Below are 121,896 nucleotides of genomic sequence, written 5' to 3'. Positions count from 1 at the left end.
TAAGTACATTTCCCTATGGTGGCCCACTCTTTCAAAAATAAAAATGTCTGAAAAACTTCACCTTTTGTTTTTATAAACTACAGTAGAGCCTGGTTGATAAGTTTTCCCGGCTGTTACGTTCAAAAATGCCAGTCCCGTTTTACTTCCATAGAGATGCATGTATTAGTTTCCTGCTTGTTACGTAAGCGCCGTTCACATATGTGCAGCCGAGTAAGACCGAGAGTCTTGCGATGGCTCGTTCACACTTGTGACCGAGTACGACCGAGAGACCTCTTGCGACGTCTTAGAACCGGATGCGCTGCAGCGGAGCTGGTCCTAAGACGTCGCAAGAGGCTTAAAAAACAGTCTGGTCTCTCTCGGTCTTACTCGGTTGCATATGTGTGAACGGCGCTTAAATTCCCGGTTTCTAGGTCCAAAACTGTCGCCATCGCGGCGCCAGGCTGCCACGCTGGCTTCGAAGCGACGCAAAGCCGAACCATGCAATGCGGGTCGCACGGCACGCACGCAGATGGCCGTCCTTTCCCTCTCTTTTCTGTCCCTCTGTCTCCTTGCTGGGCTTTGCCGAGCTCTGCCACAGCTTCCCATCTTGCCCGGGTATGACCTTGGAGCATTGCTCGGACGGGGAGCAAGGCTGCAAACGCTCGTTCTCTCTTTTATCTGTCCCTCTCTTTCTCTCGCACAAGGTGCACCCGCATGCACGCTGCGCTCCTAGTTTGTTCCGTTCGATTGCGTGAACCATGGTGTTTCGGTGTACGTGCGTATTTTTTGCTCATTGACGGCGGTCATGGCATCGCGAAAAAGGAAGGCACTCTCTATTAAAAAGAAGTGATATACTTTAGACGGTGGATCGCAATCCCAACCGGAAAAGATCTGACATCGCAAGATACCTCGGACTTGCGCCGTCAACTTTGAACAGCATCATTGCCAAACGAAAGGAGATCGAGGCGAAAGCTCTGAACCGCTGAGCATAGCGGACACCGTGGCCGACCTCACTGCTGCCGACAACGAAGAAAGTGATGAAGATGGCGAGCAAGAAACGGACGATTACGCTGCGCCCATGTTTGCGGGCACGATCGTTGCGTTGGACACCTTGCGCCGCTACGTAAATGTTCACGAATGCGCGGAGAGAGAGTGAGATGACTGCGGCCCCTGGAGAAACGGCTTTTACTGCTTAGAGGCCGAGGACCAGACTTGAGTTTCTGTAAGGCAGAATATCTACCTCACCATGGGGGAGAAGGAAACAGGCAACTGTGGCAACACCTCGACTGTGGACAGGGTAGAAAGGGGGAGGAGGAAGTTAGGGAAAAGTGGAAAGAACGATCTGGTCGTCGGGGGACTTGGCCTGAGGGTCAACTTTTGAGCCATTCCCTCAAACTGATTCAAACTTTCAGGGTGAATTGAACCCCATTAGGATTAATGACATCTAAAGTTTTAGTCTTGTAGGCCAATTCTACAACATACTATGATGCTTAACAAGCTCCAGAAAAAAGTTACTTTATTAGGAAATGTATTTAAAATAATTATAATTGAAATCCAAAAAAATGTTTGGTTTAATGTGAAGTAGAATAGCCATAGTGCAAGTTAAGGTAAAAATTAATTATAGAAAATGCGATTCTAGAAAAAAAAAACATCCAAAAAGAGCAAAAGATTTTAACAAATTTCTGTGTTCTAAAATATTCAGTTTTTGCCATGAAGAATTTAGCCTTCTCAGGTTATAAGTACCTTAATCTGTTCCTCAGGAAATTTCAGTCCAGGACACCACTGAATGAAATCTTTACACTTTCAAAATGTCCAATGATACATTTCCTCATACTAAATTTTCTGCCAAAAAGTGAAACTGAGAAAAATGCATTTGAAGTTTCAACTTTAGGTTTCTTTCTATGAGTCCAAGGTAGGCAAAATTCACCTGGGGCACTGTTAGCACCTTCCTCTTCAAGACTTCTTTGTTCCACTGGCAACAGATACCAGTTTGTGTCGTTTGTAGGCAAGCTACCTTTTGTAGCAGGCATTCCTTGACAGATAAACTGGCAAGAACTAAGAGGCAAATCATGCTAAGGAAGAGCAGCAAAGCAGAAATATGATCTGAAGTGGAAGATACTGTGAAAGGGTGTTACTGAAGATGGCACAATATCACGTCACCAGGCAGGATCAATCGTAAACCCCGTTTCGGGTCTCAACCATTAAAATTGCTCAGACCAAATTTTCAGGATTTTTTTCTGTTTGGATGTGCAGAGTTTTCCTGGCCATTGATACGCAGAGTTTTCCTGGCCATTGATACTTCTAAACTTGGAAAGCTTCTACAGGCTAAATCTAGAGTAAATGATGCTTCCAATGAGGGTGAGATGTTCCGGCTTAGTTAAACGAGTATGAAGCAGTGCTAAATAAAAATGCAAAAAACTTGCTCCCTGCTGACTTAGAGGGCTGCCGACATGAAGAAAATAATTTATTGTGAGATAAATCTTGCACGTTTATAAATGTAAAGTTCTGAAACCATTCCTTGGAAGTTAATAAACATAAGCATATCATTTTTGAGAAAAACGTTTTTTCTGAAGAATTTGGATTCTGAGCCCATATCCCCCCTTAACGTTAATTTGAAGCGGCAGGCGGATATTACGCGCTTTTGCGAACATGTCTGAGTCCTCAACAGTTCTGCAAGTACACATAAAATAAACCATAGTATAAAAGCTGCTTTCTATCTCATGTAGAGCCCCCCAAGTGCGTTATCGGTTATGTTTTCCCAGATGATGTTTTTTTTTTCGCAGCCCCCTGAAAAACATATTAACAAGGTTCTGCTGTAGATTAGAATGAGCAAACACCAGCAAATCTGGCTCCTAGTTATGAGAAATAAAAGCTTTTATTATCAGGTGGAGATCTTTGCATAGCCCCTACACAAGGCAAATCTGCGTCCAAAAGCTGCATAATGAAAGACAGAAGTGCAAGCATTCCACCGCGCCAAACAATAAAAAACTTTAAGTCGGGATCCGCTTTTGGTTGCTGAACTGCTTGCCCTTGAATGGCCTGTCTTCCTTCCTGCGGAAAAAAACAAGGACAACAAAGAAACATGATTGCATGAATTTCGACGCATGTGTGAACAGTGCAGCACACAGCAAGGCACGTGGCCCACAACTGTTATGTTTGGACGCAGTTGTGCCATGTTGTGCAAAACACACATAAGGCCACATCCCAGGATTATTTCATGGTCCCTTCGACTAACCAGCAAAAATAAAAGCAAACTCACTTGGGGGGAACGGGCACTGTGTTGACAGGAGGCTTGAGAACAACCTGCAAAGCAAAAACGAATGCCAGCCATTCAGGCAACCACACAGAGATACTAGATATATAGCTTGCCTAAAACTGAATTGTGCCACTTTCACCTAGATTCCTCAGCCCACGCATGGAAAAGTCTGGTTACAGTCACTAGAAAGTCGAAAACAACAGGACCTTGGCACAGCCAAGCTGTTGTCCTTACTCATATCAGTATTCCATAGTACAGCATCTATACTTGGAAATAGCACACTTCTACATTGACGCAGAGCCTGCGGGGACTAATCATTGGGACATATGGAAGCAATCTAAGGAATGACGAGACAAAGAAAATGTTTGAATCCAAGAATGCGACCTGCGTTAGGACGCCGAGACGTTCATACGCTCAGAATCTTAGTGCAGACCTCATTTCCCTAATCATTTGCTGGGCACCTTCAGTAAATCGCAATAATGACTGGGTTTTCATGTGTATATCAAAAAGTTATGCGAGCAGGCCTTCTTTTTAAAAAGGTCGACCTACATCTATGCAAATATGATGCACTTGCTTGAGAGTGCAATGAAACACAGACACAATTACAATTACAAGCAGATTGCTCTCAGAAGATACCCAACCAACCAGCAGATTTCAAGATAATGTGCATGCATTATCTTGGAAGTTTATGTGTGGGCTGAGGAATGCTACGGCAGAACGTCTCCATGGTAAAATCTTTTTTTTCAGGAAACGATCAACCATACATCATCGGTGGATGAGAGCCTCAAATGCCCGCACAAGTATTGCAAGCTGACTCAAGCTTTGTTAACATTCAGAAGGGTTGACACCATTCAATACATTCTTTCATAAATACCGCAGCCTCATTCGAGGTAATGGCAAAAGTTGAAATACGACAATGATACATAAAGAAAACAATAAAGAGGAGCAAACAAGTACCATAGAGAAAAGGAAATCACCTTAATAACAATGCATTGAATATAACTTTTGCGGTCGTACACCAAACTAGGGCAAGTACAACAATTTCTGAAATCAAAGCATGACACATACATTGAGGCACGTTGACATTATTCGTTATGCACAAAAAAAAAAATTGTTTCGAAACAAGTAATGTGGGAACCGAAATGGAATGTCGTTCAAAAGGTAAAAGCATCCGATGCACGACGTGTCAGAGAAAGGGGTACATTTGGCACGCTCAGGGCCACTACCCTCGTTCACAACTCCACGCAAGAATTCTAGCTGCTCAAAAGTGACCCCGAAAGACGGCATCTCAAGCTCTAAAGCCGGGGTCATGCTGCTAATACGTCGTACAAAAGACAGTCTGCGGACACGTTCAAAGCATACAAAAGTATGAAGCAAGCTTGCTTCGAACATGCCAAGTCGTGTCCGCTGATAATTCTGCCATCACGTCTGCGGAGAACACCTTGTCCTTTGGATGACGAACAACCCGTCTGACCGCAGCTTCAAGTTGTCACAGAGGTTGAAGAAACAAAATTTCAGCCTCTCCACTGGTGAAGAAGGAAGACCAGCGAAGCTGTTATCTTTACGACGTCTAAAATAATGCCTAGAGGACGACGTCTAGGATGACTTCTTGGACGACCTCAATACGACCACAAGGACGACTTCTAGGACGACCTCGAGGATGACGCCTCGGACGATGCCTAATACGACCTCAAAAACGACTTCTAAGATTTCCTTGAGGACAACATTTAGGACGACTAGGACAACCTCCAAGATGACGTTTAGGACTACCTCAAAAATGACTTTTAGGACGACCTCGAGGACAACCTTTCTGACGACCTCAAGGATGATGTCTAGAACAACCTCAAGGACGACTTCTAGGATGACCACAAGGATGACCTTGAGGACGACTTCTAGAATGACGCCTAGAGAAATTCAGCCTTTCCACTCTGGTGTAAACCAGAGTGGAAAGGCTGAAAATGTTGCCGCCATTTATGAGTGACGGCAGCAACCAGACAACTGGCGAGCCGGTTGACAATCATACCCGTTAAAGAGTAAATCGGATAGCTTCAGCCTGTTTCGAATTGAGCTGGCCGAGGAGTCCCCAAAAGGGTAGTCCGCAGCAGGTTCAACGAGTTTGTCAACCACACGTGCCCGCGGCAGGGCATGAGCTCTACCAGTGGCATCACCTGGTACTTGAGGGGCTCCCTGGGCATGGCGACGATGACGATGTCCACCAGCTTGAAGACCCCAATTGTATCGGTGACCTCCGACACGCCGTCTGCGGACTGGTAGCGCAGTTCGATGCAGTTTCTGCCGCCTTCCGTCGAGTGGGAGAAGCTCTTCACACCCAGTTTCTGGGGGGAGGGGGGGGGGAGCCGTGCGGTACTCCTTAGGCTTTACTTCCGTCGTTGTAGTGAAGGCACAAGGCAAGGCCCACAGGTAGACCCCAAATGCTCCAAAAGAACTCTGCAGTGGCAGTTTTTAGTGCAGTATGTGCTAGTCTAAGCGTGCAAATGCAGCAGAACAGCTCTGTTTGTGCCAACGGAATATCCCGATAGGCAGTGGCCACTGGTTCCGTAGCAATGATGGAAAAAAAGGCCCGATTAGTTTGTATCCCACTGAAGTACCCCTCCCACTAGTACAGACGAGTTAGCAAAAAAGAGTAGTTAGTTTGGCTTCTCAACGAGAGTATACATAGGTTTAATATATTCAACATCACTTTTATCAATGTGCAACTGCAATGGAACCTCTGAAACAAAGACTCGGCTACTTGGGGACAATCGTCTGAAGTTGATAGGTTTGCTAAACACCAGTGTAGTGCAATAAACTGTACTTATTTAAGAATAATGAAACCTTTTCATGGACAAAGCCCCGTCACCTTTGTGTAAGGGATGTGAAGAGGAAATCATTGCAATTAGCAAATGGTGAAGCAGTGATCACACTTGGACCCTAAAAAAGGTAATCTGCACTGGGTAACCAAGTATGACATTTGCATGTTCAAAATTCAAGCGCAGGTCACATTCTTGGGTCCAAATGTGATCCTTGCCTTATCATTCTCTTGTCTCCTGTTGTAAAAAGTGCAATATTTGGCTCTCCACATGTTGTGCAGAAAAGAAAACATTCTAAGTCTGTTCATACGCACATGCACATAAACATTTATTTCAGACAAAAGTTTTGTGATATGGCCACAATATTTAATTCTGATGTAGCCAGGTTCAGAGAAAGAGTATCAAATTACTTTATTTGATAACTGAAAGGTGATGGAATTGAAAAAATTCCTATCACTAGTAGTTCTATTTTACATCCAGACATGTTTTTACTGTCGTTTTGCAGAAACTCCCCTTTATTTGTAGTTTCCCAATCAACTACATCACAATATAACAAGAAGACTGCCATGAGAAAACGGTCTACAAAAGTGAATACGGCATGCCACAGAATGAATACATCCCACAATTTCCATTTTCCCTTTGCCGCATACATGTGCCACAGGTGTCACTTTGCTGCAGTGCTCCCGTGCCGTGAGAGGAACCGCACTCAGAGCCGCTTCCCCGCAGTGCTCCCGTGTCACGTGGCAAAGTCCACTTGAGCGATCTCGACCCCCACAAGCACAGATACAGTGCAGCGCTGACCTGGAGCTATACACAGCACTGACTTTCCGCAATATCAGCACTGAATCAGCAGAATGTGACCTCGCCTCTTCCTGCTTATACATGCAATGCAGCACTAACTCAGTGCTAAGTTAGCACTGACAGTAGTCCTAGTGCAGTGCTGACTTTGCACTACTACAGCACTGTGCTGCATGTGTGAACCAGACTACAGTGCAGCCAATACTCAGCAATGAACCGAAGGAGGGTGACTCACATCACAGTAGACTCTCTTGACCATGCCCACGCTGAGGGACAGCACGTCAAAGGCGTGCTCCTGGACGGAGGTCACCATGGCACGGTCCTCAAACTTGCCACATTGCTGGTCGGGAAAGAAAGCATACATGACCGACTTGATGCACACGCACAATGTGGACGTATCATTGGATGCGGCCATGTCTAGGCACATCAAGCACTCGTTCAAACAAGAGACACAATGGTGCTTCAGACGAAATTGTGAGCTAACTTGGCAAGGCACTCGATATGAAGTGGATGAAAAAAAAAAAAAAGCTCCCTGCATAACCAACTGAATGTGAGATTAGTTAGTGGCCATTCCAAAGCAAATTTCTTGGCAAAAGTCACAAAACATAAAGTTTCATTTCTTTTGGTAAGAAAACATCTTTGGCTGTGACATGGGAGCAGATCCATGAAACTGACAGGACGAAAATGTGAAATGGAACTGCCATGTCATCTACAAACGTCGTCTACAAAGATCTAGCGGTACCACGGCATATGCGAATCGGTGCGTGCCTACTTGTCGCTGGTAGAGCAAGTACAAGGTTTCGTAATTTGCCCGCACGCTAACATCTTCACAGTTTGTAGAACGATTTCAAAAATTTGAGCTCCAGTCGATTCATCGTGTCGAACACCACAAGGTTCTGAGACATGCCAAAGACTCCCAGGAATGTTGGGCTATGCTTAGAAGAAATGTTTGAGACCTTTCAAGGCTCTAACGTCCAAAATAGAGTCAAAACTCTATCTAACGAAGTCGAAGGGAACCGCAAATTACTTCGTTAAATTGGAAACTTCGTAATATTGAGAAATAAATTTTTGGACATTTCGCTAAGTAAATTCGAAGTCTTAACGCAGCAGCATCATAAAAACTACCATGATATCGATTTTTTTTGTGTCCACGCACTGAAATTTTTAACAATGCACGAAAAAGTCCGCGAAGGGGTCACACTGCTTGTGCATGTTAAAGGGAAAACAAGAAAACCTCAAAACTCAGGGGAGATTTATTTTTTAGCGAAGAAGCTCATTAGCTTTGCCTGCATGCGCTTTGTCAGGAGTGGACGTATGGACTTCTCGTAGCTCGCAAGCGACTCATCCAAGCTTTAGTGTTAAACACATACTGTGCGGAAAGTTTCCTGGCCCCTTTAAAGTACCATGGCTTCTCGGTTTTTCCAATGACAAGCGGGACACACTTGTCGCTCCCATCCATGTTAACACAGAGCAAGATGCTAAGCATTTGCTTGCGCTGTTTTTCTCCGTGGAAAGGTTCCCCTTTTTGCACATCTTGCTTGGTAGCATCTGGTAGAACAGCCCACTTTCGTCCGCATTGGACACATCCTCAAGGGTGTAACTTCCAAGAATGTCAAGAATATTTTGTGCAGGGTGGTCTACAGGTTTTTCTTCCTGGACGGATGCCCAGACGAAGTGGCACTCAACGTTGTGGCGCTTGTGGCACTAATGATGGCGTCCTTCGATTTCAAGATTGACGCAAGCGTGCTGGCTGGTATGCCATGCTCTACTGCGACTTCACATTTCTTCCATCCGCTCGTGACAGCATGAATGATATCCGCTTTCTTTTCAAGGGTCAGCACTTTTCTTTTCTTCTTGGGGGCTCCATTTCTCAGCAATACAGAACGTAGCGGGACAGATGTTGTACGCAAAAAGAACCAGTGACAAGCAATGAAAGAAAACAACAGTCCTAACAAAGAGCGGAGAGACTGAGACTATTAGTGCCATCTGTAGCATGTGACACGAAGCAACTGCCGCTGCTACCGTTATCTAGTCGATTCAAAGCCATGCGGAGAATCCGTGTTCCGTGCAGTTGCGTTTTGTAGGGTACCTCTGGTGGGTACCTGGATTCTACCGCTGGCACGCGAAAGGCAAGCTTCAATCCATTTTGGGCGAAATAAATGAAGAATAACTTCTTTTTGCATATATTTTTTCGGAAATACTTCGTTAAATCGGGTCTGAGGGGCAATTTACTTTGTTATTTCGAGTTCATATAAGCATCAAGCCCTATGAGAAACTGGGAGAAACACGATTTGTTTGTTAGATCGGGAAATTCGTAAGATTGGGGTTCCTTAAACCGAGTTTTGACTGTAGTAAACCTTTTATTTTGAATCAGATAAACATACCAAACAGCTATGATGTTTTCATGCAACGTCTGTCAGGAGTTCATAAGTACTTGTGTGTTGTTCCTTTTTTTGACATAAAATGGCTAAGATAGGGAGTCACACTCGCTGCAGCAACTCTTACGTCGGGAAGTGCAGCAAAGAGACGATCACACGCTTTTAATTACCGTATTTGCACGAATATAACGCGACCACGAATATAACGCGAGGGCAGGTTTTGATGCCCTCAAAAAGAAAAAAAAATATTATTACTATTATAACGCGAACCGAGGCCGCGTCAATTTCTTGCACTCGGGGGCATGGCAGATGTGAAAAGTCAATGGAAATAGAAGAAATATCAGTTTATGTTTTGACTGCACTGATCCTCACAGCTCAGGTCCTTCCGTTTACAGTCCACTTGGCGACTACGCAGGTAAGCAGCAGCACGGCACCTGCTTGTCTGGTAGTTCCTTTTTCTTCTGTGCGAGCTCCTCGGCAGCCCACAATCCAAACAAGGCAGAAGCAGAAGCACAAACACACAAACACCGGATCACTCTGGAGCAGAAACTAAACAATGCGCAGCAGAAAAAAAGACTGCTGAATCCTATACACGGTCATACTTCTTGTTATGGTCCCTCTGCATAAACAAATGCCTCGTGTTGCACGACTGCGTAAACCTTGACGTAAACGCGGTTAGTGGTCTTGGCTTGGCTTGTGTTGACTTGACTTGGCCCGGCTGGGCTTGGCTCAAATTGGCCGGTGCCCGCATTCCCGCATGGTGTGTGCGCGCGCGCGCGTGCTGAGTTTCTGCGGCGTGCGCGCGTTGTACAAACACAAAAATGATAAAAATGCTTTTTTTTTGTTTTCTATTCGTCCCTTCACGTGGCCCAATAGCTAATAAATTCCCTTCCACACCCCCACTTCTTTTCCCACCGGATATTTTGCATTGAGCCGAAGGGATGGCTTTCTCCTCTGGCTTTCTCCAGACTCGCGCGCCTCGTGGCTGAACTCGATTCCGAATATAACGCGAGGTGCGTTTTGGAGCACGTAATTTCGGAAAAAAACTCGCGTTATATTCGTGCAAATACGGTATGCAGTATTTGAAGTTGATGTTTGCTCATCGCAGGGCACTTGGAACATGACTGGGAAGAGTTTCTAGGGTTGTGCACAAACCTGTATGAACACATAGAGGAAGAGCTCAATGCTGAGATCCTGGACGTTGCGCGCCTTGAACTTCTTGTCGTTGCAGTGCTCCGCGATTCCCTGCAGCTCTTTGGGACTTTGACGCAGGGGCTCGCTGTAACCTGCAAACAGGGTGACAACAGAGCCGTGAACCGAGAGAAAAATAAAATTTGCCTTTTTCTAGCACTATTGTGGCCAAGGCAGTGGTAACACAGAATATATTGTGTGTTGCTTTGCGATGATCATGCACAGATGAACTTGGTACACATTTTCTGCTTTTTCGGCTCAAACGTCGTCGTGCACGGCGTCTCTGAAAGAAAGCCCTACCAAAGCCAGCGTTTGAGTAACACAATATCTGAAGTTCTCGCTTCTTGACATCCCCCACCCCAGCTTTGACCCCTCCCCCCCTTCCCCAAAGCCGGCATTCCAGTGGCACGGAATTCAAAGTCTACTTATTCTCGCGGAAGCGCGCCTTAGCTTCGACCCTGTTACTCCGCATCTCCCAGTTTCCTTCGACGCACACGCTCCTCTTCTTCCCTCTCGTCTCCTGCACACTCTCCCACCGTATGTGCGAATGCACTCACTCAATGCCTCCTATGTGACGAGGCTGCACTGCTGAATGTTCTGTGTCACCTACCAAAGGCCGGCAACAGTGGACGCGACTGCTATGTCAGCATTTGGCTGGGACTCCAAGCAGTGATGAGATGAGTTCCAGCTGAACGCTAACGCGGCACTCCTGTCCAACTTGTCCGACACACTCGAAAGTGCATTAGAGCGAGGGTCCTCGAACTTTGCTATCTCAAGAAACGGCAGTCTTTTTTAAATGGCAGCAGAGGAACTCCCCCTGGTCTTGGCATTGCAGCAATAACACGCAGCAGAAACCCACAGACCATGTAAAGATGCGTGCACATACTAAGGAATGTTTGCCACATAGCTATGTGTCAAGGAATGGCTCAGGGTTTCTAAAATAGTGCTTGAACTGCGTGAACACTCTATTTAGGGGCAGAGATGGTCAAGGAAATTTGAGAGCTCGAGGAACCCCCGGGGTTCTCGGGGAACCCAGTTCGAGAGCCCGTGCGTTAGAGGGAGCTGCCAGGAGCTGGCCACATAAGAGATTCTGAGCTAAAAGACAAACGAGCGAGTCACTCACCCAAGGCGGCACCCAGCAGTCGGTGGACCATGATGTCCGCGTAACGTCGAATAGGGGATGTAAAGTGTGTGTAGAGAGGCACGTTGAGGGCGTAGTGCCAAAACGTGTCCGGGTCATCCCGCCTTCCTGCGCAGAAGTAGGTGGCCATCTGCAATGCCAGACGTTGCGAGTGAGAACAAGACGGCCAGAAAAAGAAGGGGAACAAAGAACCAACGTGAGCGGAGGGTTCGAGAAAAAAGAAAAAGAGCAAGAGAAGTGAAGATTGGTCAAAATGACACCGTCAACTGAGCTAGGTTTGAGCTGGGCAAAATCTAAACTGTCAACAGTCGCTCGAGTATGATGACAAATAAGACTTTGGGTCACCGACAAAAAATGGTAAGAGAAACATAGAGCCTAGGAAAAGATGTTGAATGTTGACAACATGAAAAGACATTGATCAAAATACAGCGAGAGTGTGGGCTAGCTGGTGACGTTCCTTTTCCTGTGTCCTTCTTCTACCAAGTTTTCTATCTTTTACCGCAGTCTTAGGTAATTTTCAACACGATCAAAAGACATTGCTCAAGATCGCTTACTCTACATTTTTCAGCCTACGGCCAAGGCTAAACATGCGGACTAAAATATGTCCTACCGTAAAATACCGGGCAAGCGCCCGCTCAAAATTAAGAGATAATCGCGAAAAAATGGGGGATGGGCGCTTTTCCGGTCATCAATTTTGCATATAAATGTACTGTGCATATTTTTTCATATCTTAGAAATCTGGATATGGGTACTTAATGTGGAATGGGCGGATGCGCGGTATTCTATGGTATATCATTACATTGCCTTCATCGATTCGAAGAATGGGTGACCATCCTGCGTTTTACTGGCCAAGCACAAAACACACTCTTTCAAAGACTGATGCTTTTCATGCCTGTATGCTCCCACTGTCACTAAATTGTCGCATTTAAAAACAGCATCAATACCCTGCTAGAAAAATACACAGAAGAGTGACATGCTTCTTTTGAGCACATTGTCACTATTTGGAAAGCGTGCCTTTGGCGTATGCGCCACAGGCGCACTATTACCGCGATATTAAAGAGAGATCTGAAATGAGTATGTCATCCTTCTATGCATCACTTTGGGCAGGACTTGCTCTGCTTCTTGTGCATCCGGTTTCAAAATTAAGCGATAAAAATGCAAAAATTTAATACTGAATACTCAAAGCCAGTGGCCTCTTTGCAAATGGCATCAATTGATATAGCCTCAAAAAAAAAAAACTTCAAATGCAACATGACCATAAAACCAATATTAAAAAGTTGATAAAAAAACCTTACTTAATTAGCCTGCGATTGTGACAGTAATTTTCCCATATAATGTCTGCCGAACTGATAAAACACAGTGAATAAAGAGAGCGTCTGCAATTTTACATATTGGTCACTCCCCTTTGTTTAATGTTCAGTTTACATTAAAAACAAACACCATGTACAATCATAGCAATAAAATTTTTGACAATGCAACACATCTTACCCAACTTTTCATGGCATAAATTATCCTGTTTGTCGAAGCAAAAACGAATAAAAGAAGGGGAATCCCAGGCACATCAAAATCTGGGCAAGTTTAGGTTATGTATAAGTGCCCAATATAACCAAAATCACTATAAGAGAAGACAGAGTCTAGGAAATGCATAGCATGAAAGGGACCACGGAACTTACTTTCATTGGTCTGGAGAGCAAGTTGGTAAGTACATTGAGCCTGGCATGAGAAGCTTCGTCCGAGCCCAAAAGCTGGTTCAGCGACCTCTGTAAAAAGGCGGTTCATCTCGGACACTGCTTTGCGCCGGCACTCTTGCATCAAGTTTCACTACTTTGCACCAATGCACGCAGGGAAAGATGCACCGTTTTGTACGGTAGGACTACGATAATTTAAGGGGGGACACTACCCAAAAAAGTAAATTTTTGAACCACTCGTCTGATTTAAATTATATTTACAGGGCTTGTTTCTGTTGATGTTGATAACATTTCTGCCAATTTTTGTTAACCTGGGAGAAGTACAAAAAAAAATTGCAAACGTTCAAAGACGAAAGTGGGCGTGTCTGCTTAGGAAAACTATCGCTTTGAAATTACTTATAAATTTGGTGTTTTCATGTGTTACATTGCATTAGGACAGTTCAGAGATAACTATGGAGCTATATTTCTATGTTATACCATCTTTCATGACAAAAAAGCCACATAAACACAAATACAGTTTTTTAGATTTCCATCCTTTGTCCAAACTTTTAGTTCTTGAGCATGAAAAATGACAAAAATAAAAAATACAAGCTCATAGTTATCTTCCCCTTAAAATTTCACCCCAGAAACACTCAGTTTTCCTAAAGTGAAACTTATGCCAAAAAGTGGAATGGAGAAAAATGCGTTCAAAATGCTCCAACCTCTACCTTTTCTTTAGCATCAGTGGACCGAAAATAATTTATAAAAAATTAACTATGCAGTGTAAACTAATGAAACTTTCTGGCAATACTCTCTAGATGTTGGTGGATGTAAATATGACATTTTTCAAAATCAACTTTTTTTTGCAGAAATTGTTTTTTCTGGGTAGTGTCCCCCCTTAAACCCTGATACTTCATACTTCTAAATAATTCAAACAAATTTAAAAATTTTGGTTGTCCCACTATGTTTTTAATGTATTCATAAGCCACTTGGTTCGAACGTCATTTTCGTGTAATTCATACACGTTGTTCTCACGGCCCCGTTGAGTGCGCTTCTTTTCGAGCACCAGTGCACTGCAGCGAGGCAACACCTGCAGAGCTTGCTTTCGCGGGTGTTGCTTCTCTGCAGTGCAACGGTGCTCGGTGAGAAGCACACTCAACGGGGTTCAAGCAGGGCGCACATTAGCTATAAAAATGGGTACCACGCGGAAATTTCCATAGCAACTTGTACGGAAGCACTGACGAGATGGCAAGGCATAGGTCCACGTCACAACGTCTGCGCAAGCTGCTATGAAAACTGCCGCGCGATGCCCATTTTCATTGCTCGTGAGTTCCCTGCTTAATAGTCCACATTAGACAACTTCTTGGCCTGATAAACAAACTTAATTTTGTTTTAAGTTGTCATGTGCTGTCTAAACAGTCCATGATATAAACAACATTTTTGAGAGAAAATAAACTTGTCATACATTTCACACATGTTTCTTGTGTGGCATACCTGCTATGATCAGCAGGCCCATGTAGAGGAAATCATCAAATATCTGCTTTGTATGTGTAGCCATTCATACGGCAAATTATAATTTTATTACGCATCATATTTAGATGAATTTCTGATAATTCAAACTTCATTTTATTCTAACAAAATTTGTGGCTTCCTGGAGTTTGAATTAGTGAGTCGACTGTACCAGCTCCTCGGAGAAGCAGCTGATGCAAAGGAGGATCTATGTTAGATTGGAGAGCTCAGAAGTTTGATGGGGTAGATGCTTGATACTGTATACAACTAAATTTTGCAAGGACTCAATTTTTGCAAACAGTGAGACTTAAAAAAAATAGCGAAAAATTGGTCTCACAATATGCTATACCACGGTAGCAAAGGCATAACATATCACTCCAAATCACGCAATTTCGAACCTGCTGAAATAAAGTCGTTAACAGTTTGTACTTTGCATATGTTTTATATGTTTCAAAAGTAGGTGGTGGGCACATATTGCAACACGGGCGCATGCTCAAAATTTAACTAAATATTTCGCCCCTCCTCTACCATGTAGCATTGGCATTTTTTCAGGTGTTGTGCACGTGCATACTACCGTAAAATACCACGGGAATGCCCACTTCGTTCAAGCACCCGCTATTAACATTTCCCAAATTTGAGAATCCTGAAAATTTTACGTTAAGAGTGTCATTTGACTGTACAAGTGCCCATGTCTAGATTAACCCAGCTTTCATGAAAGTTGGGTGGGCGTCCCCTGGCACATTATGGTAGTCGAACTTCAGTCAAACTTTGTCAAACATCCCGATGAAAGTTGAAAAAAGTTGAATTGGGTTAAACTCAAACCTTCTGAGGTTCGCAACGTCCTCGGTCCCAACTATGGTGCCCAGAACGTGTACCCGACTGGTGCATTTGGCACGTCCCAAAAAGCGGCCCCTAGATTTCCACCCGACGACGTCGTACGAGCGTTGTGTCATCGTCGGCAGCGATCTCGATCGCATCGTAGCTGCGGTGGTGAACGAGGTATGTGCCCGTTCTGCTCCCGATCGCTCTACAGCTTAGCAGTTAGCGGAAGCTTCGGCGTCCGGGAGTTGGGATGTCGTGAAGATGGCAACGCTCGCATTGTCTCCTGCTTCCTCCCAGAACTTCTTCACCTGACATAGCGGGAACTCCGGCTTCCGTGACATTGTTCGTTGCCACTTGGCACGGAGGTAGGAAGCTTCTGGAGATGACATGATGCCACCAGAGGTGAAGCCAGAAGTGTGGAGGGACACAACCCCAACGACAGCCAAAACCAAGAGACACTATTAAACGAAAAGGAGAGCCGACTCAACAGGACCAAAACAGCTCGAGTCGGCTCTTGTTTTCGTCCAATGGAGTCTCCTGGTTCTGATCGTCGTTGGGGAGTGTGTCCCTCCGCACTTCCAGCTTCACCTCTGGTGGCCTCTAGAAGCTTCTCACCTCCGTCGCGGGAGAGGATACTAGACACGCCGGTCGAAGACACGTTTCGGGCACTGCAGTCCAGCCACTGACCTGGAGGGCGCCGGCCGAGCTGGTGTCCAGGGAGATGCCGTGGGCGGTGCACAAGGCCGTCACCTCGGTGAGCTGGGCTTCGTCTGGGGGAGGGTGGGAGCGCAGAAAGGCCTGCTCGGGGAAGGCCTTGTACAGCCGGTGTGCCACCGCCATGTTGGCCAGCAGCATCAGCTCCTCTATCAATCTGCACACGCGCACAAAAAAACGATGATTGGCTGCGTTGCTTCCAGCTAGGCACGTGCAAATAGTAGACTTTGAGTTCGAAGCGAATGACGATTTTGGCCGAATATTTTCGATTTGAATGTCGAATAGTTTCTCTAGGCTTTTCACTACAGTGCACCATGCCAAAACTAAAACTCGGCTGAGCTTGTGAAGCCAAGAAGAATTGCTGTTTGGGCAAGCTGGTCTGACATCTTATGCCATCTTGTCCTTGCGCCTTGCTGTGTCCCGTTCTCCCTTTTGTCCTCGTCCTTGCTGCGCACAAGATTGCATAAGTTGTGAAGGCGGTTCTGAACCTTCCACTTTTCCACTTCTAAGCTCATTTAATTTCAATATAACTACCATGAAATACGGGGGAAGTGTCCATCCCACTTCCACTGAAAAGTGGGTCAATCTAGACATGAGTGTTTGCCGAGTCAAATCGATGAAAACCAAGATGACGGCCAATAGAGAGCTTTGAAGGCAGGGTGAACGGAATCGAAGAAAGCACATTTATTTTCATCTGATATCCCAGTCATCTCCATTGGCGTTCTCATGGCAGCTGCAACGGGCTAAATATTTTCGGCTGATGCTGGCACTTTGGACGGGGTGGGCATTTAACATATAATTTGCAGAATTCTCAAGTTTGAGGAATGGTAATAGTGGGTGCTTTTGCGATATTTTACGATATACGAACTGAAGTTCGTAAAAGACAGATTTGTTGCAGCTATCCTAATCGAGGGGACTTTTAAATTGGCTTGTTATTTGCATATATTCTTTCTTCTATTTTTAATTTTACAAAAAGAAAAAAGGCAGTTTTGTGCTAATCTACAGTACAGTCACAGCGATAGCTGCAACACGTCACGGCGAAGTCGTTGGGCATCGGTGTCGCGTTCATGCATCGTGGGGAAACATTGCTAGATGAAAGTCAGTTGACAAGCCTCCTAGAACGCCTGGCACCTTCTTGAGGCACATGCGCTCAGTGGCGCTTGCTACACTATCAGCCCGCCCAATGGACAGAAGCTGCGGAATTGGTGAGACGTTAAATGCAGATTATCTGCGATGAATAGGAATTTTTTGGGGTGTTTTATGGTAAACATAAAGTTTCCGCAAAAGTCAGCGCAAAAAGAGCGTTGTTCGAAAATGGTTCTTCTTCGTTGTCCATGGTTGACACCAGGGGCGCTATGAACACTATCCGCCCGCACCTGCTTGTGTGCAGGCAACAAAGAAGAACCGATTTCGAACGCCACACTTTCGCGGAGTTTGTCAACTGATAGATCTAAGAATGTTGTCACGGGGTGCGTGAACAGAAGCGTTTGGAACAAAATGAACATTTGATGATTTTGTTGCAAAGGGGGATCGGTGGCCGAGTGGGCTAACGCATCTCAGCATGGAGCGAGCGAAAAGCTTGTGCTCCAGAATTTCCTGGGTTTGATCCCTACCCCCTGCCCGTTTCAATCTGGACGAGTTTTGTACCGGCACGCATTCATGTAATCACTAGTGCGTGGTACACGTTAAAGACCCCAGGTTAGCGGTTGTGCTGCACTGTCCAAATTTCACATCTACAGATAAGAGAAAAGTCACCTGTTGAGGTGTACTGGCATCAAGGCTGTCTAAACATACAAGCAACACAATTCTTTTTTTTTTTTGAACGCTCTTGTTTCTTTTTTGTTCCGGAGCACGTGAAAGTGTGTCTCTTGGCACGAGCTCTAAATGTTGACAGTGCTAAGGTGACATTTTGTTATCGGCTATTTCTTTGCATTTTTCCAGAGAGCGCATGCAGTGGGCACTGCATACTACAAAAGTAGGTTGTTAATGCTGTGGCGCAGCTCAGTGGTAAAACCTTCGCTTTGCACGCAACAGACCCAGGTTCGACTCCCGTGGGTGGTGGGAAATCTGTTTTAAGGATTTGGCAACACTGACGACAGATAGCCTACGCCCTACTACGCCAACTACACCATAAACAAAATAAAAAAAACTACATCATAAACAACTACAGCGCCAACAACAGACGCCATTTCCAGTGGTGGGAAGAACTCACAACACCTGTAAAAAGCATGAATGATGAACGTTGGCTGTCGAGAATTGCAGCAGGTTCGCCCCGTTGCTCACCTGCGGAGCCTGTGAGCTCGGTGGGTATTGCTTTTCCGCAGTGCACGGGTGCCTGGTGAAAAGCGCACCCAACGGGCCTAACCTGCTGCGATCAGCACTTTGACAACAACGAATATCGCAGTTCACCTCGAAGTGAATGTCAAATAGCCTATTATTCAAAACCACTAGTATTATAAAATTTGAATATTCACACAACGCTACTTCCAACACGAAAATCAGTGAGAAGACAAGAAAAAGGACTTCTGTCTATCCAGACCTTTACGCAATGCACCACTACTATGGTTGCTGACGGGATTAATGACAGAAAGTCGTCCTGCCGCCAGCGCAAGTTTCATACCCTCGATAACGTCTCGGCGTCTCACAAGCCTCAAGCGTGCATGGACAGCCAAGTCACGATGAAAGGAAATGAGTGCAAGCTAAAGGGCTAAAGGAAACATCCCAGTGTCAGTGCTCTGGTCAAACATTACAGTAAAGTAAGCAGAAATCTTCACTTATCTCTATATATTTTCTATTACTAGCAGCTAGATATTTTGGTGGCAACCTCGTGTGGTTTTTACTGGTGACATAGTGGCTAGCAATTGCCTCAAGGGGCATGATCCTGGCTACTCGTCACCAATTGCGAACAACGAGTTTGATGATACGTGTAAATGGTGGAAGCTTGTAACCACGGCTCTACTCCAACGTCGCACGCATTTCCGTCAACAAACGCAAAATAAATCCCACTGAAGGAATCAATCGAGCTCTTGGCTAATTATGCAAGGCCGGTCAAAGCGATGCTTTTGGCCATTCAAATTGCCAATATTATCGGTACCTAAATGACTACACCAGTAAGACGAGCATACTTTAAAGATGCTTTAATACATCTATACCTTTGCTCTACCAGCCTTTACTATTTAAAGATTCTACCGTAGAAGTTATTACCTTTTTTATTATTCGAACATGACTAAAGGCATTGTTCCTTTTTTGTGAACAGGAACTTGCAAACACGTTTCAGTCACATCTTCACTGAATAGTGAGTGACGTACAGTTTTGGGTTATGTCTTTCGAGGAGCATTTACAAAGTCAACCTTGTCCGAACTCCTCCCTTACTTGTGCCACAGCAAAAAAGTGCCAAAAGCAGAAACAGGGACGGGTGCTGACAAGGCTGGATGGTATGCCGCTGCACTTATTGCAGAATGCACCAATTCTGTCCTAATGCTAATCACCTCTGTCAAGCCTCCGAGAAAGCAAAATGTTTGTTTGGTTGACCTTTCAGTAATTTGTTTTACTTTTCAAGGAGTGCCTGTGTCAACATCGGTTGCTGGTTACCATAGCTTGAAAGTCTAGAAAAAAAACATTCCTTTTAAAGGCCCGTTCACACTCTTACAACCGAGTACGACCGAGAAAGACGAGACCTGTTGAAACCTCTTAAATTTCTTAGGACGAGAGGACGCACTGGCACTCTGGCGCTATCTATGCGGTAACCGTGGAACTGCATTGCACAAGAACGAAGGTTTTGCAGGATTTTCGAGGTCAAATATACGTAATAGCTATAAGAAAGGCTTGTTTATAATATTGACAAAAGTTTTTCGAGCCAAGAAAGAAAGGATGATGCGTGAGAGAAATAGAAATTATGCCGGACCGCCAAGTTTATACTGCTACCCAATAGATGGCGCCAGTGTGTCCTCTCGTTGTAAGAGATACTAAGAGGTTCCAAGGCACTTGGTTCTAAGAGGTCGCAAGTGTGTGAACTGGCCTCAAGACACAGTAACAGCCAACAGATTTATGGACAAATGCCACCAGTTGTTGAGGTGCATAGGCCCAAATCTTAGACTGAGCATGTCGTTCGTGCTAAGCCACTGCTCCATCTCCTTTGAGAGCGGCCTCTGAGCAACAAAACAACCAACATGGCCGCCTGTAGCGGGACAGCCACTTTTCCATCGCCATTAACTACTTCTGACAGATCGAAAATGTTCCAGGGCTACACATGATTCCAGTGTGTTCGCTCATTGCAAGTGCTCACAATGCACTCAGTCACACTCAAATGCAAAAGTGTGAATAGCTTTTTAAGTCGTGTTGCGTGGCATACACGGCCACGTCTGTCCCTCCACCCAGTCTTTCCGACACCCCCGTCTTCCCTCCTCCCACCTGTGGCTCTCGGTGTGCTCGTAGACGGAGAACCCGACGGGCTGGAAGTCCTGGTTGAGGGAGAAGGCTACCCGCACCTGGTCCAGACGCAGGGCGCCCCCATCGAAGCGACGGGACCGCATGGCCCTTGTCATGTCCCTGAGCACGGCCAGGGCCTGTGCCACTTGCGCCCACGTGTGGGCCCCGTGCAGCTCCGGCAACTCCCCCTCGGGATGCTCCCGGTCCGGGTCGTCCATCAGGTCCTTGGATGCACAGCGGCAAACGGGGTGCGTCACACACGAAGTGCATCACGCACAAAAACAAATCCCGGTGAGGAGAGACGGATCAAAGCATTGCCTTGTTTTGTCTTTTTTTTTTTTTTAGGCTTGTTTTGTCGCTCGTTTTGTGCTACGAGGCCGCTCCATGTTTACATGAAAACAATTTTTACTAATAAAGTCACCGACAAGGTGAGAACTTCCAAGAGAAGCTCCAGTCGTTTCGCCCCAAACGCAGGCTTCCTATCTCCGACAACGTTTCGACATCCCGTGCACCGCGAGCGCACATGCGCAGCCAAAGCACTGCTAAAGGCAACGAGCGCATGCTAGAAGGTCAGGCTTTCGGAAGGCCTTTCTCATTCTGTCAGTGACTAAACAAACTATAATCATCAGAAACAGGTGGTCTGCTTCCAGCACGAGCTTTCTGCCATCGATAGTGCTTTAGCACATGCACAATTAAAGCCTCAAAGGCTTTTGGAAAGCAACGAGCGCATGCTGGGGATCTACTGGGTTTATAACCTGATACCGACTATAAGGCCACTAAATACTTATACGCTTAACATTATCGACACTCTATTCCCCAACTGGTGCCGCCACTTTGTTGCCTAGTGCAGAGCAAGTGCAATAGGCAATAGTTACGATCAGAAAGTGCTACTTCCTGGGCTTTGGATAGAGTGACAGGAAGCTAGGGTGATAGAGTTTTGCTCTGTCGCAGACTCTTTAAACATTTCTGGAAGACGGAAAAGTGTCTCCTGCAGCTCCACATAAAGCTTCAGATAACTGGCAGCAGTGACTTTAAGCAACAAGGGCATAAAGTGTTGTTACTCCAAAGCGTACCTTATTCATCAGCTCTACTACAAACCATTGAGCAGAATGTCAACACCAAGAGGTGGGGACTGTGCACGGCATCATTACAGTGGACTCCTCTTAAACGGAACTCGAAGGGACAGAAAAATTTGTTCCGTTTATCAGAAGTTTCATTAAAGCAAAGCACATAAAATGAGTGAAATATGACTTTATTTCACAAGCATGATGTCCAGCTAATGTAGCTGACTAGAAAAAAGAGGTAATGGTAGTTTGTTTTGCATTTTGTAATCGCTTTTTGACGAAGTAGGTGTGCATGCCTTGGAGGTACAAAGGTTTCTGTTGACTGCTGCACCTTCCCCAGAAATAGTCTTAAAGACTAGGCCGTGGCGCTTTTTAAAACGGCTGAGCCAACCGTCGCTCATTTTGAAGTTATCTATTCCCAACTGAGACGCAATCTCTCCAGCCTTTTCTTCGAGGATGGGGCCGCTGATCGGGAAATTAGCACTTCGCGCGCGCTTAAACCAGAGAAAAAGGACGTTCTCTATTTCCTCAAAAGGCGTCTTTCGCATCCTCCTTCGGTCGGTGGCAAAGCTTCCGCGCTTTACAGCGTCTTGAATCTTTTCTTTGTCCTTTGATATCCTTGAGAGTGTAGACTTCGGGATATCGAACTTCCTTGCGATCTCCGTCTTCGAGAGGTCACCACGATCCAGCTCTTGAAGGATCTTCATTTTCGTAACAAGCGAGATCGCTTGGTGCGGCCGCTTTTTTACCGCTTCCATCACAACACGGCAAGCGGACGCTGGTTTGTGTACTCGATGGTAAACGTGACGCGCAACAGACGAGGCGCTAACCCTAATGGCGGTAGAAAGACTGGATTGGATTGCCTTAATATAATGGCTTGGATGGATGGATGAATGGCTGTACCGTACCCTTTGTAACGAGCGGCACCTCGCGTCACCTAGCCTAACAACTTTTTTTTTTTTTTATAATAATATTTGTATAAATTTTGTTCTAACACAACCCCTTTTCCTTTAAAGTGTCCTCAGTCTTGGCTATTGCGTACTCCATGGTTGTGAGACTGCTGTAGCTATTTCCGATGTCCGCGGTCGCCATAGGTAGTTTCGGTTTCGGTCCCGTTTAACCGAAGTAAGCAAAAAGGGGGGTTCCGATTACCCAAAGAATTTATCATTAAATACATAGGAAACCAACCGAAACAACCTTTAGAGTTCCGTTTATCCGAATTTTCCGTTTAAGCGAGTTTCGTTTAATGGGAGTCCACTGTATGTTGTTTGATGTCAGTGCAATGAAACTTAAAGGGAAGCTATGGAGCTTCTTGGAGAAAATGAGTTAGAAGTGAATTCTAGTGTATTTTTACCCCGTGAACCCGAATGCCCAAACCATTTGCTGCGTAAGTATTTTTAAACGCGAGAAAAACGCGAAAGACAGTTGCTGTCCGTGACGTCATTGACGGCTCTTTTGGCTGCCCAAGGCTAGGGGGGCGGGGCTTCAGCCCTATTTTGAAATTGCTCTTGTGGCTCTCTGGCGCGTCGCATTGAAATATAATTTTGATATCTGTTATTCTAAAGGCCAAATGAACGCAATTCATGCGTTTTTTCTCAAATGTAGAAGTGCCCCATCTTCCCTTTAAGAAGTTGTGCATACCATGTGTCTAATGGTGCCTAATGAATCCTCATACCCAGTACCAACTCCCCGCCCCCCCCTTCGGATGTCATTGAGGATGGCGTACCTGGGCGTGCTCGTAGCTGAGCTTGGCGCAGGAGCGGATGACGGAGCGGCCGAACCACTCGTCGAGCACCCGCCCGTCCCGGGTCATGGTCCAGACCACCGAGAAGGTCAGCTTGTCCTCCCCGGGATGTAGGCTGCACAGCTGATCGCACAGCAGCCGGGGAAGCATCGGGACCACCTGGGAGGGTCACCCCAACTCAACACACGTGCGGGAGGCAATGCCCAAACGCCCATCATGACAACCTGTTTTTGCATGGCGGAGTATAGCCGAGCAGCGATGAAACAAATTGAGGAACTCCAAGAATGCCTGGTGCACCGCACGTGCAAAAGTATTGTCGTCCCTGGCACGTGACTGAAATGAATGTTAAACGCACAAACCGGACAAAGAATGCCCAAAACCTTTTTTTTTGCCACGAGCAAGAACAGCAGGCCCTAAAGCGCTTCTCAAGCAGGTTCCTGTCACACCACCTGCTACCAATAATTTCACCGTCGAGCTATAAAAAAAAAAAAAAAGTGTCGGATTTTCATTATTGTTGTTGTTAAAGCAAGTGCAAAGAAACTGAAACAGCTATTTGCACCGAGTTCTGCGAGTGCTCCCAACGTACCGCGTGCCCCATTAGTCAAAGTTGAAAAACCGTTTGAGGGCCCCTTCGGGTGGGATAAAAGCCCGCACCTGTTGCACAAGGTAGACGCTGGTGGCCCGGCGCAACGCCACCTGGTCGAGCTTGGTGCCCGGGAGCACAAAGTTGGACACGTCGGCAATGTGCACCCCGACCTCCCAGAGGGTGCCGTCGTCCAGTGGCCGGCAGGACAGTGCGTCGTCCAGGTCCCTGGCTGTCTTGGGGTCCACCGTAAAAACCAGCTCGCTGCGGAAGTCCCGTCGCCGGGAAAGCTCCTCCTGGAACGCAGGGAAGCCCCAAAGTGAAGACACGCTCAATAATCGGCATCGAGACATCCAATGTCCGCAGAGATAAAAGTGTAGTGACCAGTCTATAGCCAGTGACAGAACCCAGTAATGCTCTGCCTACAGCGTAAGCTTTCTGACTTTGATAGCACTTCGTCACAGCACAGCGGAAGGCGAGGATTGCATGCAGGACTATAGCCTCTACAGGATCAATGCAGCATTGAACACGAAAAATTTTAATTTGCAGTAAAAACTTTAATTACATTTGCACACCTCTAGAAATTAGTTACACTTACACTCTCGCTAGGAATACATGCCACAGAAAGCAGAATCCAGTTATCTATCGCACATTTCATCGAGCTGTGTTTCTGCAGTATAAATCCTACTCTGCTCAAGGAGCAGACCCTTGAGATTTTGCGGTGGTGTAGCAGTACCTCTGGCACCTTCCAGCTCTGATCCAGGTGTGCCAGAATGTCTGGAGGGAACTCCCCATGATCCACCTCGTAGGACTCCAGGATGGCCTCAGTCTCCACCTCCAGGTCTCCGGCCTGTCCAAGCAGACGCCTGAGCTGCCTGCAGCGACGAGAGCGGCCATCTTAGTGCACCCGCTCGAGATAATACACCTGGGATGGTGAAAGTAAGCTTCCCGCATCATTTCTGGGTTACCTGAGGACAGTGTACACTACGCGACACTGTTAGCGCAAACATGACATTGGTACTTTTCTGCATTTTACTTCAATGGGTGTTGGTGGGCAACAAATTTCACCACTTAGAGTAGTGCTTAGTGATGCAAAACTATTGATAAATTGACTATCAATAGTGTTGCAGAACTATAGATAGTCGACTATCGATAGTACTAACGATAGTTTTTTTTTACTATCTATAGTCTAATTTCTGGTGACTATCGATAGTTTTGCACCACTAGTTTGTAGTTGTGTTCGCGTGAGCAGCGAACACAGTTGCCGCACCACCACTCGCCTCCCTTTCTTCTCTTTTCGGCCAAACTCCCGCCTTTGTCATCACTGAAAGCTTAACCAAAGTTGGCATGGTAAGTGCTTGGGCTAGTTGGTGTTCCATTTGAAAAAATTAATCGAAAAAAAGAGAAGAGGGAGCGACGCAAACTACCAGTGTCGCAAAACTAGTAAACCGTCGACAGTACTACCGACAGGTTTAGGATAGTCGACTATCAATGGTACTATCGGTAGTTTTTCTATGGTACTAGTATCGATAGTTGTTTGATAGTCGCCTATCGATAGTGCTATTGATAGTTTCTCGATAGTACTATTGATAGTTTTTCAATAGTACTATCGATAGTTTTTCGATAGTCGACTATTGATAGTACTATCGATAGTTTTTTTTACTATTGATAGTCAGATTTCTGGCGACTATTGACACTATCGATAGTTTTGAATTTTTTGTAGAGATTTAAATGAGCACTTTCTACAAAACTTGTAGAGTTTGTCACAGCCCTTCGATTCTAAGGGACAGACAACAAAAACTGGCGATGACTTGTTCATGCTTACAGTGCCACACCGAGCACATTTGCACACACCTACCATATTAATCTGGCAGTATCTCAGGGCCTGAGCTATTCATTTCAGTGTTGAGTAAACTATAACTTTTGGCAGAGTTTGGTGTAAATGGCAAAGTAATCCCATACATTATTTATATGCCAGCGCTTTTTTTTTTTTTATACATTGATATCAGTGCTTTTGCTGTATTATGCTTATTTCTCTTTTATACCAGTTTTATTTGACGACTGTGATTAAGTATAACTTTTCAATTGCACACATATATTCACTCACAATTTTCGCTGGCTACTCGTTGACTTTAAATTTATTTCATGTGCTTTTCACTGTTGTTGCACTTTGGGAGCTTGGGGCCAGTCAAGCTGTTTCTTACAGGTTTTAATCCTGGTTCTTCACCAACATTGTATTTTTGGTGAGAAATAAAGAATTCTATTATTATTATTGTTAATACCACTGTGACTCTACAGCATTCACATACCCCTGGGCAAAGGTGGAGTCAGGAAGCCACTTGGTCATCTCAGCCAGGAACAAAGTCTGGCTGAAGTCGGCTGGCCTCTCGAAGAATCCTATGTGAACAGGCGGCACTCAGAATTGCGCTAGCCCCAAGATAGATACTCACATTCACGTACGGGTGCTATGGTGGTTCGGGAGCTTCCTTATTTTTAACATTATCATATTTTTTGGACTGTAGTCCATGGGCTCTACATGTGTAGAAGTTTAAATTGCTTGCGGTGGAAACCATCGACAGGTGAAGACTATACAAAAATTTGTCCTCTCTAAATCATTCATTATGATGAGCCATCACTGATTTTGCGAAAGGCAGAGTATGGGGAAGCCACGGAGCTACTAGAAAAAAATGAGTTAGAAGTGAATTCTAGGGGATTTTTACCTTATGAACCCGAATACCCAAACCATTTGCTGCGCAAGAATTGTTAAACGTGAGAAAACGCGAAAGGCAGTCGCTGTCCGTGACGTCATCGACGGATCTTTAGGCTGCCCAAGGCTAGGGAGGCGGGGCTTCAGCCCTATTTTGAAATTGCTCTTATGGCTCTCCGGCACGTCACATTGAAATATAATTGTGATAACTGTTATTCTGACAGCCAAATGAACATAATTAAAGTGTTTTTCTCAAATGCAGAAGCACCCCATCTTCCCTTTAATGATAATTTATGTATGATACAAGTTTTGTTGTGAGATAATAAAACGGACATTTGTCAAGATGTGCTTCGTATGAACATTTTTTTTAGGAGCAGACTATAGGTACTGGGTGCACCCCGTGCCTATAGTCTAAGAAAGATTGAAGAAAAAAAGGTTTCTTTTTAACCAAATTTTTTTCATGCAGACTATACACCACGTGCCGAGTACAATCCAGAAAATACGGTAATTCTACAGCGTCGCACCTAGAAAGGTGCAAACCTAGATTTTTTCAGGAACATAACCGCCGTGGTCCCAAGTGTCAAAATATATACCTGCACCTCAAAAAAGATTTTTCTTTTCTGCCAAGCCCAGTTCTTTTTTAGCTTGGAAGCATTTGAAGAGCTTTTGAGCGCTGATTTGAACTAAACAATTGAAATGTTCTTATCACTAGCATCTGCATGATTGTACACTAAAGCAGCGCACTTGCTCGCACACATCTACTGTTTCAAGGACACCGTTTGGGGGACGTAAAAATTTTGGGCTTCCCTCCCAAAGTGTTTAAACAGTCAGCAACAGAGCAAAATGATATTGCCAGAGTCTACTGACACTGCACCTAAAGATGACGAAGCTGCATTTTTCAAGTGCAACTATCGCCAACTTCGCCCACTCTGCACTAGACAACAAAACGGGGGTGCCCATAAGACAGTTAGGGAAAGTCGCAATATACTCTAGGCCATGATTAACTTTTCTATCTCTAGGAGTGCCTAACTCTCTTGAATGGGAACGAAGAATCCATCCTGGTCTTGGCATTGATGCAATAAAACACTACATAAGTATACAGACCTTGTAAAGAAGAATGCACATACAGTATTTATCTAAGTAATAGACACACCGTTTGTGAACAAAGCCAGAGGGTCCGCTTTCCCACATAGGACACAAATAGCCAATCACCACGATCGACAGAGTGGTGCCGGCGATTTATGGGATAGAGCCAACATTACCGCGCGAAAATGCTATCTGCGCAGTTTGTGCTTTTGTGAAGAATCGTGTCGACAACCTCTTTACTCGCTATGCTTTTTTATGCAGAACGCGGTTCTGCAAGAAAGTAGATGCAAGGGCCTTGTTCGTAAATAGCACATCCATTATGCCAATAAATAAGGTATGGTGTCTGGCACGCAACTTTGCATCAATGGATGACTCAAACCTTCCAAAATGATGCTTAAACTGGGAGAATGCCCTACTTTGGGGGCCAGGACCACCAAGAAAGTTTGGAAGCTTGCGAAACCCCCAAAAATTCTTGGGAGAACTCCCGCGCTTCCAGAGATACTGGGCGTTCCCCAATCTTGCAAATATGTTTGGTCATCCCTGCAGCAAAGTAAACTGTCCTCCCAATTTAATAGGATGGATGCTCGGGCGAGTTGGTGAACCGTATCCTACAGTGAAAGCGCAGAGAAACAATCATACACCAGATAATCAGAAAGACAAGCAAGTTCAGCGCGTGTGCTTGTCGTTCTGAGTATCTGGTGTGCGACTGTTTCTCTGCGCTCCCAATTTAAGCGCTGTTTTAGAAGAACTGAGTTGTCCATTGAAGCATAGCTGCGTGCCAGACATTTCCATGTACGTGCGTTATCTTTTTCAAGGTCTCGAGACTTCTGCAGTGCTTTATTGCATTGACGCCGGGTACCCAAGAGATTCCTCGGATGTCGTTCGAAAGATACGAGTGTCCTTAGTTCTAGGCGTAGATTATTTGGTGGCTCCAGCCACGTCACATCTCAGGACCGCGACGAGGGGTTCGTGCGCTGGCGTGCCCACCTGGGGGCGCCTGGGCCGAGGGTATGAGCATCCTGGGGAAGCGCGAGTCCTTTGGGGAGAAGAGCAGCCAGGCCGGGTTCCGGTCCTGGAGAAGACGCAGCGTGCCCGCCGCCACCCGGGAGTTCTTGGCTTCCAGGATGTGCACCACCTGCACACACCCGTCCCGGAAAGGGGGGCAGCACATGGTTTGCATACGGTTACAGGTCCCGCGTGCATCCTTGCTCGATGTGACGGCAGCGGTTTTATTTCTTACGTCTTACAGCGAGGCAAAGTTCTCACGTCAGTAGTCACCGAGTTGCTTTTTCTTTTTTATGGCGATAGCTGTTATGGGTTCTTCCAACCACTGGAAATGACGTCCGTTGTCATTGTAGTATTTGTTAAAGTTGTTGATGTTGTAGTTGGCGTAATAGGGCGTAGGACGTCTGTCGCAATATTGCCAACAGCTCGAAAAAAGATTGCCTGCCGCTCTCAGGAATCGAGCCAGGTGTGCTGAGTCCGAAGCAGGAGTGTTGCCACGGAGCTACGCCACAGCATTGGCAATCCACTTTATTATACGGTTTTTGTGGAGCAAACAAGAATACGTGCCTCGAGTAGTGCCTGTGAGATGACCGCAGTTGCCGTGACGGCACGACAGAAAATTTTATGATATTCTTAATACTAAATTTAATAGAAGTTAATTGTTGAAATTAAAAGCTTTGGCTAGGCGACGCAAGCTGCTGACCGATTAAAAGGGTTCAGCTGTATTCATCCGTCCGATACCACCTAGAACAAAAGCCCAAGCATTGCGTCGTCTTCATTGGATTCCAGACCAGCCCCAAGCAGCAAACGCGCTAAATCGCGATGAAAGTACAGCACAAGGCAACAGACGCGGGTGTCTCAACGTCTTCGACGCGTCTCGCCATTTGTAGTGGGGAGAACTGGGGGGCTATGCTAGACGGTGGAACAAAGGAACCGGGGCATCGCCGCCTGCTGTGATTGGTCAGCGCACGTGCTGACCAATCGCAGTAGGAGGTGATGTCCCGGTTCCTTTCGTTCCGCCGTCTTGCATAGCCTCCCTGTAAGGTGCATGCTCGTAAGAACGAAGTCAATTGGGCCAATGACTTCACTGTGATGTGTCGCAGCTTTCGCTGCAACTGTACGGTAGATTACTGCAGCTCGTGTTTTTCATTCTCCAAATCCGACTCCGAAGAAGCATTTTCTCCCTTACGTAATTCTGCATATGTTGACCTACAGTGAAACGAGATACGCACAATTGGCACATCTATTCTAAGGGTGTTGCTTCTCTGCAGTGCACTCGTGCACAGTGAGAAGCACACTTAACCAGGCTAACTAACCCGCTTGAACAGTAAACAAACATTAAGAAAAATGGCGCAACTCCCGAGCGCTGTTGGCATTGGACGCGAGAATGAAGTCAAACAATTGATTAGCCGAAGCGGTAACTGAAAGCTTTAAAAATTTGCACCAGTCTACTGGATCAATCTGACAGTATTAATACAGTAAACCCTTTCAAAAAACATTAATGCAAATTTCTCACATTTTCATAAAACATAGAAGTGTGTGGCAGGATAAGCGCTTTGGCACAGTTTGGTGCAGCAGCCACATCACTTACCCCACTAAACTTCCAAGTGTTCTTTCCACATCTTTGTACTCAAGCTTCGTAACATCATCTTCTCTAAACACTGACCTATTTTCCGAGTTACAAAATCTTCTGCAGAAAGTTTATGCTGCAATATACGCAGCTATAGTCTAGCTCCATATAGTATTGGCCTTTTTACAAAATTAGTGGAAAAAAAGAAGTGCATGTCTTTGGTATATTTTAAGGGCACCCAAATGTAGAGCACTTATAGGTCCTGTGAGGTCATGAGATGTTACGTAACGTGACCATGTGACATCAGGCCACGTCACGTGACACCATGACATTGCATCGATGTCGCGCGATTTTGCGGTGTCATACAACGTCACCAGCGTGGAAGTTGCCCTGCAAAATTTAGCCAGAAAAGGAGATGTGAGCTCTTACCAAGACTCACCTCTCCTTTTCTCCATCGAGACTACATCCCAAGAAAATGAAAACGCCAAGAGCTGACCTCACGAACGGTACGCATTTCGAAACACAAAGAAATCCGATTTAGGCAGCAGAAGACGGGGCAAGGAGGTTTCCCACGTGAGGATAGGCAGGCTCACCCTTCCCGTGCACTGGACGAAGCGCTTCCACTGTGGGTGTCGCAACATGTCCGCTACGGTGACATGCTCGTACTGGCTCTCCTTGCGTAGGCTGGCGGTGCCTCCGGAAGAGATTGGTGAGCCCTGCTTATTTTTCTTCTTTTTCTTGTTGCTACGCTTCCTGGGGGTCCTACTGGTTGGCACTGTTGTGTCGGGGACAGACGAGGCCAGGGGCACGGGCAAAGCTGTGGGCACGGACGAGGCAGGAGGCACGGGCAAGGTTGGAGGCACGGGCAAGGTGGGAGGCAAAGGCTCCTCCTCCAGCTGCAAAGAGAGTACAAAAATAGCCTCGGATACAGAAAATGGTTGCCTTTTTTAATCAAAAACATTCTTAAACACAAGGGGACTTGTCGTTACTTTGAGACACCACTCAGGGATTTTGTGGTGACTTCCACAATGTTGTCAGCTAAAATAAAAACAATACTGGCAGATAGTTGATCAATCTGCTTGCACTGGTGTCATTTCCTCCCTTGTCACTCTCGCTTATCTTAAATTTGGACTATTTTCAAGAGCTGGGGTTCAGAAAGAAATGTGCGAGAGGAAACAATGATGACTACTCTCACATACATTTTCTTCCTTCCCTATACTCTGTTTCACGATAACTTGGCGAACTGTGGAGGTTAGGTCCCCGCGACCCAATAAGAGCGTGGGAGCGAGGCACGTGACCCAATGTCATGGAAGCGTTTGTGTCACCACACCAGATGCGAGGCGCGAGGCCCCGAGAAATCGGCTGTCGTCTGCTAGCCAAGAGTCGTCTGCTCTGAAACCAACCAACTTTGAATGAATGTCCACCGCAGCAACGTTTTCATCCACAAGAATAGCGAGTATTTCGGGAACAGTTCATGAGACAACCATATGATCAATTTAGCTGTGAATTTGTGACGGGTGCTAATGCCAGGGAACAGTACAATGTTTTGAGTGGAAACGGCCGATTACAGGGCTGCGATCGTCGGCGAACGCCAATGGCCACGGCGCTACAAGGAGAAAAAAAAATTATGAGCGGATACGGATGTGACATCACATTTTTGGTTTAAATATAATTGGAACTAATAAATGTGCGATTATTTGTTCTTTATACCTTCTCAATGGAGATGGAAGTACACGAGTTTGATTGTCGTTGAAAGAAAAAGAAGCTTAGAACTAGCTTTTGTCGCGGAAGGAGCTGTTGCTGTGGCAGTAATGAGGCCCCCCGTGACCTCGACCATGGAGTGTTATCACATGCCTTGCTCCGGCGCTCTTATTGGGTTGCAGGGGCCGCAGCCTCCACAGTTCGCCAAGTTATCGTGAAACAGAGTATAGCACTCTAATTGCGTTGTCCGACATTGTGACACACCGGCTTCAGCGACACATTTTGTTGCCAGTTTGGTACCGTTTCCGACGTGCAAGTGGCACAGGATCAGGGTGTAAGATGGACGGCTAGAGAAACGGCCACTGAAAACTGCCGCAGCGGTGCGACCGGATTGTGTCCTTCTGGCGGCTTCTGCTTGGCAGGTACCCCCGCCTTACGACAGATGGCGCGGCGGCACACGAAAGGCGAGGGACTCGGATTTGTATGGAACCCTGCGAGGGAACACACCGTGTCAGCGATACTTTAACTTAAAGCACCTCGCATTTACTAAATCTTGGCAAATTTCTTAAAAGGAAACTCCGGTCAATTTTTTTAAAATTTGGGATTACCTAAGACTGTTTTCAGCTAAGGCAGTGTTCCTAAATTACAAGGTGTAATTTATTATTATTTTTTTTTCTCGATATTGTGCATAGTTTTATAAATATCATGGCTCAAAGTTTAGTTTCAGGCGTCTACGGCTACACCTAAATTATCTGCTAGGGGGATGGCAACACTGATCATCAGCCATATGGCCGTGATGCAACATCATCATGGTGCTACAGTACGCGATACAACCAATCAACCGCAGCTCCACTGCGTCGTGATGTCATGAGGGTGCTGTGGCAGTGTTTTTTATTATAAGCTAATCTGCTTTCCGCCCGCTAGAGAGCAGCTGGTCGCATCTTTAAAATCGGTCTTAGTGGAGTACGCAACTACACTTTGATGTATATTTCGGCTGTGAACATATTTCGTGCTACTAAAGCAATACCAGTTGTTTATTTTGGTTTTGCTTGCGACCAGAGTTGCCCTTTAATCTTTAATGCACTTTCCAGGTCGCGTTGGCGGCTGGCAATGTGAAGTACAGGTTTTCCCGCTCATAATAATCCAAGTGCCAGCTTTCTTAATCCGAATGTGAACTAACCATGTCAGAACTGTTTTAGAGGTCTGTGGTGCTTGCAAGTCATGAATGAACTTTTAAGTAATACAGTTGAACCTCAATTTAACGAAACCCGATTTTACGAGTTTCCCGTTTTAACGAACAAATTCGGATTCCCCGCACAGCCTATCCTGAAGAATGTCTTTCTCGACTTTACGAAGTTCCCGATTTAGCGAAATAATTAGGGGGTCCCGGTGACTTTGCTAATTCGAGGTTCAACTGTATGCTCGTTTATCGGCTGCTTTCTTATATTCTGAATCCATGCACTTAGCGGTACGCTTGGCCATGTTGCCGTCTAAATGTTGGACGTCGTCTGCTTCTTTAAATTGTCTGCAGAAACCTGGTGGTATGCCTGGGCCATACCGCGGTTGCAGTTGTTAACACGGCAGTCTCCGTTTGGTTGAGCAGTTGAGTTACGGTGACTCTGTCGTGTTGGGAACAGTGTGACCGCAGTGTGGTGCGACGGCTCACCGCTGGCTTCAAATCATGTTGAACTAAAACTTACCTTGCTTGAACATAAACAGCGGAAACTTATAAGCTGGATCACCGAACACATCCGCAGGCGGAGTGGAATCAAAGTCGTCTACGCATTCCCGACACACCTCATCTAACTTCTTAGCTCGCCTTAATTTTTTCACGCTGCATGCCTTCTTGATTATTTTAGCTTGCAATGTAAAAGTATGGGCAAAGAATAACCTATATATTATATATATTATTGTACTTGTACTTGTTTAATTGTATGTGCGTGGCTTGTGCAAAGTTTACGAAATAAATTGCCAGTGGGTCGCATTGTCTGCAAAATTAATGAGGATATTTTAGTTTTTTTCTTCTTCTCTACGCGGCGCCACCTATGTGGAGTACTACGAGCTTTCTCGTTTTCCTACCCATCTATCTTACACAGGGTGCCATATGCAACAGTCAGAAATGAGCACCGGTCACCTTTCCAACAGGGAAGCGAGCGAGGGTGAGTTGCCGCACCTGCGCGTCTCCGTCGTTGTTGTTCCGGGCGTCCTGGGAGGCCCTGAGGAAGGCCATGTCCTCCAGGTGCTGGTCGAGCGTGCAGCTGCCCGTGCTGCCGGCCTCGCTGCCGTCCGAGAACCAGTCTTCGCCGCTCAGCTCGTCCGGGGCCACCACGCGCGCCGCCGTCTTCTTCCTGCTGCCTCGATTCCGGCAGCTTGCTGCCACCTCCTCCTCGGGCACCTGAAAAAAAGTGGGTAGTCTGCGTCACGCACGCAGCTAACATGGAAAGCATTGGTTCGCTCGTGCCATTTGTGTGGCGCGAGCAACCAATACCGCCCAGGCTGTGTTCCGAATCTTACTCGAGAAGAATGTGCTACAAGTTTTATACCTTCGGTAAATACCGCTTAGACTTATTCCTCGACATTCATGACTCATGAAACATGGGTTAGTGTTTTCTTAACGCAATAACAGTCGCAAAAAAATTATTTTGAAAAAAAAAAAAAAAAAAATGAGCTGCATTTCTCTTTTCAACTTGCAGCCAGAACAAGCGGCCACGTGATCTGAAGCTGATGAAATGCCACCAGTGTTTATCATAAACATGTGCTGGGTTTGGCAAAGCACAGGGCACGCACCAAGTTCCAGACATTGTTAAGGTTTGGCCATTCCCATCATTGCAGCGGTTGGGCCTGGGGCACTACCCGAACGCACGTCGAGGCATCGATTGTCACGAGCTCCAGTCGAATGCTCACGCAGTTTTGTGTCCACCGTAGGAGCTGCGTTTAAATAGCGTTATTGCAGGGATTGTGAAGCTTGATGACGAAATCCTGGGGATCGCTTTGTTGACAACGACAGCATTGTGATCCCCACAACTTTGCCGTTACGAGAAGGAACCCAAAAGAAGCCAGAGTTCATTTTTCTGAAATGGTGTACAGTATAGACCACTTACAACGTAACCGCTTATAGTGCAGGACCGGGTATAACGCGGTTTTTTTAAACCACCGGTTCGCCTCCCATAGAACTCCATGTATTTACATACCGCTTAAAATGCAGGCGCGCGAAGGGAAATACCGGCTATGGTGCGGTTTTCGGCACAGCCCGCCGACCGCGCCGACGACCGGAGCAGCGGGCACGCTTCCCTGTGCGACACTAGATAACGGCGCTGACGGCGCGGGGCGAGGACGTTGCTCGAAGAAGTGGGGAGAAGCGAAGAGAGAGGCTTCAGTCGCCGTAGCAACAGAGGGACGCACGCACGTGTCGTTCACGTGCGTGCGTCCCTCCGCTGCGTTGGAAACAAAGAAACAAACAACCGCACCGACAGACCAATCGCAGATCGAGGAGAAGTGTTCGCGCGCGTTGCGTACCAGTCGCGGGCCGGCTGCTTCTCCGCAAACATGGTGTCGGTTGTGATCGTCGTCGTAGACGGAGTTCATCTCATCGTTCTGCGTAAAAGCGCTATCCTTGACTGTGAATTTTCGTTGTGTGTCGCTATGATAACCCAGCACGTACTAGAAGGGAAGATCCACCTACTCGTGCGGCGATGCCGTGGCGGCGCTCTCAAGACGGCAGAAACGCCCGTGTCGTCGTGTTTGTTTACTTCGACTACAGTGGTGATTTCTAAGCATTTGTGACCTCAAACATCGCCCGGATTTCTTATTTGGCGCATTTCATGCGTGTGCTAAAGTTCAAGGTATTACTGGCGCGTACCATATGAAGGATGCGAATTTTCACGCGTTTTCATCTCCGGAGAAAAGTGATTAGGGTTAGCAATCCTGAACGCTCGCAACGTCCGTCCGCAACGCCGCTAATTTCTTTCAAAATGTGTGACACACTTGAGACATAACTGTACTAGTCTGGTGAAATAAAGACTTTCCTCAAACTAAGCTTTATTTTTCATCTAACATAAAATAAATTCTTTTACAAAGGTAAGTTGTCTCATGGCATGTATTTTGGCCTGAAAAATTGATGTTTTGGTTATAACGCGGTACCGCTTATAGTGCGGATTTTCGCGACTCCCGCGACATACGTTATATGCGGTTATTTATTTTTAGATGCTCGATGTTCGCCCGCCTTCAAAGTACTCTCCACCTAATGCAATGCACTTGTCAAGGCGTCTCTTCCAATGCCCAAAATAGCCTTTAAATTCATAGATTTTGATGCCTTTCAGTGTTTCAGCCGCTTTTTGTTTCAGCTCTTCCACATGAGCAAACTGTTTCATTTTGAAAACTTTTCTCATCCGAGGAAACAAAGAAGTCACGTGGCGTGAGGCAGGGTGAATAGGTAGGGCCGGGCCATTTTTGGTCAAAAACTGCCAAACACTCAGCACGGTGTGCACAGAAGAACGGCCCGAGTTGCGGCAAGACTTGTTTGTTCACCATGACAAGACGCCTGCCGCACCTCGCTGAGCATTGAGCAGTTTTTGACCAAGAATGGCACGATTCCTATGCCCCATTTTCTTTTACACCCGACCTTGCCACTTAGGACTTTTTTTTTTTCTTTCCCTGGATGAAAAATTTTTTTAAAGGGAAACGGTTTGCCGATGTGGAAGAAGTGAAACAAGAGGTGACAGAAGCACCAAAAGGCATCAAAATCAACGGGTTTACAGGCTATTATGAGCACTAAAAGAAACGTCTCGACAAGTGCAGTGCATTAGGCGAAGAGTACTTTGAAGGGAACTGAAATTTTAGCCTGTAAAAATAAATACACAATCTCGTAAAAATAAATTCCGGTTTTTTTTTGGTCCCCCCTTGTATGTATTGCGAAGGAGAGACTGAAAAACAATGCTCACTCTTATCGTTGAAGTTACGCGGCGACAAAGAAGCTTTTCGGTCAGTGGCGTTGTGTGCAAGTATAGTTCGGTCCCACTAGCACCGGTAAGCTTGTGTAAAGTGAGAAACATTTCTACCCAATATCGTAGCACAGCCCCTTTAAAGGGCCCCTGAAAGGAAATAAATGTGTTTTTTTTTTTTTAAACCGCCTGATTGGGACGCGCGTGTCAAAAAATTAATTTTACGCGGAAAAAATTTTTTTTAAGGCAATATTGACGGCGCGAGACGCGATTTAGTTGGTAATCACCTCGTTTCCACTTGTTTTCTCACTCGGCATTTCGGGCGCTTGGAGAAGAGGTGAATCGGCTTCGCCTTCACGTTGGGGTAGAAAGAGCGAATGACCATACCGTGCCGTCATGGACTTTGCACGCAGAATTTCAAATAAATCTCTCGCCGTCAATATTGCTCTGAAAATTTTTTTCCCGTGTAAAATTTCTTTTTTTAACATGCGTGTCCCAAACAGGCTGTTTTAAAAAAATGTTTTTTTTCTTTTCAGGGGCTCTTTAGCACTAGTTCATGCACTTGCAACCACTTACAACAAAGTGCCTTAGAACCTATTGCTATCTCTCATGACGAGAGAACAGACTTGCACTCTCTATTGAGTAGCCTATTACCTATTACCTCTGTATAAGTAGTTTTTTGTTTGCAAATTATTCTTTTTTCTTTGCTTCAAAATTTTTTTGATTATGGTATAAACGACCATTTCTCAGAGAAAGTATGTACATTTGATCTCGTAAAATGAGCATGGGTGTCCAGAGGGAGGCAGCACCATTCGATCTACTGGCCTCGAGCTTAGTTCGGTATCGCTCCGTCGTATAAGGCGACACCAGCGCTGCCGCGGCAAACGAACGAACGAAACAAAGAACGGCGTGCGGCCCACCTCGAGCAGTTCCTCTGGAGAGAAGACGACGGTGGATCCCCCGTCGTCCCCGATGGCCCAGGGGTCCCCCGCCGCTTCGGGGGCCGGGGGTGCCTCCTCGTCCCGCTCCACCAGGGCGTGGGGGGCCAGGGACGCCTCCAGGGAGCAGGGCATCGACACCCGGCCTGCCCCGCGACGACGGTCCACGTATTCTTGCACCTGGGCGCCCAGGGGCAAAAGTGACTTTGGCGCACGGGGACTACGCTCCCGTAAGTGCAGTGTCACATATTGACAGACCGTTCCAGTGATCGGGACTGTCTCGGTTATGGTGCACGGAACGCACCTCCAACTGGTGTTCAACGTGCCACTAATTTGTACCCCGTACTGTCGGCCGGTAGCGCAGCAATGCCAATAAATGCGACCTTCGGATTCGTCATCCGGCGAGATTGGCCGACTTCCGAGACCTTGCACCTCGACATTAACTCTCAGCAATTCTCGCTTCGTTGAGCTGCACCAAAACAATTTTTACCCGCCAGGTCGCTACCCTTAATCCTCAATTGCAAATCATTTATGCACAGACGTTCGGTGCCTGACCAGTTTCAATATGGTGCGAATCATTCAGTCATTCCCCAAAAATACAGTAAAATTTTCATTGTCAAGAACAACTTACCAATCTAGAAAACTGTGGTTTTCTCCCGTTTCTCCCACAAACTTTCACGCATTTGCCGGCATTGAGCAACAGCTGCTGGCAGTGACACAACCCCAGCAAGATGAGCTTCTACCCACGATGTGGCCCACTACTACAGACGTCGGCGGAGCGTGTGCCGCGATAGTGCATGGAGTGCGTCTCCAACGGGTATGTTTACCACAACCCTAAATGTGGCCCTTCGATTCCCGCCCAACGACGTCATGAAAGTGCCACACCGTCGTCGACCGCGAGCCTGGCGGTGGCACGTCGGCGGAGGTGAACAAGGCAGACATCAGTTCCACAGTAGCTTGCTCTCGGCACGATGGTCCACCAAAGCTTCTGCAGCAACAAACTGGGACGCTGTGACGACGGCAACGCTCGAGTTCGCTCGCGCTTTTTTTTCCGGAACTTCTACCACCGACCATTGGGATCGTGACATCCGATTGCACGACGCGCCGGTTGTTGCGACGTAAGTTGTTGCCACTTTGGGACCACTCTCTATGCATGGGTAGAGCGGGGCATTGAACAGACCCGTCAAAGACAGGTACCGGGCGGCGTAATGCAACTTCCCGTGGCTCACCTGCCCCAGCAGCCTCTCAATGCCGAGCACCTCGATGGTGTCCGAGGGCCTGGCCAGCCCGGCCCGGGCACCGTCCCAGCTGGGGGCTTCCACCGAGGCGAGGGCTGGCTCCTCCGCAGGCTCCTCCACAGGCTCCTCCGCAGGTTCCTCCCCTCCGTCCCCCTCTTCCCCGTCTTCCTCCAGCAGCAGCGTGTCCAGCAGGCTTCGGCCGGACTGCTGCTCCCATAGGTGCACCCGGTCCCAGTGAATCTGGACACGACCGGCCAATCGAGTCACGCCTCTGCGTCACGCGACAGTCACCCGACTGCGCGGGTGTCGACATTGCGGAGCAGTCTCCCTGTCTGCGCGACTGATCGAGCTTCGCCGCAATAAGGTCGTCGACGCACCCGAGCATCCGATTGCGGTGCCCGAACCCGGTGTCAAAGTGCAGATTTGCACCTTGCAACGACTGGGGGGGGTTGCAACGCGGCATCTCGCGGATTTCTACACAATCGTGGTATCTCTCTTTGCCCCGCATAACTGTCATTTTGTCTTCGACGTGTCAACGATGCCTCGGTTAGAACTTCTATAAGCGGCGACAGAAAAAGAGTAAAAGTACAGTAAGGTCTCCACCTCCAGCGCAAACTTTCTACCTTCAACAGCACGTTGGGCATCCGCAGCCAAACTGTTACGCGAGGCAATGAGCAAGTGTGGGAGGCGGAACTTCTACCGGATTTTTTGTACGTCACCTAAAATGGGCATGCACAGCCTTCAGGCATGCATAGTCTTCCACTATATTCATTCTTTTCGCTGCAGTCGACGAGCGTCGAAGGCGAGCGTCGCGCAACAGTGTGGCAAGTGCACCCACCTTCCACTGGTGCTGGGGCTTGAGCTCGACAGCCACCAGGTCCCCGTTCAGGGCCCGGTTGCGGTCATGTAGTCCCCCAATGTAGATGTCCATCTGACTGTCCTGCAACCGCACGCACGCACCGGCGACCCGTTCATGAGCTCTGCCCCGCTCCCACACGTGTCCGTAACCACCCGAGCGAGCCTCGTTTGTACGTTCCACAATGCTACCGCACACCGCAAGTCGTACGACGCACGAGGCATTGCCCAACGGCAATTCCCGAGTCGGAGAAATTTTTCCATTGGTACAGCAATGTCTCGTTAATATGGATACCTCCGTTCCACCGAAATTGTCCGTTATGACTAAACAAATATATTAAGGCTTGTTCTCACATATAGCACGGTGCCACCCCGGCGCTATTAGTTTGCACTAAGAAATAGTGCCGACTTTGCCATATATTAGTGATACAGCACCAATATACTGCGCAGCATCAGTACCAAGTTTCTTTCGAGTCAGCGCTGCATCAGTGCTGTTCTTATGTAGACTTGGTGCTGTGCTCGTCGTTATAATTCAGCGTTAATAAGAAAACACATAAATAGGCCTCAAACAAATCGAGCAGTCTTCTTATAAACCTCCAGCCTAACGGCGAGACTGACGTGCCAGTTGGACTGCACCATGATTTAACAGCAGGACTTGGTTCAAGCATGAGACTGCTACCAAGACAGAAACTTAAGGTGAGTATGCAAGTAAAATTGAACTTACTGGCTGAACTAAGAACCTGCTGAATTTCCATCGTTACTTTCGGAATATAGAGATTCAAGGACACAAGGACAGACAAGGAAAGGACACCGCAAAGATATCGCAAAGAACATAAGGCCACGTATCTGTCCTCATGTCCTTGGTGCTGAATGTCTCAAGGTTATGAACCAACTAACCCAATGAACTGCTTTATGTAAATCGCTACCCGATAAATGGTGTGGTGTAACCTAATAAGCTATCGAACAATCTGCACCGGGGTCGAGAAGACCTACTAGGCTCCAAGTTCTTAGACACCAAAATACAGCAAAAGAGTTCCAATTTGTACACCCCGAATGCACCAGGTGGAGACTAGACGCCGGATCCAAAATGCAGTAGGACCTCATTGACATGTTTTCGTTGAAATGTATTCCCGACTCTTAAAAGGGAAATCAGTCTTAAAAAAAACGAGCCTGGCTGTTGGATTCGTCTTTACGGTTCTTATGTCCAAAACCTGCCACCCGACGGGACGTACTGGGATGGTCAGCTACGGCTGCCCCCCCTCCCCTCTCTTTCTCTCCCTCTCTTTGCCTCTGCTGTGCATTTTGCCCAGGCGAGCATGACCCTGGAGCGGGTTCGAAAGGGACTTGGGCTTTCACAACTGTCCCTTCATCTTTCAATTTTTGTTCTCTGACACACATTTCTGTTGTGGCTCAGTTGCCTTGGTCTTGAAAGTTTCATTTCGCATAAAGTTGAGTTAGCGATCAGGAACTGCACGCAGCCCGCTCACTGTGCAGAGCTTCACTCCAGCGCACTAAGAGCAGCGGCTGATGCGGATGAGCACCTGGGTTAGCTCAATGGGTTTGGAAAGGTTGCTCACCCTTATTGACATCCTTTGGTTACCTCCAATCACAGATAGACCCCTAACTCTAAGAAACAGGACAAAAAAACATGCCTATCTATATATGAATAAATATAGTACTCTTCCACAGCCACGAGAGTCCCTATAAAATAAATTACTGCCTGAGAGTTGCTCCCTGCCCCATCTATGGCCCCCAAAAGCATTATAGGTTATTATGTTTTCCTGGATCATATTTTTTTTACCGCATTTCTTTGAAAAACATATCAACAGGGTTTTACTGTATTTCCATATGTCAACTTATCTCGACCCCGCAAAAGTAATGCGCAATGAAGCAGTAACCAAAATCGAAAGGTGTGCTAAATTTATCGTACAACTTCCTTTTTTTAGACGTGGCTTACAAATGGTACTCTTTTTTCCTAGGGCTGATGGTAGCCAATGCCTTGGGGGATGCTTATGCCCTCTTTCCACAGAATCAGTTTCAACCACCTGCCTACTGCAAATGCTATAATCTTTTGCAACACAAAATATACAAGAGAAGTTTCGTGTCTGGAACGCAGATGTTGCTTTGCGTCGTGTGTAGCTGCGCATGCGTCGACGTGTCATAGAAGACGCAAAGCTTGCAATAAAGACAGAGCTTCTACTGCAGATCTTATGTTGCAACAGACTACAGACCCTAAAGTTATTCTTAGGCAGACGTGGACAATTACTACCATACCCAGTTCCCCAAAGTCCATGCCCCATGAATTGCTTGAAACATATCACGCGCCTGCTAAACTGTTACCACTACCTAAAAGCTAGGCCTTGTCCAACCCGCATGCAAAACACTAATAAATAACTAGCTCCACTTCTATGCAATCCTGAAACTTCCTGCTCAGAAAGTTGAACACAAAACACAACAAAAACTACTTCAACGAAAATACAACTTTTACGACTTCGGTTGAAAAACACCTCATCTGCCAAATGTGGTTGCAGTACGTGTAACCTTAATATACCCAGCCATGCTGTTAATACCACTATGCACGGCCAAGGCAGGCACATATTTCCGTTGGTCAGTACAAGATGTGATTTGGCAAGTACATTCAAGTCTAACCTAACTGGGTACCGCTACACTCTTGTGCCGTTCCAATGCACCAGCAAGCTACCACAAACAAGCACACACAGGAACGTAGCTCCCTTTTTACTGGTCAACTTATTGAACAGGGAGATCAAGACTAGTGCAGTCACTAAGAGACGCACCGCCCTGTTGCCAGCAAGGCCCATGTTGGTAGATTCTCTCTGCCTAAACTCACCTAAATTTGCTAATCCAGGCACCTCACCTTGTGCAGTACACATGTCTGCTGTCACCTCGAAATAATGTAGCATCCATTCTAAGGTTACCTCAGTAGACTGAAAGTTAAGCAAGCGTGCTATACACGCACGACAAAACATAGTTGCTGAGAGGACAAAAGGTGCAGGGCATCTCTTTCGTATGTCCAACCTGCAGCATGTGTGCCTTCCACGGCACTTCGGCTGCACAGGCACACTCGAAGCACTTGTGCTGGAGGTGGGACAAGTGAAAAGCCTCCCGCTTATCCTGTCAGTGACCATAGTTTCTTGTCCATGGTATGAATAATTTGACTCTGATTTGCTAGCAAGATGAGAGTAGAAAAAAACTACCATCAAAACTGCCCCGTGTCACGGAAGGAAAGATATCTAATATTGGTTCATCCTACTACAACCAAAGCCTATTTCAAACATGCAAAACATAGCAATGCATGCTTTCAACCAAACAAACCAAAGATGACATGCAAGACCAAAGGGCCAACATGGGGTCTACCTCGCGCATGCATAGCCCAGTGATGTGCTGCCAAAAAGTCATAGCTCCAGGGCTTTTGGGCCTCAAGTTAGAAATGGTTGAACATTGGTACAGTGGTGCACAGATAAGATCCAGTGGGAACAAATCAAACAAAAAAGAGCATAGAAAGGCCAATGCCAGAGAGCCAAGGAAACAGGAAAAGAAAATTTTCTCAAACTGGCAACATTCCTTCCTCCTCTCTCCACCCCAAAGCAGAAATAAAAAAACAAAATTAAAAAAAATGCAACCGAGCTTCCCCCTTACACTACGGGTTTTGTTAGGACTCGAGCGTCTTGACCTCTCTTCTTCAGCATCACTAACTGTGTGCAGAGGCAACTAATTGCAGCGGCAAATCGGAGCCATGGCCGCCTTCGTGCCATTGGTCGTGGTGTTTTCTGAGTGATGTGGTCGTGGTGCTTTCTGAAGAAAGGCTTTGAAAGTTGAATGTGATGAAGTGTGGGCACGCTGCGATAGCATGTGCTAGAGGTGTAATATCGCTCTAAGCTTTGTGTTGTAAATGCGTGCCATGTGGCAGCTGTGCTTCGTGCTGTATAAACATTTAGCTGATCGAAAAGAGAAAATGCCACACATTATGAAAGGAGAAAAGGCAACTGACCGTAAAAATATCATATTTGAAATCAGTCGTACAAAAATGCTTTAATCAGGCACTGAGAAAAATAATTCTGTGCAAGCATTTCCCACGAGGAATTAGACCACAGAGGGGAAAAGATTCAGTTATATTTTATTTAAACCTGCATTGTCAGAACCGCACAGCAGTAAGTAGTAATGACGAGGTCTAAACAATTCCCTGGTCTTTTGCCAGGACGGGAGTCAACGCTTGGCTGCTTTACACAAGTTAATTCCAACTTTTGACTTTATATTCACGCATACAAAAGTGCAGCATATATTACGCTAGAACCTCGATGGTACGTTGTTTGAAGGAGTCTCCCAGCAGCTACGCTCACAAAGGCAGGTCCCGCTGAACTCCCGTAGGGTGCGTGTGTAATAATTTCCTGTTTGTTGCGTTCGTTTTCCCTTCTGTCAAGTCCCAAAAATGCATGGAGGTAGGAAGCTTCTGGAGGCAACATGAAGCAACCAGGGGTGAAGCTGGTCAAGACTTGAGGATTCAGGCTTTTGGAATGGTCAGTTTTACTTTTTACCTTTTAGTCCAGTACAAGCGTAAACACTTTGTTCCTGACATTTAGAGTGGAGTTTGCAATTGTGCGTCGTGTGTGTCATGCTTCGCTGTTTTGCACTGGTACGTTTATCAAGCTTCACCGCCTCCCCGGCGTGCCAGGAACAACGGCTAATGTGGGTGAACATCTTGGTTAGTTTGATGGGCTCAGAAATTTCACTCTTTCTTATAGGTCGGCATTCTTTCATTTTGATTACAGATTGACCCTTAGTTAAAATGAACAGTTAAGAGAAAAAGAAGTTGACCTATATCTGAATATATATGGTAGTTCTCCCATAGCTCTTAAGAATAAATTGCTGCACGAGAGTTACTTCTAAGAATAAATTGCTGCACGAGAGTTACTTCCCGTCTCATTTATAAGCCTCAAAAAATGTCATTGGTTTGTCTGCGGCCCTCTCAAAAATGTATCAATGCAGTTCTACTGTACCTCCATGCATCCCATGCAAAAGGAATGCAATAGTTCCACCGATAGTGACTGACTTAAAGAAATAGTTTTGCATTTGGCTACTCTTCCTCCAGCATGACCTCCCTACCTTCAATAGTACCTCGTAGGTGCATGTACAACTGAAACTTGCACAATACTAATGCACCACCAAAGGTAACGGACTTGCAGCTGAAGAAACACAAATGAAGGGCTCTTCCTAGCATTTCTGAAATGCCCGAGATTCTTGCGCAGCAACTGATTTCAACTCGATTTTACAGAGCTCACTACCATTATTTTTCTTTTCATTCTTGCCTACGAACGACTGCTTTCTATTATGCACAAGCAAATTGCAGAAATCGAAGCCGGTGGGAACAGCTTAAGAAAGACCTTTCTAGACGTCCCAGATCCCACAGTGCCCGAAGACTTTAACCAAAACACTGGCTGGCGCTCCCCAAAGAAACAAGGTCCCTCGATGAAACTTCTCGAAGCTTCCTTTTCACGTTCATCAGGCACAGTTATCTCCTTTGCTGCTGCATGACTGAAATCTTTTTACTCCTGCTTGGTCCAATGCTATAAAAAATGCCACGCTACGGCTCGCATGTGTCTGTACAGTGTAACCACGGTGGTGTATGACTAGACCCCAGCATGCCCTCTCTCGAAACATGCGTGCTATGGCCCTCATGCAAATTGTGACTCGTTACAACTGCTCCTCCATACGATGGCCTAACCGATCACATGGCGATTGCCGTTTTTGGCGCTGAAGGTGGCGCTGCCACGCCCTCTCTGACAGGGACAGGCCCTGCTGGCAACAGGGGGTGGAGGAGGAGGGAGAGGGGAAGGAGCCAGCAAGACAGGACTACCGAGGATTACCGGCGCACTGATAAACGAGTCCTCGTAGTTGCGGGGGTTGATGCGCAGCACGCCCTGCAGAGAGACGGAGAAGGGACACGGTCACTGCCCGTTGTCGGCGCTTCGCACGTTTCGGGGAAAACGAGAGCCCCGATTGTCAAAAGGCTGAGGCCTCATCGGTGAGGCGTCTTTACCAGAGTCGAAAAGTAACCCGGTATAAGTAATTTAAGTTACTGCAACTAGTCACGATTACTTCCCGAGTTAGATTTGGAATTTCGGTAACTCTAAAGGCTGGTTCATGCACTTGCGACTGCTTGCTGGGGACCTAAAAGATTTGAAAACTGGTTTTAAACTCCTCGCGAGTGCTTACGACTGGCTACAGTGTTGCGCGGCTGGTCGCAAGAGGCTTAAAGAGCGATCGTGTTGCAGTCGGTTGTAGTTCAACGCAAGTGTGCAAACCAGCCCTAATTGTAACCTTGTTACAACTTGTAATCTGGTTCAGTTACAATTACTTGTCAGGATTATAATGATAACAAATACATATCAGCACTACTTGTAGCAAATGCTTCAAACTTTGTCGTGAGCAGAATGCCGAATCAAAATGGTCGCTACAGTGGCTTAAAGGGGGTAGTGTAACGGACGAAACCGGAGAAGCGGCACCGCGTTGGAAGACGGACGCGGGTGGCGCTGGCGCTTGCAGCACCGTCGTTCCGGCTATGGCTCTGGCTTGGCCGCTTGGTCAGCTTGGCTCCAGCCAGCTCCGGCCGATTCGCGCAGCTGTCCACTACACTGTCGTCTGCAAGTTTCACATTTTTTATTCATCTTCAAACACAAATCATGTCGTTGGAAGTTCACTGGAAACAAATAATTGTTTTTGATGTATTTATATTAGTTGTGTAGCGTGTTAGGGTGCCTCTATCTTCCGGCCGTTTGAGGCACCCAACGGAGCTGCGGATCGAAGCGCCACCTACATCGTCTTCCAAGGAGCGGCCGTTCCCGATGCATGGTGGAGGCTACGCGATAACCACACTACCCCCTCTGTAGCGTCACAATATCTTTCAAGATCGAACATTGACTTCTACTTTCTGTGAGTAACCATAGCTGCACATAAATATATTTCTAAAGTAACTTAACTACCTTAAAATCATGAGATGCCCCACCCCCAAGATATAGCCCACCCCTATTTTAGAGCACAGCTCTTAGGCACCCGTTTCCGGCTTGAGCGACGCCGCCGTTGGCGTTGCCGTCACCATCGGTGTAATTGCGCGGTGCATTATGGGACGCTTCCCGTGATGACGTCACGAGGGTCACCGCGTGTTGCATTATGGGTAAATTTCCCCGCTAAATTTAGCGGAAAAATTTCCCTGCTAAATTTAGCGGGAAAATTTCCCCGCTAAAGTTAGCGAAAAAAATTCCCCGCTAAATTTAGAGAAAAAAAATCCCGCTAAATTTAGCGGGAAAATTTCCCCACTAAATTTAGCAGGGAATTTTTTCCGCTAAATTTAGCTGAAAAAATTTTCCGCTAAATTTAGAAAGAAATTTAGCCAAAAATTTCTCACTAAATGGGAGGCAAGCAGGAGAGGAAGAGGGGAGGGTACGAATGAGGAGGAGGGGTATACCCTCCTCTCCGTATTTTCCCATTCTCCTCCTCAAGAACTGCGCTCTAATTCAGCGTTACAGGGATTGTAAACGTCTTTCATTTTATGGCTTGATTTGCTACATCTATTTTAAGCACCGAAAGATAGACCACTCCTAGAAACAGTAGCGTGGGGATCAATGATGGCCTCGGCATAAATGAGGCTAGTCAGCTATGGCGGGATATAAGCGAACATTGCTGACTGGGAAATACAATCATCTTTGCTTCGTTGTCCCTCGCCACCATAACAAGCTTGGGAGGGACACAACCTAAAAATAGCAATTTTTTTAACTTTTCTTGATTGTACACCGAAAGTTAGCCCACTTCCTACTTTCAGGCGATTTTCTCTCAATGTTAAGTGGACTATCTCTCGGGATTTTACGGTATGCTTCAGCTGAAGTCACCATCAGCGTCTTTTATTTTTCCTCGGGAGGCCCGTACTGGCATTGCAGTAGAGTCTTTTCAATATGGACACCTTTGTTTTCCCTAACAGTGATTTTCAAAAGTAGCTAGACTTGGAGCTAAAATTCCCAAAGTGGGTGAGTAACTAAATTCGGAGCTAAAGAAAAATAACAACAAAGAGCCAATTAATTTAGGGGCAGCTACAAATTGGCCGCCCAAGAATTCTGCCGCCCTACGCAGCTGTCTACTCTGCCTCTTGGTAAGTCCGCCCCTGGGCTCAAATATATATCTTCAAAATAAGAAAACTTGGCAGATAAAGAAAAAAGAAATAGCTGCAAATTTAAAAAGTAACAATTTCCAAAACACAGTTTTTAAGAGATTTTTCAGCTCGAAAAACCCATGTCTCCCCTTAAAATAATAATGAGACAAAAATGCACATACTGTATTAACGCGGTTTGCCCCCGAAAATTCTCTATATAGTGGGGCATGATTGAACACAAGTCGAACATGTCAGTCTTGAACGCACAGCCCCCAAAGCAAGTTTCCGAAATGTCCCCGGCACTCACCTCAACCACCTGGCCCTTCTTCAATGCCTGCTGCACCTCACACAGAGGCATGTAGGCCTCATACTGAAACAAGAAAAAGAATGAAAAAGTCACTTCCTATTAGGCGTCACAGACAGTATAGAAATCAAAGCCCGCTCCAGAGAACAAAGACTACGCCACAAAGCCAACTTGGCGAAAACAAGGCGGAGCTCACCTTGGGACGCTCCTTGTTCTTCTGCCTCGGGGTCAACGAGGGGGAAGTCAGGTGGGTCTCTGGAAAGACAATGTTGCCGTTCACCTCAAAGGCAAGCACTGTCAACTCTCGAGATTCAAAAGACTGGGAATAAAACACCACACAGGCCCAATGGAGTGTTGAGTCTTTGACAGGACTGCATAAATCAAACTTTTGAAGTATTGCACTACAGTTTTCTACAGAGGTGCCTCTAAGTGGTGCATATATTAGGTATTAAGTATGAAAATATGAGCTTGCTTAAAGGGGTGCTAAAGAGGCTTGCTTCTGAGATTTTCTATTTATGGTTATAACTCAACCTACAGGCTCTAAGCTTTTTATAAAACTCGAGATTAGAGTGGTACATGTCAGATTTCGCTATAAAAAATTGGATCCAAGATCAAGACATGTCCGTATTTCTGTGATTAGGCACAGAAACTAGAGGGTGCCGCCACACGTGCAACAGTCAATCGCAGGCGATCACTTCCTGAGCAGTAAGGGGGCCGACCAATGGCGAACTGATTTCCAAATGTGTGCAACTTGTGTGCGAGAAGAGATTGCTCACAATTAGCCATCTCATGCCTGATGGCACCCTCTGGTTTCCGTGCAGAATCGCAGAAAAACTGGCGTGTCACGATCCTTGATTTAGTTTTTATAAGGAAAATCAAATGCATATCAATCTAATCTTTTTTTTTTTTTTAGAATGCTTAGAGTTCATAGACTGAGTTATGACAATAAATAGACAATTTTAGAAGCTACTCTAATAGCTCTTTAAGTAAAAAAAAAAAGAGGAAAGAGAAGTTTTTTTTTTAATTGAATGATTAGCCAAATTTTTATTTTGGGAAATTATCAGGTAACGTTGTAGGTCATTGTGGCATTTAATATGACAGAAAAACAAGTGGAAGAAAAAGGAAACAGATCAGGCAAACATTTTAATCCCCTTCCGTTCACCGAAATAAATGCATTAGGAGCCTGCACACCAGACTTAGCCCACGGGAAACAGATGATTCTTCTTTTGATTATAATGAAATTAAAGGCAAGGGTGCAAGTGAGCTGGACAAGAATGACGAAAAGAATCCCAGGCGGATGTTTTCGGTCACGCACCAGTCACTTAGCTGTGTCTGGAGATTTGTGCTTGTCCTTTGTTTCTCTTGTTCCCCTCACTTAGGGGTTATATTCGTCATTCTTCTTTGTCATTTTTTTCATTCGAAAGAACTCATTCCTCCAAAGTTTTACTGAAAACATGCACCCTTTACTTATACCTCTGCGCTAAATTACACCGCAATATGTTGAAAAGAAGTGATTTATGCAGCCCCTTCAAAGGGCCAATGCATCAAAGGGTCCACCTTGATTTCATAAAAGTATTAGTATGCCGAACCGGCTTCGAGAGTCTTGCTCGTCTCTGGAGGATATTGAAGGTAGCTCCAGAAATGGTGCTCTTGTTACATGGGGCCCAGTGTGCACATCGAATGTGTGTTCAAGGTTCACAACTACTAGACGGTGCACGCGTTTGCATGGCATCTACTTCTGCTCAAAATTGTTGAATAAGCATTTTTTACCGTAAAACAGAGCGTGCGAAAACTGGTGGCAAGCATAGAAACAAAAGCTATCCCTTCATAATCTGTGCATGTTTGTATGTGCACGTGAAAGAGGAAAAAGCAGAGAGACAAAGTGACATTTTGATCAACGTCCCCAGATGACTATGGAGGACGGAAATGCCACATGTATGTTTACATTTTTCGCAGCGACATGCGTTGCGCCACTGCTAATAGGCTAACATTTGGTTTTCATTAGCACGTGGGGCGTCGTCTGTCTAGAATTAGACCTCCGTCGGGATTCACATTATACCGTATTGTCGGTCGTCGCTCGCAGCACGCACTCATAGCTTCAAATTATAGCTTACAAAGAACAAGGATGCCAACGGGGAGATATGCATGTCGAAAGTGCTGCATTACTCCGTGTTGAGATATTTGTTCTGGAAAGATGAGCTAGCAGTGAGCATGTGCAATGAACAATGACCAACTATATGGTGTCCCACGAACACCCTAACAGTGCTGGACATCTCACGGCACCACAATTTAACGATAAATGCCATTTGCTCGAGCGATTTCAGGCTGTAGGTTCGCACATTTGCGTTAAAGTGTGATCGACCGCGTTGCACTCATTCACATGGATCGACCTACAATCCATGTGTCCCAGGGCTACCCGACAGACGGCGCCGGGCTCTTCTCACCTTGTAAGCAGACAGAAACGGTTGCAATGTGGTTGACCACACTCAAATAGAAATGTGCGAACTGGCCCTCGTTCGGCGACGCCTTTATGACTGCGGAGTATTAAAACCGGGGCACCGGGGTCTCACCGGAGCTGCGCCTGCTGGAAGGGAAGGAGCCCTCAGAGAGGGTGCTGGAAGGACTGCAGGGGCTGCGCCGCACGCCGGACGCGGACGGACTCGAGCCGCTCTCCGAGCCCCCCCTGTAACCGGGCGAGAGACGGACACTCCCCATCAGGGCCCACTTCCGAGCGGAAGAAAACCCGTGGACCTCTCGCGAAATCTAAGCAGTCCTGGCGGCGGCGTGGTGCCGTGCAAAGCATCTCGGAAACTCCTTGGCCACTGTTTCGGCTTCGATGTGCCAACCTCTTTCCAGCATCCCGTTACGATCAAACACGGTGCTTGCATTTTGGAATGTGTGACTTTTTCTTTAATTTTATAATACTGTAGGTGTTGCCTACCAACAGAGATAAAATGCTGGACCACATTTTTCTTTTGGAGGGTTCACGTACCAAAGTTTGTGCACATGAAAACAGGAATACAAAGACACATATGGAAGAAGAAGTATAGTGGTCTGTAGAGCCCTGCACGGATAACAGTTTGAGTATCCGCATCCGATCTGCATCCGCAGGCTTTGTATCCGCATCCCAACCGCATCCGCAAACTATTTACATTATTGTATCCATATTCAATCTGCAGCCGCATACTTTGTATCCGTATCCGAACCGCATCCGCAAAATGTGGAACCACGTCGAAGTTCTTGCTAACCACCAGAGGTTACGATTGCATTTAGACTAGCAAAATCAGCGGAAATCACGCCGACCGCGTTCTTCCCCGCCGCACGCAGAATCGGAAGCTTTCAACTGTGACCCCTTAACTCTCTTCTGAAGTCTGAACGCCTAAAAAGAATCAGAAAAAAAAAAAAGTTCTGAAAGAGAGGCGGAGAAGCAGTGGTAGAAAGACAAAATCCTTGCTGTGATGTTACCGAGCGTATGCGGCCGCCTCGAGTCTCACGGTGTTTCGTGTCAGCCAGCGGGCAGATGCGCTGGCTGACATCCACATCCCATCCGCAATCCGCCAAAATCCGTCTAATTTTTATCCGCATCCGCCAGTTTACTGCGGATATCTGCGGATATCCACGGATAATCCGCGGATATGCAGGGCTCTACTGGTCTGGTAATCCTGTCCCTTCTCCTCAACAGGCTTTTTAAATTATTCATTTACTGGGAGGGTCATGCTTCATTCCGGACTGGTAGCCAGGCTGCCAGAAAAATATGGAATGCGGCCGGCCGTACCCCTACCCTCATTTAGCCTAGGCAGGTCCTTATGGCCACTGGAGGTTTGCATTTCAACAGTGGCTCTTACGAAGATGAATGGTTGGAATATAAGCGAGCACCGACTTTATTTTCGCGCGGCGCTGAAATGCATTACTTCGTAAACAGAGCAATTAAAACCCAAACCATACCACTCTTCTCTACAACCAAAGAGGTACCATAGATAGATAGATAGATAGTTATTTTATTGATAATGCAACACCCGCCAGTGTTGCAAGCGGGCATTTTTAGAAGTGTTCTATTCCCTGCTGTGGGTCTCGGGAGCCCATATGGCTCCATTTAATTGCAATCGTTTTTTGGGGGTTCTATTTCAATAACATTGTTGGTTACAAGTGCAATTCTTTAAGTCCTTAGCTTTTGCTCTGAGAAGTTGTTCGAGTTTTCCGCCTGACCCACAAGTGTTCCGTGCACATCGTTAAGGTTGGTTCGCGCACTTGCGACTGCTTACGACCGAGTTCTCTTCATCTCTTACGACAAGAGTCTGGACGAGAAGACATGCCGGTGCAATCTATCGAGTGTGAGGCTCAAAATTCCTGTATATCTCCTTTTTTTTTTTTTCGCGCGTCGCTCTTTCTTTGTTGGCTCGAAAATCTTTTGACAAGGTTATAAATGACCATTTCTCATAGGTAGTACATATGTTTGATCTCGCCAATACCTCAAAATTTCAGCTATAGCGAAATGCAGTTCGTGGGTCACTTCATAGACGGCATCAAAGGGCCAGTCTGTTTTCTCATCGTAAGAGATGGCACAAACTAGGTCATAAGCAAACGTGAGCGCGTGAACCGGCCTATACCCTTGAAAGAGACGAAAAGATGCGCTCGCTCGGTACGTTACGGTAACGAACGAAGAGAAAGAGATAATGCTGCCCCACCTGGCGCCAAGACGCCGACACCTGTGCGAGGCGTGCTGTGCCCTGAGGCCCTCGGGCAGCAGGGGCTCCCGGCGGGGGTCTGAGCCGGCCCGGTCACGGGGCACCCACACGCTCGAGGACGGGGAGCTCGGGCCGGAGGCCACGGGGATGCGCGACGACCCGGCCGCCGCGGGGGATCGGCTTGACAGTGCGGGGCACTGGGTGAGGGGTGGGGCACAACGCAGGTTGCCCGGGTCACTCAGCGACAGCCGGCCGCGCTCCTCGGGCTGCTGCTGCTGGCGCTTCCCCTGGGATGGCACAAAGAGCGGCTGAAGAATGCACCCGCGGCAGAAAAGTCGTGCACTGATAAAAGAACTCGGTCGAACACGTTCAATGCGACGCACACACCCTTTTTTCCCAGCGTTCAACGCAGGTTGATTGGATCACCACCTCTCTCGCTCGCTGCGGCGCACTTCTCCACAACAGAATTTCGGAGAGCAGCCACTGCGCACGAGGGAGGTGGAGCTTCGATTGACTGACGACAAACGGTAGTGAGAGGGCGAGAGCTCGACTACCGCGAGCAGACGTCCACGGACGTCTTCCATTTGACGGCACCTAGTGACACCGAATTTTGGACGGACGGTAACGGTTGTGTTCTTTGTACCCACGAGAATGGCAATTCGTGCGGCCAGAACGAATAAAGGGCCGACGGGAGTCGGCAGCTTCCGGCCAGTTATGTGTGCAAGGCTGGTTGTTGCTACTACGGTGCCTGGAATGTGTCTATCATGGTGCATTCAAAAGTCCCACCCTCCAAGATAAGGCCTCGATAGTTTATTTTTTTACATCACCTATCGGAGGCATGGTGGGGCACAGATCGAACATGAGCGCTGCATGAGAATGGCTAGAACGCATGTCATCGCCGATCGAACAAGAGTCCCAGCCGAACGACGGCGCGACACTCCTCTCCAATCTGTACCCCGCAGTGGCCTCCGCTAGGTGACGGCAACAATCCAGCTCTCCGACCGTGTAGTCTAGGAGGTGTTGCATGCAGGCACAGAGTGGAAGAGAGGGTGTTGCGAGGGGGCTCACCTTGTTCTTTGCCCGAGGGTTCTTGGCGTCCCTCCGGGCTCCCTTGGCCCCGGGTGTCTCGAGGGTAAGCTGCCCGAGCCCCTGCTTCACCTGCGCCGCCCCTGGGCTCTCCTGCTCCGCGGCCCCGTCGACTGCTGGCTCACGCTCCATGCAACACTCATGGGCCCTGGGTAGTCCCAACACAGGAGCGCTCACGAGCCGAGGCCTCAAAGAGGGCCTTGCTAATACCAGTGGTACTCCGTTCGTCTCTATACATCTCCTGCGACCGCCGAGTAACTCGGAGAGGGACCGAAAGTTAGATGAAACCACCAATGATCGTTCTCTCTAACGAGTAGAATAGCGCACGCAAAAGATGACCGCGAAAGAAGGGAACACACGTGCAGCACTGACCAGCAACTGCTGCAAGTCAGCGATGTGTGTGCTCTCTTCATTCATGGTCATCTCTCGTGCGTGCACTTCTCATCGTTTGAAATATGTTCCACCAACTAGCCAAAGCTTCAGTCCTAAAGACCGACCTACAGGGTCATCGTCTGCCAGGAAATAAACCGGTTTCCATTTTCCTTCTCTCCATTCCGGGTTGCACTCTCAAATGAAAAGGAGAAATTGAGAGAGTTTTCTCCTTTCTGGCTGCTCTTTGGCCTTTAAGGAGACTTTTTTAATGCGAAAGCATTAACTGTCTCATGGAGCAAGCCGACGTCATCAGCTTTGAAACCACGCCAAACGGCTCTTAAATCCTTCTCCCAAGTCAAGCCAGCTCCCATTCGCCGGTTAGCCACGGCACCTTTTATACCGCTTCGATCTCATTGGCTAGCGTGCACCAACCAGGCTCCTATTCACTGGACATGCAGAACCCTGGGGGTGGCTGGTCGTTGAAACTGATGCTGCACATCAGTTTCAACGACCGGCCACCTCATGGCGCTGCGTGTCCGTCAGCGCCAGGTCAACCGCCAGTCAGTGCGCCAACACGCGTAGAGCAAGTATGATGTACATGCTTTCGCATTCACAACTCATAAGAAATGTTTAGGTGTACCTCGACCTTTTTCCTGTGTTATGACAAGAGCAAGTCCCCCATGCCATTCGACGTCTCAGGGCTGCAGCGGTTTTTCTATAGATCTGTACCTCGTTTGCAAATGTCATCTCAGGAGAATTTAGGAAGACTCCAAACAGCCTTCACTGGCTGATGACCACTAGGAATACCAGTAAAGTGCCAGAGCCCCACAGACGCTGTTAGCTAGCTGCGAACAAACACAAACTGATGCCTCGCTCCCGGGGTTTGCGAGGCATTCTGCTGCGAGTAAACACAGGCACGGGATGTTTCACGGTTGTTGTTGCTTTGTTGGAATGTTTCACAGACTTCCAGTGGCGGCAAACTCTATTTGACGAGTCACGCCTCTCGAGATGGTGCACAATTGGATGGCCATCATCCAATGAGAGGCATCAATAGCACGGTGACAGTCATCGTCGCCCAAGACTTGCCTTTCGGTTTCTTGGGAGAAAGAACCGCAGCTAGCAGAAACGTTGACCTCTGTTCGAATGCCACGTGTTTATCTTCACTACTTACACAAACGCTAAAAATAAATCGTAGGGCATAAATCCATTGTTTGGACAGAACAAGGTCTGAGAACCGAACAATACAATACTATTTTGATCATCGGTCATGATTTCATTTCTTTTTTTTTTTTGTTTGTGTGTGTGTGTGTAAGCAAACAATGCACAACAAGGAGAGAAAGAAAGAAAAAAAAAAGTGCAAACGGGGCTTGCGTTGCGCTGGCCACATTTCTGTCGGCGTCAGCGCCGAAAGCAAAAACGCACCCCCTTGCCCCCTTTTCCACATCATCTAGAGTGCACCGTACCAAGTGGCACCATTGTAGTGCATACATACAGCTGAGCATTGCTTCATCCCACATCACCGGCCGCCGCGATAAGGCTGTTCCCTTCAAACACAATCGCAACCACTGATCCAAGAATCAACGCGCCGTTTATAGAGAGAGAGATACGCTTCCTCCGTCAATCTGCTGTATCCGATATTAATTATATATATATACATATATAAAAAGGAAAGCCCGAGATCAGTCATCAACAAAGCCAAGTCAACAGCCGGTGATATAATGAAGCAGCGGTCAGCAGTTAGCCAGCGCAAGAAACGCCATATCAGCGAGATTTCTTGCCCTGTGCAATTTAGACGAGGCCGCGGTTAGCCTTTGTCGCCGAAATGCTACCGATTGAGCCTCTAGGCTTCCCCAGTGCACCGGCGAGCAGCGATTGATGCAACTCGCTGTGGAACCGGCGCATACGTGATGGTCGACCGCTAGCAGACACAGTGCTGTTCGAAATTCGAATGGGCGATGTCGCTTACCTCGTTCACTACGTCTAAGTTAAGGAAATGATTGCGGGTCCAGTTCCGAAGGAATAAAAACGAGTGCTTTTTAAAGACCAACAATTAAATGGCCGACAGCCAAGCTGACATTCACGCTGTTCTGTCCGTTCGCGTTCCTGTGCACGGATAGACGGGTAAACAACCAGAGCGGCCAGAGCCGTAAACGACAAAGAAAGTGGCATCTTTTTCGTAATGGGCGGTATGTAGCGTTACCTAGCCCACACTATTAATTTTTTTTTTTTGTGGTTGCGTTTTACGCTAAAAAATATATAATTAATGTTTTCAATGGTACATGTAAAATGCTGCATGCTCCGATTCCCAAGGCCGTGTTTCAAAGCGAACACGCGTAACTTTGTGCCTGCTGCTTTTACCGTCTTTTTTTTTTTGTGTGTGTGTGTGTGTGTGTGTGTGTGGTTTTTTTGACATGTTTTATCCTCTTCCGATCTCAGCTGTTTAGCGATTTGCCGTTCATCCCAGTCTCTGCTCAAAGTAGGTCGTTGACATCAGCCATTCGGCCTGGCGACGTTGGTGACAGTAACAGCTGTTTTACCCTTCCTCTGTTGTTTCTGTTTTCTTTCCCAACCTCGTTCTTACCAACGTTGGTTCTCCCGCTACCCGTGCAGAATGTCCGTAGATCGCTGTTTGAGCGCGAACTTGGAAAACAGCCTTTGGCTACACTGTAAAGCAAGTAAATTTTCGGCTTTTTTGTTTTGATTTTTTCGTGTTTATTGGGTCCTTGTCTCCTCAGGCTTAGGGCGCTCTTTGTACTTTTCCTTTTGTTCAAAGTTCGGCTTGTCTTTTCATTGCTGAAAAAAATTGTGCTAACTGTGCAACTTTAACCGCGAAGCCGCCAGTTCCGACGATTTTTATTGCAACTAAAAAAAAAAAAAAAAAAAAAAACGGTTATTTTACAATTTTTTTTTTTTTTTTTTTTTTTTGCAGATGATTTTAACCACAATCTAGACACTTTTATCAATTCTGCAGAGCGATGCATTACAGAAGGCTTTGTAGTTGTAGTTTAGAAGCCTGTGAACGAAGCACATCTTGGCAGTGTTGTGTTCGCATTGCTGGTTCCACTTCGTCATATACTTCTATAGCTAGCACAACTTGGGCACATACAATTCAGGCCGTGCATCCGGCATCTCTTGGACTATACGGGTCACGCCTTGTGTCTGGCAAGAAAAATATCCCCCCACTCTTTGGGACTGCCTCTTCATCTTAGTGCTTATAGGCCACCCTCTACCTGGCCACCCTCTACCTTTGAAATTTTCTTCGAGTCCTGACTCAAGCCTGACCTAGGCTCCTCCTTCAAGTCCCGAGACTCCTAACCTGCAGGCTCCTTTTTCAAGTTCCAACCTACCGACTCGTTTCTCAAGTATCGACCCCTGACTTGCACTTTCCTCGCAGGATGCTACGAGGGACATGGCACTCTGCTGGCATTGCTGCCAGTGTTGTGCGTCGCTTGGTTCGCTCGCTGTCTTCTGCACACACTCCCCGGGTGTCGGAGAAGCGGGGTCCCTACGCCCAGCTCGAGGACTTTGACCTGTCCATGTTCGAGCGGCTGCTGGGCACTTCGGCCGTGCTGACGGACCCCAGCGATGTGGAACCCTACAATGAAGATTGGCTGCGCACGTGCAAGGGTTCGTTGCCTCCTTCATTTGCTCGCTCTTGCTTAGTATGCTGCCGCCTGCTTTCCCCATCTAATCTTCCGAGGAAACTTTCTGAGCTCGCCGTGTCCACAAACCTAGCTCTAGCTGCGCTTAAAATATTTTGGTACGTGCGACAGCGGACGAAGTATTTAGAAATTATTCGTCGATGTGCACTCCACATTTATATAAATTTGCAGGCTCTGTAGCTAACAACGATAACTTAAGGTGGAACCTTTTTATAACTTCTGTTCTACTCTAGGAACTACTCATTGCACCTATATACCTTATTAGATATTCCAAGTGCAGTGCCATGTGGTATCAGCCTGTAAAAAAGAGTGAAGTAACAAAAACCGAGGGCTCGTTAAATCCCCTTGCTAGGTGGGCTGGCTGCGTACACAAGCTTCACACATAATTCGGGCCGAGTTACTCTGAGGCTTGCAACATCTTCCAATTGCAGTCACCTTTTTTTCACTGTCAGCGCCGCCGACTTTATTGGTGTAGGCCGAGCACTCATGACGGACGCTTGCAGACACCCAGAACCTCGTATGACGAAGCTTCAAACAACAGGTTCCTTTTAGTTACTACCCTATGCACGATCCCCTCGAATGATGGCAAGCAAAAGCTCTGTGGTGCTGGTACGATGCCTGGAGCGCGTCTTCGACCGACGTGTTCACCATCCAATCTCGCCCATATGCATCGAAAGTGGTCCCAAAGTAGCAGCAATTTACGTCGCAGAAGCCGGCTTGTCACGCTGTCGGACGTCGCGATCTCGGTATCGTAGAAATGCTGGCAAAAAAGAAGAGTGAATGCAAAGGTCGCCGTCGTCGCGGCTTTCCAACTCGCGTCTGCTTTAGTTTCCACCGATTGCCTGGCTGCAGAGCGACCTGCAGCTGAACCGGCTTGTGCCGCATTTGCCTCCGCCGCTGTGTCGCCACCAGGATCACTGTAGAATAGCGTGACACTTCTACGATGTCGTTAGGCAGAAACCGAGGGACCGCTTTTAACGATGCGGTAAACACACCAGTCGAAGACATGCTCCTGGCATTGTGGCGTTGGTGTTTAACGTCCATCGTGGTGCCTTGCAGGCTCCAGCCAGCTAGTGCTCCTGCCACGCAGCACGGAAGAGGTGTCGGCGGTACTGTCCCACTGTCACGCCCGGCGCCTGGCGGTCTGCCCGCAAGGTGGCAACACCGGGCTGGTCGGTGGCAGCGTCCCGGTGTTCGACGAAATCGTGCTCTCGACTACCCGCATGAGGGAGCTCTCTGCCCTCGACTCTTTGTCAGGTGCGGGCTCTCCCGAGACTCGGTACCGCGACGCTGCCGGACGCGATAGTTTCGTAGCGGCAGAGGGCACGAGTTGCTGGATGAAGGCAGTAACGCCGACGGTCAAGGCCCGAAACTGGGCTGGAGCGGAGACGTTTATATCGAAAGGGTTTGGCAGTCTTTTGAAGATGCCGACAGGGCTAGCATCCGTTGCAGGATGTCTGGCAACTGGCAATGGGTGTGTTCACTCTGCTATTTCATGTTTTTTGATGCGTAAGAAACTGCCCGTCCCCCAATAAGATGGTAAGCCATTTTATGTTTTCACGAAGTCGGCTGGTTGTAGTTGACCGCAAGCCCCACCTATTGGCCATTAAATAAGAGAAGACTGAATGTCCCGAAAAATGGCCCACCGTCATGGACTTTGTTTAGTTGCCGGAAATAGAGCCGAAGATTGGCCTCCCTAGAAATCGTTACCTGGGTTTGGATGATTGGCACAATGGCATTGACAGGCCAAGTTTGTGCAGCGATACTGATCACAGTGATGGAAGTGCTGCGCCATTTGCGCCAAATTGCACCATGAACGAAGGTCTGCTACATCTTCCGCAAAAATGCCATTTTTGCTAAGAGTTGTGCCACACCTGCGCCGAGATGGGCTTAAAGCAAAAGAATTAATATTTTATTATTGGTCGACAAATATAAATTTCACAGCGTCTCTACTCACCGTATAGTTCGTTTCGTCTTACATCAGAGGACAGTTGAAGGCTTGAACACATAAAACCACAAACACACATACCAGAAGCGCAAGTCACGGAACATTCCCTGCACTTGATTGGTTTAGCCGATGAAAGAACACGTGCAAGGAGATGACAAATGCCATGATGTTGCGCTCTGATGCTGCGAATCAACCAGTGAGAGCTGTTTATGCTGGACTTCAATCGCTCTGGGTGGTTGATGTGCCAGCTGGTTGATCATCAGCTAAATTTCCTGACGATGTCGTCAATGTCAGGAACTAAAAGTCCCAAGAAAACTTTGCCAATAGTATTGCCGATTGAGACTAGTGTGATAAAACAGAACTAGGGTCTTGTACTCCTGATAAGATCACTCGATTACCATGTCTGCCATATGCCTTCGTTCCATGGCTGCTGAATACCGTGGCACTTGTGCCACTTGCGTCAACCTTTACCGCCTCTCACCAGCATGCGCGCGTCAAGCTTCACCGCTTTGCACCAGAGTACTAGGAGAAGCGGCTGACCTGGGGGAGTGTCTGGCTTGCCAAGCACCGGCGCACTGCGGAGAAGCAACACCTACGGAGCTTGCTTCCGCGAGTATTGCTTCTCCGCAGTGCATTGGTGCTCGGTAAGAAGCACACTCAACGGGGCTAACAGCCCACTAGGATCATCACTTTAAAATACAAATATTGCAGCTTCATACTCAGGAGGACGCACACTTTCAAAACGGGATAATGCACACACGCACTTAGTGTATTTATAAAGAAACGAAAAAAAAAAAGTGAAAGCCACTTACAACTCCCTGTAACATTGAATTAGAGCGCAGCTCTTGAGGAGGAGGAGGGAAGGGTACTGAGGGGAGCGTATTCGCGACTCCAGCGAACTATAGAGGGCGCGCTGCTCAGGCGAAATGGCGGACGAAAGGAGGTTGTTTTCGCCGTTCAGTACGCGGACCACCACAAATTCCTGCGTTGCAGCATAAAATCAGTGTTACATTTGAAAGCAAAGCGATTTTTTGATGGTAGAAACCTTCTAGTCAGTGCATAGGAATGACACGGCAAAATCATAAAAATAATTACTGGAAACTATGTTTGTTTCTATGCTACCTACGAGAACCAAGCAGCGATAGCAGACGACAGAGTCGAAACAACCTGTTTTCCTGAGCTTCTTGGCGCTGCCGCTACGCAGCGTCATTTCGCTGGGGTCGCGAATACCCCTCCTCCCTTCTCCTCACCTCCTCATCCTGCCTGCTACTCCTCCCTCTGAGCGGCGTCACCGTCGGTGTAACCGTGAGGTCACGTGACCCTCGTGACGTCACCTGACCCTTGTGACCTCACGGGGGTCACATGACATCAGCGGGGTTATGTGACCTCACGGTTACGCCAACGGTGACGCCGCTCAAGCCGGAAACAGGCGCCTAAGAGCTGCGCTCTAAAACTTTGTGTATCTACACTACAGTAAAATTTTCAAAAGTGCACTGGCTAATATGCAAGAATATATATATATATCTGTGTTAGGCAGAGCTGTCCTTACAACCCCTGTTCATTATTCATGATTGCCTTTTTTTCTTTTCTTAAATTTGAGATTTAAGAAATATTTTCTTGTAGCAGGAGTGTATAAATTTACTAAAGTGGCGAAGCGTGCGAGTTGGTTCATGATATAAAATTTAAAAGTGCTAACAAAGACGAGGACAAAACGGAAGGCGAACAGGACGAGCACTTACTCTCAACTGAACATTTATTTAAAAACGGCTAAAGCAAACAACCTCCGACAAAATTACACTGAATCACTCAGTGGCATCAGTCATCACCACGTGTCGATAAAATCACTCTCTTTTTGGTGCAGAAAAGTTTGGTGTACAGAATACCGCTGTGATATTTCGTACACCATATTCTGTAGTGTACAGAATACCGCTGACACGCGGTAGGGTGTATATCGGCCAAACAGGACGGTGTGTAAATGAGAGGATGCGCGAGCATGACCTGGCTTTGCGCTCAACACCTGGAGGACACTTGCCTCTTCAGCGCAGAGACTGTCTGTGCCAGCCCAACTTTCAAAATACCACGATCGTGGGGAGGGCTCGTGAAAAAGCTGCGAGGGAAGTGCTTGAAGCGCATGCTATAAAGAAGGAGGGCACTGAAGGCTGCGTCAGCCAGCCGTCAATTTTTCTGCACCAAAAAGAGAGTGATTTTATCGACACGTGGTGATGACTGACGCCACTGAGTGATTCAGTGTATTTTTGTCGGGGGTTGTTTGCTTTAGCTGTTTTAAATAAATGTTCAGTTGAGAGTAAGCGCTTGTCCTGTTCGCCTTCCTTTTTGTCCTCGTCTTTGTTAGCGCTTTTAAATTTTGTATATAAATTTCCTCAATTAAACAAAATAGTATAGCTTCAAATTGGACAAGTGGAAGCTTGAGAATAACGTTTGTGAGTTCAGCTGGCTTTTCATTATGGTGCTGTAGTTAAAAGCTTCGAGAAACTATGCAATATTCAATTAAAAATATTTAGCGAAAATGACTAGCGTAAAATCCCGAGATACCCCACTTAACATCTAGAGCAAATTGGGTGAAAATATGGAGTGGGCTGACTTTCAATGTACAATCAAGAAAAGTTTAAAAAATTCTTACAAGCTTGTTACGGTGGCGAGGGGCAACGAAGCAAAGATGACTGTACTTCCCAGTCAGCAGCGTTCGTTTATATCCTGCCATAGCTATAACTAGCCGCATTTACGCCGAGGCCATCATTGATCCCAACATTACTATTACTAGGAGTGTTCTCTAGCCACATTTACACCGAGACCATCATTGATCCCAACACTACTATTGCTTGGAGTGGGCTCGAGCCGTATTTTTGCCAAGGTCATCATTGATCCCAACACTACTATTACTTGGAGTGGGCTATCTTTCGGTGTTTACAAAATATAGCCAGTCAAGCCAAAAATAGAGGTGGGCTATCTTTCGGGGGTGGGGCATCTCTCAGGATTTTACGGTATATGCTTTGAATTAACTTCAAACTCAAAATCTACTATTCGCACATTCCTCCGGACAAGCCATCTATGCATGCCCAGATTTGTATGGGAACACAGCCTGTAAGGGGTCAGCAATTTCGAAAAAAATATCTGAGTCTCAGAATCTGGCCTTTTCCCGCAAGTCAGCTGTCATTAATCAAAAATGGACCACCTGGGGCTTTCCCACTCTCTTTTCTTTGGTCATGTGTATGAATGACGCAGAATTAAGAAAATTTGGCAGGCAATTAGCCATGCCAGGTGCACCTTCCATGATAAAATTAATAGAATACACAAAACATAATTTCTGTGGCAGCCGAAAGGCAGAAAACATGTTGACGTAAACCTACGGATGGTCCAGAGGAGTGAAACAATTCAAGGGACTTGCACAGTCTCAGAGTCATCGTTTAGGATCTCGGGCGGTGTTCCAGGAACGCTGGTGTGCCAGGCGGGCTGCGTGCTGGAGTCCCTGGAAGAGCGGGCATCCCAAGAGGGTCTCACCCTGCCCCTAGATCTCGGGGCCAAGGGGTCGTGCCAGATCGGCGGCAACGTGGCCACCAACGCCGGGGGGCTGCGCCTGCTCCGCTACGGGTCCCTCCACGGCAACGTCCTGGGCCTGGAAGCTGTAAGCAGCCTCTAATGTTGCACACGAACGCTCCTCGCTACTTTTGAGTGAATTGATGGAGTGAGGAGTGAATCCCCAGAGGGTGTTCATAAAATATCCCCCCCCCCCCCCCCCCCCCAATTCACTCGCCTTTCAGCATGGCATAATGATGCTTTCAGATAATTCATAGCCTATGCATAGTTTTCCCAAGCACCCCAGCACAATTGATTAATTTAGTGCTCCATGGGGAAGGAGTAGCCTTTTCACACTGTTCAAAGCATTATGTTGGTTAAGTTTTAGTAGATTGTTTTCCTAGAGCAATGCTGGGATTTTGGAGCTTGCAGTGCCACTTATAGGGCCAATGCCAGAACTGCCTTTTTTCCAATGTACACTGAGTGCCCCCTTCGAATGGTCAATTCTAAAAGAATTGGTGAATCTGCCCGATAATGAGGGAAAAAGCAAAGACAAGGTGGGTGGGCCATCTTGTGATCTGCAATTAAAGAATTTGAAAAATGGTATGAGGGTTAGCGACATTGCTCTGGCAACATGGACTCCAATTTAAAGACTGCATCACTAAGGGCCTAGGGGGTGATATTCCATTCAGCAAGTATTGCATGCACTAATAACAAACCTATGTGCATGCAGGATAATTATTATGGATGCAGTAGGCTCGCAATAATTCATTATGCGATTTCAGACTTCTAGTTAATTCAAAGAAATTTCAAAATTTTTGGTTATCCTGCTGTGTTTTTAATGTATATACTATAAGCCACTTAATTTGAACAGTGTTTTTAAGTAATTCATACGTTTTTCGCTGCCCGGTTGAACATGCTTCTTACCGAGCACCGGTGCATTGTGGAGAAGCAACACCTGCGGACCTCGCTCTTGGGGGTGTTGCTTCACAATGCACCGGTGCTCGGTAAGAAGTGCACCTAATGAGCTATTAGTCCACAATGGACAACTTTTTTTGCTGGATGAACAAACTTAATTTTGCTTTGAGGTGTCATGTGCGCATGAACAGTTTATGATAGACAACATTTTTGGGGGATGAATAAACTTATTTCATACATTGCACCAATGTTTCATATGTGGCATACCTGTTTATGATAAGTAGGCCTGTGTGGGGTAAATCCTAAAACACCTGCTTCGTATCTGTAGTCATCGATATGACAAATCATAATTTTATCTTGTATCATATTTAGATGAATTACTGGTAATTCAAACTTTTGATAATTCAAACAAAATTTGTGGTTTCCTGCATGGAGTTTGAATTAATGAGAGTCTACTGTACAACCAGCTAACCAAAGGAATGCTCACTCTGCTCTTGCATAACCACAGAACTGCAGTTGCATTACGAACATGCCAGTCTTTTCGATGCAATGATTAGAAAGTGCTAGCCAGTGGCGTAGCCAGGAATTATTTTCGGGGGGGGGGCGGGGGCGGGGGCGGGGGCGGGGGCGGAGGGGCGGAGGCGGAGGGGCGGAGGCGGAGGGGCGGTTCTTTGTCCCACCTTTGCGTGTAGTAGTCGATGAACTGTACAATTCTTGGGTACAGCATCCCAAACCCCCCCGGCTGGCTGGAACAATTCGGCAGTCATGCACTATTTGTCTTCCTTTGCTAAAAGAAAAAAAAAAAGTTATGATTTGGGGAGGAGGGTTGGTTTTGACCAGGGTTGTATAAGTTACCTCAAAAATGTACCTAAGATACAGTTACAGTTACTCATAAGAAAAGGTACCTAGGTACATACATAGGTACTCACTTAAAACTTGACCTAGGTACAGGTACATACTTCAAAGATACTTTGTTTATTTATTTTCCTAAAATCTGTCAGAATACATTGGAATTAAAGCTTTTTATACAAAGGATACACACAAAAAGGGCTTTGATAAATGTGCTTTATTGGTGCCAATGCGAGAAATAAGGAAAACCGCATTCACATGGGCCGGTGCTGACGTCGACGGGCCCAGAAGACGTCAACCGCATAAAGAAATGCATGAGTTGAGTGCATATGCACCTAGCCTTAGCGATGACGAGTGAAAAACTTCAAGCTTCCTCGTTTTTTTTTCTTTTCTTTCGTTAATCAAAAGAAAAATAAGTTTTTATTTTTATTTCTGTACTTTTTAGTTTTGATAACTGAAATATTTCAGTCTTATTTATTGAGTGGAAACTGTATTCTATACGCGATGTTACATTGCTTTACTATTGTAATTATAATTTATATTTAATTATATTTTATATTGTATTTATGACAGAAGAGAGCCACCACCAGGACACGATACAGACACAGAAACTGCACATATCTTTCAAGTTATCTTCTCCCTTGTATAAATGTCAGAGGAGCTTCAAACACGCAATGAAGTCGATTTCGGTTTGAGATGAAGGAAGCAGGTCACTATTTTTCCTAAACAAAGTTCCGAAACAATTTGTTAAATTTCTGTCGCTAGAACGGCATTGCTAATCGACCGTTCACTCAAATAAACACCACCATTCACTAAAGCGTTGTTCGATGAAACATCATGGGCGGGGCTTCGTTCGCTAAGACATTGTTCGATCAAGTCAGTGCCTCCCAGGTAGTACGCAACTCAGCGTTAATCGAGGCACATGGTAGTGTGTTAATACTTTAAAGGGGCCCACCAACAATTTTTTGACCGGTTCGAAGTTCGCGCTGAAACGGAGCTCCATGAAAGCAGGAACACCGAGGAAAAAAAATATTACAGAAATTCGCAATATTTTGTGAGTTATTTGCAAAATAAATATTGCAGAAATTTGACGAAGTGAATAGAAAGGTACCTGTAAAAAGTAACTTCAGTTAGTTACAAGTTACTGGAAAATGTAGAAAGATACAAATACAGATACCGAGAAATGAAACTACGGTACCTAGATTTGTACCTCAGGTACAACGAAAGTACCTAGATACCAATTCCAGTTACTTGTACCCGGGTACTTTACAACCCTGGTTTTGACCCCCCAAACCACCCCCCTGCCTATGCTACTGGTGCTAGCTACTAACGGGTGAAGTGGAGAAAGCCCAAAATAGTTGGGGGAACTTGGCAAAAACACTGCCTAAGTAAGTAAGAGGTCTAAGATGTTAATAAAACAAGATTGTAGAAATTAACTTTTATGTAAATGCCAAGCACCTTCTGTTAAGCTTGCGAGGCGCTTGCAAATGGCTCTTGCCATGCCATCGTCGGTTGACATATCTTTTTTGCCCAGTAAGTTACGAAATTTTTCTGCGATGCTTAGGGAAACATATGAATGGGTTATGAAGTGTGAGAACGTCACTATGAAGGAGACACAAACGAGAGAATCACCGGCGTTTTAAAATGCCAAAACGCGTGGATGAAGGTTCTTGCAGATGGCACGGTGCTAGACAGTCTGCGCACGCTGCGCAAGGACAATGCGGGCTACGACCTCAAGCAACTCTTCATCGGCTCCGAGGGGACCCTGGGCCTGGTCACCCAGGTGGCGCTGCAGTGCGCCCCCCGGCCCAGGGCCCTGGGCGTCGCTTTCCTCGGTGAGCCCATGATGCCAGTCACGCCTGAAACTGGGCCGAAGTGAACCGCTTTTACCCACCCAGTATGCGGGGCTTGCCCAACACCTTCTACCAGGTGTCCCAAATAGCGACCAGGCTCTTTAAATTGATCACAAAATTCGGTTTTTTAACCGAATTTTGCGCTACAATTTTTTGCAGCGTTGCCCACAGGTGGTGCATTTTTTCTATAAAATTTGCGAAGAGCGAACTTACCCAAGAAAAGAAGTAAAGAAAGAAAAAGGCTTAACTCCTATGGAAATGCAGCGAAGCCACCGGTCTTCAATCAATAGGGCGCCCTACTGTTTAAAGAGCGGTGACTTTGCTGCATTTCCATAGGAGCTAAGCCTTTTTCTTTCTTTATTTTTTCCTCAGGTAAGTTTGCTCTTTGCAAATTTTACAAAAAATATGCACCATTTGTGGGCAACGCTGCACAAAATCGTAGTGGTCGATTTAAAGAGCCCGGCCACCATTTGGGACACACGGTATATAAGAGACTCGTAGTATTGTGCCTAGAACGCATCTTGGACTGGTTTGTGTAGCCGTCAGATATCGAGATCCTGGCAGTCGGCGCTAGAGGTCCCGGGAAAAAGTATGAGCGAGTGTCGCCTGTCGCCGCGGTTTCCCAACTCCTGAGCCCCGGCTCTGAAATCTTCCGTGGACTGTCGAGCTGGAAAGCGATCTACAGCCGAACAGGCGTCTGCAATATCCACCACCGCTGCTGCAAGACCGCCAAGATCACGGCCGGCGACAAGGTGACACTTCTATGACGTTGTTAGGCGGAAATTGAGGGACCACTTTTTACGACACGGTAAACGCACCGGTAAGAGATGCGTTCCAGGCACCATAGCTGTAGCGCTGAATTTCTTATCTCATCTACCGGAGGCTGGCGCGGGGCACAGATTGGAGATGAGTGCTGCTTCGGCATTCAGCTGGGACCCGCGTTCGCTCGACAAAAACATGTGTTCCAGATGAATGCAGTTGCAGCACTCTTCTCCATGCCCCCGCCTCCCCCCTCCCTCTGGTAGGCAACACAGAAAATTATGCAAGCTTGATCATGCTGACAGACACATGGGAGCATGGAATGCATACTGCACAAACCCCACGCTTATTCTTAATTTATTTCTTGTATAACGCTTTTTTTTTGGTATTTATTTCCTAGAAAACGACCCATAAGACACATTGCGCATTAAAATCCAGCACTGTGGCCTCGTTCTGAAGCGGGTCTGTCGTCAGATGGGAGTGAGCTCGAAGTGCCGGCCGTGCAGGCTGCCGGCAGTTCGAAGACGTCCTGGCCACCTTCCGGGCCGCCAGGGCCGCCCTGCCGGAGCTCCTGTCGTCCTTCGAGCTGATGGACCTGGAGTCTGTGCGCTGCGTGTGGGAGAACATGGGCCTGCGCTCCCCCATCGGAGAGCACGCCTTCTACGTCCTCGTGGAGCTCGCCGGTTGGTGGTGGCTCTTTCGCGGGACTTCCCAGCTGCATTTGTGGCATCGCTGTTGCACTAGGCAGAAAACTCTGTCACATTGTCAAATAATGTGACCAGATTTAACCAGATGGATTGAAGGAAAAGTGACAACCATTGCCTTCCCTTCTTTGCACACTGGCAAAAAGCTGCGGAATATTTTACCTCTGCACCGGTGGATCGGTCGACGTGCTACACGTTGTGCTTCGCGACCTACGACGGTCTGCGGATTGGGTAGCTCTTGCCACGCGTGGCGCTCCTTACTGCTCCTGGTGTATTTACTTTTAGTAAAATATGAATGCTTGTGTAATGTGGGGGAACCTCGCTAATGTAAAGTCAGTGTTTTTTTTTCCTGGAAAATAAGAAAGGAGCAGGAGGAGGCAAAAATCGGAAGACAAGCTGGGGCACGTGCAACGTCGGCGAAGCGAATTTTCTGCACGGCGCTACATTGTTTGCTTCTCATGTGATCGATCTCGGCGGCGGAGCGGCATGTGGAAAGCAGACGCCCAACTCTAGCTCCCCTACGAAGCCTATACAGGAACTCTAATCGAGACTGCTCATGTGGTCTGTTAAAATGAACATAGTCTTTTTATCGCTTTGGCTTAGAAATAAATGCAAACAATAAAAACAAAAACATGAAAAAACAGTTTAAAAAATTGTGTCTACACAATGACGGCGCCATTGCTCCCAACGGATTTCGTCCGCGTGTCGTCTGCTTTCTTTTGCTGTTCTGCTACACGTTCCGACGCCGCTCCCGACACCATCTATCAATATGCACGCCAAACGCGCCCTGCCACTCTACTCGGTTGTCTGCGTCACCGTCCACCATTGACCCTGGCAAAGTTTTTGGCCCTATATATTACAATAAAGGGAGGTACGCTTTGCGATTTTGCATGATAAAACCGACCTGTGAAATACACCTTTGCAAAAAGTTTAGATTGCTACGTGCAGGTGCCGATTTTTATGGCCCATTTTAGATTGGGCCCGGTTATTTCAGACACCCTATACTTTAGAATATGTACAATGCAACTTCTAGGTTTGAATAGAACATTTATTTTTTTATATTTATGAAAAATTTAGGAAACATCTGTTAGCCCCTTGAAATGGCATTTTTGTTATTTTTAATTATTTTAAAATGAAAGAAGCATTGCAGACATTACATATGTTGTTCATTAAACTCGGTGGTTAAATAGGAGCAAATTAATTTATTTTACTAGGCTTTTTTAAGTGTGTTGCCATGCCTCACATGTGCACAAGAACATGTTTTTTTCTTTTACAAAGAAGGTTAAGCACTATAAACTAAAAATTGCATTTTAGTATCTTAAATAATAAAAGATTTCCTTTGGTGCATGCCCCCTTAAAGGGCAACTCCGCTTCTTTTCCAGTAGTGCAAAACTATACAGTTCTCTTTGTTATCATCTACAACACCCCCATGGCAAATATTATGACGAAATTCCGCCTAGAAGTTCATTAAAATCGCTGTCAAAGTTTGACAAGCACGAATCCGCTGGTTTTGGTTGAGACGTGCGGGCCAGACAACACTGCCCGGCTGCATTTCCGCTTCCTCCAAATTCCTTCTCCCGGCACGTCCGCGACGTCATCAAACATGTACAGCTTCTTTTTTTTTCAATTTTGTTTTCGTTCCCGGGGAGAGCACGGGTGGCGCCAGCGCCGTGAAAGACGTGAGTGACGCGCTCGGCCGGCCCGGCGCTCGACTATTGATACTACTGATAAGCCGATCGCCTCGTTGAGCGCGGCTTGTGTTAGATCGCATACTTTTGAACACCAAGTAAAAGGAGGAGAGGGAAGCTGCTTTTGTAAGAATTTTGAGTGACAGGTTAATCTTCTATAATCTTCTGGGAGGAGAATAGCGACGCCTGTGCTAATCCAGGAGGCACAAAGGAGGATCCTGATAAGAGGGGAGCTTCTTCTTCCCCTTGTATATCACGTGGGTGTACATGCTTAGTGATGCCGAATATACAATGTTGTCCGGCTTTGCCACCGTTTCGGTTTCGGTTTGTGATCATGGCTAGGGTAAAATTACACGAAAAATAATTTATTTTTTGCGAAACAAAGGATTGGGGATTGTTTTTGAGTGCTTCAAAAAACAAAATCGGCCACTATCTCAAAATTTTTGAAATTAAGCCGAGTTGCCCTTTAAAGGGGTACTCCACTGGTTTTTTCATTGTCTCAGATTTGCTTGAAATTTTGCTAAACTAACCAACAAACATCGCGAAAATAGTATCCCAAATATTAGGTCAAAATATTGTTTTTTCGCGAAGTTATTGAATTTACAGTTTTGGTCCTCACCGTGTTTTTCAAGCTCGAAGTCTCTACTGGCAACAATGAAAAAGTGACGTCAGTGGAAGGCAGGGGTTCACTCTTTGGGCTGTAGATTTTGTTTTAAACTGATTCGAAACAGTTTCATGGTGTCAAATGAATGCTTAGGAAGCTCGCTGCAGTACCCGCGCTCCAGCACGGAACAAATGATTGGCATAATCTATTTTTTGGCTGCTTGCTCGACTGGCAAGCTTGCCTGCCACTGACGTCACGGCACTGAAAAGAGTGCGAATATTTGAATATTGGTTTTTGCACCATTTTCATTTGCCGATTTCACAATACCTATTATGAATTTCGCGATTCTAAATAGCATACCGGATAGAGTAAAGGCCGGGGAGTCAGAAAATAGTTAGTTAAGGTAGCTCAAAAAATCGGTGGAGTACCCCTTTAAATAAAGAAATATGTGCAAGAAATATGTATCTGTGGTAGCCAGTGTGCATGCTTATTTATGGTTGCCAGCTTTTTCCTTCACACCCTCTTGCAAATGCCACACACCCTGGTTATCCAAAACAAAATTTAATGTTTGTGTTTAGACAGCAGAGTGGCGGTCTGCCTTTGAGGTGTGGCAACACTGGTTTACGCCAAATAATGAGAAATTTTTCCAGTGCAGTATCACTGCTGGCCTGGGGTCTTTGACGTGCATCACGCAGTAGTGATACACGACCGCACGCTGGTTCCATGCTCATGCAGATTGAAACGGACAGGGGTGGGGATTGAACCCAGGATCCCTGCGTCTGCTCCACGTGTGCCGAGATACCGCAACGAAATTCTAGCGCCTATTTTATTGTCTAAATGTCAACCATGTCCTGGCCACACCATGAAGAAACCAATATTTCGTATAAAAAAAACATCAACAGTATTTTTAAAAAAAAGTGATTACCGGTTTGCGCATGGTGGATGTTCCCAAAGCTACTTTGAATGTCCTTACATCCCCCTTTTCATAAAAGTAGCGCCTCTTCGTGGAAATAGGGCAGCAAGCTGCGTGCACGCGATCCCTGTCAAACTTGGCCGAACCGGAATTTTCTTCTCTCCTGCGCCTATTCAACTCCTACAGGGAGCGGGGAGAAGGGAGCTTGAAGAGGAGTAACTTTTTCGCCTCTGCTGGCATTGCTGAACTAGAAATCGGGCGTTTCAAATGGCCAGGTTGTAACGCATTGTGGCCACCAAGTGGCGGAGCTCACAACCATGTCAGCCTCCCTGTAGGCTTGCTTGTGAAGTTAAACATGACGTCACGAACACGCTGGAGGCGCCGTATCTCCCGAGACACATCACACTCTCCGATAGCTGCTATTCGAACGCTCGCTGGAAACGGCCGTTTGGAACGGAAAGTGTGGCCATACATTCAAAATACAAACATGCAATTGTTATTTGCAGGTTTTGTTGATCATTTTCAGGTTATTTCTGAATGTGAGAAGTATATATTTCAATCTTCACTTCTGTATCCCTTTTAACACACTCGGCCATCGATCCCCCGCCGTTATCCATGTTTGCACAACTCCTGTGGACGAAAAGTTAGCACTATAGCGCAATTCTAAAATTATCCCGCAGTCTGTCATTTGCACTGCTCCGTATTCCGGCACCAGACCCGTTTTGTTTCTTGGGACCCTTGGGTTTTCGCAGGCCACTCTAAGCGAGGCCATTGTTTCAGGGTCTGACGAGAGCGTCTTGGAGGACAGCCTCCTCAAGTTCGTTGAAGAAGCCATGAAGCAGCAGTGGGTCTCCGATGGCACCATGGCCCAAAGCACCACACACATGAAGGTTAGCACGGGGACCGTGTCCGGCGTGGCCAGGAGGGACGGAACATATTTTGCACAGATTGCACTTATCATTTTCTTGAGGTTCAAGGCTGTAATCTGCCACCCCAGTGTGCTTCACAGCTGTAATAGTCATCATCATCGAGTACTCTAGTTAATTACATTGGCCAATACGTAATTAGGCACAATTCTGTTTTGACAGAGCATATGGTAACTGATGTAGCCTTGATGCCATGGCAAAACAAGTGCGAATACACTAAAACCTCGTTATAACAAAATGGGATATAACAAATTAATGGATATAACGAAGCAATCATAATTTCCCTTGCTTGCTAATAGTAAAAAGAAATGGACATTGGCTATAACAAACTAATGGTTATAACGAAATAATTACAAACGCTCCTTCAACTTTGTTATAACGAGGTTTTACTGTACCTGTTATATTTTTAGGGGCGAAGCTCCTTAGGGGCTAGCCATGTCCGTATGTCCGCCGTCGGGTGTACGTGCTCGTGTAGGGCAAAAAAACAACAACCGCATCTCCTCGCAGTGAATGATGTTGATTGGGGCGAAGCTCTGGTGGTGCTTGTCTGCGTAGACGGTGAGCCGCAGCATGCCGAGCCTTTCGTTCGTTTTCATCCATGTCAGAAAGAGAATGTGTGGTATGGAACGTGGTTATATACGCATTTGAGCATTTGACCGCAGCGGGACATGGATGAAAACGAACGAAAGGCTCGGCATGCTGCAGCTCTGCGTCTACGCAGACAAGCACCACCAGAGCTTCGCCCCAATCAACATCATTCACCACGTGGAGATGCGGTTGTTTTTTTATCATTTTGGTAAGTACTTACAGTACTTATAGTTGCAAATTTCTTAAAAAATGTAACTACTGTTGAGACCGGTTATAACAAAGTCGGTTATAACAAAATAGTGGCTACAGCAAAGCGATCACGATTTCCCATTCCCGTTTGCACTTTTTCAATGCATTTGGGTCTGTTTTTAGCAAAAAAAAAATTAAGTGGCTCCCGCGGATATAGCGAAGAGATATTTTGTGATAATTTAAAAAACAATAAAATTCGGAAAGTTCACCAAGTCTTGGAGTGCCGCACTTTGCTGCCGCGGCCAAGAAGCCACCCAGAACAGGCTGCAGAAGATGCTGGAAAGGCCGCTGGCGGCAGTTTCTGCAACGTCGTCTGCTTCCTGCTCCTTACCTGGGAAGCGGTTTTGCTGCATCGCACATGGAAAAGCCCTTGTGGCATGCCGATAGGGGCGTTCGGAGCACTAGCGACATCGTACCGGCGGAGATGACTGAGAGAGCCCAGATTTAAGAGAGGGGGCATTAAGTACGCCTGCATTTGATTGTTGCGTGGCCGGTGTAGCAGGAAACTGAGATAAGAGGCGGACACGTTTGCAGAAGGTGAACGCTTTTGAGTTTTGACTCCTTGCATGCTGCAGCTCGTTTTGCAAACATGGCCCACAAACCACGTGACCCCGATCAAGCAGTTGCCCCATCTCTTAAATCTAGGCTCTCTACACCGATGACAGACGAGCTTGAGCGCAAACTCGGTGTCGTGCGCGCTTCTTTTTCTGCTTCCTGATCCGTGTCGGCGTCTGGTTGGTGAGGTCGCTCTTGCGCGAAAGTCTCCTTCGCTCATGCACCGATTTGGTGAATCATCGGCACTCAACGATGGAGAATCTCGGCACCGCCGGTACCTCGATGGGGACGACGAAGGCAATCTCCTTGAATCAAAAGCGTGTTGTCCTCGACAGAGTGTGCATAAACGTAAAGAATGCCGTCCACTGCCGCCGTCCTCCGCGGAGCCGCCGCAGCTGTCGACACGGTCCGTATGTAGCAAAATTTTTTTGTTGATCGGAGCTTCTTGCCGTTGGCGAGAAGCAGCTCTTCAACTGCTTTCTGCAGGCTCAATAAACATGTGCCCGTGACAACCCGTGTTATCTTTTTTTTTTTTTTTTTTCGTGTTATTTGTACGAGTTAAGATATAATGAAGACGCGGATATAGCGAAGCGATTTCCGATTTTCTTTGACTTTGTTATAACCGTTCTCGACAGTACCGTAAAATACCGCGGAGAAGCGCCCACTTCGTTCAAGCGCAAAACTTGAATATTATACGTTAAGCAGTAGAGTGGAAAGTTGAGCTAGTTGGTAGTTATTCATCTTGGTTTTAAAAGCGCACAAAAGACGAGGACAGAGTAAGAAACACAAAGAAACACAGAGCGCTCGTCCGTCGTTTGTGTTTCTTACTCTGTCCTCGTCTTTTGTGCGCTTTTAAAACCAAGATGTATACGTTAAGCGTCCGATTTGACCGGACAATTAAGCGCCCATGTCTAAATTAACCCAGTTTTCAGTGAAAGTGGGGTGGGCGTTACCCCGGTACTTTACGTTAGGTTACTAAACTTTTATTGTACAACGCAAGATTTACGTATTTGGTTACTGTAAACGTGAGTAATTGCAGTACCTTCATCACTTTAACTAGTTTACAACCCCTCTAGCTAGGTGGTACACACCGTTGTTGAAGACAATGAGCAGCACTCTATATTCGATGAACTCGGGGTGAGCTAGCAAAACCAGGGCACCATGCACTCTCCCGTGTTGGTCAACCGGGACGCCGCTGCGGTGGCTCATTACAAAAATGTGAACTCACTTGGCCCACCCGAAAACGCCGTTTCGCGGCGTCCCACTATTCGCTAAAGTGTCATTCGGTGAAACGTGGGTGTTCGCTAAAACGTCATTCGATCAAGTGAGTGCCTCCCCAATGCAGTCGGTTCCTTTCATTTCCGTGCAGGAGCTGTGGCAAATCCGGGAGATGATTGCCGAGTCGCTACGCTTGGACGGTTACGTGTACAAGTACGACATCTCGGTGCCGCTGTGCTCTTACATGAAAGCCGTCGAGCTGGTGCGCGAGCGCGTGGGAGACGGCGCGACCCGCGTCTGCGGCTTCGGCCACATGGGGGACTCCAACCTGCACCTCAACGTGACCTCGCGCACCTACAGCGCGGCCGTGCTTGCACGCATCGAGCCCTTCATCTACGAGTGGACCGCGCAGCAGAAAGGCAGCATCAGCGCCGAGCATGGCATCGGCCTTCTCAAGAAGAAGTTCCTGCGCTTGAACAAGAGCGCTGCGGCTGTGGAGCTGATGCGCAGTGTCAAGCAATGCCTGGATCCCCGTGGCATTCTCAACCCTTACAAGGTGATCCCCGACGAACTATGACGCCCGTTTCTTTATAGCTGCAGCCGTTTCAGAAGGCAACGGCCAAGGTGCCGTTGGAAATTATCTTCGGTGGAGCGAAGAAGTTTTATTCTGCAACAACAGCAATTTGTGCGCTGTACTTGCGATGTGAGCGGGAAGTGCCCGTCGCAAACGATAGCTGCCTCCCCGAGTTGTTGGAAGTGCGATAAATCGAGCCAAACCAACTCTGGCTGACTGCCCCGTTTTGTGAGGAAACAGTGCCACAGCCAGAGTTTTAACCATCTTCTGCCTTTTCGTGCAAGCCTGCCCTTGACCCTGGCACTGCTGTGCTCACCCTTTGCCAGACCCACCTTAGAAGAGTGAGCCTCACACAAGCCGAGATAGAAGTACAGAGATATGGAGTTCCCATTGAAGTTTGCACACCTTGCGAATGCCAAATGAGCAGGCCATTGCTTTTTGGGGACTGCGGATATATGGGTTAGTGGCGTGCTACCAAGGGCTCCGATTCAAGAGCTGAAAGCACGCTGCAAAGCCTGTCTGCTCGAAATTTTGAAACGGCAGTTCAATACTGCTCTGCTATCCTCCAGACAGATTACCTTATGGAGGTAAGCATCTTTTAGCCATGAAATACCAATATTTCGTAGTGTTTTGTAACATTTCCGCCTTGTAACTGGTTGTTCTGGTGCAGGGCCAGAGAGAAGACAGTCAGCTAGGCATGTGCTTGGTCGGGATCAGTTTTATAGCAAATGATACACTGACCTGTGCGGGACACTTTGAAGTGATCCTTGAAGTTGTGCGATCACCTCAATTGAACAGTCTTGTCACGTGGTCTTTTGGTATGAGCTGGTGGTCTACAGTTCCTTCATGAAGCATGATGGAAATTAATGCGAAGAGCAAGTCGCCTGCTTCTTGCGCAGGGGTCACAGTGACATCGGAACGACACCGAGTTCCGATTGGCTTTGATTGGAAAAATCGTGTGTAGACCTTAATGCCAGATGCCTCGAGGTCTATCTAATATTTTTTTTTCAATCGGCCAGTAAGAGCTCAGCGTTCTGACATCGTTGCAACCCCTGTGCAAGAACCAGACGAACTTGTGCTCCGCATTATTTTATACTGATAATTTCTTTGCCATATTCTAATTAGACTTTCGGACAGTGGGTACACTAGGTGCACACTGCTACTTCCAAGGGTTCAAAGGACTTTGTCAACATAGACCAATAGGTACTTCCATTCCTTCAAATAGTGATCTCCCAATACCACATACGTGATCTCTGGATGGTTGCTTGTAATTTAAAGAAAAGGGGTTAGCCGAGAAGGGTTGCATAATAAACATGTTTATATATTGGAGACATTATTTTTCTGCGTTTTCCTTCATCACAAGTTTCAAGACGCAGTTTTAGCCAGCCCCGAGTATGAACTAGTTCAGTTGCATGAAATTTGTTTTCCCTCAGCTCTCAAGATACATGCTGAATATGAATGAATTACTACAGTAATAAGCAGTAACATAGGTATTAGTAGTACTCTCGCTGCCAAGCTTGTTTCTATACTTTCTTTAGTGCTGTTTTCTAGTCATAAACTGAGGGAGAGAGAAAGGTTAGTTAATCCAACCAGTAAATTAGGCGAGTCCAAGGACATAGGTAGTCTTCCTGTCCTGAATGGCATACTGGGGGTAACTACAATACTTCCTAAAAATGGAAGGCTCCTTCGAGTCGAGTCCACATTACAAACTTGCACAAGGAAGCATTCTGGGACCCCGGTACTGACATATTAACATCTGCAGTTAAAGCGATTCAACATAGATCTTTTTGCTTCATACTTACTATCATCACACTGCCAGCATAACATCTGTGAAATCTAGTTTGAACTTGCCTAGCCTTACATCATGTAGAGAACTTTCCCATTTGTGTTTGCTTTACAAAATTTATCCATCTTGTTCAACACAAAACTAGGCATACCATCGTGTCAAATCAACTTTTCACAGTTCATTCATACCCCTAACCACACTTCCGTGAAACCACCTTCAAGTGTCTGCGGTAACTTTGTCTGAAGCCATTGTCTTTTAAAACTGTCTCAATAATGTCAATATTTTATTAAGAGTTAATTATTGACATTCTTAGAACTTGTGGTTATTCATTTCTGTTTGATGTAACTGTAACCCACCCCCCTCTGCAATGCCCTCATGGCCCTGAGGGTATCTGAAATGAATGAATAGGGAATTTACATGTATAGGGGGATACTCAGCCACCCTTTCCGTGCAGCGCAGCTCCACCGTGCGTACACTTGCGACCACTGTATATTTCCCATTTTTTCAACCATCATTCTTTCACTATTGGCATAAAAAAAAAAAAAAAACTTTTGGCAATGTCATAAACAATCATGCAGTTCCAGGGCCACCTTATTGGCAGAGCCTGCGTGTTCTCTAGTCTTAAGATATCGCTAGAGGTCCTCATGCACTTGGTCTTAAGTTGTCGCAACTGTGTGAACCAGCGGCACAGCGTCGTGTGCTCGGACATCCCTACGTGACCAGGTTGCTGACAAGCTAGTGCTACAGTTCTGGCAGGGTACAAGACGGGAAGTATAGAGGGACAAGAAATGCTTGGTAGATAACATAATACAGAGGAATCCGAACAGCATCAGGAATATGCAAATGATTGTACTCTAGAACACGATTCCAGTGTTGCAAGCTGGCAAAACGAATCGGCAGCTGGTGGACTGAGTGAGGAAGACAAGTTTCGGTGACTGTTGTCGAATGAAGCCGGAAACAGCCTGCAACATTGTCCAAAGCATGTCTTTATTCTTGAAACTGCACGCAGAAATTGAGAAAACACTATACAAGATGGCAAGTTTTACACTCCTAGAATTTCTAGCTGCCCTAGGAAGGTTGGACAGGATGGCGACAAGTGCCGCACATAACTGTCGTAAGTACAAGGGCTCGTTGAACCAACCTTAGTGCAGCAAATTGTGCTAAACCAACTCCCGTTTTTTGCCTATGTGCAAACAATGAGCGATTCCTACTTGCCAAGGAAGTATGCGATTTGCTCTAAGGCATGGTTCTCAAATGGGGGTCTGTGGACCCTTTGGGATCCCTGAAGGTCTTCTTCAGGTCCCTGAAGACTTAGACCAGTTGTTCTCAAATGGGGGTCCGCAAAGGCATTTTAGGAAGGGTGACCAGATGTCCCGTTTTGGCCAGGACAGTCCCATTTTTGAGGTCCGCTTCTGCCGTCCCGTCTTTTTGTCCCAATAAAAATCATGTCCCACTTTTGCAGGAGTGCATAGTTTCGAAATCGGCAGCAAGCGAGTTGAAGTCAACCGAAACTACGCCTACTCGTTACAAGTATATTTTACAAAAATAACCATAGGTATTTTAAATTATTTCCCAGAGAGTAAAATTTAGACCTGTTCTTGCCCACAAACACTTTTTCTCTCGCAAAGACGCGTTTGTAGAAATTTTTTTGAGTTACTGGATATAGCACTCGTGTAGAATCTCTGTTGGCTACACTTTAGTGAGGGTGGGAGCAACTCAAAACCTGGAGGGTTTGCAATTTAATGGCGGCGCCTGAGGGAGAGGATATGTGCCACTGTTGCTTGCACGAGAGCAGACGCCCATTCTGTTGCAACTCTGCTGCTCCATTCGCCTTTCCTCCTCTCGCCTCCCATTGCAAGCAACGAACGCCTTGGCGTATCCTTTATCGCTCTGGGAATTGCAAACGTTGAAAGGAGAAAGCAGGGTTGCCAGACAAGCAGTGACGTCCAAGATGGCGGAATTGACCATTTTTCGCGTTGAACAAATACTTAACCTATCGGAACAAAACTGGTGGCTATGGAAAAGTAATCATTTACACCTTGCATAAATTATTCAAACGCATTAATGGGCTCTTAATACCTGAGCTAGGAAATAAAGCGGCCCTTTGCCCTGTAGACTCCCAGCAAAATTTAGCAATCAAATGGCATCCATATCCTGTGACCCCTGATCTAGCAATTGCACCCACCCTCACTTGAGCCTCCCTATTTTTCTAAAATGGCGAAAAAATGCACGTGTGTGCTAACGAAGATCTTCACAATGAGTATGTTTCGAAGTTCAACAATCTTTTGTATGCACCCCCCTTCCTGAAATGTCTCGTTTTCTACCTTGAGGAGTATGGTCACCCCAATTCTAGGGGTCCGCCAAGCCCTGCTTCATCGGTCAAGCACGGCAAGAAAGTTTTCTTATTTCAGATGGAGAAAAACATTCCAATTTTCAGGTGACTTTTCTCGTGTGTACGTCAATGAGCGAAGCCTACTTCACACTAGCCCTTAGTTATATCCATTTATTAAATAATTAACGTAATTACCAAACAAGGTCCTCCATCATCTCCGCTGATCCACAAGGGGTCCACAAACCATCAATGGTTGAGAGCCACTGAATTAGACCATCAGTCAAGCAGAGCACTAAAACATTTTTCTTTTTTTTTATTGTTGCTGGCTGTCTTGCAAAGCTAAATAGACAAAATTATATGCACTGAGTAAGTAGGGTTGGTTTTCTATTTCAGGACTGCGAAGTTGGTTTGCATGCATCAATTTCCTTCAATTTACTCTTTTCCCCTTTTCCATTGCAATGTGAAATACCGCCCTCTCCCCCCAGTAAATGGGGTCCCCCATCACTTCCGCTGATCCAGACGGGGTCCTCGAAACATCAGTGGTTGAAACCACTGCTCTAACTAGAGACGAGTCTCGATAGCCAAAATACCTATTGTCTTGATATCATCGCAATGTTTTTGCAAGTGCCTCCATTCTAGTGGCTGGGACACAAAAAATATGAGGCCTATCTTCACACGAGGACGCTTAGCTGCAACTTAATATACCACAACTCTTGCAACTTTCGGCAAAAACTGGGTAGACCCGTGCGCCACAGAAACGTCGTTGTGGAGAGATATTGTTGGCACGGGTGCCCTGCATGATGCAATTGTACCACTGAATCTAATGTTAAGCAAGAGAGAAAAAGGGCTTCAACTTGGTGCAGGGCTGGTACTACCGAGTCGGAACGCACAGCGAAGAAATTAATTGTGCATTACGATCGTTAACGAGGAGTTTCTGGCGAATCTGGGGGTTTCTCTAATGAAGACGGACGCTGCCGGAAAGGCGCGCTCTCGTAAGTATGGCCGTTTGTACAGCGAAAGATTGTGCGACAATGTCAGCTTGGTCGTGTTGTGCATACCTACCTAACCCACGCTTGGAGACGAAAAAGGGGTTGGTGAAAGGAACGATCCGAACTGTTTCCCCTCCTTCCTTTTCGCCCTCCGCCTGCACGCCCGTGCTTCCCCGTGGCTGCGTCGCTTGCATAGACACTTCCCAACAAGAATCCCATTGCGTAGACCTAGTTGCCCGGCTAATACGCTGGCTCCGACGCTTTGCATAACGTATTGCTCGGCGAATGCACACACAGTCGAAACCGAGACAGATCCAAATCGTCCCATTGGCTGCCGCGCAATGCGCACTGACCTAACGGCACTCCGTCTCGCGAACAAAACATGTCCCCTTCGCACACATTCTTCTGGCTCTCTCGCTTGGAAGACGAGGGAGTCGAAGGAATGCGTCAAGGCCGCGAGAGATGAATGGGAAGCCAACAAGGTCCTGCCCCAGCGATGAAAGAGAAAAGAGAAGGAACGGTGCGGTTCCATAACCGGGCCAATCGAAGTCGCGCGAGGGCCGTTCGTGTCGCACGCTGCTACGGCGTGCGTCTGCCTCACTGTGCCTTTTCCTCAGACTTCTTCCTGGGCAGGGCTTTGAAGACGAAGGGGGCCAGGGGGAACCAGCCCAGGTACACGATGTGCCCTAGCCAGTAGATGCGGCCGTAAGCCTGCGAGAGACGGAGGAATGTGAAGTGACTCTGTTCTGTCTAGAGCCACTAAACGAGCCAACGTTCTCACGGGTGCCACCATTTTGGTGTGAAGCGACCGGTGATCAATACGATTAGAAAATGCGACGTTTTGGGCTTCAGCATGGGATACACATCAACTATTCCACTAAAAGCAAACAGTGTCCCAAAGCAGAAAGAGCAAGTAAACAGGCAAGCTGGTTAATGTTACACATATTTGAAAAAAAAAAAAAAAAAAAAAAACGGAGACGACGGACGAAAAAGGGGACAAACACAAAACATTTCAATTAAGACGTTTTCAGTTTGTCCCCTTTTTCATTCGTCGTCTCTGGCTTTTTCAAGTAATCCTAAAACACGTCGAATAAAAGCAAACCTCCTAAAGTACATCTTTCAACAACGCAGCACACTTCGTGCAGTCATTTGCAATATTTGAGTGCCTAATGTATTCTACCATGTTACACTGTCATTGCTGAACTGAGTGGGGTACATTTGAGGCAGCGACTGCACTCACCTGGGTGTACCGGTCAAAGGAGAGCAGCGCAAAAGGCACGATGCAGTAGCCGAACATACAGAGCACATACAGCTTGAGCAGGATGAAGCGGGGCACCTGGAGGTACCGGTGGTAGACTAGGCGCTTCAGCCAGTCCACCCGCTCTATCACCTCCACCATCTGCAACGACACAGCAGCAAGGGTTCACACAACCTCTCCCTGAGGCTGCAGGTGCCTTCACTGGCCCGGGTAGCTTTACTGGAAAGCTATAGACAGACACCCATTTTGGCAGACAGCTTAAAGCGGTGGTTTCTAATTAAGTGTTTGCAAAGCCCTCAACCTTTAGTCAAGATGAGCAAGAAAAACCTTTTTTTTTTTTATGCTCTCTATCCCACACAGCTAAATAACTTGAACAATTAAATGAATCTCCAGTAAAACTAATGCAATTAATGAATCTTTCCTTTCTCATGCCATCGTTGAACGGAACCAGCTTCCATCGTTAGCGTCACTGATGCAGCAGAGTTTTATAATCCACTAGCCCACTTAAATTGAGCACACGTATAACCTCTGCTGTTTTTATTTGTTTTTGTATATTTTGTTACAGTCCTGTGTCAGTATTGCATCCTTCAATTCATTCAAGTTTCTGTTCAAATTAAAACTGCAGCGAATTCAGGTAACTTGGACACTTCAATCCTTTCAAACGCCACTTGCCATTTATCATGAAAAAATTTCTTCACAATTTTCGTTTGTGAAGAAAGTTTCCACTAAATTTTTCTTTACAAATTTTGGTTGCCAGAGTACAGAATTCGGCTAAAATTGTTCAAATGACTCAATATGCAATATATTCCCAAAAAATAGCGGGGGTTTTAGATGTACATATTTGTGTATATGGCGTTTAAAACGGTTAATTTGCCAGCCCTCTTCGTTTTTGGGTAGAACCCAATCTTATCCGACTTTTGGCCCCCGATCTGGTTTTATAAAAACCGGGTTGAACATGATTTCTCCTTGAAAACCAGCTTTGAAATCGGATGAATTTATGAAAAATAGATACAATTCAGAATCTGTTCCAAATGCGTTTACTCAAGTCACTCGTTTGATTGTCAAAAGCTTCTTCAATTGACTTCTTCCAAAACTGACGCGCCCCATCATGGCGAAATACCACGCAGTGCACTCTGGGAACTAGTTGGCCACTCCGTTTCGGTTTCGACTGAGCAGCTTCATCTCATGCTATCACGCCGCAACCGAACGCGCTGCTTGCGTTTTCGATTTGACTTTTTACGAAACTACAATACACTCATTCTCGAGCGATACAAAACAAAAACCGAGGCACTTTCCTTGGTTCCCGAAACATTGGATATTGTGCGTGCGTATGCAAACGTAGTAAGACGTGGCTTCGTCACCTCACCCCACGAGTGCATCTTTGAGCTCAATATCAGTAATCCCGTCTAGTACTAGTGAACTACAACTGAAATTTGGTCACCCTGAGCCCTACACGTATTTTGTTTGCTAAACGTCCGCTTCTTGTTACTTCATTGGGCGAAAAGAAAGCCGCATCCTCACAGGAGTCTCAAACTTGAGCCCAGCGTTGGCGCATGAACTTTTAAGGAAACGCAATAAATTCGACCTCACTACTGCACAAAAGCTACTATGATGTCTTCCTCGTGTCATCCCATATCTCACACTCATATTTTATGCTGAGAGAAGATTTAGTTTTCGCAAACACTGAGATCGGCTAGCTACGACGAAGGCCCTAGGCCTATAACAAGGGTCCCCTACTCCTCGCTAAACCTTTTTGGACGAGCTTTTACTGACGCCCAAGATCTGTGCCTGAAAGGTGTGTCTGAAATTATCTCGGCATACTCAGTCAGGAAGAAAGCAAACACATAACAAATATTATGGCCATTAGCAACCGCCAAATACGCTTTGAATAACTTCGTTCGTCCGGCGCATTTCCGGCGAACGGTGCGACATTCTTCACACAAGTGCTCGACTTTTGCTTTCTTAAAACGGTTTGTATGTGCGAATGTGCCTATATGATTGCAAGATAACTTTATGCGCATACGCGATGTTGAATATTAGTGGAATGCAAGCGGGTAAGGGACTTCACTTCGTGCAGTGCTGTGGGGCAGTACAGATAAGAGGTGAAAAGTGTGTTCAAATGCAGCTTTTCAATGGCGACTGTGAGTTCTACCTCGCGTTCTCAGGCGTATTAAAAAAAACTAACTGGCAAAAAGTTATATTTCGTCTATAGATGCACGACACAAACGAACTTCCTGATCAACAACACTAATGTAAAGGCGCGAGCTCGATGCATGCATACTTATTGCTTGCTACAGCTTGTTGGTTCGTACACAAGCAAGATCCCCGAGCTTGGCTGCGTCAACATTCCCAGCACTGGCTCGTTCACATACCTCGAAACGCTAACAGAAAGGCTCGAGTAAAAAAATACAACAAGCATGCGTTAAAACAAGCTATACGTCTCGGGCTTGTGCTAAAGCTTCGAGGTCTGACCATTTAGGTTAGTTTAGAGACCACAAATGACGCTCTCGGGACCAGAAAACATGAGATAACGGACGTTTATGGTCCACGCTCTGTGTATAATCTCTTGTCAATGTGTTGATTGAAACCGAAACTATGCCACTCTCCTCCCTAGCCAACTAGTTCCCAGAGCAACGCGCGTCGTGTTGCATGCAGGGATTTATGGAAGTAGTCTATTTGCATAAACTCAACATAGATTCGCTTCAGAATCATTCCTATACCATAGACTTTGTTGATGTTTGTTTGAGTAGAAAGCTATTTTATGTATTTCCCCAATAAGTAGAATCCGATAAAACCCGAATTCCGGAATGGTTTCCCGAAAAACCTGACTTCGCCCCAATTAGATGCCTGGAAAATAGCATCCGATTTTTACCCCCCGATTTTTTAAAAAATATAAAGTCCTCCAACGAGGACGTTGCAGGCAAAGGCACGCACGTCTTTCTCGAACTTCATGACGATGAACTCGTTGAAGAAGCAGACGTAGTAGCCCGAGTGCAGGCCGTGCCACACGGCCAGGAACAGGAGGGCCAGGAGCTGCGACAGCTGCTTGTTGCCCAGGAAGCGGAGGCGCTTGAACACATACCTGCCGTGCACAGACGCCAAACGCAATTGGTGAAGGCCCTCGAAACGGGACGCTGAGCCCTTCTTGGGCTTGAGCTTTATGTAAACAACAGATATTGTGTATACACTTTGTATAACACATTGAGTGGACTGATACACACTGTACAACACATTGCATAGTACTGTGAAACATGTGCATTAACTTGCGATGCCGATCAGCTGGGACAGTGTTTTCGAATAGGGGCCTGCAGACCTTCTAGGGTCCCCGAAGGTCTTCTCGAGGACTTCAAACTCTTCAACCATCGATAAAGCTTTTTTCTTTTTTTTTTTTTATTGATGCTGGCTGTTTTAGAAAGCTAAATAGACCAAGCCATGTGTGCCAAGTGAGTAGGGTTGATTGTTCTTTGTTTCAGAGCTTCAAAATTAGTTCGCACGCATTTAGTTTTCCTTATTTACCCGTTTGTCGCTGTAATCGCCCAATATATGACGAGGGACCCCATTCCCCTTGTCACGTTTACTGATCCAGAAGGGGTTCCCCCAAAACGTCAGTGGTTCAGAACCACTGAGCTAGGACAACCAGAGGCACCGCGAAATGTGAATTCACTTGGAACTTAGAGAGCTGGCCCACACAGTTTCGTAAGGCTTGACAACGATTACAGCGAAACAAATGATACGGTGTTATTTCCTAGTGCAATCCAGGTGCAGCACGCTTAAATGCGACTTAAACAGGACACCACCCGGGAGACACAGCTAAAAACGGGCTTCATCCGTCTGCCTCCGCAACTGGACAGTCTCCCTGGTAAGCAAATGCAGTTCTGTGCCTCAAACTTTTGGTTCGGTATGTACAGTTGCAAAAACCTTGGCATCTTATCCCAACTGCCAGCGGGAATTGGCTATGTACAGATTACCCTTTATGGTACAAAAAACATGAGTAGTTTTAACACAAAACGTGTTTTACGAGTCATTCTCTACATTATTGTCACAAACGAGTGGCATGAACGACCGATGTGGAGAAGCGTCGTGACAACTGATACACTGGGAGCGTTTTGCAACATTCAGGTTATATATAAAGTTTGAGCCTTGTACGGGGCTCGAACCTGGGTCGATGCAGTGACAGTTGGGTACTATAGCCACTGGGCTGCCTAGCACAGCTTGTCTGGAAGTATTGGGCTGCCAGCAAAATGTGCCAGCAAGAGCGGTGTGACGTCGTACTACATTTTACGGCAGGAGCCATATAAAGTAGCGCCTATGCGAAATGCTCGTTTGCTCGGACTCGCCTCGATTGACATCTGTGGTATGCAATAAAAAAGCAAGCAAAAACCACACATGGAGTGTGGTTTGTGCTAGCGTCCCGCGCACCTGCGCAGAGTATGTCCCACGCGCCTGCGCGGCGCACGGAACACATTCTGTGCTTTCTGATCTTCGTCGACGTCGAATGAGAGTTCTTTTAGCTTTCTTCTGGAGGGGAGCAAGGCAGACTTACTGGGCAACCCAAAGGTTGGTGTTGATGTTGAATGTTTTAATGATGCCATCAAAGGTGGTTGTGGTCTCGAACTTCCAGACGGAAATGTTGACGCAGCCGTTCCACAAATCGTTGCCGTTCTCGTCTTTCCCATTGTGTGTCAGGCCGGCCATGATGCAGCTGCCCTCCTGCAATCGCCCCAGATGATGGCAATGACGCTTTGCGCCTCACGAGGAGTGCCCTGCCCCGTTTGGGACTCGTGAAACGTTTCGTGCAAAGGACTTTGATTGTGATGTACCACTTAGATGCTTCTTAGAAACCAGTAACCTATGCATATGAAACCAGGAGGTACTGCTATGCCCAACTTCATTAGCTGTAATGCAGAAGCACTGGCCACTCACTATAGCACCACAAAGCGAGTGTTCCCCCAAAATCGTGCAGAATACTGGTGCGACAAAATTTGCCCCCTCAGGTCGGCTTAGGGCCCCTGACCCTCATCTCTCGGGCGGAGTTTCCGGCAACGCCTGCTACAGTGGTTGGTGCTCCTGTGTCACAGCTAACAAAGTTTCGCAGAGTACTGTAGTTAGCTGTCACAAAACATATATCTAGTTTGAAAAGGCAGCACACCGTTGGCTTAGAAATCTTGTTTTGTTCGTCACTTGGGACAATTGCCGTGCTTGCCGCAGGTGGTGAGTCATCCCCAATTAGGGGGTTGTAATGGTCCATAAAAAATTAATAAATAATCACAAAAAAAAAAAAAACTGCAACAAAAAAAATTTATTTTTGGCAAATTGTGTTTCTTGAAACAATTTTAAAGAGTGTCTTTCTACTCCAAACCTCTTCTGCAATTAAGAGAAAACCAAACGACCAAAGTATGCCGCAGCCCTAGTCAGCACACCATGCACCGCCACCCCGCGTCGAGATAAAAAGAGAACTCACGGCCAGCAGCCAGCAGGCGACATACTTGTGCAGCGTCACAACCTGCCACAGCCCCATGAAGAGGTACCGCCCAGCCAGGTTGTGGGTCTGCAAGCAAGAAGACGCTGCATCCATGTCCTCACCCTCACGTCATTCAAAGCGTTGCAACGTAGAACTCCAAGATCATTCTCAACAAGAAATATTCATAGGCTAGTCCAGTGGTTCTCAACCATGATTTTGTGGGGACCCCATGCCAGCGGGGGAAGGGAGAGAGGGTATAAAACGAGACAACTAATTGCACTGTGAAAAGGGCATCCTTTACTTTTATAGACAGGGGAAGTGAGAAGCATCAAGAAGTAAAAGGATGAATGAATGGATAGATGGTAACAGCTGTACCTTTTATAACGGGTGGCAGCTTGTACCACCCTAGCCAGGGTCAACAAACAAAGCAACTATTCTTTTTAAGAGGAAGGGGGGGGGGGGGGGGGTTGCTTGAGGGTTGATGGCAGGGTTTTATAGACTCCAAAATCCACGAAACCTCATTTGAAGACCACTGGGCTAGTCGATGCACACGCTTACGTTTCATGACTTTAGGGCTCTCGTTATAGTACAAAAACACATTTTCAGGTATTCGAAATCCTCACCTCGCGACCATGATAGAATTAAACATAAGAAAGATATATTAAAAGGGGGGGACGGACAATGCTGTCCGTCCCCCCCCCTTTTTATGTATCTTCCTCATGTTTAATTACTGTTACCAACACACTCGTTTTGTACTTAACCATGACAGAGTTGACTATAAAGCTAGTCACTCGGTCCCTTTCTCATTTGCTCTTTGCGATTGAGTAGCGCACCTGTGTGGCCCATTTCGTGCATTGGTTTCCAGCAAGAAAGAAAATGGACAAGTGGAGAAGGCCAGTAAAAAAGCAAAGTAATGATATTTTCAAGGATGGCTGCATCACCAGATAGGGAAAAAAAAAAAAGTCCACAACTGAACAGAGCTTGTAAAACTTGCAGCTCGCTCACAACGCAAACCTAGGAAACATACAGTCACACAATAGATTCTACCAGCAGAGGTACATCATATTTGATTCTTTACTCGACATGACCTCCCAAGCTCTTTGGACCATGGCACAGTAGGAGAAGTGATTTAGGGGTCTGCTCTCAATGACCTCTCGTGACATGTCTACAAAGCGTCAACGGAACACCACTACGCGAGCCCAAAGAATCTATAGTAATTTTTAAAAAACAAAAATATCAACCTCGCATGCTACACTCCACAGTTATGTACGAAGGTGCAAAACTGCAGCGTTGCGGTGCACTTGTGTAGGAAAACTTTGTACCTACAGCTCCACCTAAACAAAAACTAATACAAACCATATTTTTTAAAGGGACCAAAATGAAGTTAAGCATCTTCTAGTAAAGTGAGCATTTTATTGTATGAAAGAGGAATGACATCAAAGTCAGAGCAATTTTCTTCCCAGCCTTCCTGGTTCTGAATATGTAGATATCCTATTGGGCCACAAATTTTTTTTTTTCCACTCTAACAATACGCCTTACAAGTGGGCTCATTTTCGTCTTCTGCGCATGAGAAAGGGAAGTAGCGGTGACGTCAGAACGCCGAGCCCTGATTGGCTGATCGCGACCCTCTATCTCAGCGTCCTCTGCTCCTTTGCAACGTCGTCTGCTCGCAACATCGTCTGCGTCTGTCTTACTACAGTGGCTTAAAGGGGGTAGTGTGGTTATCACGTAGCCTCCACCATGCATCGGGAACGGCTGCTCCTTGGAAGACGATGTAGGTGGTGCTGCGATCCGCAGCTCCGTTGGCTGCCTCAATCGGCCGGCAGATAGAGGCACCCCTAACACACTTCATCTAATAAATAACATCTAATAAATACATCAAAAACAATTATTTGTTTCCAGTGAACTTCCAACGACATGATTTGCGTTTGAAGGTGAATAAAAAAATGTGAAACTAGCAGACGACAGTGTAGTCGACAGCTGCGAATCGGCCGGAGCTGGCCGGAGCCAAGCTGACCAAGCTGGAGCCATAGCCGGAACGACGGTGCTGCAAGCGCCAGCGCCACCCGCGGCCGTCTTTCAACGCTGTGCCGCTTCTCCGGTTTCGTTCGTTACACTACCCCCTTTAAGCCACTGTAGTCTTACCTTTCCTGCGACTTTTGGAAGTCGAGCGAGCTCGACTTCGCCTTTCAGAGAGGGCAGACGAAATAACTCGAGCGGTACGTTGTTTTTGTCTAACAACTAGCCGACGCGCATCAAGGAGGGAAGTCAAAGGACTCACTGGCGAGGTGTCCCGAGGCGCCGAGGTTTGTTTGCTAAGAACCATGAGGTGAGCGTGTTAGTGTTCGCAAGTTCCCTCCCAAATACTTTTTCCCTCCTTTCGTGTGCGGCGAGACCCCTCATTCTTTAACGGCGTCGGCGGGTTGGCGCAGTTAACGTCGTCTGCTTTACATCTAGTCAAAGCGATGGCTGCTTTACCTTTCCTGCGGTAGTCGGAAATTCACCGCTTTTTTACCGGCGAGAGTCACCGTTGCCTCGGGAAACAAGGAGATAACAAGAGGAAGAAAATGACCTCTTAATCTAAAATTGAGGTCAGCGATCAAAGTATAATACGGGAAGGGTTCACAAGGGTCGCGCAGGCATATTCCATCCAGCACGCCAGCCGGTCGTGGGCAGACGGTCGCCGAGTCGCGGAGTGCCGCTGGGCCTAACTGGCGAACTCGCTTGGTCGCGTTTGGTGGAATCGTGGCCGTTGGAGCTCTTCCCGGGTGTTTGTGGATCCATCGTTCTTGTTCGTCGTGGTCTGTTTCAAGTACTTTTTACTTTTTTTCTTGCTGCTTGAAGTCGGGACGCATGAGAAGCGCAAGTGGAACAATAAACATCTGTGGGTCGTCGCGGCCGTGATGCTGTCGACCATGCTGATTTGATCGTAAGAAGCGCGTCAGACAGCTTCGGATCTGTCGTAGGATTTCGTCGTAAACTGCACAAAACTTACGAAAATTTCGTTTCGTGAATACATATTTGTTCTTAAGTTTTGTTTTACGCACATTTTTGGCGCAAAATTGTTTCGTTAATCTGGCCTCTGCACTTCCGAAAGTCGCAGGAAAGGTAAGACAGACGTAGAAGACGTTGCGAGCAGACGACGTTGCAAAGGAGCAGACGACGCTCAGATAGGGGGTCGCGATCAGCCAATCAGGGCTCGGCGTTCTGATGTCACCGCTACCCACTGCGCAAGAAGCAGACAAACTTGCCCTCCGCATAAAAAGGTTGCCACAAGATTGTTATGAAAATACTAGCTTTAGTTTAAAAACTTCGATTGTGGCAAGTTTTACATAGAATATTTGCTTTTCATGAAACGAAGGAATCACCTATAGTGGCACCTTTGCAGTGAAATACGGTGTTTCCATCCAACCGATTCATTCTTCGAATTAAGTTCGATCTCCGCTTCTGGCCGGAAGCAGGCACTACTCACCATGTACTCGTCGGAGAGCATGTACTTCTCGTCTAACCAGAGGGAGCCCAACTGGCTGAAGAGCAGGCAGAGCAGGCCCAGCCCCATCCGCATCAGGGCCGGCACTATGCTGCACGGGAAGAGCGAGAGGCACCTTTCAAGGGTGTGGACGCAGGGGCGTACCAAAGACTACTGCAGCTTTGAAGGGAATTGTTGAAGGCTGGTTCCCACGGTGGCGTTCGAGTGGGCATGAGTGTGTTGCATTCCCTCGTAACTGCTCATGGCGAGAGAACACACTGCTGCCATCTACCAGGGGGTCCTGGAAGTACTTCCGACAACACCGACAGTTTTTGCAGTCCAGTGCAATACACTTATAACGATACCACATAACGATGTACCGCTTATAACGATCAGTTTCTAGAGTTTCTAGACTGGAAATGATCCCATTCTAGTCCAGATACAACGATAACCGGTTATAACGATTGAAATTTTGGGTTCTCTCATTATCGCTATAAGTGGTTTGCACTGTATTTGCGAGATCAAATTTACTAGAAATGGTCACTTATAATCGTCCAAGTAAATTGCCTAGACATGGGGACAGAAGAAACTAGATGCTAACAGGATATGGCAAACACTGAATTTTTATTTTGAAAATACACAAGCGAAAGAACAAAAAACATAAAACATATGTGCTAAAAACAGTAAAGATGAAAAGGCTATGTCCCCTAACGCGCGACTTACTCAGTGCGGATATACACAAACTCCTTATCAGAAAGTGCTAGTGAATGGGCGCTGACAGACATCATTGCCATGCGATATAGTAAGGAAGGCTTCGCGAATGTCGCACGCAACTCATGTTGTTTCACTGGTCTGCTTTCGAAATAAAAATTCAATTTAAAGTATGCCGTGCTCTGTTAGCACCTATTTTCTTCTGTCCCCGTCTTTAGGCATTTTACTTCGGGGATCTACAACGAACTAGCCCAACATACCGTCTTAAACGGGTACAGAAACGAAACGACGTGAGCACGAGCTCTCTACCCTTCGCTTCAAAACCGGTTAGTGAGAAGCGCAATGCGTATCGCGCTTGTGATGTCAATAGTTCAAGCATGGCCAAGGGTACTGTGATTGTGAGCGTTGCCATAGTACAGTCAAACCAGCTTATAACGAACAGCAGGGAACTCAACGATCAGTTCGATATAGCAAGTAGTTCGATCTAGCAAAAAAACATTTACAACAAACTTTCATGATGCGTTCGTTGTAAGGTGAAAACTTCTCTTTCTTTTTCATCTCTTCGCTTCCGCCTTGTAACAATGCGCTAAAAATTTTTTTTTTTTTTTTGCATGCGTGCACAATTTTTTTTTAGCCTATTTTCTCTTTTGAATTGCTACTTTCGTGGGCAACCGCTTTGGGATGAAAAGTTCTTTTTTCTCAGCGCGTGTGTGCAGTGTTTTTTTTTTTTAGCCTTCTACCTTCTGAATTGCTCCTCTTCGCTCAATTTTGTCCGCGGCTTGAGCTTTTGGAATTTTCTTTCTTTCCTACTCTTTTTTTGGGGGGAAGGGACAGGCTAGAAAAAGATTGTTTGCGCGTTTTTGGAAGCCGTCCCGGGGAAAAAAATTTGATATAGCCAATATGTTGTTCGTTATAAAAAGTGCTTTTTACATGCATTTTTTTTAAACTTTTCCGTGAGTTCAATATCAACAATAATTCGCTGTTTGCGGATTCGTTCTAAACGGGTTTCACTGTAGTAATATCCAAGGAATATACACCCTATGGTCTATACAGTGCAACCCACTTATAACAATACCACATATAACAATGTACCACATATAACAATGTACCGCTTATTACGATCAGTTTCTAGAGTTTCTAGAGTGGAAATGATTAGTTTCTAGTCCAGATACAACGATAATCGGTTATAACGATTGAAATTTCGGGTTTTCACATTATCGTTATACAAGGGTTGCACTGTACATAACTTGCCCATACCTCATTCGCGGCCATGCCGGGATTTTATGTGCCACGAGCATTAGTTCACCAAGTTAGCTTCCCACCGCAGAGGTAGTAGCTCAAGGGAACCAGTAAGTAGGAATAACCGTCAGCACCTGCCAATGGCGACACCTGCAAGCTGTGTATATAAGGTATGCACTGGGTGCCATATGTGAGCAAGCTATTCATGGTGCATCGGGGGGGGGGGGGAGAGTGGTATGGCTGGCCTGGCAGAGGTCTCCACATCCTCAGATCAGTGCTTTGCTTAAATAATTTGGGAGCTGGTGTCTCGACCTTTCTGAAGTAAACAACAAAAAACTGCTTTTGCCTGCATGTCCTAGTTTTTATTTTAAAAGTGAACAAAGATTGAGGTTTTCGGCACCTCTCAACTCCTTCACCATCTTCTGAGTCACGTGCGCTGTGACGTCAATCGGGGTTGCGCGGGGTTCCGGTGAAGCTTTCTCTCTAGAACCATCAGTGAGCAGCGAGAACTCATCCGCTCGCGACCGCGTGCTGGCGGGCGCAGCGCGAACGATATGGTGAAAGGAGGAAAGTCTCATCCCGGGCTGGCAATCCCTGTCCGGCCCTGTCCCCCTCCCCCTCCGGCGGCTGTTCGCGGTAGCAGATAGAGCTGACGGTTTTGTGGACCTAGGATAGATGGCGCCACTAAAATTCCGTATAATAAAAGTTTTGTCGATGATACCAGGTTTTTGACGCATTTATATTTATGTTGGAACGACAAGATTTATAGAAAAGTTACCTTTTATCAAGCGGATATTTGCGCAACTTGCTATTTTTCTACAAGACCCCCATTGATGTCATGCCACGTGTTTCTCATGGCCGCCGCTCGCGGCTGCAGGTCGGGAAATATTCTGATTTTTGTCTCGCGATTATGCGGCGGAATCTCAACATTTGAAAGGAAGGAGGTGTGTTTTCTGTCATTTGTGACAAGGTGAACAATGTCAAAAGTATAAGATGCCAATCCTTTCAACGTTAAAATCATTGCACAGCTCCTTTAAGGATTGGATTGGGGTCTACGGCTTTCCCATTTGTTACTAAATCTAATAGCTCTAACTGGGTCTAGCCTAGTGTTGTGCCCTCATCTAATCCAAGGCTTGGACTGGATTTGCCGGCTGTTCCCTTTCCATCGGGCAGCACACCCTACATCGGGTGAGCAGAGCCCGCGCTTCGCTCTAAGCAGAATTTATTGCCCATTTTTGTGCCCCAAAGTTCTCAAGTCCTTGCTCAGGGCACTCGATGGCGTTTCTTGGTCATTTTCCCTGACAGGGGCTCGCTTTTTACAATTTCTCTGACCCTTCCCCAATTTTTCCAGGTAATTAAAATTTCCCTGACGATTCCCGGTCGCTGGACACCCTGCTTGACTTTTCTGCCGGCAGCCCAGAAACACTAGTCCAGGCTAGTGTTTCCGGCCGCCGGCACAGCATAGACCACATCTAAATAAAGAAATACCTAAGTGCAAACATTTAGTTTCCGTACCCCTTTAATACAGTTTACTTATACGATTGTCAGAATTATTTAAAGCCCACAATGATAGAATGATGGAAAAAAAGATTAGACATATATTCGAGTCGAAAGCGTTCCAGGGGTACCTGTAGATAGACGATGCCAGAGCGTTCTCTCGTCGTAAGCCTGGCCCCCACGGTTGGTCACAGAAGCACTCTCTCGAAAACGCTTGGCCACCCTTTGTGGCCACCGAGGCACTCACCAGGATGGCTTCTCGCCCTTCTTGGTGAAGAAGGTGCCTTGCACAAAGTCCAGGTACCGCTTCATGGGGAACTGCGGCCAGACATGCTCAGTCACCCTAAAGGCACCACGAAAATCCCCCAAAACAGAGTTTCTCTCAGAATGGTTCACAAACTTCACCAACGCACACTGAAATGTGTGTGTTAGCCCCCATAAGGCGTCGATCAACGACTAGGATAAGTTGGAGAAAGAAAGCCTACAAAAGGAAGGCACCACCCCAAGAATGTTAACACCTTATTTTCCGCCTCGTGTAGTGGTACCATTGTTAAAAATGTCCTGAAGCTTCCGAACTGCTTCGTGAGCACCAGTTGTATTGATAATGCTTTGGACGGTTTAAACCAAATTAAGGCGAACCTCCAAACTCTCGAAAGACAACCTTAATATCATATGGTCGTAGATTGCTACGAGCCAGTGTGACCCTGGTGATTTAAGAAGAGCCCTGCTTACCTGTGGACCCACCAGGAATCCCCCAAAGAAGTATGAGTGTCCCATCACTTCCAGCAGTGAAGGAACGCCCTGCAGGGCCGTCCGCTTCTGATCATAGGGTAGAGTCGCCTGAGGGCAGCGGGACGCAAAGCACGTTAGAAAGAAGTGGGCTGTACACAGCCTACAAAAGTCTCTCTAAATGCTGCTAAGAGTATGGTGACTGGTACGAGTCTTTGACAGGTTAGTCTATACCTTGTCTCACCCTACGACGGGCTAAAGGTAAAGCTAGGGACCACCAAGTCCACTTACGAGTCAGTTAGAACCCGTGTGGTATAATTTCTCCGACGTGCACACGGTGAAAGCAGTATATGCGTGAACCTTATCAAGCTTGTGTCTGCCGTGTCCACCACCATTGCAGTGCCAGCATTAGGAGTGTGGCAAGACGCGGCATTATACCACTGGGACGTCACATGGCAGAACACACCTCGCTGGCGTGTAAAATGCAAGAGGTTTGAGGGCATATCCTGCTGGGTGTGAGAGACGATGTCTCCACTTTTTAACGCTGCGAGATATACAGAAGTGGAGAGAGGGCACAAGAGAAAGAAGCGACTAATCGCCAGCGTCGGGCTCGGGTCGGGAAAGCACCACCAAGACAGAGACGCGCAATGTGTTACTCCCTGTACTCACGGGGTCCTTCTTGCCATCGTAGACGTCGAACACCAGACCTGTGGTAGAAACAAAACATCGGTGTTGAGGGTCACGTAAGCAAATAGTCAATGTAAGAAGCCATCAGTTTATATGTTCAACTTGCATGCTAATGCAACCTTTTCTTTGAGTGGACTTCTTGCTTTCAGATGGTCTCTGACCTAATTACATCCTCAAGTTCCCCGACCAATACCCCAAGAAAGGAGTAAAGTTGCCAAACAAGCAAGCGCCCACCAGCTCCCAAAGGACAAGGTAGGTGCATGGCACCTCCAGTAATGCAACTATCGCCGAAGATTTCCATCCGAGACCTTCGAAAACACGAGCAAACGAAAGCGTACAGCAAGAGTGGTTCCACTCACCATTCCGACTGTCAAACTGCTTTCCTCAAAATACCCATCAACTTCCACATTTTTCCATTGATAAACAACCTACTTTGCTGTGAACAGTGGTGTATTGCTTGCTGGTCTTATTTGTCTCTTTTCCTTATAGAGTATGATCTCTTTTGACATCAAACTCCACTAAGTGAACCTTCCAGATTTGTAGAAAATCGCAAAAACAGTCACCTAAATTTGATTGCACTCTTCGGCAAAACTACCTCGCACACACACCTTCCGTTAATGCTTAAGAAAAGTGCAGGCCATCCACTCTTTTAATGGAAGTTATATGGCTAACAACTAGCAAACGCCTGTTGCTGCCCTAACACAACCAGTTGCCGTCTCGATGTAACTGGCCAGCCCGGTCCCATTGAAGCCACTCACCGACGAGCCTGAGGGCCAGGATGCAGTGAGGCATGGTCCACGTGATGTCGTACTCCTTGGTCGCTGTGAAGTAGTAGCCGAGCACCAAGTAGCCCTGTGGCAACAGCACATGAAACAGCGCCACAGAGTCAGTGGTGGTGCACCAGAACCTGACCACATAAGCAAATGGGAGAGTCTGGCATCAAGTGCTTCAGCATGCAATACAACGTCTTTGAAACAATCCCAGTTTATATATTCTTCCGACCGCCACATTTCTGATCATCCGAGCTCCCATAGAGGCATCTGTATGAATTCCCCATTTCTCATACTTGCCTTCCCAGTTGTTACATCCAAATACTGCCACCCGACACGATGCGTTGGGCTATGGCCACCTCCTTCCCGTTGCTCCACTCCCACTCTTTGACCCTCTGCACTGCGCTTCTTGCGCGGGCAGGTGTGACCTAGCTCGAACGAGGCTTGGAAGAGCCTCGTTCGAGCAATTTTCTCAATTGACAAAAAGTCGGTGTTCAAGGACTGTTTTTCTTTTTTTTTATAAGACCCATCACCGGGACCTTGGACCAGCTTGTTCAGACAGGGGAAGAAGCTGCTGCTCCAAGGGGGTCAAGATGACGACCCTTTTGCTACTTTCCCGGGGTCTGGTGACTTCAATTCATACTATCCCAAAGACCACCATAGACTGCTCTATCTGTCCTAATCATACCTTTTTTATTTTTTATTTTTTCTTACTGCAGTCGTTGCATATTTTGCATCCCCAATACACAAAAGAGATGACAACCATTATACCAATTCACCCCTCAGCTGACGGTGCGGTGGGAGCTATGCGCTTGCCAAACCAATCAACTGCCTTTTTTTCATCAGCAAATCCCATTCACTGCTTGGGGATATGGGCGAAAGCGTGATCATGTGACGAAAGGTGGACGTATGACTGGTCCGATGGAAATATAGCTTCCACCGTAGCGTCAGCTTAGGGTTAAGTGGAGTTTTAATGCATGGTTTATGTAGCCATTGTAATGTGGAGTCCTGCCTGAGGCTCCAAGTATTTTGACGTTATGGCAACACGCATGTTGGATGACGACCCTGCTCAGCTTGCCAACCCAACGTAAGTCTCCTTCTCCCCACCACTCTATCGAGAACAAAAATGAAATGTTTTCATCAGGATAAAGCATTGACACTCCTTTTTCTTTCTTTTTTTCAGGTCAGAGGAAGATTTAGTCACCGCACTTCCATGGAGCATTTAACTGAGTGCAACATAAATCAAGAGTGAAAAGCAAGCCATTGTGTGACTTTCAGAATTCACGCAAGTCTGTACTCCATCTTTTGAATAAATTGGAAATGGGCAAATGTATGGCCCTTGTGAGTCAATAGGCAAGCGGCATTTGGCAACTTCCGGTGCTTTAGAACATTTTATGCAGGTTTCAGAATTATGCTTGCACAGGCTCGCAGCTCATTGTCGTCGTTTGTCAAGAGTGAAACAAAATTTACTAAGGAACCGGAAGTTGCCAAACGCCGCTCACCTATTGTAGTGAAAGAGCACATACTTCACCGTTTGTCAAGTAACTATTAATAAAGAAAAATATAAAAAAAAAAAAAATCAATTAGCCCACACTATTTTTTTTAACAAAAGCACAAACTTCGCAACATGAACTCGTCGAATTGGACCGTTCAGCTGGGCCAGGGGGCGCGCTGGAGCGATACCCGTGGCACAAATTTGCCCTAATTAGCCGTTCGCTCATCCCACCTCGCTGCCAGTCGCAACGGCGAGCACCGCGTTGAGGCTGTCTGTCTGTTGAAAAACTGATCATTTTTTAGGGAGGCAAACATCCGCAAAGAAAGATTGCCCGTGTGTCAGGTCTTCGGCGTGGAGGAAATAATCCAGGCATAAGGACATCTGCCGGTTGCGAAGTGCTCACAAGTGCAAGACAGCGTCGACTGTAACATCCGTTTCAAGATAAATGCTCTTTTCCTTTATGGTTTCGCTTGCTCTTCAAAGTTAGAGCTATCCGGTCTAAGATGATGATGCAATATTGTTTAAATTGTCTTTTCGCGCACAGTTACACTGTCGCATACACTCCTTCACCTCAGGTCGGTGTTCTTAGAATTTCAGAGTTCCCGGCTGCTGAAAGCATGCCGTGCCTGTTCTAATTCATCCGCATGAAGTTAATGACGAGGCATGCACAGCCTGATCACAACACTGGGTCAAGTTCTAATAAAGAAACCTAAATGAGACGACAATAACGCCACTGCTCATCTGTTCCCAGGTATTTCAAGCAACACAAACAACAAAAAATAAACAAAATAATTTTAATATACGCCGTGAGACCTTGCTCTCTTTGTGCGCATCTGGCACTGCTGCCAAAGTGGTAGAATGGCAATTCATGTATCTGCGTCAGTAACCCACTTATAATTTTATTAGTGAAGAGAGTGATCTCCAAGTGACTTGCATTTGCGTCGTAAAGCGTCGCCTTTTGTCAATGTATGTATTTTTAATGTGACCGCAGAACGACAATTTTGAACACTGTTGCGGTTGACTACATATATGATTTTTTGCGTCACTATTTGTTTTGTTTGCTGTTTAGGTGCAATTAAATTTTATATGTCTCGAGTCTTTGTGCCACAAAAGGATTGTCAATATTACTTCACTCTCTCTGCAAAAAAAGTTTATTTAATTTTAAATTTCAGCCCTGAATGCTTAGTTATTGGCCTTTGTGATGTGCCCTGTCCTCGTTCTCTTTATGTAGCTTTCAATTTATATGTCTAACATTGCCAACCCACTCTTATTGGTCGGCCGAGGAATGAGGGTCTGTTTTAGAGTTCTTTGGAAAGTAATTATGCCTGTTGTAGGTTAACTACATCCTTTTAATAATATTAAAAAAAATCTAGAGTACAGACGTCAGTGTAAATCTCTTTCCAAATATGTGCTCAAGTCAGTGCGTAACATGGGCTATGATTATCTGCCTCATTAGCTACTTACTTGCCTTCTCTTGTAAGCATCAGGGAACGAAACTGGTAGAAACTACTGTGAGAGCACAGGAGAGCTGGGGTGTACAGTAAAACCTCGTTATAACAAAGTTGAAGGAGCGGTCGTAATTATTTCGTTATAACCATTAGTTTGTTATAGCCAATGTCCATTTCTTCCCACTATTAGCAAGCAAGGGGAATTATGATTGCTTTGTTATATCCATTAGTTTGTTATATCCCATTTTGTTATAACGAGGTTTTTCTGTATATCAACAATTTGGATGAATTGCCCGAGACTGCCCGAGAGAGATACTTCACTTCTTTCTGTCTCTTCCACGTTTGATGTTTCTAGTTTTCTCTACCCAGTCTCCAGTAATTCATCAAAATGGAAAATTGGTAGGGTGAGTTGGGTTTTAAAATTTAAAGTTGTTTAAAAAACAATATTTACATAATCGGGTTTATTTTGTCGACAGCCACTGAGAACCATTGTAGCTATTACACTAGGAACATATAACATTGCCAACACGCTCCAATTGGTCGACCCAGGGATGTTCTAGCGTCTACTTTCGAGAGTCCCCTGGAAAGTAATTATACCTGCTGAGGGCTAACAATACATCATTTTAATAGTATATAAAAAAACCAGGATGGAGCCGTAAATTCTTATTCAATTATGTGTTCAAGTCAGTACGTAATAGGGGCTACAATTATCTGCCGAATTTTTCTGAAGTCTTTTGCCGCTTACACGCTTTCTTTTGTTAAAGGTGGGCGCTCAAATATTCTTTCAGCTTGGCAGATAATTTCTTCTCTTTTCTTTTTTTTCCTTTTCCTCCTCGCTTTTCATGTCCTTCTCGCACGAGTGCTAGTGGGCTTAATGGCCCGTGGACAAAATCTTTGTAACCCTTCAAGGTTCTCTGCTTCAATCCCAAACAACAGGGATTAGTTAGGCACGCCGGATATTAGCTCGAAAAAGGACTGGCACACTTTTCTCCTTTTATCATTTTAACTCTCCCCCCGCCCCCTCTTTTTCTGGAGCTTTTAAACACACTCAGGTACTTCCACATGTGGTCACATACGCTACAACACCGAACTTGAACATCATAGCAGAAGGCAAAAGAGATGGGTATTTTTCTTAACTCTGAGCTCTACCCAGAGAGCTCAAAAATTGGTCGTTCTAAAAACGGCCCGCTGAAGTGTGATTGTGTCGATATTTTGTTTTCTTGTTCAAAGTAATAATCATGAGTAAATACAAGTTGAAAATATTTCAGTCAGGGGGCAAAGAATGTAAAATGAGTTGCATTTTGAAAATATAGTCATGAAACAAAATGGACACAGCCTGAACATTTCTTGCGCATAATATGTATGTTACTACTACAGGTGTTTTCTAGAGCAACAGCCACCTCAATGAAGCAACTAAGAAGAGTAAAAACAAACTTAATCGGTTTATGGTATATTTCATGCATCTTCAGCCTTTGAAAAAATTTCTTCGTGGCCAAACTTGCATTTAGTTTCTGTCAACAAATGTAACTGAAAACTCCACAGCCGACAAATATCTTGCATTTCAGCAAAGAGAGCAGGAAAGACAGAGATTGAATCGCAAAATCACAATTTATATCACAAGAAAACTGCGGTCTGTTTTATATACAGCATTTTTTTTTCTTAGGTTCAAGAAAGAACACAACAAAAAACCGCGTGATTACCTCAAATTTGCTCATTAACTTTTTAATTATTAAAGAGAATGGCATAGTTTATTTAGAAAGTTGTTGGGCATAATCGAAAGCCGCCAAATTGTCTAGTGGAAATTAATGCAATTGCGGTTTGTGTAGGTGAGCCATACGGCCAGGCGAGCATTAGGTCCAAAAAAGAATGCAACTAAAAATCAGAGTTGGGAAGTACTTTGAAGGGCAACTCCGCTTCATTTTTGATATTTAGAAAACTATGTAGCCCTCTTCAGTATCATATAGGAAGACCCCATGTCAAATATTACGATCTAATTCCGTTTATATATTTAATAAACTGGCCAGCAAACCTTCAAGCAAGCCAAATCGCCGAAATCTGCCAACTCTAGCGTGCGGCGCGAGGCGCAATCACCAGCGCAGTCAATGCCACGGAGATGGAGCGGCCAACGTTGAGTCTCTATGTCAGAGGCATGCATACATCATTCTCACGTTTTGTTTGTTTTTGCTTCTCAGAGCGAAATTGAACAATGACGTCATGAGTTTCTCCTCCCGGTGTTGGCTGACTGGGCGTTCACGTGATCACCGTAACACGGATGCGCCTGGGATGCACTACCCTGCGCGCTTATCGGTCTGTTTCTCCGCTCCTTTTCTCCTCTTTCGTCTTCTCCCCTTCTCCCTTGCCCCCAGGCCATCACCGTTTACGCCATGCGGAGCAACCTGCTTGCGTCCAATAATAATAAAAAAAAAAAAAAAAAAAGACCTTGTTTGGTTTTTTGCTTCCTTCCGAACGTCACAAGACCACTTGGTTCGACGTGACGTGCCATGACTCTGACGACCCAAGACCAATGTTGCCTGCCGCAACCGAAGTTTCGGTTTCGGTATTTGCTGATGTTTAAATTAGGATTACACAAATAATATTCCACATTTCGCGAATCGGAAGACGTAGAGTTGTTTAGTAGTGCTTTGTGAATGTGAATCACATGGAAGCCTAAATTTTGCGGAATTGAGCGAAGTTGCCCTTTAAGTACATTGTACTTAAAGTACTACTGCAAGTGGGTTTAGGAAACTTGTACTTTACTTGAAGCACATTCTCCGAGTATGTACTTGTACTTTATTTAAAGTATTTTTTTGGTACTTTCCGAGGGAAGTATTATTCCCGATTTCAAAGTACATTCCCCAAATTTGATTTTGTTAAATTTGTGTCATGAAATGATGCTTTGTCAACTCCGAAGAAATACTGAGAGGGATATTCTACTCTCACCAGAAACGAGAGCAGACGACGCATCGCTCCCTTTGTTCTGGGGGCGGCTTTCCCATAGCTTTTTGAACTCTAGCTTCTTCTCAGTTGGTCAGCCCAAGGAAGGAGGTTTAAGATATGAGGAGAGTAAAATTAATCATAATCTAGCGCCTGAGACTGTAGTACGGAAAAAATTAAAATTTCAAGTCGAAGTAAAAGACAACCGAGGAGAACGTCACTATGTTTTGAGACATTCTCTTTTGTCTTTTCCTTCTATTTGAAAGTTTCTTAATTTTTTCACACCCCAATCTCAGGTGTCACATTATGATTAAACGTCACGAGCTCGCTTGCACACTCACTATTTTTTTCATTAAAGAGAGGACACTCCTTTATGAGAAGATTGCTTGCGAAAGCTACGGGGCTGACGTCATGGTTTCTCCTAGTATGTTTAACCCCCTTGGGTGCAACAATCCAGTACAAAGAATGCCAAATTCAGAAGACGGACTTCTGAATTCAGCTCCATTCCAGAAAATAACTACTCTGTGGCCACTTGACTTTATCAAATATTCGCCTCTGTTTTTGAAAATATAGGTCATGCACCCCTGATTACCCCTGGGCAATGCATACCAGTTAAAAAAAAATCACTGTATAGGGGAATGAAAGGGCATCATGAAAGATTGTGTTAAAATACTTTACTTTGAAAGTACCTTGTATTTATAGTACTTTGCTTCAAGCACATTGCACCCAGTGTACTTACTACTTTACTTAAAGTACATCACGTCTCATATACTTTGTACTTTACTTGAAGTACCGTTTAGATGTACTTTACCCAACACTGCTAAAAACCGATTGATTGCCTAAAACTCGCTAATTAACCTTTTAATTATAAAAAAAAAAATGGCATAGCTTCTTTAGAAAGTTGTTGGGCATAATCGAAAGCCACCAAATCGTCTATTCTTAAAAAGATGTAACACTAATATACGGCGTCCTGAAAAACCGCCTAACTGGGGCACGAAAATATAGTTCTGATTTGATGTCGCCTCCGTCTTCGGGTGGCACGGCCCAACGCCATGAAGCCAAAGCGATAAATCATACCCATCGCCGTGACAACGCCACTGCAGAAGGGGCAAGATAAGAAGGCTCAGCTCCCTTTGCGAGGAGCGCGGTGGCCAAAAAGATTGCGGCAACACGATTCACATCCAAATGAAGTTTTTTAGGACGCTGTAGAATACTTCACGTGCATTACATCTCTTTAAAAATGAATGATTTGGTGTTTCTGATGACTACAAATAAGGCACAAACCGCAATTGTGTAAATCTGATGCCTTTTTAAAAAAATATGTAGTCGTTAAAAAAATCACCCCTTATAACCACGATTGTAAGGCACTTTTTTTTACAGCCGGCAACATCATTACGTCATTAAAAAAGAGACATTGACCACAGATCATGCACAGCCACTGCTCTTTTTCGTACGAGAATTAGCAAACATTTGATCTCAAATAAAATAGATGTAGCATTCAACCAATACGGGTTGTTTACTTGATTCAAATCAATATTTGATTTGATTACAATTATTTTGTACCCGCACACGCCTACTTCATTCCCTAATGAGCCAAGTGATAATTAAAATGTTTTTCATCATGTGAGGTTAAGAATTTGTTGTTAACGAATTATTAACGATCGAAGCTATACAATTACGCAGTGGAGGCAGATCTAAAGATATTCAAAATTGTTCTGAGCTATCATACACAAAGAACTTCTCAAGCTTCTTGCTGTTTGGGGCCTTTCCTACATGCAGTACCAATAATAAAGCCAAAACCTTATAGAGGAGACCACCTCTATCGACACAACATTTTAACACAATCTGAAGCGTGTAGTGCGTACGGTGGAAAAGAGATACCGGCGAGCAAACCATAGCGTCTAAGGTCTCCGAGCCTCATGCAGGATAATGCTGCGCCTAACAAAGTCACTTAGGTCGTATATCAGTAAGTGAGCGTAGATGAAAGACAAAGCCTACAAAATTATGAAGAAAATTAATTTCTAGCTAAAATAGTGCTTATTACGTTTGAGAAAAATTTTTAAAAATTTGATTGTCTACGCACCAACATGTCCGTGCACCGAAAAGTCTCTGCAGCAAAAAGTCCATACACCAAAATGTCTGTGAACCAAAACGCCCTACAGCGAAACGCTCTACACCGAAAAGTGCTAGACCCACTACGAATGGGATCCTCCGTCACCTCTGCCGGTCCCCGAACCATAATGATTCAGAACCACTGGTCTATGGAACGCGATCCCCGAGATACTGAAAAACGCCACTTGTACTCCTGCTGTCACCATGAATTTGCCTAAACAACGAAAGATGCCAAATCGGAGGTTTATAACAGAATTGATACTGCAATGACTACTTCTTTGAACAGAACAAGTTATTTGTGTTCTCATCACAGCAAGAATCGTTCTCTAAACCCATGCGAAAAACAGCCTGTGTTCTCACCACAGTAAGAATCGTTCTCCAAACCCATGCGAAAAACAGCCAATCGAACTCGTTGGGAAGAGCAAGTGCCAAGCTTGCTCAAAGCAGCTCCTCGGGTGGTTCAGCTCCTTGTCGCGGGTGTGCCGGCTGGCTTCTGGATAACTGTTTCAAATCCTTCAAGTTTTCATTGCCACCCGCCCCCCCCCCCCTCCCAACCTCAAACTTGCACAAAAGAGATCAGAAAGCCGGCCAAAAAAAAAAAATAGGTCGGAAGATGGCAGGGAGGAAACAAGAGGTGATTTCCTCTTTTCACATTGTGGCGATAAAGGAAGTGAGGGTTGGGTTCCTTCTCCCTCCTGGCGGGCCGGCCTTTAACATGGGAGAACGAAACTGGCGGGTATGCAAAGTGAGCTTGGTTCTCAACTTTAGTTGTGTATAAAAAATGGTAACTGCATATTCGGGTTTATTTTGTCGAAAGTCATGTGGAACTATGGTAGCTATTACATTAGGGACTTATCGTAGGACGTCAATGTCGGATTGCAGGCCCCGCGCAAGCTCAGTCCACCCTCAAAGTGACGGCTCCCCCAAGCAACACAAAACTCTTGCATACTCTCGTGTGTGAAATACGAAAAGTTCCTATTAACGTGACAAGTAAGCATAGCTGCATTACTGAATCATGCAACAAGATAGAGAAACAATAATTAAACCTGTCCTCCACACACCTGCGACTCATGCTTCTCGCGATCTTTCATGAATCACCCCCCAGGAACCAAATAAAACTTTTCGGGAGACAGATACCTTTCTGTTTACTATGATGCTGTGGCATTTGAGTACCTCTTGCATTCGGTACATGACTTTACAAAACATGAGGCCAGCACGACAAGCGCACCAGCCTCCCGCATCGTCTGCTCCTCGTGCTGCTAACAAGTATGGGCGTGCTTCGGCAGGGGGGGGGGCGGCGCTGCGTATGCGCAGCAAAACTTCAGCCGCACAGCCTTATAGCTCCCACAAAGTACTTTTCCCCATTTGTTCCCGTCATGAGCGCTCAACGTTTTCACCAAACATACTCCGAACTCTGGCAAAGGATGGTACCCGACGTTCGTTGCTTGCACGCATAATTGGTACAAGTATTGCGTAACTGCTGGTGCCTCGTTCGAAGTCTTCCACACTGGAACACGGCGCCCACAGAGGGCCCCTGTACTACTTGCCATGCAAAAGATGAAGCTGAAGGCGACCGAGGCCAGGGTGCCACCAATGAGCCTGAGCACGGCGTAAACGACCAGGATGTTGAGCAGCGAGTGGTAGACGTTGAACCCTGAAAAGCCGAGCCAACAATGACATTCTGCCCAAACCCTTTGCAAACTAAAACCTCTGAATGAAAGCCATGCTTCTCATTCTTATCGGTCAAGGCGACAATTATAATTTGTTGCCAAAAAAACAATGCGGCTGCACGGGCACGCACCGTGTGCATTTGGCGCATTTCTCACAGCTCGCAAGAGAGATACATAGAGGGGCTTTAGTGCAAACTGCTCAGCCATAAGGTTTGTGAGAGGGGGCGGCTGAGAAAGAAATCAATGCGAAGCGCAAGTTTGCTTCCTTTGCAGGGATTGTGAGAACATCAGAACGCCGAGCTCTGATTGGCTCTGATTGAAGGATGGCGGGTAGACCTCAAGGTGTTATTGCTTTGAGGTCTACTTACTATCCTTCAGTCAGAGCAAATCAGAGCTGGCCGTTCTGACGTTCTCACAATCCCTGCAAAAGAAGCAGACAAACTTGCACCCTCCACTGCTCCAAATGTGCCAATGCGCTCCTTTAAAGGGTAACTACAAAGAAAAAAATGTACTTTTTTAAAAAGCCTAATCGGGACAAGCATCACAAAACAAATGTTCCGCGAAAAAAATATTTTTTTTATCAATATTTACGCCACAGGACGTAATTTAGTCGGAGTTAGAACCTCTCTACATTTGAAACTCCCGCTCTTTCGACCCCCGCGGAAGAGGAGTACGCCCCGCCCCTCACTCTCCTCGCGTTGCGGAGTTGAACGACGCAGCGTCTCGACTTCCGGTAAGATCTGGCAACAACGCACGGCGGCGGTATTGTTTTGGTTTGACGCGGTTTGCGAGCACATGTAGCGAAGACGTGACCGGAGAAGTGCCCCTGTGATGTTCCCGGAAGATGGAAAGTATCATTCGTAATCGTCGTGCGTGCTTTGAAAGCGAAGGGAGTCACAGAATCCACGAGTGCGCAACCACAAGCCAAGGTTCACGACAGCGCTGCGTTGGTTTCAGCGATCTCGATCTGTTTGGTGCAACACGGCGGTGCAACAAAGAGCTGAAACGTTTGTGGTGTGTGTAATGCGGTGCTAACAAGGAGCGCAAATTGGTTGTTGTGGGGTTGACGTTCAACCAGTTCAGTCCCGTCGTCGTCAGCTGATCCAGTCAAACTGGTCCGGGGGGACGCAGCGAGCGTTTTTAAAAGTAAATCTCCTTCGTTCTGTTTCAAAATGTGGAAGTTTCCCGACGCATACCGTGAGTAAAAAGCTGCGGGCGTTTTCAACAAAATTACGTCGTTTTAATTGAACAATCAACTCCGAATTGTTGTCCTAAATCTGCCGTTTTTATGCTTCGTGTTGGACTGCGTTTGCACAGCGACGTGTTGCATCGTGCGGTGTGAATAAATTTGGGCACGATTTCGTACCTGCCTACAGATGCATGAACTGAGACCACTTTTTACACGGACGTTAGGTGCACACGGGGCGAATCTCAACGGCCTCCAGAGCGATAAAACGAGAACGTAACTGGACACGTTTGTCGCTACGCGAACGCGCGATTGCCTTCAGCCAATAGCATTCCTTTCGGGGCGAAATGGCTGCTGGAAGGCTCGCTGTCGGGATCACTCATCTGACATCTCCGAAAAGTCGGTATTTGCACGCGCAAGCAAACAAACAAACAAAAAAGCACGCTAACCCAGCAAAGAGGAAAACGAAAGAACCGCGCTATGAAAGTCAAAACCCCGCGTCGCTTCCTATCACTAACACCTGCGACAGCTACTAAACACACACTACTTCACTTCAAGAAGTCTCACTCAAGCACCTGGGTCAGCTCGTAACACTTGTCATTTCAGCGAAACGGTTAGTCGAGGTAGGCGAGACAGGCGGGAGCAGAGACTTCGGCGGCCATGAAAGAATGGCGAAGCTTTTGTTTGTTATGGTATGAATCCAAACGGAAGTGCCCGTCTTGTAAACATTTTGTAAAGATTAATAACTCTCATCACATGGGCTATTCTTTAAACGTAAAAGTATGCCTTTCAAAAGAAAATTGCAACATATAACAAAGGTTTAACAACCAAGATCTAAGCTGTCAATCAAACTCTTAGCCAATGAGAAGTATAGCAGCCGATTGGTATTCAACGTCACGGAATATCAACTTCGTGGCGCGCGATTCAAAACGGACGAAATAGCCGCAAACTAAAATCGGTCTCGCACAATAAATATTGCTCTAAAAAATTTTTTTTTCTCGCAAAAAAAATTGTTTTTTGACATGCCTGACCCAATTAGGCTGCTTACAAAGAAACTTTTTTTTCTTTGCAGTTACCTTTTAAGGGGGGGGGGGGGGGGGGGCAATGGTTACTACCTCAAAAAAAAAAAAAAAAAGATTCCTTTAAAAAGAGAAGTTTCTTTTGAAAAAAATATTTTGTTTACATCTAGAGACTATTCCTAAAAAAATTTATTTATTTACAATGCACAGTTATTTTTTTATAAATTATTTTCGGTCCACTGATGCTAAAGAACAGGTAGAGGTTCGAGCACTTTGAACGTGTTTTTCTCTGTTCCACTTTTTATAAATTTCACTTTAGGAAAACTACTGTCTGGTAACAAGACAAAAGGAAAGGCCCACTCATTGCTTTTCTTTACTGGAATTTAATCGGAAATGCAACGGTGGCATTTTTTTTTTTTTTTACTATGTGAATGTCTTTTCTAAAAGATGTTAAGATTTTGTCGACAACATAAAAGGCAAAAAATGTATTCGATTTTTCCATGCGATGTTAGCATAAAATAAATTACTTTTAGGAATTTTGCTTTCATCGTTGCACTCTCCAGGCATTCTGCTGCATATCTAGTGAAGAAAAACGTTGGGAATTACATAAGTTTTCTAACGATAGTTTTCCTAAACAATATCAAAACGACTATAATTTCTCTCACAATTCATGTGCACAAATGAAACTTTGCACTGCATTCTGCCTCACAACGGCAAGTACATCCAGTAAATTGTATCCACATTAAGCCAGATGTTCAACAGTTGACCCTTTGGTAGCATCCTCCCTTAAAGGGGGGTACAACGATTTTAAGATTGAAAGAATTTGCATCTCATCATTTTTACGTTGTTTATCGTGTCCCGGAGGATAGAGAAAACATCTCCTCCATTAAAAAACGTCACGATTCCGCTGCATAATTGCAAAGCAAAAGTCTAGCTTTTCCCCTACCAGCAGCCGCAAGCGGCAGTTGAAGGAACTACGGTGAGAAGATTATGTAACGTTGCTCGGCTCCAAGCTGCAACATAACGCCTGCTAGTGTGTGCAGAGAGAGGGAGAGGAAACGTCCTCGGAGAGAGCACACGGGAACCTACGCGGCACACCGAATTACGTCACAAGGTGTGCAACCAGGTGTGACCCCGAAGACTGGGAGGGAGCTGAGGGGTGCCAGAAATGCCAATATTTATCTTTTTTTTACACAAGAACTAGGACACGCAGGCAAAATCGGTTTTCTGTTCTTTACTTCAGAAGTGTCAGAGGGCAACTTCCACATATTTATGACCGAAGTCCTGAAATCGTTGCACCCCCTCTTTAAGTCTGGTAAAAGACAAAGACACAACTAACTAAGTTATAAGTAGTAAAAATGTCAGGGCAAACGCAACTGAAAGAAAGAGGGATTAACTAACTCGTTGTGAGAGGAGGATAGAGGCCCGATGTACTAGAAATGAACTTCAAAATGGTGGATACTTGGGCTAGTTGGTGGTTGCTATACATAATTAAACAGCGCACAAGGAGCTTGCCTGTTCTGTCTTCCTTTTCTGTCCCTCTCCTTGTGCGCTGTTTAATTATGTATAACTCGTTGCCCGTTGTCTTCTGTGAAAGATGTTTTTTGCCCGCTCCCAAGTTCTCGCTGGTGAAAACGGAGATACATTCCCAAAAATGTAGCTACCACCAGAGGTTTATATTCAGATATAGATATTTTGCCCACAAGGTTTTGCTTTACTCACAAATGCGGACGCCAATTACGAAAGGGCTGATTTTGATGCCTCCATTTTGGGATGGCACAATTCTAAAGTCTCCGAAAATTGCAGTCAAGACTCGCTGCTCCCAGAAAACCTTTGCTCAGATAAGCAAAGGCTCTCCGAGGCATTGCCATGGATTCTTCAGCAGCAACTCACAAGAAGACCAGCAGAATGGCTTGTTTACAGTAAAGCTTCTTTCAAGTGATTCCAACTTAAAGCTTTGACAAGGTTCCAACAGATTGCATCCTTCCGAGGCATGTACGCAACCTTCTTTTCTCTCTCTTCCAGCATTAACAATGATCATAACAGTTAACCTGTATAGTTTCTCATCTCCCAAAAAGTACAAACTATATTTGCCAGTTTATTTTTGCTGGGAGAATATTCCTTATATCTGCTGTTGAAAAGTTAAAAAGACATTATTAATCATGACCATCATATGCGAGATCAATTAATGGTGAGCTTTTTTTGGGGCTTCAGCTTTTGAAGTTGTACACCTACTGCTTGCTACCCCTCGCTTGTTGACGGTCGGGCTGTTTTGCCTGCCCACTTGCTCACGTGTGGTACAGCGTGAGACACCGTCAGCATGAACAACGAAGGCCTGTTCCTTATAGTATCATGTACACCGTATTACCACCGCCAGACAGATGAAACAAGCAAGTTGCCGAAGTAAGTTTAAAACTGAAAGAGTGCAGACGTCTGTGTTCCCACCTTCCGGTGTTTTTGTTCTTTCACTTTGAAGGTCACCAAGTAAACCCACTGCAACCTATACAAGCAACATTAGCTCGAAATCAGCTATTTACGAGGTAGTTAGTTAGAGCACTAAAATTTCTACAGAAAGCAAACTAGAACCATCTCTTTGTTTTGTTGTCGTTCCATTTGTGCTAACTCTTCCTTTCACACATTTAGACAAATTAACCTCCATAGCACTTATGTCGTAAGCCTACTTGATAGTAATTGAAATGCTGTGATTGGATTACTGTAATTGAACTGCTTTTCAGGGTAATTTGAAATTGCAACTATTTATGTTTGACTAAAATAATTGTAGTTGGGAGTGAATTAGTTTTCAACCTCAGTAACTCCACATTTTTAAATACAATTATACTACTAATTTCTTCACAATTTCGTCATGCTAAAGCTATGCTCTATGAATTGACTAACAGGCAAAAATACACTAAGCACCTGACTCATGATCCTTCTGCCAAATCGTGAGACTTTGAACTCTGCTGGTGTTGCAAAATAATGACAACTAATTTGTATCCTACCCCAAAGCACAACTTCCACATCACGCAATTTTATTTTATAAAACATTGAAGAAGTAAATACAACAAAAGGGCACAAGATGTGATGAATGTAAAATGCTATATCCTGAATCCAGCCAGACAAATAATGTACAGATTTCTGTGTGGAGAAATGCTACTGCATCAGCATAATTGAATATGTGTCTAGTTCTCATAGAAGAATTAAATTACTTTCAGAATGTAATTTATAAATGTGAATAATTGTGTGCCAGTAATATTAATTGTAATAACTACTTTTGGAGCAAGGTAGTTTAATTGTAATTAAATAACATTATTGAAGTGATCAAATATGGTCACAAGGCACAACCTGACCGCCTGACAAATTAGCCTGTTCTGTTACAAAAACTGACCCTGTGTAGTGCCAGCTCTGAGTAATGCCAACACCCACCATAGTTGAAGCAGCACAGCAGCAAGCCGCAAACAGTGAAGTACAGGTGCTGCGACACAGGATTCTTGTTGAGGAAGAAGTTGCGATGCACCAGGGCCAGTGGATACCCTGAAAATGAGGCACAGAAGAAATTAGTGCTCCATGTCCATTGAGACACATTTCTGCAAAAAGATGTCTTGTTTTTGCAGTGCCAAAATATATTTTTCTTTGGGGGCCTTGTTTGGCCTGATCCTGCCAGCCAAGAGGAGCAGGATCAAACCAAACTTGTGGAAATTTTTTTTTAGAAGAAATTTAAATGATTTGCTGACAAAGCACACAACAAGCCAGAGACTCCGCAAGTTTACTTTGTCAACTTGTTTGTTTTACAATTTGAACCGTTTTTTTCTTCGTCGTAATGTGCCATCGACTAGCCCAACTTCATGTCTTGCTGTGGGAGAGTTTGTAAAAGCTTCAATTTAGTTCCCTTGCTATCAAAACAACAAGGATTGGAAATTTTTCTCTTTCACGCTTGCAAGCAGGATCCGCTAAGGTCATCCATTTTATCAAATAAATTTGCATCAATCATTTAAGGTTTAAATGTTTCAAGTAAAGTTCAAAAGACCCATGCTTTAAATAATGAAAAGGATACAAGCAACCCTGCCCAAAGCCAAGGATGTACTCTCACACATCTGATTTCAAGAGGAGAAAAGATAGGGTCACATCAAGATAGCAAATCGTCAATAGGATATGCAATCATGAGCTAGGCCAGGCTTCTTTCTGCCCACACCGAGATAACCGTCGACTGTGTTCTATGTATTCGTTTGCCAGTTTGTTTCACTGCCTGCTACAACGCACACAAAAATCTATTTAAATACAAATCAGCAAGTTAAAATAAATTATCAGTTAGGTAGACTAAGCTACGCTCAAATGCTTTATATCCAATGGTTTTTGCAATGCATATTCGTCAAAACTAGTCATACTCTATCACAAACAACAGCAGACAAAAAGTTACCAGTGCATAGGAGCTTACAGAGTTTCAGTTTACTAGAAGTGAAGATGCTACATTGAAAGATTTTCTGCAGAGGGGGGAAATTTGATGCTCATAAAACATGGCTGAAAGGACTAATAAAGGTCACATCAACGCAACTTGGCCTTGCAATGTTGAACTAACACTTTAAGAATGAAATGCCACAGTGAAGAAGCTGCCACAATTTACATCTTGTTTGTAGCCTACCATTGATAATCTCCTAACACAAAGAAACAAAATTATGATTACATGCCACAGCTACTGTTGTGAATCAACAATGTTATCAACTGAATTTCTTTTTTTTTTTTTACATTTTGCTTATGTAATTATTTGTACTTTTTTTTTTGCCTGCTGACTGTTGTAAGGAGTCAGTTAGCTCTGACAGTTGGTGTGCTTTGCTATAAAAGGTTAAGGTGTGTTATGTCTGTCTTACGGGGAATTCTGACAGTGGATTTGAAGCCGACAAAAGTGCTCCACACATGCAGCTCTAGTGTGGTAAATGCTACATCGCACATGCACGTGCACAAAGATACCAATGAAAAAGCTCTTCAAAATTGCTCCAAATCCACCAGCATAATTGTGCAAAAAAATAGAAAAAAGAGTCATTATTTTTTTTTCTTTCTGCCCCTAACCCTTCCAAGATAGGCCTAGATATGCGACAAAAACAAACCTTTTAAGCTAATTTGTAGATGTGGAAGTATTTTTCCACATTAAAGCAATATGTACACCATCACTGCAATATTACACTTGTTGCCATGAAACTAATGCAGAGAAAAAACGGCGGAATATCATAATCAACTATCACAGACCGAAAAAAACAAACAAAAAAAACAGCTTTTGGAATTTTTGTTTGTTTGAGCACATGTGTACCCAGAGCTGCAACAAATAATGGGTCCCCCTGGACTGCCGTCGAATGTTAACGACGCGAAGTCACTCACAGGTCTTATTGCAGCTAATACTGACCCTCTTTCATTAAATTCAAAGTGCACTGTTTCTGGCAATGTAATTTTTCATAGTTTCATACTTTGAATCTGCCATGTTACTTTGTCTTCTTTTGTTTGTGATTTGCTGCACATTACTTATCCAATGTTATTCTCTAAATGTTGTACATCAGACATTTTCATGTAGTCCTCTGTCAATTTTATTAACTCCCTTATGTTTTATTTTTCCCCTTATTTTACTGTTAGAGATTTTTTTCATAGCTAATGTCGTTGGTTCTTACCTGCTAGCATTTTGTCAATTCTGCTCTCAGGTCCTTTGAGAGCTTTCTGAAAAGACCTAGTGATCAATGCATTTAAGCATGAACAAACTCGACCTTGAAAATATTCTGCGATTTTAAGAGACCGAAGATTCACTCGTCAGTGCAGTGGTATTTTGTTTAATGTTTTCAAACCTGTTTTCAGCAGACCTTCAAGTCTTTATGCCTGAGGGGCAGCAGATGAATATGCATGCGAGTTTCAGACCAAGTATTCCCGGCCCCAGAACGCTCCTCAGGATATTTTTTCATTTGTTTCATATTTTACGATGAGCTGATTTCACCGTGCTGTGCATAATTAAGTTCTCAAGATACATTGGCAGCTGCAACTGCCCATGTGGAAGGACATGAGGAATGAGGGAGGAGTGGCAGGTAAAGGTCACATTACCGTGATACAAAACAGAAAGCTCTGTCATCGGCAAGAGCACAAGGACAAAAAGTTGAAGGAAAACATGGTGATTTTACTTGAGATTGGGGTGGCACTCTTGTGGAGTGTTCAAGTGCCGTCCAACGGTGCTTTATGCCTGCATTTGAGTGCCGTCCTACAGTGCTCCTACTGAGCACAGACGTCTCTTAGTGAAGAACAGCATGCTTTTGGTGTATGGCAGCCGACATTAGTATGCCTACTTCCGCTGCACTTTCTTTGTGTTAAATTTGCCAATTATGAATATACCCAGTCAAAAGTATTAGATAAAACTTGATAAAAAGATATCTGAAAGCCAAAGGATCATATTCCTAGCTCGTTTCGATAGCGCAACGGTTAGCATGCTTGACTGGTAGTGTTTGGTCTCAATCGGATAGATTGTGCACCTGTACAGTGCAGGTATAAGCATACTAGGTGTACATGCCTTGCACACGACATCCATATTGCATCGTACCAGCCGCAATTACTCCGTACCGTGCTCCTTTTCCCTTACCTTCTGCAACATACATTTCGTGCCACCAAATTTGTTCTCGCCGATCCTTGCAGAAAACAAATTCAATGGTGTCAAATGTATGCTACAGAAAGTATGGGGACAGGCGCATGGTACGGAGAAATAGCAGCTGATGTTACGTAAACGCAAGCTCTGTATACATAGCTTGCACTGACGTTACTTAGACAAAATGGGGGAAGGGTGCATGGGAATGTAACTTCTGCTGCGTTTACGAGGCGCTTCTGGCCACCAGAAAGAAGGCCGGACTGACGTCACGTGCAAGCTATGTATAGAAAGCATGCTGCTCACTACTGCAGCATTTGACTCGCTCGTGCTTGGCGATAATACAAATCGGCGGCGAGTGGTTCGAACGGACGACACAAACACAGACAAGTCTCGGTTTTTCAAACGTCGCTGCGTTTGTGTCGTCCTCTAGAAAAACCCATCTCCGGTGAAGTCACCATGTTTAACGTTCATCAGCTCGCTTGCACACTCATTTCTTTTTGTTGTTGTTTTAGTTACACAAAGGTTTCCCCGCAATTACGGGGCACGAAGAAAAAAGTTGCTTCCCGTCTTGGACTGCATTTCCTCGACATCGGATAATTCCGGCGCGGTTGGAAGGAAGAGCCGAGTCTAGTCAGCCAGCCGTGAGCACCTTCCTTCTGCGCCACATTCGGCCAATGAACCCCGAGGAATACGCCGCGCAGCCAACTGGTTTGTCTGAACGAGGAAAAGAGCCGGCTGCCCGGTTAACAACATGGTCGCTCATTCTTATCTCGAGGTGCGCAGCTTCACACGTTCATCTTCTACGCGAACGCGAAAGAAAAAGTCACTGATGCGATCAGAGAACACAGAACTCGGTGCAAACATCGGTTCGCTGTTCACAGGTTTTGGATGTTGCTAGGTGTAATGTAACAGGCGAGCTCGTTTAGGAACCTCGAACGCTACACCGTCAGACGAGAAGAAATAAAGGGACAACATTTTATTCTTTCTTGTCTTGGGGTCTAGATATTGATGCCACTTCCCGCGCCTACGCAAAAGGCGAAGTGGCCGACGAGCGTAGTTCGGTGTAGAGTGGCCGGTGACGCCTCGCTCAACGACTGGAGGCACCGACACGGCCGCAGGGGGCTTAACATCGGCCGGGTCGAACCGGGGCTCCACAGATAGTCGTATTTGGTATTAGACGACGCACAAAGCGCTTACCTGCGAGGACGGTGAGCAGCAAGCGGAACGCCGGCTCCGATGAGCCCAGGTAGGAGGCGAGCTGCCCAACGATGCCCGGCTCGTCCGATGCCGTGGTCATGGTGGCGATGCTCTCACGAGTCCCAGGCCTTTGAATGGACGGGTGGCACCGGGGCGGTCGTCGAACGTCGATCAACGAGGAATACGAGTCAGCTGAAGCGGAGGGGATAACGCCACAAGAGCATGAAGGAAGACAGCACCAACCGTACGTTCACACTCACACGCACTGCACAAGCGGCGCGTACGACTGGTGTCAGCTGGTGCGACTGGTGACTAAATATATGGATAGGTAAAGCAGCAGAGTTGCGGCTCTTTGGCTCTGCAGTTGGCCAGAGCCGTATATTGGGCGGCAACTTGCGCCACCTAAATGGCAAAATTTAGACCTTTTGTTAAAACGGCTGGATACTAAATCGGTAACTAGAAATTGTATGAATGTGTTAGGCGGCAGCTTGCGCCACCTAGCATAAAATCATTTAGCATGGTTAAAGTTTTGCACAAAAAAGCCAGGAACAAAGGAGAGTGACACGCATACGACAGACAAAGAAAATAAAAAAAAAGTACTTAATTTCCTTAAGAAATAAACGACTTCTTGATTTCCTTCTTCGTTCGAATACATGTGAGTTGTGAGTGTGCGCTTGTTTGTCGTTTACGCGCTTCTCTCCTCTGTCCATCTTTTTGCTCGCCCAACTGGCTACCGTACTAAAATATTTATCCTTTAATTTTTGTACACATTTTGTTTGCTAGTTTTGTGTCTTTTGTAGGGGTGTCGCGAACCGGCCGCGGTTCGAGTTCGACCAGGTTCGACTTTTTCGAACTTTTAGTGAAAAGTTCGGCGACCTTGTATTGAGGTTCGACTCGTGTGCGCATGCGCGACAGGCTGGCCAGTTGGCTTCGGATTGGGTGGTGACGGCTAAGGGATGAATCAAGGGCAGCGCTGATTGGTTCTTTCAGTTAATTGAGTACAAAAAATAAGTTACTAACTTCTTCAGTGATAAGAATTGATTTATTTTAATTGTGACTGTTCATGAAATAAAATAACCCATTGCATATAAAATTTTTTTTTTTCAAACCTAGACATGCATGTATTAAAGGGATACTGAAGCGAAACTTGAAATACACCTATTATGGTCAGAAATAGGTTCAATATGATCAATGGTATTCATAAATCATAATCGCGCGTTTGTATTTTGAACGGATGGCTATATTTTTCACCCTGATGGGCCCGATTGGGCGCGCGCTCAAAAATCGGCCATAGGAGAGCGCGATGCGTCTTGGGATATTGGGCGCATTCGTAACGTCACTTGTGCCGGTCGGGAAAGGCTACGGGGTGAATGTTGTGGTTACGAGCGTTGCCACTTGGTGGCGCGTCGACGATTTACGACCTGTGACAACGTGGCCGTTTGAGATGTGCAAGGGCTGCACGCACGCTGCACCACGGGACCACAGTGATGCCAACCCTAGGGATTTACCCCTAGATCTAGGGGTTTTCGCTCTCACTTAGGGATTTGAAGACTTTTTGCAAAATCTAGGGATTTCTCCAAGATTTTTTTTTTTTTTTATACGTGTGCATTTTTTTTAATTTAATATAAATTGGCGAACAGCAAACCACCCTTTTTACCTTTCGAGCCATCCGGAGCGACGAAGCGGCACAGAGGGAAAGAAGCGTTGTGAGAGAGGTTGGGGGGAAAGGGAGGGCCAATAGTGTATGCGCGGTATGCGCACTGGGCCAACACCACCTGTTGACTGGGCGCTTTTTTCACTGGCTCTCGGGGGGTTGGGGTTTGGGGGAGAAAAGTTGGGGGTGAGAAGGGGGGGGGGGGGGGAGTGGCACAGGCTCGGTCATCTGATCCCCGGATGTAGGTTCAGAAATGAATTTCAAGTGACCGCATTTTTTTTATGTAAATTTTACATTATTTGGAGTTATTGCCGGTTTATCCCGACTCCCTTCTTATCCTTTTAGGAACTCGGTGACGTACGCGCCTCGTTTCCGGCAGGGATGGGCAGTGCGTGGTCTCGCTGAATGCGACGCCAGCAGTTTCCTTTGTATTTATTTTGGTGATCCTTTTGTTGGACGTAAGAAACGTTTCCACTTTTCGAAGCAATCCCGGACGCGAAGACAGTAGGCGGGTCTAGCTTTTTGTGACGGTACTATGTAGCGTCGTGGTGAAGGGTTATATATATATATATATATATATATATATATATATATATTAGTAGGAGGCAGCTTTACGCGCGCATAGCTTGTGACATTATGATTGTGTTATTTTAAGCTTCCCGCCGAAAGTTAGGGATTTTTTGTCCAATCTGGGGATATTTCCGGCATCAACCTAGGGATAAGTCGACATCAGGGGTTGGCAACGCTGGGACCACGGCAAGTCGGGAACCACGGCAGCACTGACAAAACCAGCTCTGAGGCCGGATTCTCAAAGCGAATTCACGACGAAAAAAGTGCGTACGACAAATTTGAGAGAAAACCCGTGCTCTCGAAACGAAATTGTCGTAACCTTTGCGCAGGTTACGACAGAATCCTACGACAGCTCCGAAGCTGTCTTACGCACTTTTTACGATCAAATCAACAAGGCCGACAGCGTCGCTCAGTTACTTGGTATCGGCCACCAACGGACATTTATTTTTCTTCGTGCTCTTCTCGTGCGTCCCGACTTCAACCAGCAAGAAAAAAGGAAGGAGTACTTAAAACAGACCACGATCAAGAACGCAGGATCCACAAACACACGAGAAGAGCTACAACAGCCACGATTCTGCCGACCGAGCGAGCTCGGCAGAATATAGTAGGCCTAGCAGCAACATCGACTCGGCGCACCGTTGCTCCGGCGGTCCTTGGCCAAGACCGTCTGTCCATGGCCGGCTGGCCTGCTGAATGGAATATGCCCGCGCGACCCTTGTGGACCCTTACCGGATGAGTAGTTTGATCCCTGAACTAAATTTCAGAGGTCAATATTTTCCCCTTGTCATCTCGATCTCCTTGTTTTCCGAGACAGCGGTGACGAATGCTGTCGTCGAAAAGGGACTCTCATTGATTCTATCTCCTTGTTTTGTGTGATATAGAGCTCAAATAAACGCCATACGGATTACCTTGGCAACTCGGTATGTACACTCTGTTATTAGAATGCCATTTTTATTCTGACTCGACGCTACGTCAGTGTCGAGCTATAGCAGTTCGTGGGAGCTACGCGATGTCGGTCCAACTTTTCTTTGCCGAGTGTCATGTCAGTATCGAGTTGCAATCGTAAAAGATCGGTCCAGAAGCGCTTACCGAAACGCGGTCTAACAGAGCGAATCCAGCACTTCGATCAAACGCGCGTGTCCGCTCCGAGTGTGAACAGGTATTTGGCATTTGCGTGGCTCTTGCTGACACCCTCGTAGTTCAAACATATCCTTTTTAACGTCGGCTTGCAGCTCGCGACTCGCAGCAACTAATACCGGCCGTGCCAGAAGCATGCTCGGGCCGTGTCGTGCAAAGAGCCGCAACGAGAACGAGCTCACTGTGGCCAACTACGCTTTGGCTTTCTCCGCCAAGGCTTTGCGAACGCGTTCAGGCCTAGGCGAATTCTGCCGGCACGCCGTATTGCCGCAGAACGGCGCTGCTATTTTGGCACAAGTGATGTCACGAGAACTTCCCCCCATCCACCAGATGAGAATTTGAAATCGTTTAATTATGTTTAAAATTAGTTCTCCTGTGTTTTACAGCGCAATATTTATATTTCCGAGGTGGTGCCTGTCCCTAGCCCATATTTATGCAACAAGATCGGCGCTAAAATTTCGTTTCACTACCCCTTTAAGGTCTGGCCACCATGTCCACAAAGTCGACAAATTCGAACCGGTGGAATCTGGTAAAAACATGGAGAATAGAAGGGTAGGAGAGGGCATGACGTCGGCCACGTAGCCTTCACAAGCCATGCTCCCTTGACGCCTCGCCTCTTTCTCATTTTCCTCCTTACTCTCCTCACTTACCACGCCTAGAGCACTATATAGCTCCTACGGAGCAGAGTAGCGCAATCCTTTGAACTCCGTGTTTTGCCGACAACATGGCCGACAGAGCGGCTCGGCGCGAGTCACGTGGTACTCAGGGTTCCAGGAGGCGGCCCGCCCTATGGGAGAATACATGGAGATCGACACAACACGGCTGATTAAAAAATGAACGGCGAGTTCACACTTTTCAAAACTAGTCTGTCGTGAAGTTAGTAAAGCACTAAACACTTTGTCAAAGTTTTAACAATATCGGATACGTGTGCAAATTTTGAGAAGGCAATTTCCAAGGCAATGGCGTTTGAAGCAGACGATTTTTGCTCGCAGCGGAGATGGGCTTTTCGGGTTGGCCGGAGCGGGTCACGTGAATGGTGTGACGTCGCCGTGTCGTCTGCTGCATGATGCCGCTCAGGCAATTTTTAAAAAAAAGTCAGGTCCTTGCGGGGCACAAAACTTAGCGCAAATTATTCTAAAGTGTTCCATTATTATGTCAAAAATGATTGCGATGCCGTACGTTCCCACAACACTGAAGAAACAACGATTTTCTCACGTTCTCCATGCATTTCTGACCGCAGTTGGAACCTCCTGGCGTTCGCCGCTAGTCGCCGAGAGGCGGCGTTCTAGATTGCGCTACTTAGAGCACTATATAGCTCCTACGGAGCAGAGTAGCGCAATCCTTTGAACCTCATGTTTTGCCGACAACATGGCCGACAGAGCGGCTCGGCGCGAGTCACGTGGTACTCAGGGTTCCAGAAGTCGGCCCGCCCTATGGGAGAATACATGGAGATCGACATAACACGGCTGATTAAAAAACTAACGGCGAGTTCACACTTTTCAAAACTAGTCTGTCGTGAAGTTAGTAAAGCACTAAACACTTTATCAAAGTTTTAACAATATCGGATGCGTGTGCATATTTTGAGAAGGCAATTTCCAAGGCAATGGCGTTTGAAGCAGACGATTTTTGCTCGCAGCGGAGATGGGCTTTCCGGGTTGGCCGGAGCGGGTC

The 121,896-nt window shown here is 45.9% G+C and overlaps 3 protein-coding genes across 8 annotated transcripts; 1 reads left to right on the top strand and 2 right to left on the bottom strand.

The window, feature by feature from the left end:
• Positions 1 to 2,835: 2,835 nt before the first annotated feature.
• LOC8028552 (DIS3-like exonuclease 2) lies at positions 2,836 to 56,851 on the bottom strand. Of its 2 annotated transcripts, XM_040223806.3 has the most exons (26): positions 56,696 to 56,851; positions 54,340 to 54,505; positions 53,272 to 53,558; positions 51,157 to 51,293; positions 48,783 to 48,841; positions 48,590 to 48,652; positions 46,007 to 46,060; positions 40,108 to 40,209; positions 39,261 to 39,509; positions 38,014 to 38,211; positions 34,327 to 34,548; positions 31,046 to 31,348; positions 28,865 to 29,012; positions 26,394 to 26,481; positions 24,821 to 24,959; positions 24,156 to 24,380; positions 23,484 to 23,660; positions 20,676 to 20,917; positions 16,239 to 16,422; positions 13,227 to 13,313; positions 11,536 to 11,683; positions 10,377 to 10,507; positions 7,079 to 7,183; positions 5,404 to 5,571; positions 3,239 to 3,282; positions 2,836 to 3,030 (listed from the first exon to the last, which is right to left on the bottom strand). In XM_040223806.3, the coding sequence occupies exons 2-26, from the start codon at positions 54,487 to 54,489 to the stop codon at positions 2,970 to 2,972; spliced, it is 3,771 nt and encodes a 1,256-aa protein (XP_040079740.1). In that variant the 5' UTR covers positions 54,490 to 54,505; positions 56,696 to 56,851; the 3' UTR covers positions 2,836 to 2,969. The 2 variants fall into 2 exon arrangements, with proteins under 2 accessions (XP_040079740.1, XP_029832907.2); XM_029977047.4 differs by lacking the exons at positions 48,783 to 48,841; positions 51,157 to 51,293; positions 53,272 to 53,558; positions 54,340 to 54,505; positions 56,696 to 56,851 and having other exon boundaries at positions 45,997 to 46,060; positions 48,590 to 48,639.
• Positions 56,852 to 57,079: 228 nt separating this feature from the next.
• LOC8028553 (D-2-hydroxyglutarate dehydrogenase, mitochondrial) lies at positions 57,080 to 77,600 on the top strand. 5 transcript variants are annotated; one of them, XM_029977041.4, is made up of 9 exons: positions 57,119 to 57,205; positions 57,340 to 57,404; positions 58,124 to 58,356; positions 59,451 to 59,648; positions 63,789 to 63,982; positions 67,307 to 67,475; positions 68,759 to 68,935; positions 72,942 to 73,051; positions 75,849 to 77,600. In XM_029977041.4, the coding sequence occupies exons 3-9, from the start codon at positions 58,125 to 58,127 to the stop codon at positions 76,272 to 76,274; spliced, it is 1,506 nt and encodes a 501-aa protein (XP_029832901.2). In that variant the 5' UTR covers positions 57,119 to 57,205; positions 57,340 to 57,404; position 58,124; the 3' UTR covers positions 76,275 to 77,600. The 5 variants fall into 5 exon arrangements, with proteins under 5 accessions (XP_002399953.3, XP_029832901.2, XP_029832900.2 ...); XM_002399909.4 differs by lacking the exon at positions 57,340 to 57,404 and having other exon boundaries at positions 57,080 to 57,205; XM_029977040.4 differs by having other exon boundaries at positions 57,163 to 57,404.
• Positions 77,601 to 79,023: 1,423 nt separating this feature from the next.
• LOC8028554 (lysophospholipid acyltransferase 5) lies at positions 79,024 to 117,181 on the bottom strand. Its single transcript, XM_040223776.2, has 13 exons — positions 116,865 to 117,181; positions 112,487 to 112,594; positions 106,736 to 106,842; positions 97,188 to 97,281; positions 96,412 to 96,449; positions 95,746 to 95,853; positions 95,261 to 95,331; positions 91,570 to 91,678; positions 88,098 to 88,184; positions 87,180 to 87,346; positions 85,571 to 85,718; positions 82,619 to 82,777; positions 79,024 to 82,089 (listed from the first exon to the last, which is right to left on the bottom strand). Exons 1-13 carry the CDS (start codon positions 116,962 to 116,964, stop codon positions 81,976 to 81,978), a joined length of 1,410 nt encoding a protein of 469 aa, XP_040079710.2. The 5' UTR covers positions 116,965 to 117,181; the 3' UTR covers positions 79,024 to 81,975.
• Positions 117,182 to 121,896: the final 4,715 nt, after the last annotated feature.

The sequence above is a fragment of the Ixodes scapularis genome, unplaced genomic scaffold (genome assembly GCF_016920785.2).
Source record: "Ixodes scapularis isolate PalLabHiFi unplaced genomic scaffold, ASM1692078v2 PGA_scaffold1__304_contigs__length_218370807, whole genome shotgun sequence".
Lineage (NCBI taxonomy): Eukaryota > Metazoa > Arthropoda > Arachnida > Ixodida > Ixodidae > Ixodes > Ixodes scapularis.
This window is presented reverse-complemented; position numbering and strand designations above follow the sequence as displayed.

Coding starts and splice junctions, on each gene's coding strand:
- LOC8028552 (XM_040223806.3), bottom strand. CDS start 54,489: ATGGAGCGTGAGCCAGCAGTCGACGGGGCCGCGGAGCAGGAGAGCCCA. Junction 5,572..7,078: donor TCAAGAGAGTCTACTGTGAT/GTGAGTCACCCT, acceptor CCCTCCCCCCAG/AAACTGGGTGTGAAGAGCTT. Junction 3,283..5,403: donor GGGAGCCCCTCAAGTACCAG/GTGATGCCACTG, acceptor TTTGCTTTGCAG/GTTGTTCTCAAGCCTCCTGT.
- LOC8028554 (XM_040223776.2), bottom strand. CDS start 116,964: ATGACCACGGCATCGGACGAGCCGGGCATCGTTGGGCAGCTCGCCTCC. Junction 85,719..87,179: donor ACCAACCTTTGGGTTGCCCA/GTAAGTCTGCCT, acceptor TGTGCACGGCAG/GTATGTGTTCAAGCGCCTCC. Junction 82,090..82,618: donor CCTTTGACCGGTACACCCAG/GTGAGTGCAGTC, acceptor CGTCTCTCGCAG/GCTTACGGCCGCATCTACTG.
- LOC8028553 (XM_002399909.4), top strand. CDS start 58,125: ATGCTACGAGGGACATGGCACTCTGCTGGCATTGCTGCCAGTGTTGTG. Junction 67,476..68,758: donor CCTGGGCGTCGCTTTCCTCG/GTGAGCCCATGA, acceptor CCGGCCGTGCAG/GCTGCCGGCAGTTCGAAGAC. Junction 68,936..72,941: donor CGTCCTCGTGGAGCTCGCCG/GTTGGTGGTGGC, acceptor CCATTGTTTCAG/GGTCTGACGAGAGCGTCTTG.